Source organism: Odocoileus virginianus, chromosome 27 (genome assembly GCF_023699985.2).
Source record: "Odocoileus virginianus isolate 20LAN1187 ecotype Illinois chromosome 27, Ovbor_1.2, whole genome shotgun sequence".
NCBI classification, from domain to species: Eukaryota; Metazoa; Chordata; class Mammalia; order Artiodactyla; family Cervidae; genus Odocoileus; species Odocoileus virginianus.
This window is the reverse complement of record NC_069700.1, coordinates 21,799,555-21,906,546: the sequence shown is the minus strand read 5'-3', so window position 1 is coordinate 21,906,546 and position 106,992 is coordinate 21,799,555. Positions and strand designations below refer to the sequence as shown.

The window sequence follows — 106,992 nt, the reverse complement described above, 5'->3', positions numbered from 1 at the left end:
CCCTCTCTTCCTCTTTTTCCCTTCAGTTTACAGCTAGTAACATTATCTCTTTTATTCTTAAATTATAAGTCTGGTAATTATTCTCTGACTCTAGACTTCTGCATCTTTCCTTTAGGACTTCATTAAAAAAAACAGTTTGAAGAGTTCCCTGATGGTGAAGTGATTAGTATTCAACACTTTCACTGCCAAGGGCCTGGGTTCAATCCCTGGTCAGGGAAATGAAATCCTGTAAGTCACACAGAGTGATCAAAAACAGAAAAACAGGCAAATAAACAAATAAATGAAAACAAAAGCATGCTTTGGGTTCCCAGTTCTAAAAAAAGTCAATAATTACATTTTAAAAATAAATTTAAAATATTTTGCAAGTTTCATAGTTTCCCAAGTGCTCCTAGAAGAATGGTCTCATCTGTTCTCCAAGACAACCCTGGGAAGCACACAGGACAGGTATAATTAACATCTTGCAGATGAGAACATAGGCTTGGCAACATTGGGAGATTTGCTCAAGATAACATGACCCATCGAAGTCTCCTGACAGTCCAGGGTAGATTTTCTTTGCACAGTCTGAGTTGTCCAAGTCATGAGAATGTTAGTCGTCAAAGGAAATATGGTTGGAATCTCTTCTAAAAGGCTTGTAGTTTTCAAGGTCCATCCGTAATCAGACTGGGTTTTATTTATACACAATAACCTCACCTTGGTCTCAAATCTTACTCTGTGTTCATTTAGGTGGCTGTTTCTTCTTTAATTTATTTATTCAACTGTAAACAGTGACAGGCTGGAGTAGGATTATGAAGATGTTTTATGTCATGCCTAAGAGTCTGACTTTATTTTTGAAGCTCTGAAGATTGCAGATGGAGGGACAGACACATCCACACATACACATATAACAACACTTGGTTAAATATTAGACATGTGCAGTGGGTGTAGCCTCTTAGGGAAAGGGAAGATATTAGAATTGTCAGTCAAGCTAATCCTTGAGATAAGGAACTCTTGAAAGAGGAGACTGATTTAAGAGAATAAATGATGAGTTTGAGTTTAGACATTTGGGGTTTAGAGTGAGTTGGCTGAAAAACAACAACAACAACAACACAGAACCTAAAAGATGAGCGTCATGTTTTATTCAGTGGACATTCTCAGAACTTCAAGTCTGGGAGATATCATCTCAAATACATTGAAAGACTGCCCTGAAGAGGAAGGGGGAAGCCAGGACATATAGGAGTTTTTGGCAACATAACCAGGTAGTTGAAACATCAAAAGATTACTTTTAATAAAAGATACCTGAATATCTCAAGTTAAGGAATTTAGTGCTTTTCTATGTTTGAGAAGATGTAAGAGTCTGGGCTCACTTCAGTCATGCCTTTGATATGCTCCTCAGCTATCTAGGGCCAGTATCTTGTATTTTCTCATCCTGAATTTTCTCAGCTGCACATTCTGGTGTGGCTGTAGCAGCTGGCTGCTAGATGAGCTTGGCAATGGGCAGCTCCTTTGTTTGTATCCTGAACGCCCTTAAGGCTCACCATCCAGGCGGCTCTAAAGTGATGGTTTGATGGCTGCAGTATCCTTTGTTTACTGATATGGCAAGCAATATTTCAGTTGTCAAGTGACAATGAAAAGAAGTGTCAAATAAAAAATAGAAGAGAATAATTTTTCACTAGGTTAGGCTGTGATAAGAAACAGCCCTCAAATTTTATTGGTTTACCATAACAAAAGTTTGTTTCTTGCTTAGAATATGTATTAACTGCTGCAGTTCTGTTTGAGACTACTCAGATCTGTGCCATGTACTTTGTTCATTCCCAGATCACAGCCAAGATGGCAGCTATGAGGGGGAAATGCCCTGGGTCAATCTTGCAGCAACTCTTCCTTTCTGCTCAGATGCCTCCAGTGTCACACCTGTTTAAGCTGAAGCAAGTCATATGGCCAAAGTAACGTCAACATTGGTGGGGTGGAGGAGTCTATTCCCATAAGGAGTATTGCAAGTCACATGGTACACAAGCTGGCGGGTATGACTCTCTTTCAAGATGAGGAAGTAAATAATTTTAGACAATAATGCAATCTACTACTTCAAGTCTGAAAATAAGCATCATGGTCTATAATAGAGATATAAATTGGCAAATCATCAGAGTACAGGTTGCAACTGAAGCCATGGGAATGGATGAAATCATGGAAAGTATTTTAGACTTGAGAGAAGAGAAATGTCAAAGACAAAACTATTCTCTACATTTGCCTCCATATTCACCATCGCACCATTGCTCATAATGTTTTATTCAGAATACCGTCCCTATCTGTCATTCCCATATCCAAAGTCTGTTTATAGCAGTTAGATATAAATTATAGTTATAATTTATATGTTATATAGTTATAATTACATAAAAATATATAGTTATAATAGCTAATTATAGTTATAATTAGTGAATTTTTTATAAACTTCTTAACAACACCCTGTCTTCTTTTCTGGAATGCTGACCTATCTCTATGGTATAGTTTTGTTATGTGGTAAATCCAGTTGCTTGCTTTTGCATTACAGAAGCCAAGGGCTTCTCTGCATCTTTTCTTTTATGGTTCCATATTGCCATGGGATAGGCAGGTTGCATAAACTCAGCCAGGTGGGTACTTCTGAGTGGGAAACTGACTCCTCAGTAAGTGCCATGGGGGCAGATGTGAGAGCTGGAGTTCATACAGTCCAGCAAAGAAATCTGTTCCTATTGCACCAACTCCCTATTCCCTTGGCAACAATTTTGATCTCTATCCATTTTAAAGTCTGGTATTCTCACTTTCCCAACAAATCTGTCAGCTCCTAATATCTTTAGGACAAAATCTATTTTCCTTAAAGTTTGTTGTTGTTTGGTTGCTAAGCCATGTCTGACTCTTTGCGACCCCTTGGACCGTGACATGCCAGGCTTCCCAGTCCTCCACGAGTTTGCTCAATCTCATGTGCATAGTGTCAGTGATGCCATCTGACCATTTCATCCTCTGTTGCCCGCTTCTCTCCCAGCCCTCAATCTTTCCCAGCACCAGGGACTTTTTGAATGAGTTGGCTCTTTGCACCTGGTGGCCATTCAGAAGGGAAGTAAATGGGTTCAGTTTGCCAGCACCCCTTATCAGGCTTTTATGCACTTTGAGATATTAAAGAACAGCAGACACGATTCTCCTAAAGGCAAGCAGCCTATTTCTTTGTTTTATATTCTTTTTAGACATTCTTTCATTGAGGTTTAATTTATTTGACATTTCTTCTTAATATTCTTCTATGCATTAATACACAACTTCTTGACATCTGGAAATTCAGGTGTTATGTGGTGGGTGAGTCAGCTTCACTCCTCAGCAAATAGATTTTCCCTGTTCCCCATCCCCACTGTAATCCCTCATCCAATCCCCATAGGCTAGAAAATTTGAAATCTACAAATCTTGTGGTTTACATTATACTTCCCTCAGAATACAGACACCTTCTTCGAATTCTCCCAATACTCCTGCAAGGAAGGAAAACACAGTGTTCTTATTGCCACTTGAAAGCAGAAAATTTAACAAAGTCCTAGAGTTTATTTCTGGTCTAGAGTATTATCTTTGGTAATGTTTCTCATAATGTTGTACATGGACCACTAGCATGAGGCTTGCTGAGGGTCTTGGTAAGCCCTTCCCCAAATAGAATCCTTGAGAGTAGGGAAGGCATTAACCTGCAGTTGATTTTCACATACATTAAAGTTAACTTAATAAATATCTCCTATTTTTGGACAGAGGATTCAATGTATGTAACTCATGTAAAGAATAAAAACTCCAAGAGGGCAAGCAATTGTTTCCTCCATGTCCCCATCACCTAGAATAGTGTCTGACATTTAGTATAAGTTCAGTGATGGCTGATTAAGCAGATGAACAGAAAAGAACATGAAGTCACAGGTTGAAAACAGGAAAGTAATTTATTAATAAAATGGGATCAAGCCTTTAAACTTGTGAGAATCCTGACTCCACTGTTCATTGGTGCTTGATTTTTAACCTCTCTGTTCTTCAAAGTTCTCAAGGAAACTATGGTAATAGTGTGACTTCCTTAGTTTGTTGTGAAGAATAAATGAGTTTAAATATATAGAGTGCCTAAAACACTCAAAAACTTCAGTTAATTGCAATTTAGCAGTAACTGGCCCCAGGTCAGGTATCAAATCAGTCAGGTATGACCCAGGTTTTCTTACTTCTTTGTACATTTTTTTTTTTTTAATGACTTGGCAGATCTCAGAAGGTCCTCTCTTTCCAAAATATCTCTTTCACCATACTACTTGGTCCTTCAAATACAGGTAGGAATTTCCACCACTGCAGTCATTTTTCTAAAGCAGACAGGAAAACAGTGAGCACTTTCTAATAAAGCAGGGACCTGGAAACAAAGTTTGAACTGGAAATCAGAAACTAAGTTTTGTTTTCTGTTACCTAGCTCTCCCCATTAATCTTCAGCAAAGTTAAGCGTGTCAGAGGACCTTGTTAGGGCTGTTCAGTGACTAAGTCATGTCAGACTCTGCGTCCCCATGGATTGCACCAAGCCAGGTTCCCCTGTCCCTCATTATCTCTCAGAGTTTGCTCAGATTCATGTCCATTGATTCAGTGATGCTATTTAACCATCTCATTCTCTGCCCCCACCTCCTCCTGCCTTCAATCTTTGCCAGCATCAGGGTCTTTTCCAATGAGCCCACTCTTCACATCAGGTGGCAAGTACTGGAGCTTCAGCATCAGTCCTTCTAATGAATATTCAGGCTTGACTTCCTTTTGGATTGTCTGGTTTGATCTCCTTGCTGTTCAAGCGACTCTCAAGAGTCTTCTCTAGCATCACAATTCAGAGGGCCTGGTAATAAGTAGATTCTGAAAGTCTACCCATAGATTCATATACATGTATTTTAATTTTGGGGGTTAAAGAGAAGTGTGTGTTCGTTGCGGGGCGGGAGAAGGTAGGGGAGTAGTGAAATGTGAAACTTTAAAAATGAACACAAAATTTTAAATCCTGAAGTTCTTTTAGCGGTTTGGTTTTATTTCCATTTGATCAAAGGCACTAATGCCCCTTCCTGGAACAAGCAAGATCACAACCAAAATGAAGACCAGTGTGACCACTGTCCTACTGATTCCCGCATTCCAGTGGAAGAACAACAAATATGGCCAAAAGCCATTTCTCAAAGGGTTCCACATTTCTAGCTACATTCGATAAGCCTGGCAACCTGGTGGGGTGGGTTCGGAGTCACGGAAACTTTTATCAGAAGAACCTGATTAAATTAGTGTTTTTTGTTTACTTCCTTCTTCCTTCACTCCAAGGAGAGTCCTTGGAAAGAAGGCATACTTTATGCTTGGCATTTCGAAGAGGAAGTGGAGGCTTGTGTGCAGTCCACGTGTCTACCGTATCTGGAGATGGGCTGGAAGTTAGTATAGAGCGGAGAAGAAAGAGCGGAGAGACTCGGAAACGAGACCACGGCTGCAGGGCTAGGATCACAGGTAAGAAGACGTGCGATCCGAGGCGGGGGAGGGGAGGCTGTGCGGGGTGTGGAAGGGGCGGGGTTGGGGGCGGTGTTTGGGAGCGGAGGCTTTCGCCTTTAAAGGGCCGGAATACCGGAGCGCGTGGGCGGAACACCGTAGCGGCCGTGGCCAGTCCTAGCCCCGGGAGGCGGGGCGCGCGAGGCCACGCCCACGGCCGTCGGTCCCGCGCTTTCCGGAGCTCCGCTGGCGTTCGCTGCAAAATTCCGTGGAAGAACCACCGAATGAATGGCCCTCATACTGGGATGGGGGCCCCGGGTCCCCGCGGGGCTCCAGATCTCGCGGACTCGCCCCGCAGCGAGCAACGCTCCCGGCTGTTTGCACGCGAGGCGGGGTGCGGGACTCCCTCGGCCCCAGGCGCCCCGAATCCCTCGGCGGCGGAATCGAGCCGCAGGCAGGGCGGCGCCCGCGAGGACGGCGGGAAGGGGGAGAACGCGGACTGTGATTCCTGGGTCCGAGATAAAGTGCTCTTTCTTTTGCACCCGGAGAGGTGGTTGGGGACTCAGGGGGACGCCGCGCGGGAAGAGGTGGCCGATGAGGAGGACCTTTTCAAGGCGGAAGGACAAGACCAGGCACCCAACTGCTCTCCTCCTCTCTTTCCACGGAAAATTCGAATTTCTGGCAGCCGTGTAGACGCTCCCTCTGGAGCTCCCAAACCCCTGCTCGTGCGCGTCTTGGATTATGAGGTGACACAGGAAGTCCTGGAGGTCGCTTGGGCGAAGGGCAGCCTGACCACGCTGACGGAGGAGCGCTCCATGACCGCGGTCACTTTCCGCACCAACAGGGAGTGAGGCGCGTTGCGGGGGCGCCCGGATCCCTGCAGAAGCCGGCGCTCTCGGCACAAAGAGGAACACCCGTGTCCACGCAGAGAGGATCGTTTCACGGACCTGATACCCGGAGGAGATTCGGTGGGCTAGAGGAGCCCGGGGAATGCTCGGGGACGGTGAAACAGCGCTTATCGAGAAAATGCGCTTCCGGAAGCTCCAATCTGTGATTAACAAAACAGCAAGAACATTTTCAGAGTCTGGCCGTGCTCTCCAGGAAGGCTCACGGCACCCAATGCAGACTGAAGAACTGTAAGCAACAAATACCTCCTTAAATACTGTGGCTTAAATACTGTGACGGTCTGGCGACCTTAGAAGAGGGAAAGAAATATTTTTTTCAGTTTTGTAGAACGCGGGAATTTTGAAATAAGAAACTCTTGTTAATTCTTATTTTGCAATTCCTTTCACTTGGTCACTTTTCTGCCTCCGCCCCATTTCTCTATGAGACCTGAAAGCAGAAGGGAAGTTTGAGGTCGGCTCTTTGCCCAGGGCTGGAGGTGGGAATATCTGGGGAGAGAGGCTTGTTTTAAAACTGGAATAGAAAGTAAAAAGAAATGGAAGAATAAAATGTAAAACAAAGCAGTCAGTAAACAAAATCTTTTTGTTACTCTTCTGATTCGCACATCTTTCTTCTTTTCTTTTTTTCACATTTAAGTGTTAAGACTTCCTCTATGCAGGAGACCAGAGGTCGGTCCCTGGGTCTGGAAGATCCCTTGGAGAAGGAAATGGCAACCCACTCTAGTATTCTTGCCTAGAGAATTCCATGGACAGAGGAGGGCGGCAGTTCATGGGGTCGCAAAGAGTCCACCACGACTGAGCGACTAACACAAGGGTTGAGAAGAAAAGAGGCGCTAGCAAAAAGAAGGGAGGAAAACGGAAGGCAAAACTTTGAAAGTGAAATGCCATTTTAAAGGACTTTACCCCAAAGTATCTAATTTAGTTCAGTAAAAATGCCATTAATGTGAAAATTTTAGTTATTTTAATGTTTGAAATACTGCAGGTAAAGGTAGATAGAAATGTATAGTTTGCCATAAAATGACTATATCTTATTCAGAGTTTCTTATTAAGGTTTGTAGTCGAGACCGAATCAAAAATACATCTCTCTTGATGCTGTTGGGGAAAAAAAAATTCTTTTGATGCTATTGAAACAACTCATTTTTATTATTATTATTTTTTAAATTTTTTGTTAAACACCATCTTTATTAACTCTCTAGTAGTGGGGCCTGGTTTGAAGGTGTGTGAGGAGCAGAGCACCCTCTCGAGATGATCTGATGAACTGAAGGAGTATCTGGTTACTGCAGGAATTAATGAAACAAGTGGGGACTCTGACTCTTGAGGAGTAAAACTATTGAACATGGCCCCCTCCCAGACTCCTCCTTTGCCCCTTATTTTCAGTTTAGAGCTTGACAGACCCTCAGATGTGGTCTGACCCACCTCTTGCCAGACAAGACAGGTAAGATACATCCCTGTTTTACAGATGAGCCAACCTAGACCTCGAGGTCAAGTGGTCACACAGCTAGTTACTCCATATGCTTACTAAGTAGATAATATGATCTGGTCATTTCTCTTGTAAAAGTTTGGGGATGGCCTTCAGGACTTAGTTCTAGGGAGTCAGAGCTGAGTGAGGGCAGCCTGGGTTTTCTGTCTCATGTTTATGATAAATGTTAAGATCACCTTGGTGTTTTTGAGTCTGGCCAGGCCTGTAGCCTGGAGACTCACCCCTAGCAGTTCTCAGGCCACTGTGACCTTCACTTGAGTGGAATTAAGTATCTTGAGAGCTCATCTGTGCTCGAAATTGCTTGGTAGGTCAAAAAGGTAATATAGACTCCATGAAATGAATTATCTTTTTATCTAACAACCCTGCCTGGCTCCAATGTGAGGTTTAACATAGCAAACAACTTTCAGATCTGACTTAATAAGTTGTTGAGAGTCAACATGTGCCCCACATGGTTGAGCTTTGAATATAGGCAAAGAAAAAGTTGCTTTTTGTTTTTTGTCTGCTTGGCATGCAGGATCTTAGTTCTCCAATCGGATCAAACCTGTGCCCTCAGCAGTGAAAATGCTGAGTCCTAACCACTGGATCTCCAGCGAATTCTCAAAAAGCCTCTTTAAAGTTGACCCAAAACAGTAGTATCCATTGCCTTCTCGATGGAGCAAACTCAGGAGCTGAACTACTTGGGTTTGAAACCACTCCACCTCTAAATAACCATGTGCATTGGGGCAAGTGCTTCACCTCTTTGTGCCTCTGGGTCCTTAATTGTTAAATGAGAATAATAAATAGTATCAACCTTACAGGGTTTTTTCCTGGGATTAAGTTAGATGAAAAATATTTTGAACAGTGCTTGGCATTTAGCAAATGTTCAAGGTTAATGATTATTTTTGTTTGTCTTATTGTTTAGTTCACTTTAGGCTTTTACTTAATAAAAAGTGTCAGAAGGCATACAACACAAAAAAACTTATAGATCCTAAACAAGTGGTTTTTATGGACTTTTTTCTGCATTCTTGAAAGAAGAGGCTTATTTCTAGCTTTTCCCAACATTTAATAGATCAGTAAATACATTCCTTAAATTCCTTAGTAATAGCCCCCCCTTCTCCCTAGCTTGTGATAAGACTGATCCTAAGTCTAAGAGGCCCTGTGCTTGACAGCCTTTGAAGGGGATTCACAGACTGCTTGATTCTCTGGCAGCTATGAGCTTGGAGTCCTTTCTTTAGGACCTGTCAGGTTAATCTAGCTGCCCTCTGGGATTTGAAATCTGACACCCTTGTCATCTCAGAAAAGCAGAATAAGAGAATTTTCATTTCATCTCCTTTCTTTCAAAAATGTATTTATTCTAGTCAGTCAAGTTCCTTTAATCCAAATGTTTGGGTTAATTTTCTTTCCTTTAAGTCAAAATTATTTTTAAACTACTTATCAACCTCCCTGCCAACTGCCTACAATATGCTTATAGATTGTCTTTTAAAAGCTGTCTCCCTGATGTAGAAAGTAATAAGTTGAAGTCCTGTTGGGTTTGCTTCACAGGTGTTCCTGATCCCTGAGCAGAACCCTGTCATGGATGGAAGCTGAGGAATCTTCAGTTAATAGTGTCCTGGGAGTAAATCCAAATGGAAGCTTGGGCATCCTCAATGCCAACTTGATTTAAAGCCAAGTCTCTGAGAATGACTGGCTCTTGGATCTTTGGTCTTACCTCCACCTCACCAAATATGTGATCATATACAACTGTCTTATGTGGATGGATCACAGCAATGACTTTGGAAGCCAGCTGACCACTCAAGTGGCCAAAGACACATATGACAGCCACATAACTGCCATGGATCAGGCAAGTGTCAGCCTCTTAACCTTTGTCCACAGCCTCCATCAACTTTGAGAATCATTACATTCCACTTGCTGATCTTATTCTTGTTGGTCATCACTAGCACTTGATGTGCCTTTTTGCTTAAAAAAAACAGAAAGGATAAAGAGCAAAAGCTCTCCATCAACAGAAAAAGTTACAGTCATTGCAAGAAAATTTAAGGAAATTTGTGAGGAAAAAGAAAAATAAAAACTCACCCATGACCCCAGATCTCTTTTAATATTTGGAGTGTTTCCAGTCTGGTTTTATTTATTTGATTTTTTAAATGTATGTATATATGTGCATATATACATACAACTTTTCTGAGCATTAACCATATATAAAATCTGAGTATTGTCTTCATATAAACTAATGCATACTAGGATGCTCTTCAAGGTATGGTCTGTGAACCAGCACCTTGGGCATCATGAAGAATGGGTTTTTAAGAAATGCAGAATTCTAGGCCCCACTCTTATGTCTACTGAATCAGATTTCTCATTTTGTCAAGATCCCTGGGTGACTCACATTAAAGCCTGACAGGTATTGACATATATGCTATATTTACTGCTGTATCCTACTCTGTCACTTACAAAAACGAAAAAAAAAAAATTATTTTTTCTATATTCCTCAATAATTGTTAACAATGTTGTGGAAATAACACTTTGTAGAATTACGAAAACATTTAGAGATTAGAAAAGAGTGAAATATGTATTGCTGTGTGAATTGACAAAGTGATCTCTAAAATGTTTTGTCTTTTTTTTAAGCTTTATTCTGAAGTTTTCCTAATGAAAGACTGATTGGTTATTGGAGCTCAAACTATTTCAGAAATGTGATTCTTTTATTGTCTAATGATGTGAAACAATACTTAAAAATCTCCCTAAGGGAAGTGGGCAGGAAGTCTTTAAAGTAAGCCCAATTACAACACTTAGAGGCTGAGTCAGGACTTGCCAGCCACTGGTAATGAATTGGGAGGGGGTGGGGGGAAGGTGGAGACTGAATTTGAATCAACTGATTCAGATAAGAAAACAAAGACTGCAACTCTTGAACACCGTGACATTCTTATAACTGTGGTCAGGACTTTGCTCTTTAATTAGGGAGGGCGAATCTTTATAACTTTGTTTCTGTAGATGAAGATAAGGAAAGAAACAATCCAGTTTACTTTGGAAAGAGTAAGGAATTATAATCAGTTATTAGGCACAATGTAGCTAATAGTTAACAAAAAATAAGACTTGGTTAGTTTCAAAGCAAGGAATTTAAATTCAAACTTAAAATTTCTAAGATCCAGTGAGTACTTTCCTAAGGCTGCAGCCTTAAAAAATACGACACAGAGGCTGTTCATTCAGAGCTTGGTTATAGAAAGGGAGTCGGCTAATATTACCTGTACTGGGCAGGGGAGTGAAGGCAGGCACGGTAGAGGGAAACTTTTATAGTGACCAAGATGATGATAACTTTATTCTCAGTTCAAGCTAAACTTCAGTTTTTTTCCTGACTATAGCTTCTGAGCGCCTTTTCCTTAGATCATTGTAATTGAAAGTGGGATCAGGCTGCTGGCCACTCAAAGCAAGGTTGGTGGAAAGGACAGTTTGCCTTATTTTAGATGCTGGCCCACTGACAGCTCCAGCGGGCTAGAGCTTTTCGTAGACAGAGGGCGGTGGCGACATGCAGAAACAGCATCATCAGCTCTGACAGTCATCTTGAAATTGGTCATCGGTTTTCTGACTCGTGTCATCGTGATTAAGTACAGTTAATCTTCAGTTCCAGAGTGAGTTTGTTAACTGGAGGCCAGTACTTGGAACTGTGGCAGCTTAAGTCATGGCTATAGTCTGGTCATCGTGTAGTTAGCTTCTGCCTGGGAGGGATTTCAGTATCTGCAACATCACTCACAGGATATGGCTCAGAGTGTTATCTATAACCCTTGAAAAGCAAGGACTTGAAAAGTCCTTAACTTTGCTTAGTATTAATAGCGAAACTATTTTGTCCTGCTTTTCTTTGCTTCTGTGTTTTCTCAGTTCTCTGATTAAACTTGTTCTTTGGTTAAAGTTTTTCCACAGACGAAAGGCAGGTGGAGGTTGTCAGTGGGAAGACCATAGGATCTTGCTGCGTTTCAGCATTACTTGAGAAAACTCGCAATTGTAAATTTCTTTCTCTGCCCCTTTGAGGTGCAGATCTCCTGACCTCGTGCCAGTCACAACCCAGGAACGGGACTGTCTTGTCTCAAGGATCAGAAGCAATTCCTTTGAAATATAATCTAGAAAGATGAGGGCCCCAGCTCCTAGTTTCTGCAAGGGAGTCAGGACCCACATTCATAACTTCAGAGCCCAACTAACCTCAGTGCTTAAAAACTAACTTTTTGTTTCAGAGGACTTGCGGTCAGTCTCTCAAACCAGTGGTGTTTACTAAGACTGTTTTTCTGTCTTTTTTAAAAAATTTATTATCACATGTGATCTATTACCCATTTATATTGTTCATCACTCAACTTGAAGACAGAAACTAGAAGACCTAGTTACAGAGTTCTGGAAGGTCCAGTCACAGAATTCTTTTTTTGGAGAAAATCACATTATAATTCTTAGAATGTAGCATTGCAAGGAGTTTCTTTATGGAGTGAACTATACTTTGGCGTAGTGCAGCCCTGACTGTTGACACCCAAAATGCTGTATAATGGGTTAGTGCCATCTTACTGAGTGTAAAGTAAGAACTGCCCAGAGTCCATGTAGGCAGAGGGCACAATCCATTGATCACTGAGGCTGTTAAGTGCACAAGCCTAATCCTAAGGCTGATTTGTTGGACAAACCTGCCCCAGGCTCAGAACCCTGAGTGTTAAAGCTGATTTGCGTGCCTGTTGGATAACCCTTAGGCACATGTCTCACTTCTGAAAAATTTTGTGACCTTGAGCTTATTTTGAAAGCCTGCTGGGTCCATGAAAAAGCAGGTACAAATGAATACCCTGAATTCAGCTTACTTGGGAGAGAGACAAGAAGGTTTTCAGGGCACTAGATAATTTTTAAATCAAAGGACTTTAAGGGAGGACTTGTGAATACAGCCACCATGTGTAAGGATTCCCTGACCACTGATGTCCATATTTCAGAGAGAAGCTCTGTGCCAGTCTGTGGACTTCCCAAGCCAGCCTCAATATTGGCCACAATTCCAGAGGTTATATGGGCTCAGGCTTTACAATCTTTCCATCCCAACATCCCAACTGGATGGGAAAATGTACAAACTTAACAAGTGAAATAATCTTAAAATATAGGAGTAGAAGAAAGGAGGTTCAGTGATCTGTGTTCAGTGATGGAGTTCTCTTCAGGCAATGATCAGGGATTGCCCCTGCTCATTGTAAGCAGTACAGTAAGCAGTACATCAGATTCAGAGATTTAAAAATAATGACAACACTGGACTAAAAGCCTGTCGGCTTTTTTATCATCACTATGGGCTTAAAATAAATAAAAAGATAAAATAGCTGTCTCTGAAGAAAACTATTGCTAATCTAAAATGTAAAAAAATTCCTGTGATTTCTGTTTGAAGTTTAACAGTTCAGAGGTAAGCCTCCAGTGAGCATATTTTTATTTTCCTTTACTGATTTTTTCTGTGTGGAAGATAATATAAGAACGCTCAGTGTTGTCCCCCTAATTAATCTCTTTCTTCCTCTCTCTCTCCCTCTCTCTCAACCACACACACACACACACACACACACACACACACACACGGTCTCTCGTACACATACAGAATCAGCAACGTGCATTCATTTAGAGAGTAAGTTCCTAAGACTTCAGAATCTTACTCACTTGGAATACACTTTGTCTCCAACCCCTATATATTCCTGTATTTCAACAGTAGATGCAGTATAAATTTGTATCACAGGAGTTGTAGTGATTAAGAAAGAGAACTCAAGTTACTTCAGTTCTGATATTATCTGTGACATATGTATAAAATTCTAGATAGGGAAACAGTGAAATGCAATATTTTTTGTTTAATAAGTGCAAATTTAGTTCACTCATGAACAGTTTTATTGGATTTGGATAATTAATATTAAGTTTATTATTTATTGATTTTCTTTAAGAATAAATCAAGAAAAGGAAACGTTCCATGAATGGTATAATTTAGTAGTTTCTGTTTCTTTTGTAGGCATTTCTACTCAATGTAAAAACTAGACAGTTTTACTAAAGTATATTAGTTGCTTGACAGTTATTCACATATAATAATTATATCAGACTCACCAAAGGATCAAAATTATTTACTGTGTGATTACTATTGAATATTATTTTCTCATATTAATGTTAAAAATCATCTGCTTCTGGTGTCATATTCACTAAGTATGCCACTGCCAATATCTAGTCATAAAGTCATAAAAATGGACAACTGAAAGGATTGGAATTAGAACTCAGATTTCCTGATTTTGAATCACAGCTATTTCTGTTGATCTCTATGTAAAAGAAAGCAGTCCATGAATTAATTTTGACTTTAGATTTAGAATTAGCTATATATTATGGAACACCAATTATGTATTATGGGCAATTCAGAAAATGCAGCTGTCTCTTGAATATGCTTAAACAAATTAAAATTAGCAAGCCCCATTTTTTTTTTTTTAATCATTTAGTTCCACTGGGAAGCCAGGGTACCTGACTATTCCCCAGTCTGACTCATTCTTTCTTTTTAAATTATTATTTATTTTATTTTTGGCTGCTCTGGGTCTTTGTTGCTGCACATGGGCTTTCTCTAGTTGTGGTGAGTGGAGGCTGCTGTTTAGTTGCAGCGCGTGGGCTGCTCACTGTGGTGACTGCTCTTGTGTTGGAGCCCAGGCTCTAGGACACGGGCCCAGCAGTTGTGGTACATGGGCTTAGTTGCCCTGCAGCACGGGAGATCTCCCTGGACCAGGAATCGAACCCATGTCCCCTGCATTGGCAGGTGGACTCTTAACCACTGAACCACCAGGGAAGTCCGCATCTGACTCATTCTAAAAAGGGCTTGTGGAGAATGCTGGATGGGGATGACCAAGGCCTTAGTACTTTTCTCTGCTTGAATAGGGCTTTCCTGGTGGCTCAGACGGTAAAGCGTCTGTCTGCAATGCAGGAGACCCGGGTTTGATCCCTGGGTCGGGAAGATCCCTGGAGAAGGAATGGCAGTCCACGCCGGTACTCTTGCCTGGAAAATCCCATGGATGATTAACCTTAAGCAGGCTAGTTTCTGACTCTAGACTTTGACCTCCCTTTTCCTTAGAGAATTTACTTGAGAATACTTTTAATTATAAATTATTTCTCTGCCCCTTTAAGGTGTAAATATTTTTGAAAATCTCTTGCTAGTTTTACAATACAGGGATGCCTCAAAAACATGGGAGACATCTGGTGGAAATGTAACCTTTAGGGAACTTAGTGTCCCTATCTCTGAGGCTCTGAGGGTGAGTAGGAGCCTAACTTCTGTTGGTAAAAATGAGCAAACACAGATCTAGAATCAGAGAAAAACATTTGCAAATGAAAGAATAATTCAGTGTGCAGGACACATCCCATTGACCGCCCTCCACACTCCAGTTTCCGCTAGCTCACAGTTGAGTTCCGTCACTCATTTGTGTCTGACTCTTTGTGACCCCATGGATTGCAGCATGTCAGGCTTCCCTGTCCATCACCAACTCCTGGATCTTGCTCAAACTCAAACATTGTTTGAGTCGGTGATGCCATCCAATCATCTCATCTTCTGTCGTCCCCTTCTCCTCCCTTCAATCTTCTAGCATCAGGATCTTTTCCAGTGAGCCAGCTCTTTGTATCAGCTGGCCAAAGTATTGGAGTTTCAGCTTCAGCATCAGTCCTTCCAATGAATATGCAGGACTGATTTCCTTTAGAATTGACTGGTTTGATCTCCTTGCAGTCCAAGAGACTCTCAAGAGCTTTCTCTTGAGAGAACACCACAGTTCAAAAGCATCAGTTCTTTGGTGGTCAGCCTTCTTTATGGCCCAACTCTACTGGAGAAATCATAGCTTTACCTGGAGAAACCATAGATGAACCTTTGTCAGTAAAGTAATGTCTCTGCTTTTTAATATGCTGTCTAGGTTGGTCCTAGCTTTTCTTCCAAGGAGCAAGTGTCTTTTAATTTCATGGCTGCAGTCACCATCTGCAGTGATTTTGGAGCCCAAGAAAATAAAGTCTGTCACTGTTTCCATTGTTTCCCCATCTATTTGCCGTGAAGTGATGGGACCAGATACCATGGTCTTAATTTTTTGAATGTTGAATTTTAAGCCAACTTTTTCACTCTCCTCTTTCACTTTCAGGAGGTTCTTTAGTTCCTCTTCGCATTCTGCTGTAAGGGTGGTGTCATCTGCATATCTGAAGTTATTGATATTTCTCCCGGCAGTCTTGATTCCAGCTTGTGCTTCATCCAGCCCAGCATTTCACATGATGTACTCTGCATATAAGTTAAATAAGCAGGGTGACAATATACAGCTTTAACATACTCCTTTTCCAATTTGTAACCAGTATGTTGTTCATGTCCGGTTCTAACTGTAGGTTCTTGACTTGCATATAGGTTTCTCAGGAGGTAGGTAAGGTGGTCTGGTATTCCCATCTCTTGAAGAATTTTCCACAGTTTGTTATGATTCACACAGTCAAAGGCTTTAGCATAGTCAATGAAGCAGAAGTAGATGTTTTTCTGGAATTCTCTTGCTTTTTTGATGATCCAACAGATGTTGACAGTTTGATTTCTGGTTCCTCTGCCTTTTCTGAATCCAGTTTGAACATCTGGAAGTTCATGTTCAAATACTGTTGAAGCCTAGCTTGGAGACTTTTGAGCATTACTTGGCTAGTGTGTGAGATGAGTGCAATTGTGCAGTAGCTTGAACATTCTTTGGCATTGCCTTCCTTTGGGATTGGAATGGAAACTGACCTCTTCCAGTCCTGTGGCCACTGCTGAGTTTTTTCCAAATTTGCTGGCATATTGAGTGCAGCACTTTAATGGTATCATATTTTAGTATTTGAAATAGCTCAGCTGGAATACTATCACCTCAACTAGCTTTGTTCATAGTGATGCTTCCTAAGGCCCACTTGACTTTGCACTCCAGGAAGATTGGCTCTAGGTGAGTGAACACACTATTGTGGTTATCTGGGTCATTAAAATCTTTTTTTATATAGTTCTGTGTATTCTTGCTACCTCTTTTTAATATCTTCTGCTTCTGTTAGGTCCATACTGTTTTTGTCCTTTATTGTGCCCATCTTTGCATGAAATGTTCCCTTGATGTCTCTAATTTTTTTGAAGAAGTCTCTGGTCTTTCCCATTCTATTGTTTTTCTCTGTTTCTTTGCATTGATCACTCCGGAAGGCTTTCTTATCTCTCCTTGCTATTCTTTGGAACTCTGCATTCAGATGGGTATATCTTTCCTTTTCTCCTTTGCCTTTTGCTTCTCTTCTTTTCTCAGCTACTTGTAAGGCCTCCTCAGGCAACCATTTGCCTTTTTGCACTCCTTTTTCTTGGGGATGATTTCGATCACTGCCTCCTGTACGATGTTACGAACCTCCGTCCATAGTTCATCAGGCACTTGTCTGTCAGATCTAATCCCTTGAATCCAGTAGCTCACATTAGCACTTAAAAACCTTTCCCTCCCTTGTTTCAGTTTTATTGAGCTCAGACTAAATTCTGGCCTCTCTCCCCTATTGCAATAGCCTTAAATAAAGCCTTCCTTTGCTGTTTAACCCTGCCCAGTGCAATTTTACCTTTGACAGGAATCAGATGAGAGCAGGGGAGAGTCGTTTATGTTGATATTAGGGACACCCGTTTGATTTGTAAAGGCTAAAGATGCTTTGTGTCTCACGGGAACTGACAATGATTTCTTTATTCTGCTCATAGGTCCCTTGGGTATGACTTTACTGGGACTCAGAGCACTGAACATAGAGAATGGGGGTGGTCTTCAAGTTCCAGTTATGTCAGAAGCAGGAGCCTCATTTTCTGACCTCAGCAAATTGGTCATGCTCACAAGCAATGATCTGTTATTAATCATCCTATATTGATTGAACCAATGCATGAAGCCATTATCTTATGTTTAATGAGACCCTCGCTTAAGAGTTGAATTTTCTTTGCTGCAGTTTTTAAGATATTCATGAGCATTCTAGACAAAGCATTATACAGCACCCCCCTCCCCTGCCCCAAGCAATTAGAGCTAGTAATACATAGATGTCTCATATGCCTTGGAGGAAAAGGACAGTTTCTAACTGAAGGGGAAAACCTTAGGACACTAAGTAAAGGTTCTATTTGTCAAATGTTGTGTTGATGTGTAGTATCTTGGACAATGGCAGTAAGGAGGTTTTTGCTACAGAGATTAACTCAGGAACCCAATCTGACTTAACACTAGAGGCCTCTGGGATGATGCGACTGCCTGCTGAAGCAATGCTGAAGGACTTGGCAGAGTACATGGCTATCAGGACGCCGAACAGTGCAGTCAGTGTGGAGGACCGCAAGATAACACACAGAACTGGGATGGTAGCTGGCTTGCAGACCCTAGGCTCGGGCCAGAGCACCTATCTTGTGAGGCATTGGTTGGATGATGACACCAGTATCCCGGGTTAGGTCCAAGTCCAGATGGGAGATCCCAGGGGTGGCTGGAAGGTGAACTTCTGCAGGAGACTCATGAAGAAAAGTGAAAGTTCCATCTTGGCCAGTGACTCCCCAGCCCACATCTGGGGACCTAGAGAGGTGGATGGTAGTGAAGGGTTATAAGACAGATCAAAAATCTGCAAAACTGGTGTGGACAAAGAGGGAAACCATCCGTGTGTGATTTCTTCTCCTTCAGAATGTGTGAGTCAGTCAACCCTTTGTGAGTTTTAAAGGCTCTGTCTCCTAGCTGAAACATCGGAAATAGAAAATTAATTGGGCACCCCTGAGGGAGACAATTTTAAGGTTTCAATGGGGAACATGTTATGACAGGTAAAACCGAGTATGTGATGAGACCGCATAGGAAAGTGAGCTAAAGGAGGGCTCACCTTTGTGTGAGATCTTTGTATCTAAGTTCTGGTACACACAGAGAGACGTGAGCCAGCACACAGGGGAGATGAGTCAGCTGAGGTGACACATTGGACGGTGGGAAGGAACAGAACTCAGACTAGAACTCCAGGCACGAGGTCACGAGTCTCAGACCTGAGGCTGCATGTGTGACTAGAACCTAGATCATGCTGGAGCCCTTGAAGAAGAGAGTTTGGCTAGTACTGTTTTTAAAATAGGAGTTATTGGGGGAATGTCAAGATGTTTAAAAACTGGAATAAGTTCATGTAGCAGTATAGCACAACAAACTATACTCAAATGTTGTAATAACCTATAAGGGAAAAGTGTCTGACAAAGAGTAGGTATATGTATATATTTAACTGAATCATACTTCTGTACACTTAAAACCAACACAACTTTGTAAATCAACTATACTGCAAAAAAAAAAAAAAAATTCTAAAAGAAACACTAGTATTTGCACAATTAAAGCAAGGCTTTTCATAGATGGAGCAAAGTGGATTTGCCCATAGTTATCCTGCTCAACTTTCTGTTCACATTCCCAAGCCTCTGCCCTAGCCTCAGCCACAAGGAATCTTCCAGGATTCCTTGAGAAAATGTCATTCCAATGCCCAGTGTCCTACAGCCCATTGAAAGCTAGGGGAGGACTCTTCCATATTTCTGAAGTTTAGTGCCACATGGCAAAATACAGAACCTTAGCCCTGGCCTTGAGACAGGGCCATATCTCTTCAGATTTTTTGAATCACCTTTGTCAATAAGATGCCTTACCTACTGAAAAGGGTATGAAAGCTTCCTTCTTGATAAACTTCCCAGTAGAGTCAAGAAAATGCTCAGGGTTAAAGGTGTCTGGGTTTTCCCACTGTGTTTGATCTCAAAGTACAGAGGTCAGCAAAAAGATGACCTCAGTGCCCTAGAGATAAAAGTGTTATTAGTGACAGAGATGAAATTCCTTCCTCAAAAGGTGGCCTCGGTTGGCAATTTTAGAGAAGCAGTGTAGTCTAGAAAGAACAGGAAATAGAGAAGGGGGAGACGGCACTTGAGATTGAGTGCAGGGTAGTCATATACTCAAACAAATTTTCATCTGGTACCTGCTGAAAAACGCAAACCTTGGATTCAGAGCTAGGAACAAATTCTGACTTAGCCATGCATCTGCTGTGTGACAACATCACGTTATTTAACTTTTGATAACTTCACATGGTGGGAGTTTAAAGTCCTCATTTGGTGACTGTGAGCCTTCCTGGCGGACTTGGGGGCTCCAAAAGCCTTGATCTTTTATCTCCAGAGACTGTGCCAGTGGACAAACTAAATTTAACAAGCCCATCAAAACAAATCCTCAAAAATAAGCCACCCCAACTTCCTCGGCTATGACATAAAAATTAATAATACATTATGAATTCACACCAAGCAAATATCACCTACTGTGTATGCAGACATTCCGTTGCCTCTGGTTGAATGGCTGGGGTGAGGGGAGGCCGGGAGAGAGGGAAGAAGAAGGAAGGATGGAGGGACCAGAGTGAGGGCAGAGATTGCCTGACAGTTCATCTCAGCGCTTCTGTGATTTTGAGCAGCATTCTGATGTTCTTTCCCTCTCCCCTCATCCCCCTTCTTAAACCCTTACCTTTGGAATATAGTAGTTTTTAAATATAGTATTTGTGGTGGTTGCTCGGGGGAAGCCTGCGTGCGGACAGGATATCAGCAAATCTCTGTACTTTGTGAATGACAGCATCTGTGTGTGGCATTTGAGTTCCGTGTGCCCTTCAAGGCTGGGTGGACCGCGTGACTTTGGCAATCTCATCATGGACCTTTTCTGGATGAAAGAGAGAATGGTTAGAGTCTGTGGTAGGAGCCAGTGTTGGAACAGTCCTCCACTTTCTTTAAATATGAAAGTCAAACCCAAGTACTCTGAGTTCTGACTCATCTTTACCCCACATTGCTCCCACCCCCTGTCCTCTATTCCTAGAATCCTCTGGGGACCCTTCAGATCATCTCAGGATGTTTAGAGAGCAAATCTGCTTTCTTCTATCACATTTTGTACCTCCTCAAGAGTACAAGTTAAAGGTATGGCTCTAGAATTCTGCATTGTCCAATCCAACGGATTTCTGCTTCCTCTACTTCAGGCAATGCCCTGAATCTTAGGAGGCTTACTCTGGATCTCAGGATATTGTGACATGAACAGAATCCTCTAGCACAGGGTGGAAACCACGCTCTCTGTACCTGCTGCAAACAGATTATTAACAAATACCACCAAAGTATCATCATTGAAATAATCAGTAGATACAACTTTCTTCTGAAAGAGGAAAAGGAATAATTAATGATGAAATAATTTTATCTGGGTAATCATCACAACCTCATGTGAATTTAAAGAATAAAGCCTTGCATTCCTCCCTCGATTGAGTGGAAATTTTTTGAGACTGCTGTGCAGAATTTTAGGATAAAGCACATCCCAGATACTAATAAAAAATAAGTAATTCTAAAAACTGGGAAAGTCTATTTCTCATTTAGGAAGATTGGGAATAAGTTTTTAATTAAGTGATTAGAATATTTCTGGCACTGTTTCTTTAAAACAAGATTAAGTGATCTCTCGAGTTTGTCGATTGAAACATATTTTTCACGACTGCAAAGAAAAAAGAATATTAATTCCACAAGATAACATATCTGAGATCTTCCATATATCTTGTTTTTTTCAGAGTGATATGAAAAGAAGTGGAAAATATTTGAGGATGCAAAAATGTAGTAAGTAATGTTTTTTGTAGTGTACAAATCTATCATTATTAACTTGAGTCCAGTTATCTTTCTTCTCTGAAAGAAGTATTTTTCCTCAAGATGCTATTAACTAAATCACATAATAAATAATATGCTAAAGTGACCCCTGAAGAAAATGCCATTATCTCCTGCTGTCTGACCAAAAAGGCATCAGTTAAGCTTCTTAAATCATTTTTGTCAAGTTTATGATGGTGATGGAGGAAAGTCATCCTTATAAAGGAAAATAATTCATCTTTATTCCTGAGTATAGTCTTATATGTTTTTAGGAGGAACCCCCAAACAGGAAACATACTGAAAAGCTCAGAGAGTAAAAAACAACAAAGTAAATTAAATATACATATGTAATGCTTGGGATAATGAGAATGACACCATTATTTCTACAAGTGTTATAGAAATAGCATCTCCTATAGACTTAGATTTTATCTCAATTAACAGTGGCAGACTGGACTAGACAACAGGATTTCATTTATCAGAATTTAGTTAACATATAACAAATATTGCTATGACTTACAATAAATTCTGTGTATCCGAAGTATTTAGCATGTTACACCTCTGGTCATAGATATATGTACTTAGAGTTTAGATAAGACATAAAAACAATATTGGCTTTATGGTCAGAGTTATAAATCTGTGTTTTGCTTGCAAAATCCCAGATGATCCCAAGTCAAACTATTTTGGTTCAATATAGTATACTAAGGTCTGTCTAGTCAGAGCTAAGCCTTTTCCAATAGTCATGTACAGATGTGAGAACTGGACCATAAAAAAAGGCTGAGTGCTAAAGAATTGATGCTTTCAAATTATGCTGGAAAAGACTCTTGAGAGTCTCTTGGATTGCAAGGAGATCAAACCAGTCAATCCTAAAGGAAATCAGTCCTGAATATTCATTGGAAGGACTGATGCTGAAGCTGAAGCTCCAATACTTTGGCCACCAGATGTTCTAAGAGCTGACTCACTGGAAAAGACCCTGATGCTGGGAAAGATTGAAGGCAGGAGGAAAAGGGGATGACAGAGGATGAGATGGTTGGATGGCATCAGCGACTCAATGGACATGAGTTTGAGCAAACTCTGGAATAGAGAATGGCCGGGAAGCCTGGCGTGCTGCAGTCTATGGGGTCACAAAGAGTTGGACACGACTTAGTGATTGAACAACAACAACAAATTTATGACTATTGTTCCCTTGAAGGATCAGAATAATTCTTTTTCAAATTTGCAACAGGCTGACTGTCCATAGGTCTCAGAGAAGTATCACTTAAGTCCAATATTCCCTGACCCTTAAAAAGTTCACTGTTTGTTAAATTTAGTGTTTATCAGTGTATTCATTTTCTGAGAGACACGCTTTGTATATTTGGTCAGATTCACAAAGGGATTCCCAACCCCTGCCAAATGATTGAATAAATAGCAGAGATAAAAAGATCCTACTTAAAATTAGTCCTCATTGTTGTCCGGCCCAGTGTTCTCTAGCACTTGTGTTTAGAGCAAATCTGCATTTTTATGTTAAGAGTAGAAATTCCAAAGTCAAATAATATAGTTGATTGTCCATGGTATGATTGAAAAGGAGAACTAACTGACAAGGCTCCTTTTTTCATACATTCTAGAAGATAGCAACTTAATCTGTAAATGTAAAAAAATGGATTGCAGAACTATTGTGCATTGACATGGCTCAGAATAAATATTAAGGTTTTATTTAGTGATAACTGACAGTCCTCTTCTGTTAAAATTCACTTTCCTGAGTGGATTCCTCTGAGTGCTCCTTGCTCATTAATGGATTATCCACATTCCATGCATAACTAGTAAGACAGATCAAAGATGGTCAAGATGGTAAGAATCTGCTGAAACCATATAATAAACTGTTTATTGGTGTAATTCACAATCCCTACATCATAGAATACTTGATGCAGGATTCTGTGATGAGAGACTGATCAGATCTCTTAACCAAGCAGGTTAATACTCAATGTTTCAGAAAGTGTATATTTTGAAATGGTGATTCTCTAATAAGTACTTTTTCGTGGTCTCTTGAAAAGTCAGGGGCTCCTTAGAGGAAGTAAAAGTGAATAAGAAGGATACAGGTATGGCAGTTGGAGGACTGACAGTGAGTTTCACACTGGATCTGTCACGGTTAAGAGTCTTAGGAATGGGGTGTCTTGATAGTCAAACTGTTTTCCAAGCAACACGGACACGTTGATGTTAGCCACAGAAGCGTTCATTAGTATTTTGACCTCAAGGGGCTTTCCTACAAGAGAATTTATTAAACGGATTTGGAAAACAGGTGGCCGATTCTCAAAAGTTTGCTTTATGCCACTTCACTTTCACAAAAGATCTACATTCGTATTTGTTTCGTAAACCAGAAGAAATCCGAAGATGGTTTTTTTGCTTTTACCAAAAAAAAAAAAAAAAAAAGCAAAATCCTTAAGTGGGGTTCCTGTTGTTTTGTTGATATTGTTTTTGCAGCAAACCCTTGAAAAGGCAGCTGGAACTTGGATTGAGTGGCGCCACCAAGCGTCTTCCCGAGGAACTACACTCAGCATCAAGCCACCCTAGCTTTGAACTGGCCGTGTCTGTGAGCATTTGTGCTTTATCTCGATGTGTTCTGTGCATCCCTTATCAAGATGAATCTCAAGGTATTTGCTTCTTTTTTTTTTTTAAGCCATTCTATCTTATGAAAGACTTAGTAGGAACGGTCTACTTCTGGGTGGTAGGAGAAAACTGTATTCACATACAGAGTATTAAACCAATTCCAGACTGATTGGGATCGACTATCAGATGAAGGGTTTCATAGAGAAAAGGGATTATTGGTGACCATGACCTACAAGGAGAGGTGAGACTACACTGGACCTTGAAAAATACCCAGAATTTGGTTAAAAGATTTCCACAAGGAAAACTAAAAATGTATGTCAAAGGAAAGCTGCATTTGACTCAAAGAAGTTAGAATGGACCAGGTGATGGGCATTTCAGTGTGTGTGCATGTGTGTGTAGGAGAGTTTTAATGCAGATTATATTGGGAAATATTTCAACCTTCTAGGCTGCATTCAGTTTTAAAAGTTTAAAATAGGATATCTAGATGGTTAAAATGATCGTATTTTAAAGAACTTCATCCAGAGCAATTCCTTGTTTTAGCCTCTTCTTCTACTGGGTTCTATTTTTGTCAGTATCACTGAAAACTGTTCAGAGTATTAAACATGTATCAGCAGATGTGTATTTATTTTCAAGTGAAGCGCATTCTAGTTGCTGAGATTCACTTTTAACATCAGCACCTACCTTAAATGTAAAGCTGAAGGGGGAATCATTATAGAGAATATGTTTTCTTCTTCATATACAAACAAGGGCATATGGACTGCTGTGTATACATAGCCCTGAGAAATTAATGTCTGTTAGCAGCCTAGCACTAGGAAAGAAATAGTGGTTTTTCTGAATGTACTTTCTCCTAACTGCCAAGAGCTTCTGCTAAATGCGCAGGGACTGCTAATTTAGCACCTGGGTCCCCGAGGCTTCTATTTCTTCTCTGTGTTCGTCTCAGGGTCATCTACCTTTGATAATTTCTCTCCATATTCAACTTGGCATCAGTGATGATAATATTCAAATGGACTCATTTTGAATAAGGAATGAGCTCAATTTCTTAAGGAAATGAGAAAACTCTCGACATGAAAATGAGTTTTTGGCTTGTTTATCCCCTCATATTGATAAAAGTAACCTGAAATTATCTCTACATTGTTTGAAGGGATCAGAAACATACCTGCAACTGATAGACTGTTCCAGATTAAAGACGGCAGAAGACGCAATGACTGAATGCCATGTGTGAGCCATGATTTGTTTACAACATTAGTGATGAAATCTGAATAAATTCTTCAGATTAGTTAATGATTCCATGTTGATGTTAATTTTGTGATTTTTGAAAATGGGACTTTGGAAATAGAAGGGAATGTCTGCTTATTTTGAGAAAATACATGAAAATATTTAAGAATAAAGGGACAGCATTTCTGCAGAATATCTCAAACAATTCAGAAAAAGAGGGAGAGAAAAAAATAACAAATGTAACAGGATGGCATTAGGGAGTTTTGGAGAAGACTAGAAAGATATTGGGAATTATTTGTATATTCTTGGAATTTTTTTTACAAATCTGAAATTCTGTCAAAATAATTAAAAGTATACCTTTTGTTGACTTCTTTCTCATAAAAAATAAAATGTGTTTCTTTTATTTTACACACCTTTGTGAGACTCAAAGTTCCTTATGAGATGCTGGCTTTCCTCTATAACTGTGTCTTCTAGGGTCTTCTTGTCCATTCTAAAGTTCTGTAAGGTGGTCAAGGTGAATCTTATAGTTTTCCAAGTGTCACCACGAGAGAAGAAAATTCCTTGTTATAAAGAAAATGTTCTTGAGTTATTTCCTCAAAGCTTTTAAAATCTAATTTCTGAGGATAAGTAAAAATTAAAAAGAATTAAATTCTCCCTATTGAAAGTAAGGGCAGAAGTTTCTCTTTCTCTTGGAGTATTTACTTTAGAAAACTTTGTAAGTACTTTCACCTCTCTTTGAATTGTATATTCAGCATTTTGAAAACCACGTAGGTCTTTGGTCATCTTTATGACCTAGGAATATCTTTCTCAGTGACTTGGGAGCCATTTCTTTGGAACATAAACATCAGTTATCTCTGAAAGGAGAGGAACCTCACTTTGGTGACTGGCAAGACTCCAAGTTGCAAAACTACCTCCTGTGAAAAAGATATGAGAAATTTACTTTTCGTGTGTATAAAGCCAGCTGATACAGATGGTCACGCCAATTACCCAGTGAATCTAAGATGAACTCTGTGTGATGCTAAAAGCAAGGCAACAGGCCAAAAATGGAGTTGGTTATGCTAAGCCTCAAGTCACCAAATGGTGAGTTAATTGTAGTTCAGCTGTCCCATAAGTGGAATCATAAAACTACTTAATCAGGAATCACCTGATCCCACTGGTTAGGTCATCTGCCTGATAGACCCCTACCATCCCCTAAAGGAAAATAAAAACCTATTGTTTTTTGCCCAGAATAATTTCCTTGTTCCTTCTCCCTTCTGACTATAAAAGTCTTTCACTTTGTACAGCTCCTTGGTGTTCTTCCTTGCTGCTAGAATGGATGTTGGCAGATTCAAGTTGATTTTTGTTCAAATAAACTCAAAATGTTTACTATGCCTCAGTTTTATCTTTTAACAGTGACAAATGGTAATATGCCTCAGTTTATCTTTTAACAGTGACAAATGGTGCTGTCAAATCCTCTTACTTGAGGACTAAATCTTTTTTATCTTAATTACATTTTTTTAATAGCATTTTCGTAATAGGTTGTATCTGCTTGGTTATATAAAATGGTGAGATTTCTTTCTGTTTTTGCAATTTCTTAGCAGATTATGTGATGCACACCGTGTTCTGGTTTAATGCAGTTCAGTAATAAAATTGTTTTATTTCTCTATTACCTATGTGGAGAGAAGGATTTCTGGATTTGGAGAAGATTTTTTAAAAATTCTATTTCTCCAACAAATAATTCTATAAACAATTATTGAGTATGTACGTTATGCTTGCATCATGCTAGATGTGATTAAGAGATTCGTGAACAATAAAAAACAAAGTCTGTCTTGCTGGGGAAATATACAGATTAGGAGACAGAAGACTACCCAAATAAAATGTCACAACCAAAGGTTGTAAGCAAGCTTCTACATTACTGCTATACATACATAATCTGTATATAGCACCTATTCCTAGTTTCTAGAGACACATGTTGTGGCATATAGTAGATGTGCAGTAAATATTTATTGACTGAACAGGCATGTGAATTTGTGCATGCCAAAAGGAAATAATAATAAACATATGAGAGAAATTTCTTACAAGAGTTGGAGCATATGATAACTTTTAGAAAGTTAAGGAAAGAGAGGGTTGCTAGGGTTGATCACATCTTTCCTTGGTGGTTTGTGGGATGGTGGTATTATTCCTTTGGCTCAGGTCCCAGCCCCAGATCTTCTTCTGTATGCATTTTTTCTCTTTTTCTAGGGAAGCTTAAGAGATAGAGAAGGAATTGCTGAGTTTGACTGATAGCCAAAATTTGGAAATTAGCATAGACTTAAGTCACTTAAGTCACTAGGTGTTAGCAATGGGGTAGAACCAGCTTCACTATTCTCAATACAAAATCTAAAAGAAAAAGATAAATATTTGCAGAGTTGCTTTGCTACCTCATGTCAGGGTACGCCTTCCTTTGAAAGACCTTGGGTGAAGTTTCAATTCTGCTCATACTCAATTCTTATATTAATAAAGTGTTAATCTGTCTATGGATATTGTACTACATAAAACTCAACAAATATGACTCTTCAAACTATCTCACCTGTACATTTAAGTGTTCACATTTTAGAATACAGAATGGCTATGAGGTTACTGCTATTCTCTAAAAGATAGAGGGGCTCCTGTGGTCCTTTAATACTCTAATACTGGAAGGTATCTGGATTTAATAAGACATTTAGCAAAGAGCCACATGAGCAAGGTATAGCTTTATCAGGGTGAAAATATGAAGAACATTAATTTAGCACCATGAGTAATTGAACTTCTTTTAAATACTAGTCCCAAAGTCCTAAATATATTTAAGATGAAGAAATAAACACTCTAAAATGGTCCAATGGTAACAAAAATATTAAAGTTTTCTTTTGCTTAGTCAAAATTGGTATAAGAATGCATAGACCCATTTGAATAGTTTTGGATTACTATACTGGTGGAAAGTAGTCATTTCCCTCTTTGAATAATGTTTTCTATGACCAGTTAGGTCACTTAAAAAAAACAAAAACTCTGCTTGATTCTTAGAATAAATGATTTGCTTGAGGAAAAAGAATACTAGCTTTTTTTTTTTTTACTTACAACGACAGCAATATATTCTTTCACAGTTCTAGAAGCCAGAAGTCCAAAACAAGGTGTTGGCAGGTCCAGGCTCCCTCTGTGATTTGTCAGGAACCCTATTTTAACTCTCCTGAGCTCGTGTGGCTTTACTAGCTTTAATATTGATAAAAATTAAAACAATTTTATATATAATCATGAAGTCAGCCAACAATATTTAAGGTATTGTAGAAAAGAGCAGAGATGCCAGAAGTAAGAGGCAGGAAGCTGTTCCAAATTTCTAGAATGAAAAAGAGAAGGTGAATCCTGGAACCTACGGACTAAGAATCTTGAATGCTTCCCAGTGCTGACTGTATGAGACATTCATGAAAATTCCAAGACAAAGAAATGCCCCAAGGGCTTATAAATGAGGGAAAATGTCATTAAATAAAATCAAACAGGCTTTAGTGTTTTTCTCAGAAGCTTTAATTTGCTAATAAATAGACAAACCCATGCGTCCAAAGAGGATTCAATCTAACGTGTAGGATTTCTCGAATTCCTGGATGCTGCCTTTTCACACAGAATATCTACTAACATCTCATGGATGGATGAAGACAAGAATGTGGGAACTTTTTAAAAAGATCATTGCATTAAAATGGCTCAGTGGTATTTACTCGGAGCCAATATTAGTTTATTAAAAATAATGGTCAAAGTAACATCATTTCCATTTTTAAAGAGTTATTAAGCTAATGTTAATGGTTTAAAGTGTTAGTGTTAATGAGCTCATCTAATAACTAAGTTGAGTTGTTATTGTTGTTTAGTTGATAAGTCGTGTCTGACTCCTGTGACCCTATGGACTGTAGCACGCCAGGCCTGTCTGTCGATGAGATTTCTCAGGCAAGAATACTGGAGTGGGTTGCCATTTTCTTCTCTAAGAGAATTTACTGACCCAGGGATCGAATCTGTGTCTCCCGCATTGGCAGGCGGATTCCTTACCGCTGAGCCACCGGGGAAACAAGAGAGTCATTAGATTAATGAAGTTCCGTAAAAGTAGAATATCTGGGCTTTATCAAGGCGTTTAAGAAAGTTCACGTGAGCAAGATGCAACAACTTTATCCAGGTAAAAATATGTTTCAGTATATTTACAACACTAAGTGTATTGTTTAATGGGTCTATGCAGTCATTAGATTGTGACCTCTTCTAGTGGGTGGTCTCTGTTCTCTATCATTGCATTTCCCTGGTATTGTATTTTTCAGCAAGTAGCTAGCTACTAATTAACTCATTTACTAAAACTAGTTATTATATATAATAAGAATAAAACCATAAATCATAACTTTTCTCTGAAGTAAATCCTATTTGTGTAATATATATGCTGATAAAGGAAAAATTGCATCATGAAAGAAATTATGCAAGAGAATACAGGGCAACTGATTTAATAGTTTTAACCACAAGGATATATATATATATATATATATATTTCTTTTTTCACAAGGATATATTTTAAGTTTAGAGTTTATTACCTTTTCCTTCAAAAAGTCTTTCAAATATAGGCATTTGAAACCGTTCTCCAAATTGATCAGTGTGATTAACCAGGGCATCTTTTACCATTTCATATCCAGAGTACCACCACCTTCCTTGGCCCCATTTGGATGCTGTAAATGGAGCCATATTTCTGGGAAAGCTTAGATGTTTAAGAAAAGAAAAGCAACTAAAGCATTCTGCTACAGTAACAAGTGAACTGGTTCTCAATATTTGGTAATTTAACTTCAACAAACTAACTAGTTTTATTATTAAATGAGACTACTGTACTAGTTTATAAATATACTCCTGTGGTTACTTATACATCCTTAAGCCATATTTACAGTATTATCAATCTTCTATGGGCCATCCTTATGCTCCATTTTGTTTGAGCTTTCATAGTAACAGTGCCCTAATATTGTGAAATTGATGTATAGCTTCTCCCTAATATATATAAATTAGTAGTTTAAATTATTTTATTTTTAAAATTTATTTGGCTGCACAAGGTCTTAGATGTGGCACACGAGATCTTTGATATTCATTTTGGCATGAGGAATCTTTCCTTGTAGCATTCTAACTCTCCACTGGGGCATGTAGGATCTAGTTCCCTGACTTGAGATCCAACCTGGATCCCCTGCTTTGGGAGCATGAAAACTTAGCCACTGGACCACCAGGGAAGTCCTGCTCCCTAATATATTTTGTTGGGTCTCAGAAAATGCCCATCCAGGGTTCTGGAGAGGTAAAACATTTCCTGACTACCACGCTGGCCTGACTACCTGACAACCAAGCTCATGCCCTGCCTTTTGTGGGATGCCATGACAACTGAAAACCAAATTAGCTCTGCGTTTTCCACATAACACTTCTTACTCAAAAAATTCCATTTTCTTTGATAATGAAAAATTGTAAGAACCAACATTTGTTGCCTCTTTAACTTTATTCCCAGCACCATTATTTACTTCTATGCATATTACCAACCTGCGAAGTAGGTCTTATCGTCATCTTTGCTGTATAGGCAAGGTATTGTGGCCAAGAAGTCACCCAGCTAGTAAGTGAGAAAGATCAGCAAAGAATATATGTTTGTATTTGCTGGGACAGAACCTGTGGTCCTAACTGGATTAAGGAAGGTTCAAGTAGGAAATGAGATGGGGACTGTTAATGTTCTTTAAGATACTTGATTTTAGAAAACAACTTTAGGATGGCGACAGGAATTGCAGGAGGGCGCTACAATTTAGGAAGATAATGTAAATTAAGATTAATCTTATAGGGAAGTGAAAATTAAAATAAATATGAAAGTCTGAGACTGTGAGGACAGAGTCCTTCAGGTGAGGACCCCTGTGTAGTAAGAGGATAAGAGGATATGGGGAGCCCAGCCTGGTGCTCTAATGACCTAGATGGGTGGGATGCAGGGAGAGGAGGAAGCGTCAAATGGGACAGGATATATATATAATGATGACTAATGAGCATAATTGTATGGCAGAAACCAACTCAGCATTGTAAAACAATTTGCCAGCAGTTAAAAGAAAAAAAAGAGGATATGGCATGTTTCCAGCAAAGAACAAAAATTAGAGAGGTAAATTTTAAGGAAGAAAAATGGTAGACAGCATAGGGAGAAGTGGGGAGAAGATATTTCATAGGTGAAATGAGCACAAAGCAATAATACAGTGGTGGGAGTGAGGAAAAAAGTGGAAGACTAAGTAGTACAGAGATTAGGCTGGTTAATATGTAAGCAAAGACAGAGATGTTGAGGAAACAAATAAATGCGATTGGGGTATATGGAATTAGATGAAGGACTTTATTGAAAGAAATTGTTCTGAGGAATTAACCTTTGTGTTATGTGACCTTTGAATGCAGGAGAAAAAGCCATAAAGTAGTTTTAGAAGATTAAAAAACTCAAGTCCTAGTTCTTTAGTTAGTAAATAAAGTCAGTTGTTTTGAGTTCAGTTCAGCCACTCAGTCGTGTCTGACTTTGCAACCCCATGAACTGCAGCACACCAGGCCTCCCTGTCCATCACCAGCTCCCGGACTTTACTCAAACTCATGCCCATTGAGTCGGTGATGCCATCCAACCATCTCATCCTCTGTCATCCCCCTCTCCTGCCTCCAATCTTTCCTAGCCTCAGGGTCTTTTCAAACGAGTCAGTTCTTCGTATCTGGTGGCCAAAGTATTGGAGTTTCAGCCTCAGCATCAATCCTTCCAATGAACATTCAGGACTGATTTCCTTTAGGATGGACTGGTTGGATCTCCTTGCAGTCCAAGGGACTCTCAAGAGTCTTCTCCAACACCGCAGTTCAAAAGCATCAATTCTTTGGTGCTCAGCTTTCTTTATAGTCCAACTCTCACATCCATACATGACTACTGGAAAAACCATAGCCTTGACTAGACGGACTTTTGTTTTGAGTTACACAAATGTAAAACTGAGGTAAAAATAACTCCCTGTTTTCCTCCTAGAGTGGTTGTACAAAGTGAGTGGAATCCTTGCAGTTATTTGTAAAATAAAAACTACAATACAAACTGGTATTATTAAGTTGCCCATTGAGGTAAAATACTGCTCTTCTCTTCAATATATATTGTGTGAGGATTTTCAAGCTAGGAAGCTATAAATTTCCTCCCTTCCTCCCTCCTTCTTTCTTTCCTTCCGTCTTACCCCACAGTCAAGAACTATAAAATCTTTGAAGTGGAAATTGGAGAAAATTGGTCAAACATTTGGTCTAGCCATGTAATTTTAAAGATGAGGAAACAGAGGCCCACTTGTTACATAAATTCTCACAGCTAGGTAATGCAAGCTCAAAACTAAATTCGGAGGTCTCAGTTTCTGGGGCCATGCAAGCTCTTGGTTGTTTTTTTTTTGCACATACTGTTTCGAGTAGTTAACTGAAAAGTCTCTATGACCACAGATCAGTTCCTTCACGGTAGCGTGTATATGAAATACGTAGATTGAAATAGTTGAGAAAAAAGTCCTGAGTCATAAATATTTTAGGATAAAACTGTCACCTTAAATAATAGAAATGTATTAACTAACACTTTTAAATATACAAATTTAAAAGAACCTAGAAACTAAAGCAGCTCTATTAATTTTGAATCTTATCTAATTACCTCATTATACATTATATGAGGCAGTTTTAAATACATACAAGCTAGTAAACCCACAAGGGTAAAATGATTTAGGAAATTATAAACATAAAATGAACAGTTATTTATTTCTTTACCTCCAGCATGGTTTGATATGCCCTCTTCAGATTCAGGATGTGTAGATTTTCAATAATCGGTAAAGGTCTGGGTCCTGGAGGAGGATGTTGCTTGGAAGTTTTGGTCATGAAGATTTTAATATTTAAGGTAAAAATAAGAATCAGGCTTAGAACATGGAACAACAAACTTGTTCCAAATAGGAAAAGGAGTACGTCAAGGCTGTATATTGTCACCCTGCTTATTTAATTTATATGCAGAGTACATCATGAGAAATGTTGGGCTGGAGGAAGCACAAACTGGAATCAAGATTGCCGAGAGAAATATCAATAACCTCAGATATGCAGATGACACCACCCTTATGGCAGAAAGTGAACAGGAACTAAAAAGCCTCTTGATGAAAGTGAAAGAGGAGTGTGAAAAAGTTCGCTTAAAGCTCAACATTCAGAAGACTAAGATCATGACATCTGGTACCATCACTTCATGGCAAATAGATGGGGAAACAGTGGAAACAGTGTCAGACTTTATTTTTTTGGGCTCCAAAATCACTGCAGATGGTGACTGCAGCCATGAAATTAAAAGACGCTTACTCCTTGGAGGGAAAGTTATGACCAACCTAGATAGCATATTAAAAAGCAGAGACATTATTTTGCCAACAAAGTCCGTCTAGTCAAGGCTATGGTTTTTCCAGTGGTCATGTATGGATGTGAGAATTGGACTATAAAGAAAGCTGAGTGCCAAAGAATTGATGCTTTTGCACTGTGGTGTTGGAGAAGACTCTTGAGAGTCCCTTGGACTGCAAGGAGATCCAACCAGTCCATCCTAAAGGAGATCAGTCCTGGGTGTTCATTGGAAGGACTGATGTTCAAGTTGAAGCTCCAATAATTTGGCCACCTCATTCGAAGGACTGACTCATTGGAACTCATTCCTGACTCATCAGGACCCTGATGCTGGGAAAAATTGAGGGCAAGAGGAGAAGGGATCAACAGAGGATGAGATGGTTGGATGGCATCACTGACTCAATGGACATGGGTTTGGGTAGACTCCGGCAGTTGGTGATGGACAGGGAGGCCTGGCGTGCTGCTGTTCATGGGGTCGTAAAGAGTTGGACATGACTGAGCAACTGAACTGAACTGAACAGAATGAGTAAAATATCCATGTTATTTTCTGAAGATATTTAGCCATTTTTTAATAAATTTCATAACAGGAGGATAACAATAAAATATACAGAAAGCTGAAATTTGGATTTATGTTGATTTTAGAAAACCTACAAAAATATCAAGGAACAATTTTACTGAAGTATAGCTGATGCAGAGTATTACCTAAGTCTATAAGCTGATGTAGGATATTATATAATCACAATATGACTATGTTGGTTACCTTTAGTAAACTCAGTTTTAAAAAACTTATCCTATAATATGAGACAGTAACTTGATTTTTCCAAAAATAGTGACTATATAAGTAAGTAAACCACAGTTGTCAAGATGGTGGAGTAGAAGGACATGCACTCATCTTCTGCAAGAACACCAAAATCTCAACTAGCTGCTGAACAGCCATCAACAGGAGAACGTTGGATCCCACCAAGAAAAGATACCAGACGTCCAAGGGCAAAGGAGAAGCCCCAACAAGATGGTAGGATGGGAGAAATTGCATTTAGAATTAAACCTCATACCCGCCAGAGATGCTGGGAGGATGCAAACAAAGCCCTTGTGTGCACCAGGATCCAGGGAAAGGAATGGTGACCTCTGCAAGAGACTGAGCCAGACTTGGCTTTGAGGGTTTGAGGGTCTCCTGTGGAGTGTGGAGGCAGGGGTCAGCAGTGGCCTGCCGCAGGGACCATGGCTCTGGCTGCAGCAGGCCTGGGAGGTGTGGCATGCGGCCTAAGTCCTCTTGGAGGAGGTCACCATTAACACCACCATAGAGCCACCAAGCCGACGACCCACAAACTGCAGAACAATTATCCCAAAGAAGTTCTCAGACTGTTGCAAAAGTTCTAAGGCCCACGGCAGGTTTCCCAGCCTGGGGATCCAGCAAAGGGACTGAGAACTCCCAGGAAGTTTGACTTTGGAGGCCAGTGGGATTTGATTACAGAACTTCTGCAGGACTGGGAAAGCAGACTCTTGGATGGCACAACAAAACATTTTGCACGCCAGGACCCAGGAGAAAAGAGCAGTGACCCCACAAAAGATTGATCCAGACTTGCCCAGGTGTGTCCAGGAGTCTCTGCCGAGGCATGGGATGACAGTCAGGGGCACTGAATACTACAGTCTTGGGAGATGCAGCATGCTGGCAGAAGTCCTTTTGAAGGAGGTTGCTATTAATGCCATTACCCCTACCATAGTTTGGCCTCAAGCCAAACTACAGGCAGGGAACACAGCCCCACCCATTAGCAGAAAATTGAATTAAAGGTTTATGGAGCATGGCCCCATCCACCAGAGGAAGACCCAGTTTCCCCACAGCCAGTCCCTTCTGTCAGGAAGCTTCCACAAGCTTTTAATCCTCATCCATCAGAGGGTAGACAGAACGAAAACCACAATCACAGAAAACTAACCAAACTGATCACATGGCTCACAGCCTTGTCTAATTCAAAGAAACTATGAGCCATGCCATGTAGGGCCACCCAAGATGGACGGGTCTTGGTGGAGAGTTCTGACAAAACGTGGTCCACTGGAGAAGGGAATGCCAAACCACTTCAGCATTCTTGCCTTGAGAACCCCATGAGACAGTATGAAAAGATAAAAAGATAGGACACCAAAAGATGAACTTCCCAGGTCAGTAGGTCCCCAATATGCTACTGGAGAGGAATGGAGAAACAGCTTCAGAAGGAATGAAGACGCTGGGCCAAAGTGGCAACAATGCCAGGTGCGGATGTGGCTGGAGGTGAAAACAAAGTCTGATGCTGTTAAGAACAGTATTGCTTAGGGACCTGGAATGTTAGGTCCATGAATCAAGGTAAATTGGAAGTGGTCAAACAGGAGATGGCAAGGGTGAACATCAACATTTTAGGAATCAGTGAACTAAAATGGACCAAATCGGGCAAATTTAGTTAAGTTGTTACATAGTAAGTAACAATTTCTTTGAATTGAGTATGGACTAAATGCGAAGAATGTGTGTGTGTGTGTGTGCATGCATGCAGGTGTTTGTTATTAAAGTGAATTCCAACCACCGAAGAAAAAAGAGCCAAAGACAAATATTTTATTTTATAATGACATTTAATCCACTGGCATTTTATACAAAATAGCCTTTGGTCAGATAGCATTTGAGCTCTTGTTTCAAATAGTAAACATGCAAAATAAGTGAATATGAGAATATTCAAACTGGGAATGAAAAATATTGCCAGCCATATCAGAATACAAAGGATGTTGCAGCCATCAGCCACTAACTCTGTTCCCAAGGGTGAGCCTTGAAGGAACTCAGGATGAAAACACAGATTGCCCACCGTCAAGCCTTCAGCCACTGCAAGCACCTTCAACAGTGTATCTTGAGGGGACTCAGGAAGGAAAAGAACAAGACTTAACTCTAGAGAGCTAAGGTGCAAATCAAATGAATGATTTCAATGAGCTCAGACTCTTGCATCTTCCCATACTTAGAAAAGAGTTAAATTCATTAACTTGAAATACCTGGTTTTCTTTAATTAACAGTAATTTTTTGATGTTCTGATCACCTGGTCTTTGTTGCAAAACCCCTATGTATCTTGCCGCCCCCCCCCTCCACTGCGCCCACTCTTTGGAACAGTCCTCAGAGCTGTTTCAGAGACTGCCTCCTGAATTTAAATCCTCAGCAAGTCTGCCAAATAAAACACAATTCTTCTAAAATAGACTATTTTTAAAATCCAGAAAACACTATAAAAAAATCATATTACTGTTTATATACATACATTTCCTTCTTATTTCTTACATATTATTGTTTCATTGGCTTCAGTTACAATCTTTGGGATTGAAGACATAGTATGTACATTAAGAAACTGACATGATTAGAAAGTGCTGGTTTCATTGTAAATTCTCCTCCATGTGGGAAAAAATACAAGAAAATACATGGAGTATTCACCCTGTATCTACCCACTGGCAAGAATCCATTTGACCATCTGTTGTATGAGTCACATTTCTTCAATTAAACAATCATTGATACGAAGAGACAGCTCCAGGTTTTGTTAAAATGTTTTCACACTAGATATGCGGGGCTCAGGTTCTATCCATCCCATTCCATATACTCATTGGATGCTGCCATTTTGTTTCAAGTCTAGATAATGGAAAAAGAAGCTGAGGCACAGGCTTTTAGGCTTCACGTTCTAATGGGGTGAAATCGAGAAGGTCATGGAAACGGTTGTCATATTCTGTCCTCCTAGGAACCTTAAGAAAAAAAAAAGATTAAGGCACTTTTTACAATTTCTTTCACTGGGCTTATCAAAGGTTAGTATTGAAACAAAGATACTTTCTGTAATTATTCAAGTATAGAAAGAACTGGGAATAAAAATTGTTTGAGTTGGGAAGAAACAAAAGAACAAAAATATTTATCCTACCCATCCTGACTACATTCTCTTTCACAAACCTGTTCTCTTTGAAAACCCCATTTGAACGTATTTAAGTATCTATCACTCTCTGGCTTTGCAGGAAATAATTTGGAAGAAAATGTCAATGAAATAAAGAGGTAGAAACTGGAGGATGGAAAAAAGCTAATGTTTCGTGAGTCACAGAACTTCTTGTATCCTCACCAAGATTCTTCAACCCTGCCTGTCCCACCTGCTCGATCTACTTACATATGATGTAAAAATCTCATAGGATTCCTGTATTTTTATGAGGAGCTTTTTTTTCTTTATTGTTCTTGGAGGAGTGAAAGAGTACTTGTCAACTAAAGTCTGTTTTTCCTTCATCTAGTTTCTGCTTTGCAAGGTATCATAGCTTCTGATTTTATCTTTCTGGGCACATTGTTTCAATTTCTCTCTATAAGTGGGGAGTTCAACCAATTTTGACATAAGGATGCCACACAGACATCTAGACATGTGGTGGACAAAACTTTGCCTAGTATAATCATCATATACATCCTTCAAAGACTACACAGTACCTCCCAATAAACAGAATCATCGTAGCAGTCCTCATCAGATGGTTGTGCCCAGATAGGTATCTTTAGAATTGCACCTGAGAAAGCGAGAGAAAATAAGTCACGTTATGAGGCTAGAAGGGAAAATCAACTTGCTTAGTAGTTAAAATACTGTTATAAAGTCATCCCCTGGAGCTTACAAGATTACTGTCAGAGATGTAGAAAAATTTTAAGTTTACCAATGTTTAACAATATCTATTACGCTGAGAGCATGAGATACAGGGAAATTTTTTAATTTTATTTTTAATTTTTTATACTCACCTGTGATTAGCCCTCCAGCAAGTGCTGTTGCAATGGAAGAACCTAGCGCAGCTGCCTGACTGGCCATCTTAACCCTAGGAGGCCAAAAATAGAGAATTATTTGTCCAAGATGCCTGGCAATAAAAACCGCATTTCCTGAGGGTGTGCATGCCTGCCACCTTCAGGCCAGAGTGCAGCATGACATACCAGCAAACGTGACAATTTTTCTTTAATCTCATATATTTTCTTTGAAACTCTTAAATCAATGTTCACAAATTCTTATAAGCACGTATACAAGAACCACCTTTTTCTTCAGAAATGATGAAAATATCTTCCTTAGGAAGGGTTTAGTATTTCTAAAAATGTGATTGGAGATCTGATTCAACAGCTATTTATTGGGTGCTTGCTCTGTGCCAGCTTCCCTTCTAGGCACTGAGGAAGGAGCAATGAGCAAAACAAATGGAAACTGACATCTCTCCTTACCCCACCCCCCTAAAAACAATTGTGATGAAATTAAAAATCAGAAAAGCTAATTTTAGCATGTAGTGTAGGGACGAGATATTAAAGTGTGTCTCTGTATCTTAGAAGTAGTTACCTTGAAATGAAGTGAATGAAGAATTCCTTATAATTTGGGGAATAGAAGAATATGATAAAAAGCTACAGAAATGCATAAAGCTGTCAAAAGAACTAGGAGTGTGGGAATCTCCTTAGCACATGCCTCACTCTTAACAGGCAGTTAACAAATAGTTGAAAGGTCAAATCAATGGTTGCAGGACAGCAAACTGCTGGAAGAAGAAAGTGTGTTGCTCTTTCTTCCTCATCCTTCAAGGGAAAAATTGTACTAAACTCAGATTTATTTCTCTCTCTCTCTCTCTCTCTCTCTCTTGATTTAAAGGGTTTAATCTCTTTCTACTGAAGGAAAAGTTGTCCAAGAAATGTATGATTATTGTAAAAATATACAAAACCCTTAAGAAAGAGAAGGGGAAAAGTTTAATTTCCCTCCAATCCTATAAGTCTAAACATGTAAAATATAAATAAGTATTTTTATAAAAATGCAATCATATCATGATACTGGGTTTTCACATTAAATCTTAATGTTCTTTTATGTCAGTAAATGTAGATCTGGATCATAGCTTTTATTGCTACAGAGTGTTACACTGTTCAAATGTACTGTAATTACAGTTCTATAGATTGAATATTTAGATTATTTCTTATGTTTCATATTTTTAAATATGCTGTGAGAATAAATCCTCTTATGAACATGCTTATGGACTTGTCCAAAAATTTCCCTAAAATAACACCTAACTAGAAATGGGATTATTTGTAAAAGTTTATATGCTTAATAAGGCCTTTTCAGATAGGAACTTGTACAATTTATTTCTCCATTTTGTTACTTTAGCCACCATTCAGTATTATAGTTTATAAAATCTTTATAAATATTATATACTGAAAAATGGATAACTTGTTTTAATTTGCATTTCTTTGATTACTAGTGAAGTTGAATATTTAATATATATTTACTCATTTGATTTTCTTCTTTTGTAAGCTGACTGTTAATTTTACCAGAATTTACCAAGATCTTTTATAAGGTATTAAAAGATGTTTCTGATGAAAAATATTCCATGATAAAATAGACTTGGAAAATGCTGGATTAGACAAAATTTTAACAACATTATTAAAGTTAGGCTGCCATGATTTAAAAAAATGTCCCCTAAGTATATTAACTTCTCCTTGTTCTGTGTCTCCCAATAAACCCAATTTGCATTTTCATAATCTGAATAGACACATGTGAGTAAGTAGGCTCGACTCTAGGACAAAGTATTGTATCTGCTGTGTGAAATATGTGTGAATTTTGCCCACACATGTCAGTGGACCTTCCAAGGTTTGCCCCCTCAGCTCCTCCTGAGTAAATTAAATTGTTGCTAAGTCTGTATACCCAAGGACTAGACTCTTAAACATGGAATCTACCCCAAATCTGGCCACTGAGCAAGAATCAAGCCTACTTACTCTCATGTGTCTATTCAGATTATTAAAATGCAAATTGGGTAATGTTTCTTTGGCCCTCAGTTATGTCTCTTTAGCTTCAGTAAGAACAGTACTTACAAACTGTGGTCTGGATTGCTAAAGAAAAAACTCTTATCACTGGGTTTCTCCAAGAGTGAGAGGAAACAGCACTTGACCTTGGGGGACAGCAAAACATATTCTTTCACTCACGGGTCAGATTTCTCCAAGGCCATGATGATGATGCTGGCAAGGCCTCCTATCACACCAGGTAAGCCATGTAGGTTATGGACACCACATGTGTCATGGATCCTCAGTTTAGTAGCAAAAAGTGGCTGAAATTGTAAAAAGAGGAAGCCTTATTATTTTGTTAGCTGTAGAGAGCCCTGTGATTAAAGTAAATGAACACGCAGGAAAGTCTTTATCTCCATGCAGTTTCCCATCTACATCTGAAATCCACTTACAACGAAGAATATTAATACACTGGTGGCAAAACTTTTCATTTCAGTCTTAGGTAGACGGATGTGACCGTAAGTGACTTTAAGTCCTGCTCATTCTTACCTACTGATGGGATCTTAGTGAACTCGCTTAGTCGTGTCCAACTCTTTGCGACCCCATGGACTGTAGCCCACCAGGCTTCTCAGTCCATGGAATTTTCCAGGCAAGAGTACTGGAGTGGGTTGCCATTTCCTTCTCCAGGGAATCTTCCCAACCCAGGGATTGAACCTGGGTCTCCCGCATTGCAGGCAGACGCTTTACCGTCTGAGCCACCAGGAAAGCCCATCTTAAATCCTCTGAAAAGGGCTCAGAGTCTTTAATTATACAAAGCAAACATCAACAAATGTCAACCACAACAAAAACCGAGAAAAGTAATACAAGTACTTAACATTCAGTTCATACTGTCACAAGTAACTGATATCCACAAAAGAAGGCGAGAAAGAGTAGAAACCACTGGAACACTGACATGTTGAGTGATCCAACATGGAAAGGACTTTTAGAAGGACTTAGGAAAGGACTTTTCACAGCATTTCTCTGCTGGGAGAAGGAAATGGCAGCCCACTCCAGTGTTCTTGCCTGAAGAATCCCAGGGACAGAGGAGCCTGGTGGGCTGCCGTCTATGGGGTCGCACAGAGTTGGACACGACTGAAGTGACTTAGCAGCAGCTGATGGGATATAAGAAGGTGATGGGGGCAGATCCAAAGTTTGACTGAGAGTGTCTGTTAATACTTACAGTCAGGAACTTGAACCCCAACACGGAGACCACTCCCGCAATGCTCCCAATGATCATAGCATAATAGGGGGAAATCTCCATGTCCGCACAAGTGCCCACAGCTACTCCCCCAGCCAGACTTGCATTCTGAATGTGAACCTGTGTGGGGCACAGAAATACAAGTGAGAGGAAGTGGAGTTCAGAAGGACTGTAGCAACCTCAGGTTCGATGGATTCCACACACATTCTTCAGTTGGAAGGGTTGTGGATTCTGCTATAAGAAGGTTCTTTGTAGTTCCAGAAGGCATTTCTTACCAGCAGTTGACCTGTGGAATCTTTCTTATAGGGTTCCTTGGTTGTGCATGAGAGATCAAGTTAGCAAGACTAGGGTGGGGAGGGATGTGACAGAATCAAGAGAAGTTGTGGGAGGGTGGGAATATGCTGCAGTTATTCTGGCAGTGTTCTGCCTCTGTATGCAGCTTTGGAATGCATTTATGGTTACTGTGAACTGAAACAGGCTTATGGCTGCTGTGTGCTTTGCTGAGTCCATGATATTCCACTAATCAAGGACAGGATTTAAAGGCATTGAAATGTATGTATTACACATCAAAGACAACAGCTTTAGCAAGCGTCACTGTTCTGAGAATATCTGAGAATGGAGGAAAGAGGAACCAAGTTTCCATTTACCAGAATTCCTCAGAAAAATGATATTCTGGCTGTTCTGCCAAAGGAAAAAAGGTTCTCAGTACTTTTGAAAGAGATCCACTGAACCATGCATGATGGCTTCGTTTATTTGTTTTCATTTATTTTTCTCATGAAACAGTTTGTAGAGAACTGAAAGACATGTCCTTAGCTATGTTTAGAAATATTTTGATACAGTATCTTTTTTCTCTCTCAGCTTAGCAGAGTGGCTGATTTGAGGATTATTCCTTCACTGACATTTCTTTAGCTCATAGGCAAGAAACTAAAAAGATCACTATGAAAAATAAATAAATAAAAAGATCATTATGGGGGATTTTTAAAAATGTTTTACTTTGAAATAATTATGGACATGTAAAAGCTGCAAAAATATTACAGAGGATTTCCATATATACCACATCCAGTTCCCTCCAATGTTAACATCTTACATTATCATAGAACTAAGAAATCAGCATTGGTGTACTACTATTGAAGACCTTATTTGAATTTTACCAATGTTCCCACTGATATCCCTTTTCTTTTCCAGAATCCTATTCAGGATCCCTGGAGAAGGAAATGGCAACCCACTCCAGTATTCTTGCCTGGAGAATCCCATGGACTGTAGCCTGCCAGGCTCCTCTGACACGACCTAGCAACTAAACCACCATTCAGGATCCCACAGTACATTTAGTTGTTATTTCTTTGAAATATTTGCTGTTAGGAAAATAGAATCAACTTGCATTCTCCCACTCTTTTTCTACTCTTATAGAAAGTCCTGTTTCTTAAGAAAGATTTTCTGAAAACTTGGGGACAGTTGGCTCTAACAGTAAAGAAATATGTTTCAGATCTTTGATTTTTTGCATGTGTGCATGCTCAGTCGCTTCAGCCATGTCCAACTCTTTGCAACCCCATGGACTGTGGTCTGCCAGGCTCCTCTGTCCATGGAATCTTCAAGGCAAGAATACTGGAGTGGGTTGCCATGTCCTCCTCCAGGGGATCTTCCCAACTGGGGGACTGAAACTTTGTCTCCTGCATCTCCTACACTGCAGGCTGATTCTTAACCCACTAAGCCAGCTGAGAAACCTGACTATATTCCCTGTAAAACTGTAAATTCTTTGATAATATCTTTTTTTAATTTGTCACAGTATACATCTGAAAAATAAAGGAATGTTATTTTCAGATTACTCTCTAAGGTCTCCAGTGTTGTGATTTGTTCGGGCAGCTCAGCAGTGATGCAGAAATGAGTTACTCATCAGAGCAGATATCAGGGTCGCTTAGCAAGCTTCCACGGGGGTTAACATGGCACTCACCATATTGAGCTTGCCTCGGCTCTCGAGAAGGCTGGAACATGCGTAGGCTGTGACCACGGAGGCCGCGAGGGAGAAATACGTGTTCACGATGGCCCTATACTGTGTCTTTTCATTATCACTGATGGCAGAATTAAAGCTAGGCCAAAATATCCATAAGAAAAGAGACCCTGAAGTAAATCACAGAAACGGATATTATTAGCAGTTCTGAATATGAAAGATAGTCCAGAGGAAGTCATTTACCTTGGGCACAGACATGCTGTCTTTACTTTTAGGCTTTGTTATCTAAGAGTTGGGGGAAAGAGAGGCATTCCCTTGTGTCTGACCAAATAGACAAGAATCAGGCAACTTCAACCCAGCTCACCAATCATGGCAAACAAGTCCGAGTGGTATACAGACTCTTCATTGGGATGTCCTTCTTTCAATTTTGATCGATACAAGATGCCAGCTACAGCCAAACCAAAGTAAGCCCCAAAGGCATGGATGGTCATTGATTCTCCAATATCAGAGGCCTGAGAGGGGAAAGCATTCATGTAAATAGAGGTGACACTCAACACAGGAGGGAGATCATTAAGGACAGCTTCATGCGTTAAACAAAAAAGATCAAGAGAGAGAATGAATGTGTCAGAGAAAGGGGAATAAGACAGGATCGTGTAAAAGAAAAGTCACGGGCATTGGAACAACACAGAACTGACTTTCAGTCTTAGGTCAGGCACTTCTCTGATGTGACTTTAGACAAATTATGCTACTCCTTTGAATCTCCAGTTGTATGAAAAGGAGAAATGTTACCCAGCCAGTACAGTTGTGGTGGGATTTAGATGGGACCGTGTTTTCCAAGGGCTAGGTCCTTAGTGGGCACGCAATACATTTCAGGTTGCTTTTTCAGGTTAGACAGATTCTTAGTGAGATATTATGCATTGCACCTGATAGAAAACAAGCATGACTTTTGTATTCATTGACTCTGCTGTGATGACATGAAAACCAGTTGAGGCCCAAGATTCATTTGAAGAAATATATTTTAGGTCCCTCTTTAGAACACTGAATGGATATGATGTAGTTTTCTACAGTTCTTGTCTCTAGAGGGAATGTTCAGAGTGCCAAACCCAAGGCATTGCTGTGTACTTATTAAAGTAGAAAAATGATACAAATTTATTAATTTATTTACATTTTCATGCTTGATAAACTCTTACATACCTTTCAGGTCCAGTTTATCTGTCAGTTTCCTCGAAGAAACCTTCCTTGATTCCACAATAAATTAGGTCTTCTAGGTATATTTCCTCAGAGCCCTTCTATTTATTTTTCATAGTGTGTGTTGTAATTTATAGTAATAATTGTGTGTGTGTTTGTGATTCTATGGGTAGGTGGTTGAATGTATGAAAATTTGTTGGATGTCTGTTTCCCCCACTAGACTGTAAACTCTGTGAAGAGACGTTTGCAACTAAATCACCAACACATGATACCTAGAAATTTGCCAAAGTGTTTGTTATCAAGTCACATGTTCAATAGACGCGTAAATGGACACAAATTTGAGCAAACTCTGGAAGACCATAGAGGATAGAGGAGCCTGGTGCGCTGTAGCCCACGAGGTCCCCAAATGACGGACATAACTTAGCGACTGAACAACAACGTGAATAAATAGAATACTGGAGAGTACCTGACATATCGATTTCCCTTGGGAGAATCAATCAGATTTTCATGGAGGGGAAGACATTTGATCTAAGCTTTAATAAAAGACTTTGAAAGAGCAATTCACTTAGTAGTTGAAATATAAATAGGAATTGGTCATTGACAGAAAGTGCATTTACATAAAAAGAGTTGTAGAGCTAGGAAATTCTGGATTTGAATTCAGATTCAGGCAAGTTGGTCATTTAGTATCTGTGATCATCAGTTTCATTGTGTATAAATGAATCATAATACCTGTCTAACACTATTGTGGTGCCAATGCAATTAGACAATGTTTATAGAATTTCTAGTTTACAGTAGTTACTCAAATGATGACTATGATTATTACTTGCTATGGTGTCATGGCCACCAAGGTTTGTCCCTGCTTATTTATGGTGGGCATCTAACGTGTGTTGTGCTGTTCAAAGCTAGGTAAGTATCAATTGAACACTTACCGAAAATACCTCAAAAACCAGATATTCATTGGCAGCAAAGATAGTAATTTCTATAATTGTCATGATCAACATCTGGATTGGACTTGTTTTTCCCAGGACAGCTCCAAAAGAAATCAGAACTGCGACTGTACTGAAGTCTGCATTTATCATGCTGAGGGAAGAAGAAAGAAGATGTTGAAAAAAATGCATATCTCAAATATATGAGTTGTAATGAATATAGCATCACCTCGACCAGAGTTCAAGGCCCCTCTCTGCACCTGTTCCTATCAGGTGCTTCTTCCAGACCTCCTTTTATCCTCTCCCACTTCCTTGCCTACCCTCACCTCCATTCACCATGCAATCTTTAGTTGCTCTCGCATTTCCTTTAGCCTACCTGTTCTTTACTTCATTTAGGGTTTTACCTTATTTCTGTTGATCTGAAAATGAATTACCTTCTAGAGCCTTCACATGTCAAAAAAAGTCCCAGAAAAATTACTAAAGAAGGATTTTTGCTCTCTCTAGCTGAAATGAAAGGAATAATAATCTTATGGAAGGGGATTTCTCATACCCTTAAGGTCAAATCAGAGAGGATATAGACATGAATATATGGCCCAGCACAGTCGAGCAAGGCATTGATTTAGATCCTTGGATCTCAATGATCTTTATTTCATGGAAGGGAGACAATCGGCAAGCTAGTTCAGAGGCTGACTTTCAAGAGACTAAGCAGAGAAACAACTGCTCTGAAAACACAATGATTGGAAAGTAATGGGTGCTCACCTTTTGATTTCTATCTGGAATTTCTGTCCGTGGCTATGAAAGATCCCCTGTATAAAAGTGCCCCATTGGAGTCCCAGAGCAGCAATGAGTAGGTTGAAGCCCACACTACTGAAGCCGTATTTCCGCAAGAAGGTCATGAGGAAGCCGAACCCAGCGAATACCATAACGTGCACATCTTGGAAGTCTGCAAAAGAGGAGAAAGAAAAAGAAATCTGCATAAGGGGAGCACTGAAAAAGTGTGACATCATAGTATATTCCATTTACTAAAGCGCTGCGTCTTTTTCAGAAAACATTACAAAAGGAAAGTTAACTGCACAGCCAAAGGCTGGGTTGCGGTGCCAGCGAGGCTACTTACGTGAGGAGACCTTGGGCAAGTGACTCGGGGCTTGAGCCTTTTCTTGGAAGACTATGCACTATCATACCAATATGTCTTTCATCCTCTCTGAAGAATTTTCCATTACTTGCCACACGAGGACACCTTTGCTAAATACAGTACCAGAATCACCTGTTCTTGCAGACTCTCCCAGTACCCCTAGGGAAAATTAATATTTCTTCCAGTCTTCCCCAAACCTCAGCTTTAGCAGTTGTTACATTGCATTGCCATTTATTTACCACATATCATACTGTAATAGTTATTTGATGAGGGGTCCATTGCCTGCACTAGATGGTGAGTTTCCTGGTTGAAGGGTTTAGGGCTTTTTGATCCCCTGAATCTGTCACAAAAGCCTGCATATAGAGAATGAGGCACTGTTGACTAAATGAATGAGATGGTATCTTTATGTCTCAAATGGAAATCTTACCAGATCGTTATTTAAGTCATAAGGCTTGATGTCTTTGTTTACACCTTCTAAGCCAGTGGAAGGAAGGCTGTATCCTCTTGAGGAACAAATTCCTGACTTAGTTCTGCAGATGGAGGCTGAGGTCCCCCAACAGTGTCACGTGACCATGTGACCTTGGGCAAATCACCTTGGGCAAGTCACTTCTCCTCACTTTGGCATTCTCATTTGCAATACTGAAAAGGCTCTATTTCACAATTTTCGGGGTTGTAGGGAGTGCTGTCGAGTGACAGCTCTCACTTCTCTCTGAGAAACGCTGGTGACCAGTCCCAGCCCTTCCCTCGGGTCACTTCAGCCCAATGACTGGTTCACAACAGCATCCCCTTGCCTTGGGAAAAGAGCCACTTGAAGCTAGACAATCCCAGTCTCAGAGTTTCCTATGAGGTCACCTGAGGCTTTCTCTCTGCCCAAACCCTTCTGCTGCAGGTATTGATCATAAGACACGCCCCAGTAAACTTCCTTCAGGCTAATGCTGCTCTTAGAGTCTGTAGCACCTTCCTGGGGGCTCCCGTTGTCTCTGTAGAGCTTTCCTGACTTTCCGACATGACTTGCATATCACATTTTTTTCAAACTTTGCAAGTTAAATCTGACGCACTAATCTGGCACTGATCACACACCTGGAAGTGGATGAAAATGCTGGGTTTCCAAGGGTTCCCAGTACTTGAAAAGGGCTGGTTGGAAGTGTGGGAACAGGCAGAGGTTGGCAACATGTATTGAATCACAAGGGTCTTTTGGTGGTCTAGAAGCTAGTCTCATTTGTGCATGAGTCCAGCAAATGTAAGAATAAAGAGAATGAGCAAACCAGACCCAAACTTCCTACTTCAGGCACACACAGCCTCAGCATTTTTTCGACCTCATCCAGGCAGTGAGTCTTCTGATCGTCTCATTGTTCATTGGCTCCACCTCCCAAGAGAGTCAGTATGAGGAGGGTGAGAAGGGAAAAAATAAATTTCTGAAGATTCTCTTTCCTTAGCAGCTTTGAAGGAGGTCTCAGAGAGGAGACTGCTGCAGTCTTTTTTTTCCTAGTGAGATAATGCATACTGGCAACAATTTGACTTATACCCGCATTCTGAATGCCCACCCTCATCTCATTGCATATCCACCTAGCGAACTTCTGAATTGGGATTTTACCTGATTTATCAACAGGCAACTGTTAAATTGTTTGGTTTTGGAAATATAGTTGACTATATATATATACACACACACACACACACACACACACACACACACACACATATATACATATATACTATATATACATATATAGTATATATATATATATTCACATTTTTTCCTTTTCAAACGGTTTTTACCACTTTTAAATGTAAACATTTGATTTAGGTCATAGACTAAGTTGGCGTGGAGCTCAGAGAATATGCCTGACTTACTGACTTGCTATGATTTTACTAGACCTTTCTGAAACTCAGCTTTCTCCTCTTTTAAAGAACAGTTTGGATTCGATGAAGTCTAACGTCCCTCCTAGCTCTACAACTTACTTTGCTGATATTTATTTTATTGATGCGTAGTTGATTTGTAATATCGTGTTAATTTCAAATGTACCTATAACAAAGTAATTCATACCTATCTATCTATATTCTTTTTCGGATGTGTTCCCATTATAGGTTATTCTAAGGGTTCCTTGTGCTGTACAATAGGTCTTTGCTGTTTGTTTGTTTTACTTTGTTTTTAGATCAGACTCTAAGATCCAGAGAAATTAGATGATTTACTTAAACTCACGAAGCTAAAATAAAAGTAAGAACCCAGTCTACTGACTTCACTGGGTTTTTTCATTACTTCAAGCTACTTTTCTAAAATTTGTTTCTTTTCCCCCCTAGAGTGCTCTTGTTCCTCCTATAGTCTGCTGATTTTAAAATATGGAGTAGCCAATAGGAGTAATAATTCTTCAGACTCCATCCTCCTCCCCCTTTCATGGTAAATCAGACATTTCCCCCCTTTATTTATAATTTTTCTTATACAAAATTTTCATACCTAAAAAACAGTAGAAGAATAGTATAATGGACACAAATATATCTATCACCTAGATTTCACAGTTGTTAACATTTTGCTATGTACATGCTTCATTCCCTATTTTTTTCTGAAATATTTTGAAGTAAATAGCAGATATATTTCACTCTTAAATACTTATGTATCCCTAAAAATTTAAGGACATTTTTCTACACAATCACACCACTATCATCATTCCTGGCAGAATAATCACAATTTATAACTATAATCTAACACTTCATATTCAGATTTCCTAGTTATCCCCAGAGCAGCTCTTACAGCTGATAGAAAACCAGACATGTTATAGGAGGGAGGGAGGTCCTATATGGACAGCGCTCCAATTTTTTTTCCTCCTGTAATCTCATGCTTGTTACTGCTTTTCGCCACAAGGGGGCCTAAGAACCTCATCTATTTAAATTGCTAAAGAGTTTACAGAGTTGACTCAACTGATGATGATTCTGTATAAAAGGTATGGATAAAAAGGTTTATAAACAGTTAGGGTCATGCATTATCTTTCATCCTGCTCTAGGAATTTTTTTGTGGGTAAGCAGCAGGGAAAGGGTCATGAAGTCAGTTTTATGGTGCAATTAAATTATGCTGCTTTAATAAAGGAATTCTTTACAGAAGGAAGAAGGCATTTCTTTACTGGTTGGAACTTCTGTGAAGTGCTCTGACAGGTTTCAAGGACTGCCAAGTCTCATCTGAACCAGATATTTTCAATAGCTGGCAATTTTTAAAAATTGAATTATAACTGGTTTAAAATATTGTGTTGGTTTTAGGTTTAAGGCACAGTGATTCACTTATTTTTTTCAGATTATATTCCATTATAGGTTTTTACAAGATATTGAGTCAGAGTCCCTGTGCTATATAGTAAATCCTTGTTGCTTATTTATTTTAGGTAGAGTTGTTTATATCTGTTAATTACTCTTAATTTGTCCATTCCTCTCCCCTTCAGTAGCTATAAGTTTGTTTTCTGTGTCTGTGAGCCTGTATATGTTTTGTATACAGATTCATTTGTATTATTTTTTAGATTCCACACATAAATGATATCATATAGCATTTGTCTGTTTCTGTCAATAGCAGGCGATTTTAGCCTCTAAAGTAAATTTGGCAATGTCTGGTAATTTTGTTCTGTATTTTACTACCACATTTAGCTTGGACCAGGATATCTTTTAAAGCCCTGATAACTTTACAATGCAATTGATGATTTCAACTCTCCTCTTCCACCACCAGCCACAAACAAAATGAAACAGAGCCTTCCTTCCCCTCGACCTCCTGTACATGCCTGTTTCCTAGAATGTCTGCTCCACCCTACACCCAACTTTTTTTGGGGCACTCTATGTGGCCTGTAGGATCTTAGTTCCCTGACCAGGGGTTGGACCTGGGGCCCCAGCAGTGAGAGCACTGAGTTCTAACCATTGGACTTCCAGGGAATTCCTCCACATCCAGCACTTCTTTACCTGGCCTACTTCTAGATGACTTTCAAGAACCAAGCGCTGGGCACAGCTGTGACACTGTGCATGTCCCTGCGGTTTTATTTCATTTGTTTGTGTGCTTGTCTGGGCCCGTTTATCATTTATTCTCATAGACTATTGAGTCAGTACTGTCAGTAAGGCATTCTTTCAGGAGAAAGTGACTGCAGGTGTTGAGGTAGGAGTCTTTAAATGGCCTGTTCCTTGGAGACCCAGCAGCAAGTCTGGAAACTGCAGCTTTTCAGGAGATGCCCCGTTTGTGCAGGAATAAATGACTCACAGGTGACGGCTGCTGACAATTTGCCTCTTTGGGATTCTAGGTCTCTTATTCAGAAAAATGATTCTTCTGGATCAGGTAGTTAGAACTGTTCAACTCACTCTCCAATTAGAAGCTGGTTTTGTTTTGTTTTTTAATGACTGAGGGCTGGCAAGCTGTTTGCATGCAGATAGCGATTGGTTCTTAGTGAGTTCCAATCTTTTGAACCATTTGGGGGATCATTCTGAACTTATCTTTTCTGAAAAGTAGTATCCTAGTAGTGGTATCTTTCCTCTCCTACTTTCACATATTCTGTTATTATATATTTCAAATATTTGGAAAAAATAGTACAATGAAGAGCTATATACTATTTCCCTAGATTTATCAGTTGCTAATATTTTTTGTATTTGTTCTTTCCAGATATATCTCTCAAACCATTGAGAAGTATGATATTTTGCCCTAAACCGCTTCAGCATGAATCTCCTAAACAAAAGAGCATTGTTTTAAATAACCACAGTATTATCCTCACATCTCAAAATATAACATGGCTACAGTAACATCTGATTTAGGATCTATATTTGAATTTATTTAACTGTTTCCAACTTGTCCTTTTATAGGATTTTTTGACCCCCTTTATCTACTCAAGTTTCATATATTTTGTTTGTTATGTGTCTTTGTATGCATGCTCAGTCGCCCAACTCTTGTGACCCCATGGACTATAGACCTCCAGGCTCCTCTGTCCACGGGATTATCCCAGCAATACTGGAGTGGGTTGCCGTTTCGTCTTCCAGGGATCTTCCAGATCTAGGGATTGAATCTGTGTCTCCTGCATCTCCTGCACTGGCAGATGGATTCTTTACCACTGATTCACCTGGGAAGTCCTTATTACATGTCTTTAGACTCTTTTAATTTAGAGTCTCTCACAATGCTTTTTTGGGCTTTCCTTGTGGCTCAGCTGGTAAAGAATCCGCCTGCAATAAGGGAGAGCTGGTTTCAATGCCTGGGTTGGGAAGATCTCCTGGAGAAGCGAAAGGCTACCCAATCCAGTATTCTGGCCTGGAGAATTCCATGGAGTGAAGAGTCCATGGGGTCGCAAGCAGCTGGACATGATTGAGCCACTTTCACTTCACTTCACACCGTGCTTTTTACTCGTGGTATTGATTTGTCTTTAATGTGGAATGTACCACAGTTTGTATTTGGCTATTTCACCAAAATTAGAATCAGACTATACATTTTGGCAAGACTATTAATACAGATGGTGTTGTGAAACTGCCATTTCATCATACCAGGTAGCACAAAATTTGTTTGTCTTACTACCGGAGATGATACATCAGATCTCTTGCTTAAGACTGTTCTGCCAGATCTCCCCCTATGGATGTATCTTTCATCCTGTGTTGCCCAATCACTTTTTCCCTAATAATTTTAGCTGCCATTGGTGAACCTTGCTAGAGTCAATTGTTACATTTTTTAATTTCAAAATTATAGTTTTTATATCTATTAGTTCTTTTGTATTAATTAGTTGGCATTTGTATATAAAGAACTCCAATCTGATCCCCGTACCCTGCTTTAGGGTATATTTCTATGGACTCAATGAAGCCTTTTTCCTTTGTTTCAGCGTGTTATCATCTATCATCATCACACTATTCTTATTCTTAATCCTCTGTTTACCCCCAATTCAGCTAATTGGTGTTCTTTCAAGTAGGATCCTGTGTTCTGCTGACACATCCCCGTTAGTGTATACCTCCTTGGTTTACCTTGACCAGGAATGAGCCCCTCAGTGGAGAAGGTCGTTAGAAGCCAAGATTTCCGTTCTATTTGTACGCACTGCTTCCAGTTCTTTCACGTAAACAAAGCTGTTCAACTCAAAGGCAGCACACCAGAGGCCAGTATCTTATTGTTAGATTACAAAACAGAGCATGTTAACTCAGTTATTGTAACAATTTCAGATATCCTTTAGAATAGAAGCAAATAATTTCTTGGGAATTGTTTTCCTGCACTTTTAGTAACCCTTTGCCTGTAACATATATCTAGATTGTTGAATTTCTTGTAATAAATGAACTTGAAGGAGGAATTCTCTGGCAGTTCAGTGGTTAGAACTTGACACTTTCCCTGGTGTGACCTGGATTCAGTCCCCGGTTGGGAACTAAGGTCCTGCAAGCCTTGGCGTGGCCAAACATAAGTAAATAAATAAATAAAATCTGTATAAATATAGGGACCTTCTTAAATGGAGATTTTACAAATAAATCATTGTACTAATCTGTTACTGCATCTTCAGTAATTCTTCAAGTGTGATCAATGTACAATGTAACAAGATCACACATGGATAAATGATCCACTCAAAGTGACAAGATAGGCTAATGGATTCTAACGTTTAACAGAGGACGAAGAATTCATTGATGTGGTTTTAATGTCCCATAAGCATTAAACACCTTGTGTTTGCAGAATTGTTTGCAGAATTTCTAACAGCATGTTAATAGTCTTCAAAGAGCCTTCTTTTTCAACTCTACTTTTCTCTAGTCTTTCTCCGTGTTAGCAAGGATTAGTCCATAGTCATGTGCATGTGGCCTCAGTTGTGTCCAACTCTTCGCGATTCCATGGACTCCAGCCCACCAGACTCCTCTGTCCGTGGCTTTTTGCAGACAAGAACACTGGAGTGGGTTGTCATTTCCTCCTCCAGGGGACTTCCCACTCCAGGGGTTGAACCTGCGTCTCCTGAGTCTCCTGCTTTGGCAGGCGGATTCTTTACCACGGAGCCTCAGTCACAGTCAGGCCTCATTTCTTGTCAGGTTATTTGCCTCAACAAAGGGGTCGACTCTTTGCTGGGTGCCATGAAAGCCAAAACCATGGAATAGACCTAGTTTCTCAGATGGGTTACTCTGGGGTCCGTCATCACGTGTAACGTGATGTCAGGTGTGACACCCACTTCTGTGACTGTGCCTTGGGATGGGTTCAGATGCCAGGTCTGTGCGGCCTCACCCCTTTCTCTGCATTGCATAGCTGAATGCAGTAAGTCAGAGGGATGAATAAAATTATATTCAATTGGATTTGTTTAAAATATAAATTAATATCCCACTTGATTTACTTTTAGATCTTCCCTGGTTGCTCAGATGGTAAAGAATCTGCCTGCAATGCTGGAGACCTGGGTTCGAACCCTAGGTTAGGAAGATCCTTTGGGGAAGGGCATGGTAACCCACTCTAGTATTCTTGCCTGGAGAATCCCATGGACAGAGAAACCTGCTGGGCTAGGGTCACAAAAGAGTCAGACACAACATAGTGACTAACACTGATTTGTTTGTGAGAAATTCACAACTTTCAGCATACTGCAATTAAGAACTCTTGTAATGCACTGTGAGCTTCTTAGATGGGAACTGAGCCTTTTCTGTCTTGAATTCCTGCACTTGGCACAGTGCCTGGTGCTAGGCAGGCACCCTCAAATATTTGCTGACTTGAATTTTGCTTCTTAATTAGTGACTGTTTCATAAACTTCTCTTCAATGACTTACGCTGTTACATAAGTTTGGTGTACATAGGTTGTTTGAAATGTGGGGAAAAATATATATACATATAATCAGTAAAACCATGTTGTTTCTAGGGCTGTTCTACAAAGTAGTTTAACCAGTGATAAGGTAGCTGAACTGTAAAATTAGTACTAGGTGAAATTTTACATCTCGAGAGCCATCTTACTGAGGGAGAACTTTTTTCCCTTTTGCTTTAATGGTTTATTACAGGATATTGAACAGACTTCCCAGTGCTAGATGACTAGGATTTGTTTATCCACTCTGTATATAAGAGTTTGCACCTGCTGATCCCAGACTCCCAGGTTATCCCTCCCCAGCCCTCTTCCTCCTCGGCAACCACGTCTATTCTCTGTATCCATGGACCTGTTAGAAGAGAGAACCTTGAATTGTGTATAGATTGGGCTGCGAAGAGCATTCTGAATGTAAGACTGTTTTCCATGTAAAATGTCCCTTTGTGTTCTGCTTACTGCCTTTCTTCTGGGCCCCCAGGGGCCTCTGTTGCTTGAATTCTCCCTCCTTTATCCTGCCCCCTGCCTGTATCCCAGCCTCACTGCCCTTAAGGCGAGGAAGAGGTTGGGGGGGGGGGGGAGTGTGTGTGTTGGCTGTTTCAAAGTACATTGATTGTTAATTATTATTATTATTATTGACAACTGTGACTTGATGTTTCCTTTGTAAAATGAAAAAGCATCCTGCCCTTGACATCATTTGTTTTATTCCTCTCTTGTTTTCATGTATGATATAGCTGATATAACAGAAAATCCTGTTAGCAATACTTTCAAGTTATAGCCAGAAGAATAGATGATGAAATGAAATGTACAAAAGTGTACAGAGTTGAACAGAATTCTTTTCTGTTTTGGTGTTTTTGAACTTGCAAATTGTAAGATTCTTTCATCTAGAATCCTTTTGGATATCTATGTAGTGTAAAGAGAACTAGATGTGGACCTGGAGCCTCTGACTTACAGCCCTAACTGTGTCCTTTACTTGATATTGTGCGTTTTGACTCAGCAACTCTAGGTCATAATTTCTACTTGAGAATACTCCGCATTATATATGTTTCCTCAAAAAATGTAGAAATGAGAGAACAAAGGTCACATTGTTTTTGAAAAGCTTAGAGATATGCTATAGAACTATAATAAATATTGCTATTAGAATAATTTAATACAATTTAACATTTAATCAATAATAAATTATTTGTACCTCACTAAAAAACCAGTCTATATTATAGGATTATATTATTACCTTCCTCCCTGGTTAACAAGGTGAGGAGTATGCCTGGCTCATAATAGGTAGTCAGTAAATGGCAATTATTATTGTTATACTAACTATTTCACAACCTGTTTTTCCAAACTTGAAACTAAATCCTTTCCTTCTTTCAGTTGCCATTCCCAGGGAAGGGTTCTGCTTTTAAACTATGTTGGGTGCTCACAATTTTATTCTCATCTCAGAGGAACAAACAGTCTCCCTTTCAGAATTTTATAAAACCCGCAGTACAGCATTTCCAGGGCTTCCCTGGTGGCTCAGTGGTAAAGAATCTGCCTGCCAATGCAGGAGACGTGGGTTCCATCCCTCGGGTGGGAAAATCCCCTGGAGAAGGAAATGGCAACCCACTCCAGTATTCTTGTCTGGGAAATCCCATGAACAGAGGAGCCTGGTAAGTTACGGTCCATGGGGTCACAAAAGAGTTGGACAAGACTTAGCAATTAAACAACAACAGTATTATTTATATCCGGTATCATCCTTCATACCCCTTCTTATACCTTAGGGATCTCACATGAAATCCAGGCTCCCTTTCCCCATTACATTTTGTTTCTAGTTTCTCCTCCAAAGTTAACTCTAAATCTTTTTTTTTTTTTTTTTTTGGTGGGGGAGGGATATTTTTATACCTTGCAGAACTAGTAATCAAAGTAAAAGCAAAGTCATTTACCTAAATGGGAAGGAAATCTTGAAAAGAGGGCATCTGGGTAAACATATAACTGATTCACTTTGCTGCACAACAGAAACTAACACAGTATTTTAAAGCAACTATACTCCAGTAAAAATTTTTTTTACTTAAAAAAAACAAAAAGAACATCAAAAATTGATCAGTTAATTCAATTCTCAGCTTCTTGTTCTGATAGTTTAATACATACAGATTCTATCCAAACACATGAACTACAGAGATCAGATGTCCCAGCATAAACTTTTATACCCTTGGCACTCAGAACTGTCACATAATTCTACAAGGGGATCCAATGTAGAGTGCTAGAGGTTACAATACCCACAGACCTCACATTCTGAGAACCCAAAAATGTGCAATAAGAAGCAGATGGCTTACTCACGAGGATACAAGTCCATGGATGTTTCCACATCTATGGCAGGCGACTCAGTGCTGTTGGCCTTGGAACTGTTCGAACCCGTGTCATACTGAACAAATAATGCAAATAAAACAATCATGACAACTTCCAGGCCAATGGCCATGAGAGGGAACGTGAACCTCATGTTTGTGGCAAAGGACAGAGGCACACTGAGGGCTTCACGGGCTGTGGGAGGCTGATAAGGACAGAGGGGCTGCTCTGTGTGTGGAATTAGGCTACAGGCTCAAGGCACTCCTGTGACACTGCAAGAAAAAAAAGGGGCAAGGCTGGTGAAAACGCCCCATCCACTGGAGAAAATTATGCTCTGTAACCAGATTGCTATAAATGCTGGTTTGAAGAAAATACAGTGTAGATCGAAAGTAGCCAGCTGATAGAAATGATCCTTTGCACATGAGTGTCTAAACTCTTTTTTCTTTCAATACATTTTTAAATGAAAAATGTTGTACTCCAAAATGATTAAGTTATATATATATTTATATACATAAAAAAATATATGTAGTTCCTTGGAGAACAAGGAGATCAAACCAGTCAATCCTAAAGGAAGTCAACCCTGAATATTCACTGGAAGTTCAGTTCAGTTCAGTTTAGTCATTCAGTCGTGTTGGACTATTTGCAACCCCATGGACTGCAGCACACCAGGCCTCCCTATCCATCACCAGCTCCTGGAGTTTACTCAAACTCATGTCTATTGAATCAGTGATGCCATCCAACCATCTCATCCTCTGTTGTCCCCTTCGCCGCCGGCCTTCAATCTTTCCCAGCATCAGGGTCTTTTCAAATGAGTCAGTTCTTTGCATCAGGTGGCAAAGTATTGGAGTTTCAGCTTCAACATCAGTCCTTCCAATGAATATTCAGGACTGATCTCCTTTAGGATGGACTGGTTGGATCTCCTTGCAGTCCAAGGGACTCTCTAGAGTCTTCTCCAACACACAGTGCAAAAGCATCAATGCTTCATCACTCAACTTTCTTAATAGTCCAGCTCTCACATCCATACATGACCACAGGAAAAACCATAGCCTTGACTAGACGGACCTTTGTTGACAAAGTAATGTCTCTGCTTTTTAATAAGCTGTCTAGTTGGTCATAACTTTCCTTCCAAGGACTAAGTGTCTTTTAATTTCATGGCTGGAATCACCATCTGCAGTGATTTTGGAGCCCAAAAACTAAAGTCTGACACTGTTTCCACTGTCTCCCCATCTATTTCCCATGAGGTGATGGGACCAGATGCCATGATCTTAGTTTTCTGAATGTTGAGCTTTAAGCCAACTTTTTTACTCTCCTCTTTCATTTTCATCAAGAGGCTCTTTAGTTCTTTTTCACTTTTTGCCATAAGGGTGGTGTCATCTGCATATCTGAGATTATTGATATTTCTCCCGGAAATCTTGATTCCAGCTTATGCTTCATCCAGCCCAGCATTTCTCATGATGTACTCTGCATATGAGTTAAATAAGCAGGGTGATAATATACAGCCTTGACGCATTCCTTTTCCTATTTGGAGCCAGTCTGTTGTTCTATGTCCGGTTCTAACTGCTGCTTCCTGACCTGCATACAGATTTCTCAAGAGGCAGGTCAGGTGGTCTGGATTCATTGGAAGGACTGATCCTAAAGCTGAAGTTCCAATACTCTGGCCATCTGATGTGAAGAACTGACTCGTTGGAAAAGACCCTGATGCTGGGAAAGATTGAGGGCAGGAGAAGTGGGTGACAGAGGATGAGGTGGTTGGATGGCATCACTGATTCAATGTACATGAGTTTGAGCAGACTCCAGGAGATAGTGAAGGACAGGGAAGACTGATGTGCTACAGTCCATGGGGGTCACAAAGAGTTGGACACGACTGAGCTACTAAACAACAGAAGCAAAATGACTGTTTTATATATACACACACACATACATTCTTTTTTAGATTCTTTTGCCATATAGATCATTACAGAGTATTGATTAGAGTTCCCCTTGCTATACAGTAGGTTCTTATTATTCATCTATTTTATAATAGTAGTGTGTATATGTCAACCCCAATCTCCCAATTTATTCCTCTCCCCTACTTTCTCCCTTCATAATCATAAGTTTATTTTCTACATTTTTGAAAATGGCTATTTCCACTGTTCCTTCCAAGGAGACTCTCTAGGAGTAGGGTGCAGAGGTTTAACTTTGGGAACACATAGGTATGTTCCCCACTTTGATTTCTGGTTTTGCAGTGGCCCAAAAGGTGCTCGTGATAATTCCAACAGACAATAAATGCAAAGTCCTCATGCTGATAAACTCTACATGAGGTTGTAAAACACCAAGTAACAGAGAATTCCCTGATAGTTCAGTGGTGAGGATTCCATGCTTCTACTGCAGGGGGAATTCCTGGTTGGGTTTCCTCAATCCCTGGTTGGGGAACTAGAATCCCCAAAACCACACAGGGCAGCCTAAAAAAAAACAAACCCAAAATGAAAAGAAAATGATCACCTCTGATAAAAAAATCCATCAACTAACAAATTATACATTGCATGGAGATCTAAACAATGTGGTTTTAAACTACTTCAAAAAATGAGAAATATTGGAGTATTTGTTAGACAATGACAAGTTCAGATTTGTTACCCTTCTTCTGATTATGGACCTTTGCATTGAAATAAGCTCAGCCACCTGTGATCTGGGGAAAGTACTTCGGCTTTTCACTCAAGCTGTTCTCTCTAAGCATCTGGAGCATTCTCTCCACACACTGTTATCCCATACCTCATGCACATCATTCTTAGTTCCTAAAATGTTTCTTCCTTCACTCCCATTTTTACCCAACTTCTCACAATCATCTCTCGCTTCTCACAATTAGCTGGTTGTGTGTGCTGTGTTAATGTGGTGTGTGTTATTGAGATGGCATTTTAAAAAGTGGCTGTCTCCCTGGCTGGCTTGTTGCACTTTGAGAACCAGGGCTGTATCTTTGTTGCACATCATTTGTTATCTAGACTCAATGCCATGCCCAGCACGCAGTAGACAATTGATAAATATAATTTAGATGAGTTAAGTTCAAGACCGACTTGAAGGGGGCAAAAAGCTCAGAAGGCAGTCCAAATGGTATGCAGAAGGGCGATAGAGACAACCTCATTTCACAAACTGCTTTTAAATTATGGTTTGTAGAACCGCAGCTGTGACCTTCATATTGCTGTTTGCTCTCTCATTATTCTGGTCAGCGAGAGCTTCTTATCAGGATCTCTGTGGCTCAGACAAAACTGAAGTCAAGCCCAAAGTATGAAGCTTAGAAGGACCAAAGATGGCGTAAAAGTTGCTCGACATACAACGCGCGTGCACACCCTTCAAGGGGTGACTGTGAAGGTTTCAACAGTCTTTAGAAAACTCCAGACAGTTCTTTTTTAAATTATTTATTTAGGTCTTAGTTGCACCTTATGGGATCTAGTTCCCTGACCCGGGATCGAACCTGGGCCCCAGCACTGGGAACACGAAGTCTTAGTCACTGCAACGCCAGGAAAGTTCCTCTCCTGACAGTTCTTAGTGGCAAAGGGCACAGAGGGGAGAGTAGGGGAGTTTGAAGCATAAATAGAGATGATTTTCCTTTAGTGCCATTCACAGACTTTCAGAAGGTGAGGCAAGTTTGAAAGTGATGGGTAAGCCAGGATCCCGCCCTAGGCTGATCCTTAACTTGCAGGGTGGCATCAGGAGAGTGACACAATTTCTTAATCTCAATTTCTGAATATTTGTAAAATGGGATAACAATTAATATTAGAAAATTAGAAATTTTAATTTGAGGGTGCTTACTTATTGTTAGCAAAGCTGGTTGAAACAAGACCACTTATGCTCTTCAATCCTCTCTCTCCACATTTGTGGATCTACAATAGAGGGATATCGGAGGATAAAGATGCTGAAAGATTTCCAGCATTTTCTATATTCCAGACCCTGAGTTAGGTGCCTATTTATGCACCACATATAATCCCACCACGGGGGTAATGCAGGCTAAGTCTCTTCAGTAGAGTCTGACTCTTTGAGACCCAATGGACTGTGGCCCCCCAGGCCCCTCTGTCCATGGATTCTCCAGACAAAGTTACCATGCCCTCCTCCAGGGGATCTTCCTGACTCAGGGATTGAACCCTGCGCCTTGTATCTCCTGCGCTGACAGATAAGTTCTTTACTACTTTTGCCACCTGGTAAGCTCTAATCCTGCCACAGGTAGATATAATTTTTTGTTTTTACAAGTTGAACTTGCTCCACTGATTTTAAATAATTTAATAGTTACTCAAGCACCCAACTGTCATCCTGGTATGAAGTCCAGAGACTCCCTTTCATTGTTTCACTAATGCTTTATTGAAAAAGCAAGAGAGTTCCAGAATAATATCTACTTCTGCTTTATTGACGATGCCAAAGCCTTTGACTCTGTGGATCACAAAAAAACTGTGGAAAATTCTGAAAGAGATGGGAGTACCAGACCACCTTACCTGCCTCCTGAAATCTGTATGCAGGCAGGTCAAGAAGCAACAGTTAGAACTGTACATGGAACAACAGACTGTTTCCAAATCAGGAAAGGAAAATGTCAAGGCTGTATATTGGCACCCTGTTTATTTAACTTATATGCAGAGTACATCATGCAAAATGCCGGGCTGGAGGAAGCACAATCTGGAATCAAGATTGCTGGGAGAAATATCAATAACCTCAAGCATGCAGATTACACTACCCTTATGGCAGAAAGTGAAGAAGAACTAAAGAGCTTTTTGATGAAAGTGAAAGAGGAGAATGAAGAAGTTGGCTTAAAACTCAACATTCAAAAAAGGAAGTTCATGGCATCTGGTCCCATCACTTCATGGGAAATAGATGGGGAAACAATGGAAACAGTGACAGACTTTATATTTTTGGGCTCCAAAATCACTGCAGATGGTGATTGCAGCCATGAAATTAAAGAGGCTTGCTCCTTGGAAGAAAAGCTATGACCAACCTAGACAGCATACTAAAAAGCAGAGACATTACTTTGCTGACAAATGTCCATCTAGTCAAAGCTATGGTTTTTCCACTGTTTATGTACTGATGTGAAAGTTGGGCTATAAAGAAGGCTGAGCACTGAAGAATTGATGCTTTTGAACTGTGGTGTTGGAGAAAATTCTTGAGAGTCCCTTGGACTGCAAGGAGATCCAATCAGTTCATCCTAAAGGAGATCAGTCCTGAATATTCATTGGAACGACTGATGCTGAAGCTGAAACTCCAATATTTTGGCCATGAGGTTTGAAGAACTGACTCATTGGAAAAGACTCTGATGCTGGGAAAGATGGCGGCAGGAGGAGAAGGGGATGACAGAGGATGAGACAGTTGAATGGCATCACTGACTCGATGCACATGAGTTTGAACAAGCTCCGGGAGTTGGTGAAGGACAGGAAGGCCTGGCATGCTGCAGTTCATAGGGTCACAAAGAGTCAGACATGACTGAGCAACTGAACAGAACTGAATGCTTTATTTCCATAAAAAGATGTAGGCTTTCTTTAGCCTAATAAGATGGTTAGTCCAGCGTCTCTTCCCAGTGGTGAGAAAACAGGAACCTTGATGTATCTAGTGAAGAAAAGGTTCTTCCTGTTCCCACAAAGGCTCGTTCCACCTTTCAGGGTTATAGCTGGGGGGCCCCGTACCCTCCCTAGGACTTCCTCATCAGCCTACCTGGCTGTTGAATTATTTCCCAGAACATCACCACCAAGTGAGGGCCAGCGCACCCAGAGCAGCTGTTTGGGGTGCAGGCCCTTGTCTTAAGCCAAGGGTTCTTAACATTTTTTGTTCCATGGGTACTTTCAGCATTTCGTTGAAGTCTCTGAATCTCTTCCCAAAATATTTCTTTTTTTTTTTTAATTTACCTTTTTAAAGTGATCTTTTAAAAAATGTATTCTATTTTTTAAAGTTCTTTATTGAATTTATTACAATATTGTCTCTCTTTTAAGTTTTGGTTTTTTGGCCATGAGGCATGTGGGATCTTAACTCCCTGATCAAGGATTGAACCTGTACCTTCTGATTGGAAAGTGGAGACTTAACCACTGAACCACCAGGGAAATCCCCCCTTGAAATATTTCTTAAATGTACAAAATAGTGTGCATAGAATTATCAAGGTGACCAGCTGCACTGAAATTTGTTGATCAAAATATAATAAAACCTAAAAGTCTGATAGAGATGATTCTTCATAATATAGAAAATAACAAGACCTAGTGGCATTTTTAATAAGTAGTAAAATTTCAGAGTAGGAGTAATGAGTATTGTAAGGGATCTGGAACAAGTATAATATGGGAGAAAATTATTTGGGATTTCTATTGATGACAAAAACCATAAAACTACTAATTGAAATACTGAATTTCAATTAAATGCACTTTTTTTTCCTATTCAACTATATGGACCACCTGAATTCTATTCACGAAACTGTGGGTAAAAATATCTGTTGATTCTTTTTTTTTTTTATGATTTCTTTTTAATGTGGATCATTTTTAAACTACTGAATTTGTTTTTTTTTTTAAGATTTTTAAAAAAAATGTGGACCATTTTTGAAGTATTGAATTTGTTACAATATTGCTTCTGTTTTTATGTTCCAGTGTTTTGACCACGAGGCATGAGGGACCTTAGCTTCCCGGCCAGGGATTGAACCGAGGTCTCCTGAATTAGAAGGTGAAGTCTTAACCACTGGACTGTCAGGGAAGTCCTCTGTTTCAATGTAAACATCAGGAATCTCCTTGTCATTTCTTGTCCCTGGTAATTCTCATAGTTACCTTCATTTATAGCAATAAATCTCCTTAGCTTGACATCCTAGGGGCAAAGGGAGGAGTATAAGTCAAAATCTCCCCAGGAGCGCCTGTGCTCCTTAAAAAAGTTAACTCAACACCCCTTATGTGATAGGCTTTACATAAGAAGAGCTAGAGGACATGTGAAGTTATCCTCAGCAAAGACAGTAAAACTAAGTTTGCCGAGCAGAAGAGAACTCTACAGACAAATAATAAACTGGAGGCTCAGAGAGTTTAAGCAACTTGCTCAAGGTTGCACAGAAGGTAGAAAGCAGAGCCTGGCCAAACATATCTGTCCAATTTCCTAAATTTAATTTTTTTCTGCTACATCATTTTGTTTTCTGTGTAAGATAAATTGGATTCCCACTGACCTCAAGGTATCAGAAATGTTAGAAACTTCTGAAATATCAAAGGAAGACATTTTATTTATTTATTTTTTTAATGATTCTTCTTTCATTTATTTATTTTTTTCTCAGCTAAATCTCTTTATTTTTTTTTCTTTTTTTTTCCATTTATTTTTATTAGTTGGAGGCTAATTACTTTACATCATTGCAGTGGTTTTTGTCATACATTGAAATGAATCAGCCATGGATTTACATGTATTCCCCATCCCGGTCCCCCCTCCCACCTCCCTCTCTACCCGATCCCTCTGGGTCTTCCCAGTGCACCAGGCCCGAGCACTTGTCTCATGCATCCAACCTGGGCTGGTGATCTGTTTCACCCTAGATTATATACATGTTTCGATGCTGTTCTCTTGAACATCCCACCCTCGCCTTCTCCCAGAGTCCGCAAGTCTGTTCTATACATCTGAGTCTCTTTTTCTGTTTTGCATATAGGGTTATTGTTACCATCATTCTAAATTCCATATATATGTGTTAGTATACTGTAATGGTCTTTATCTTTCTGGCTTACTTCACTCTGTATAATGGGCTCCAGTTTCATCCGTCTCATTAGAACTGATTCAAATGAATTCTTTTTAATGGCTGAGTAATATTCCATGGTGTATATGTACCACAGCTTCCTCATCCATTCGTCTGCTGATAGGCATCTAGGTTGCTTCCATGTCCAGGCTATTATAAACAGTGCTGCGATGAACATTGGGGTGCACGTGTCTCTTTCAGATCTGGTTTCCTTGGTGTGTATGCCCAGAAGTGGGATTGCTGGGTCATATGGCAGTTCTATTTCCAGTTTTTTAAGGAATCTCCACACTGTTCTCCATAGCGGCTGTACTAGTTTGCATTCCCACCAACAGTGTAAGAGGGTTCCCTTTTCTCCAAACCGTCTCCAGCATTTATTGCTTGTAGACTTTTGGATAGCAGCCATCCTGACTGGCGTGTAATGGTACCTCATTGTGGTTTTGATTTGCATTTCTCTGATAATGAGTGATGTTGAGCATCTTTTCATGTGTTTTTTTGCCATCTGTATGAAAGGAAGACATTTTAAATTTTAGCTTTTTCTTCTGTTTATTATGTTTTATTTAGCTTTAATTTGGAAGGTGCTGTCAAATTAAAATAGGTGTCAACTTTCTGACGTGGAACCCTCTTTTTCCCAATGAGGATACTTCTAGATAATAGAGAATATTTTATGTTTGCAGATAGTTATTCAATATTTGAGCAAACTACAGGAGGAAGCGGAGGACAGAGGAGCCTGGAGTGCTGCAGCGCATGGGGTCACAAAGAGTTGGACAAGACTTAGCAATTGGACAACAGCAATAGTTATTTAACAGCTGTCCCCAGACTTTGTCCCTGATACACAGTGACTTTGTTGTAGAATCCTAAAAATTGCTATGCACTTCAAACTTTGTAGACTGAGAAAAAAAATACACTCCACGTACTTCTCGAATCAAAGGAAATGGAGGGACTTCCCTGGCAGTCCAGGAGATAAGACTTCATCTCTCAATGTAGGAGGTGCAGGCTTGATCCCTGGTCAGGCAGCTAAGACCCCACATGCCTCAGGGCCACAAGACCAGTCCATGAAAAAGGAAGCAGTACTGTAACAAATTCAATAAAGACTTTAAAAGTGATCCACATAAAAAATGAAAAGATATGGAAACTACATCTCTATTCTGTTCAGGAATGTTTTACACTTACAGTATACATTATATATTTAAATTTTAATTATATATTTATTTAAATGTAGTTTTACTCTGAAAGAGTGGGAATCACTAACATGTATTTACCTCTGCCTGTTAGATGGAAAAATCTCATCAACTAATGAACAGGTACAAAGAATTTTCGAAACTGATTGTTACTATGTGTTAAGAGTTGAGACATGGTTGACATTATATAAAAGCATCCCCTTTTTAATGAGGTCATTTCTTGCTATTTTCAGAATTTTCAGACCAGCATTTGACTAATATAAGAAATGCTGCTATGGATATTCATGTACAAGTTTTTGTTGCAGATATATTAATATGTTTTTATTTCTTTGGGATATATATGGAGGGGTGGAGTTTCTACGTCATATGATAACTATGACTAATCATTTGAGGACCTACGGGCTGTATTCCAAAGTGGCTGCACCATGTTAACCCACTCCAGTATTCGTGCCTGGAAAATTCCACTGACAGAGGAGCCTGGAAGGCTACAGTCTGTGGAGTCACAAAGAGTGGGACGTGACCGAGCAGGACAAGTGGCTGCACCGTCTTCTGTTCCCACCAGAAGCGCGTGAGGATTCTTCCTCCACACCCTCGTCAACACTTGCTATTGTCTGAATTTTTGACCCTGCCATTCACTCTAGTGGGTATGAGGTGCTATGTCCTTGGGGTTTTGACTTACATTTCCCTGATAACTAATCAGTTCTGGTGTTCATTGGAAGGACTGATACTGAAGCTGAAACTCCAATACTTTGGCCACCTGATGCGGAGAGCTGACTCATTTGAAAAGACCCTGATGCCGGGAAAGATTGAGGGCAGGAGGAGAAGGGGACGACAGAGGATGAGATGGTTGGATGGCATCACTGACACAATGGACATGGGTTCGGGTGGACTCCAGGAGTTGGTGATGGACAGGGAGGCCTGGTGTGCTGCGGTTCATGTGGTCACAAAGAGTTGGACACGACTGAGTAACTGAACTGAACTGAACTGATAACTAATGATGTTGAACATCTTTTCATGTGCTTTGACCATTTGCATATCTTAAATGTCTGCTCAGATCCTTTGCTCATAATTTTTTTAAAGTGTTGCACCAATTTAGGTTCTTGACAGAACTCTATTGCTAACTCAGATACCATATAAAGTGAGTCTCAAACTGTGTTTGTCATACTTTTTCCCATCTTTAATCTGGCTGAGGACTCTTTTCCATCTCAAGAAGCTATAAAGTCTAGGTAAGAGAGAATATATGCAGGTACCTTATAAATCAAAAAGATATGAGAAATCTAGGCTACTAAAAAACTAACAAAGTGGAAAATGTATAGGGCAGTTTGGGGGGAAATTTTGAAACCTTGGTATAAGTACAAGTACACCAAGTATAAGCTGGAAAAATAAAAACATACTATTTAAATTATAAAACTATTAAAGTGTTTATATCTTATCAACATTAGGAATCAGAAAAAATTATTAAAAGTTTCTATTTTGAATAATTTTAGGTTTAGAATAAAAATTTAGGTTTATGTCTATTGCAAAGACAAAAGAGTTCCTTATTATCCTTCATTCAGTTTCTTCTAAAGTTGTCATCTAACATAATCATAATACAGTGGTCAAAATCAGGAAGTTAACACTGGGACAGTACTGATGCTCCCCTGTCCATGGGGATTCTCCAGGCAAGAATACTGGAGTGGGTTGCCATGCCCTCCTCCAGGGGATCTTCCCGACTCAGGGATCAAACCCAGGTCTCCTGCATTGCAGGCGGATTCTTTACCATCTGAGCCACCAAGGAAGCCGAAGAACACAGGAGGGGGTAGCCTGTCCCCTTCTCCAGGGGATCTTCCCAACCCAGGAATCAAGCTGGGGTCTCCTGCATTGCAAGTAGATTCTTTACCAGCTGAGCTCCCAGGGAAGCCCACGATACTGACAGTACGACACTATTAGCCTCAGGCCTTTTTTGCTGGTGTCTTCTCTGTTCCAAAGTTCAACCCACGGTCCCATGTTGCATGTAGTCATCGTGTCTTTTAACCTCTTTTCATCTACAAGAGTTTCTCAGTCTCTCCCTGTTTCTGATGACCCTGATGTTTTTGAAGAACACTGGTCAGGTGTTCTGCAGAATGGGGTTTGCCAGATGTTTTCTTGTGATTAGATGGGGTTATGGATTTTAGGGCTAACTACTCCACAGATGAACTGCGCTTCTTCTCCCGTCGTATCACAGAGCTTGTGATCTGGATATGTTTTATCACTGGGGATGTTAGCCTTGGCTACATGGTTAAGGTGGAGAAGAAGTTGGATGTTGAGAAATTTTCACCCCCCCATAGTCTCGCCCAGAAAAGATTAGGTCCCAAATATGTTTCCCTAAATTCACTCTTAATAAAATGCAGCAGCTGCTATTCCACTGTACAAAAGTAAAAGACAAAAAGAATAAAAGAGAAGGAGGTGGGTGGGAGAGAAATTTGCATCTGCATTCCAGGGAGATCCCGCCTGATCAGGGCCTTGGCCGTTGGGCACCAGGGAGGTGACAGCTAAAATGAAAGGCAAGGCAAGTAACCAGGCCTGGTGCTGGGCAAGCTGCTTTCCAAAGATAAGGTGAGAACTGAAGAGCCTCCCCGAAAGCATGGCGACCTTTTTTTTTCCTTCCAGAACTGAGTCCTTTCCCGACTGTGTTTTATCAGGGTGCCTCAGCTCACTGGGCTTCAGGCCCTAATGTATCTTTCCAGTAAGCATTTAGTGGCCTTTTGAACAACCCCTGGTACCTGATAGCTGCCAGGCTCTTTACATAGGGTAATTATAATCCTTCAAACTGTCCAAAAAGGTAGGTTTGTTTATTACTGCTATCGTACAATGGGAAAACGGAGACACTATTAATAAATGACTCCCCAAATCTAATAGCATTTAGAAAAATTTCAGGGCTCAGATTAGAATGCAGTCTATCTGACTGTTGCTCTTTCTCTTTGGCTAATGGATGCTGACGCTCTCTCACTGTCTTGCAGGTATTACTGACCGTAACGACAAGGATTTCAGAGACGTAGCGGCATTAAGACTGGAGTGGGTTAAGGAGAAAATGGGAAAGTGGAAGTGAAGGAATTAATAAATACAACAACTGGAGGGACTTCCCTTGGTGGTCTAGTGGTAGGACTTCATGCTTCCAATGCAGGGGGCACAGGTTTGATGCCTGGTTGAGTATTTAAGATCCCCTATGCCCTGCAGTGTGGCAACAAAGCAAAACAAAACAATTTGAAATGTCCATGCAAAGGAAAAAACCGAAAAAGAAAAAAGCTTATCAAGTGACCAAAATGCATTTGGAACCAGAGAACAGATGCCGTGGTTGGCCTTGGATGGAGTGAGATAGTTATCCCATTTGAACAAGAGGGAAGAAATGAATATATATGTATATATGGCTGATGGGTAACATCTTTTTCCACTATGAAAAGGAACAAGGTCTTTAGATAGAGAAAAGATGTTCTTTTTGGTTTCACCAAACCACATTTCATATGACTTTCCGTCTTTGCAAATGAATGATTTTTATTGGCTATAGTATCCCATTTGATGATAAGAAGTCTATGCCCACTGTATATTTTTTTTTAATGAAGAATATGAGACAGAGGTGCTATGTAGCCCACTAACCCTGAATATTTTATGACCTCCACAGTTACAAAAAGTTCCTCAAATAGAGAGCAGTCTTCTGGTTGCTAAGGGGGAAGGGGTGTGGGAGAGGGAAGGACTGGCAGATTGGGGTTAGCAAATGCAAACCAGTACAAATAGGATGGACAAAAAGCAAGGTCTTCCTAAATAACAAACCAGACTCTACACAACACTCTGTAACAACCCAAATGAGAAAAGAATCTGACTCATAGAATTAAGTACATGTGTAACCGGATCAGGTTGTTGTACACTGAAAACAGACTCAACACTGGTGCCCCACTCTGTTTCAATATAAAGTAAAAATCAAATTTAAAAGGAACAGAAAAGAAACGCCAAGGCAACTGCCCTCAGCCTTGTGACTAGAGCAGGTGTCACATCCCCGGAGCCTGAAGAGCTTTGGAGCCTAAGGCAGGAGTGTGGTGGCGCTGAGGGGACTAGCGGAGGCGCCAGCAGACGAGCCCCACTTGGGCCTGGGGTGCCTGGTCCCCTGTGCACGGCACCCCGACCTCCAGATCCAGGGGGGCCTTTCTACAGCCTTGAAAGCATGAGGGACCTTGGAAACTCGCCCGGCGCCCGTGACTCCCAGTACTGGGGTTCCCACCGGCAACCTTCTTCCTCAGGGTCCCCCCACCTAAGTAGGACAGCACCCCACGCCTCGAGGTTTTGGCAGGGCTTTGGGCAGGGAGTGAAGTCTAAGGGGGAAGAAGCATGAGCTCCTAGACGTGGCTCATTCCAAAACAAGAAATAACCCCTGAACATGACTGTCTAGGGCTCTTGTAGACCTGGGACTCTGAGTGGGAAATGGAAATGTGCTGCCGCCTTGTGGACATGTTCTGTAACTACAACTATAAGAATGGTGCCTAGGGACACATCACATTCATGAAGGCACCTGACTGGCCGGACGTAAAGACCACCCGCCCTGAAGAATGTGGTAGGTAATCGGAAAAGAATTCAACGAGCCTGTCCTTTAAAACAGTCAGATTCATGTCAATGTATGACAAAAACCACTACAATATTGTAAAGTAATTAGCCTCCAACTAATAAAAATAAATGGAAAAAAAAAAAAAAAAAAAACAGCCAGTGTCAGAAGGTCATTTTAACTTACAAGGTTTTTCCTTCCTGTGTTTGTTTTTTAAAGCATGTGAAAAGATGCTCAATATGGCTCATGATTCAGTTCAGTCGCTCAGTCGTGTCTGACTTCGACCCCATGGACTGCAGCACGCCAGGCTTCCCTGTCCATCACCAACTCCCGGAGCTTGCTCAAATTCATGTCCATCGAGTCGGTGATGCCATCCAACCATCTCATCCTCTGTCGTCCCCTTCTTCTCCTGCCTCAATCCTTCTCAGCATCAGGGTCTTTTCCAATGACTCAGTTCTTCGCATCAGGTGGCTAAAGTATTGGAGCTTCAGCTTCAGCATCAGTCCTTCCAATGAATATTCAGGACTAATTTCCTTTAGGATTGACCCGTGATTAAACAACAGCAAATCAAACTACAGTAGGGTATCACCTCCCACTGGTAAGAATGACCATCATCCAAAAGCCTAGAAAAAGTAAATGCCAGAGAAGGCGTAGAGAAGGGGTACCCTCTTACAGTGTTTGGGGGAATGTAAATTGACAACTGGCAGGATGGAGAACAGTATGTGTTAGTCACTCAGTTGTGTCTGACTCTTTGAGACCCCATGGGCTGTAGGCCGCCAGGCTCCTCTGTCCTTGGAGTTCTCCAGGCAAGAATATTGGAGTGGGTTGCCATTCTCTTCTCCAGGGGATTTTCCCAACCCAGGGGTCAGACCCAGGTCTCTTGCATTGCAGACAGATTTTTTATCATCTGAGCCACCAGGGAAGCCCTATAGAACAGTATGGAGGTTCCTGAATCAACTAAAAAGAGACCTACTGCAGGAACTGAGCTGCCACTCCTGGGCCTGTAATTAGGAAAGAGACTTGCACCACATCCTTCACTGAAGCGTGTTTTACAATAGCCTAGAGGTGGGAGCAATCATAATCTCCATCTTCACATGAACAGGTTAAAAAGAAGTTATACACATACACATATATACATATATAATGCAATAGAGTCAGCCATTTAAAAAAGTGAATAATGCCGCTCCCAGCAACATGAATGGGCCTGGCGATGGTCATAATGGGTGAAGGAAGTTAGAGAAAGAGATTTGAATATGGTTTTTAAGTAGAATCTAAAAAATTGATGCAAATGAACTCATTTTGAAAACAGAAAGACACTCAAGGACTCAAAAAACAAAATTATGGTTGCCAAAAAGAAGCGATGGAGTAGGGAGAAATGAGGAAACTGAAATTAACATATGCCCAGTAATACATATGAAAAGTGAATCAGCACAGACCTACTGTCTAGCACATGGAAGTCTACTTGGCACTCTGTAATACCTATGTGGGGAAAGAATCACACAAGAGTATGTGTGTAACTGAATCAGGGTGCAGTACACTAAAACAAACATGGTAAATCCACTCTATTTTAATATCAAATAAAACTTAAAATTTATTTAAGAGAGTGAAAAAGTTGGCTTAAACTACTAAGATCATGGCATCTGGTCCCATCACATCATGGCATCTGGCCCCATCACTTCATGGCAAATAGATGGGGAAACAGTGGAAACAGTGACAAACTTTATTTTGAGGGGCTCCAAAATCACTGCAGATGGTGACTGCAGCCATGAAATTAAAAGATGCTTGCTCCTTGGAAGAAAAGTTATGACCAACCTAGACAGCATATTAAAAAGCAGAGACATTACTTTGCCAACAAAGGTCCGTCTAGTCAAGGCTATGGTTTTTCCAGTGGTCATGTATGGATGTGAGAGTTGGACTATAAAGAAAGCTGAGTGCCAAAGAATTGATGCTTTTGCAATGTGGTGTTGGAGAAGACTCTTGAGAGTCCCTTGGACTGCAAGGAGATCCAACCAGTCCATCCTAAAGGAGATCAGTCCTGAATATTCATTGGAAGGACTACTGATGCTGTGGTTCAAGGGGTCACAAAGAGTTGGACACGACTGAGCAACTGAACTGAACCGATGCTGAAGCTGAAACTCCAATACTTTGGCCACCTGCTGCAAAGAACTGACTCATTTGAAAAGACCCTGATGCTGGGAAAGATTGAGGGCAGGAGGAGAAGGGGACGACAGAGGATGAGATGGTTGGATGGCATCACCGACTCAATAGACACGAGCCTGCATTAGCTCCGGGAGTTGGTGATGGACCTTGATGCCTGGCGCGTAGATGAGGTTGCAAGGAGTCAGACACAACTGAGCGACTGAACAGAACTGAACTGAAAACTTAAATTTACAAAGAGCAGAGACAAAGGCCAAACGGTGTTCCCTTCAGGCCTCGGTGACCAGGGCTGGTGTCACATGCCTGGAGTCTGAACAGCCTCGGAACCTCAGGCTGGAGTGTGGTGGGGCTGAGGGCCCTGGGGAGGAGGTCCAGCAAAGGAGCCCCTTTGGGACCTGGAGCACCTGGTCCCCTGTGAATGGGACCTCGATCTCCAGATACAGGTGGGCCCTCTGGTAGTCAACCACCCTTAGGGCACCCCAAAAAGCTGTGGGCCCTATGGACTGAGAGAGCATTGAATAGTCAACGGGTCACCCCTTCCCCCATGGTGGCATTGCCAACATTTCCGGGGGGGAAATGGAGACGTGCTGCCGCCTTGTGGACATTTCTCGCAACTGCGACTTTAAAGCTGAGGCTCGGGGCCACTCTCACAAGGCCAGCCTGGCTCTAAAGCACACGTGCCTTCAAGAACTGTCCGGTGGGGCTCCCGTGGTGGTCCAGTGGTTGAGAATCCGACTTGCTATTCAGGGGACAAGGGTTTGATTCTGGTTCGGGGAAGACTCCCCCGACCCGAGCCCCTAAGCCCTTGTGCCGTGTTTACTGAGCCCACGCTCTATAGCTAGCAAGCTGCAACTATTAAGCCAGAAGGCTGAAACTAGTGAAGCCGGTGAAACCCGGAGCCTGTGCTCCCCAGCAAGAGAAGCCTCTGCAGTGTGAAGCCTGCTCCGCACAAACAGAAAGCCCGGAGGCACCAAGGAAGACGCAGCCGGGCCAAAAATAGATCGATAAATTAAAGTGAGAGAGAAAGAAACAAATGTCCTGCGATACGCAGTGGGGAAAGTATTTCAATGCCGCCATTCTTCCGAAACGCAGTCTCCTCCGGAGACTGTTGGCGAACCTGTCTCGATCTGGAGGTCCAAGTCCCAGGGCTTGGCATTTGTCTCGGGGTGGCAGAAGGCTAAGGGGGAAGAAGTAATGAGAACCGAGACCTGGTGCTTTCGAATCTAATCTACAGCTACTAATCTAATCTACTCGATTTTTCCCCGGGACTCTGCGGGACCTAGGAATTGCCGTAGGATATGGAGATGTGCTGCCGCCTTGTGGCCACTTCCTGCAACTGCCGCTTTAACGCTGCTGCTGGGGACCATTTCGCCTTCACAAGGCCTGCAGACCTTTAAGGATCACTGGCCTTCAAGAAGTATCTTGCGGGTCTTTCTGGTAACCCAGTGCTTAAGAACTCAACTTGCTATGCAGAGGACAAGTGTTCGCCTCCGGGTGGGGAAAGATCTCTCGTGGGGAGGAGCTCCTAAGCCGTTGTGCCGCATGTACTAAGGCCAACGCCCTATAGCCAGGCAGCCGCAACTACCGAGCCAGAAAGCGGAGACTAGGGAAGCCCTCGAATCCTAGTGTCTGTGTGCCCCAAGAAACACCAGTGCCACGAGAAGCCTGCTCTACACAAACAGCGGCAACTCTAAAAAAGTAAGAAAGACACAGCCCAGACAAACACCAACCTATAAATGAAAGTGAGACTGAAAGTAAGATTTTCCTGGGATAGATAATGGGAAAAGTTTTCAAAGTGGCCATCCTTCCAAAACTCAGTCTCTGGAGGTCAAGTTAACACACAGGGCTTTTGTTTTGCTGTTTGTATTTAGAAGAAAGAGAAAAGATGCTCTACGTGGATCATTAGTATAGAACTGCATATTTAAACTAGGAGGAGGTATCACTCCTTGCAGATCACAATTACCATCATCTAAGTCTAGGAACTACATGTGGCATGAAGGCTTGGACAAAAGAAGACTCTCCTACCGGATTTGAGGGAATGCAAAATGGTAACAGCCAGGATGGAGAACAGTCAGGAAGTGCCTTAAACCCCCAAAACAGAGTTGATTCAGGATCTGGAAATGCCACTCCTGGGCCTTATATGCAGACATAAATCCTCTTTAGAAGAGACACTTGCATTCCATCCTTCGTGCAGGGCGTTTACAATAATCAAGATGTGGAAGCAATCAAAATGGGCACCATCAGAGACATGGATAAAAAAAAACATTTAATATATCTATTGACGCAGGGCAGTGTTACTTAAGCATCCAGATGAATGACATAGTGCCTTTTCCAGCATCATGGATGGACCTGGAGATGGTCACACTGTGTGAGGGCAGTCAGACAGAGAAGGACAAGGATCCTAGGAGATGACTTATGGGTAGAGTATAAAAATTGATTCCACTGAACTCATTTTGAAAAAGAAACAAAAAGAGACTCCAGGACACCGATGACAATCTTCTGGGTTCCAGAAAGAAAAGATGGGGCCCTAGATGGGAGAAAGAGGAGGCAGGACTTCACGAATGTCGAATTATAGACATGAAAAGTGAATCAGCAAGGACCTACTCTTGCACATGAGGGAAATGAACACACTCAAGAGTAGATTTACGGACCTGTGTAACTGGATCCAGTTGCTGTAGCTTGAAGCATACGCAATATCATAAATCTTCTGTATATTAAGCAAACAAAAATTAAATTTAAAAAGAACACAGGCGAAACACCAAGGGGATTGCCTTCGGGCCTTGATAACCCTGCCTGGTGTCACATCCCTGGAGCCTGAGGCTGGAGAGTGGTGGGGCTGAGGGAACTGGGGAGGGGGCGTCAGCAAAGGAGCCCCGTGGAAGCCGGAGCACGTGGTCTCGTGTTCATGGGACTGGGATTCCAGATCTAAACGGGTCCTCTGACAGCTCAACCACACGGCGTGCACCCAGAAAACGTGGTCCCTAGGTGGTCCCGATGGCGGAGAGAGTGTTGAAAAGGCAGCTGGTCAGCAAGTCTCTGGGTGGTGGGTTGCCACCAGCAGCCTTCTTCCTTGGTGTTTTCCCAGCTGGAGAGGAAGAACAGCACCCTCAGCATCGCAGTTGGGGCCTGCTTGGTATTTGTCCCGGACTGGCAGAAGGCAAAGGAAAAAGAACTAACGAGACCTGGGACCTGGCACGCGCGACTCTAATCTGCTACTGAGGAACAGGACTTCCTCGAGGGTTCTGCTGGCCCTGGGAATCCTAGGGGTAAATGAAAAAGTGCCGCCGCCTCGTGGACGTTTCTTGGAACTGCAGCTTTAAAGCGGGTGCCAGGGAACACTTCACTTTCATTCCCAAGGCCTGCAGAGCTTTAAGGAGCACGGGCTTTCTAGGAAGGTCCTGTGGGTCTTCCTGGTAACCCAGGACTTAAGAGCCGAACTCACTACGCAGAGGACAAAGTGTTCCACTGCTGGTCCAGGGAGATCCCAGGTGCGGGGGAGCTCCTAAGCCTTTACGCCACGCCTGCTGAGCCCACGCTACATGGCCAGCAGCTGCGACTCTGAGGCGGAGAGCTGAAGCTAGCGAAGCCCGTGAGTCCTAGAGCCCACGCGCCCCTCGGAGACATGCCAGCGATGAGAGGCCCGCTCTGCACAAAGAGAGACAACCCCGGGACAGTAGGAAAGATGCAGCCCAGGCAAAAACAAATCTATAAAGTGAGACAGACAGAAAGAAAGGTGCTGCCCTAGGGAATGCAAAAATGTTTTCAAAGCGCTGTCCTTCCATAATCCGGTTTCCACAGGTCAAGTTAAGGCACAGGGCTTTTGTTCTGGTGTTTCAAAGCACTGGGAAAGATGCTTCGTGTGGCTATTTAGTACAGAACTGCATAGCTAAACTATAATGAGGTATAATTCCTAAAAGGTCACAATTGCTATCACACAGAAGTCTAGCAATTACATCCAGCGTGAGAGCATGGGGGGATTAGAATTCTCCTTAGGGATATGAGGGAATTTAAACTGGTAATAGCTAGGATGGAGAACAGTAGGGAAGTGTCTTAACCCCCCAAACAGGCTTGCTTCGGGATACGGCAATGCCACCTCTTGGCCTATACACATAGAAAAATCCTCATCCGAAGAGACACTTGCATCCTAGCCTTCATGCAGGACGCTTTACAAAAGACAAGACATGGAAACAACCAAAATGGGCACTGTCAGAGGCATGATAAAAGGAGATGTTTTATATATTTATCTACACAAGGCAGTATTAGGCATCCAAATGAATAATATAATGCCTTTTCCAGTGACATGGATGACCCTGGAGATGGTCATACTGAGTGAGGGTGGACAAAGGATGAGAAGGATCCTAGGATATGGTTTACAGACAGAATGTAAAAATTGACTCCAGCGATCTCATTTTGAAAACGATAAACAGACTCAAGGACACAGACAAAAAGCTTCTGGTTTCTAAAAAGAAAAGATGGGGCAGGAGAAGAAGAGAGAAGGAGTCTGGGCCTCAGGTACGCACAGTAATAGATCTGAAAAGTGAATCAGCAAGGCCCTTCCGTCTAGCACACGATTTCTACTCGGCACTCTATAATACCGATGTGGGCAAAATCGGGCTGGGAGAGATGGATGTATTGGGTAACTGGATCAGATTGCCCTAGCTTGATACATGCACATCATTGTAAATCCACACTACTGTAATAAAAAACAGAAATGAAATTTAAAAAGAACAGAGTAGAAACACCAAGGGGATTCCCCTCAGGCCTGGCTAACCCAGGCTGGTGTCACCTCCTAGGAGCCCAGGGTTGGAGTGAGGTGGAGCTGAGGGGCCCGGGGAGGGGGTCCAGCAGAAGAGCCCCTTTTTGAGCTGGAGCACCTGGTCTCGTGGGCATGGGACTGCGACCTCCAAATCTAGACGGGTCCTCCGATAGCTCAACCGAGTAGAGAACAGTGGTCCCCATAGGCAGAGAGAGAGCGAGAGCGGAAACGTCACCTGTCGCCCCGTCCCTCACGATGGGGTTGCCAGTGCCAGCCTTCTTTGGCGGTTCCCTTCCTAAGGAGGAAGAAACAGCACCCTTTGCATCGCACTATGGGTATGGCTTGGCATTTGCCGCGGGTTGGCGGAAGGTTAAGCGGGAAGAAGGAATGAGTCCCGTTATGCAGCACACCCGCCTCTAATCTGCAACTGAGGAACATGACTTTCTCCAGGATTCTGCCGCCTCTAGGAATTCTAGAGTAAATGAAAGAGTGCTGCCGCCTCGTGGACGTTTCCTGCAGCTGCAGCTTTGAAGCCGGTGCTGGGGACACTTGATCTTCATTCCCAAGGCCTGCGGAGCTTTAGGGAACATCGGCCCCCAAGAAAGGCGCTGTGGGTCTTTCTGGTGACTCAGGGCTTGAGGGGAGAAGGCAATGGCACCCACTCCAGTGCCCTTGCCTGCAGAATCCCAGGGACGCGGGAGCCTGGTGGGCTGCCGTCTGTGGGGTCGCACAGAGTCGGACACGACTGAAGCGCCTTGGCAGCAGCAGCAGCAGGGCTTGAGAACCCGACTTGCAAGCAGAGGACAGGTGTTCGACTCCCGGTGGGGGAGGATCTCTCGTGGGAGCAGCTACTAGTACCCAACGCTGTACAGCCAGGCAGCCGCCACTTCTGAGGCAGAGAGCTGAAACCAGTGAAGCCCTCGAATCCCAGCGCCCGTGCGTTCCGCCACGAAATGCCAGTCCCATGAGAAGCCCTCTCTACCCCAACAGGAACTTGCAATTCAAAGGACGATGCTGGATTCCCCATCCTCTGAGTTCCCCGGGTGCAGAGGTGCTCCTATGCCTTCGTGCCACATCGCTGAGGCCAAGCTCCTATTTCTTCCTCCCCACAGAAACAGTAGTGGTGGGCCATATTTACAGAAGAGGTGGATATGACAATTATCTTTTTCTTTCTTTTTGTTAAATTAGAGAGCAGACAGTGTTCTTTCACATACAGTTTTAGCAGGAAGTATGTTAATGATTTCTTTGGCAATACATCCTTCTTGGTAAAGAAACCTTTGACGTCTGAACAAATCTATGTCAGTCTCACAAAGAACATTTCTGTAGTAATTTTACGGTTTATAGAACTGGTTTTTAAAATAATAAAATGGAAGTCAATAGGACTGAGTCGTGATGTAATTTTATACAATTCTATGAAGGTATTCTATGTCTGATTACAATTGAACTACAAATCTTAAATGTCTGATTGTCGAAGGTAAACACATCTCTAAGAATACAGGACAAAGAAATTTAGGAACGTTGTATAAACATTTGTTTTATTTCATATTAAATCCTCAGCCTGAGTGCATTTGATTAGTGTTAGTCTAGATCAGGAAACACCATTGCATATTGCATAAAAGCCTGAGGGTTGAGTCTGTGCTTTGATGTTGCATGGTTCTTTATATCCAGACCAAAAAATTCTCCTGTCCTTGTTCACTTACCTACAGAACCGAGACCAAGTACTGTTAGGAGCATAAAGTGCAAAAATGACTATAAGCCAATCAGCATATCACCTGGAATGTAGACTCATTAATAACTTCAGTAGCATGAAGGAGACACAGAGAAGTAAATTAGAATTTCTTGAGCACTATTAGTCTCTCTTATTGCTGAGTATCTTATATGCATTATTTCACTTAAAAAAGAAAAAAATCATCTCAATTTGAAAACAGAAATCAGTATCTGGTGACATTTAAATATTCTATATACAGATCAAAGTACATTTTGTAATTGTATTTCCCAATACTAGTGGTTTTGGTTTTAAAACAACTTCTATTAATTGTTTTCATGTGTGTATGTACATGTATGTGTGTGTTGGGGACAGAGAGTGTTCCCTTCTTCCTGCTGTTGAAAAAGCCAGAAATCCTTCTTTTAACCCAAAAGATCCTGGGTACCCCAGGGATTTTCTTACCTGTGCTAACAGATGCTAGCACCTCCTTCATAGCGCCTGCTCTTTCTCTATGCTTCTGCACCAGCTTCTTTCACAGATCTGTGACTCTAAGGATTCCGATGTCTGGGGACTCTCACAGAGCATGTTTCCAGTAGCTTCAGATCTCAAAGATGAGTTTGTTTTCTGGACACTGAGCCTTCTGATGGCCGCTCATAAGTTACCACCAGCTTTGTGTTCCAGAGAGAAGGATGAATACTTCATGTGGTCAATCTGAAACCATTTTTTCTGGGTCTTTTAAAACTCAAAGGTACTATGTGTTTCACTGAAAAGTGATTAAGACTGCATCTCTCCCTTTGCTGTTACATTTTATGAATAATTATCATCCAATAAAGGACAGAAATGGTATGGTCCTAACAGAAGCAGAAGATATTAAGAAAAGGTGGCAAGAACACATAGAAGAACTGTGTACAGAATACATAGAAGAACAAAAAATATCTCCACCACCCAGATAATCACAATAGTGTGATCACTCACCTAGAGCCAGACATCGTGGAATGTGAGCTCAAGTGGGCCTTAGGAAGCATCACTATGAACAAAGCTAGTGGAGATGATGGAATCCCAGTTGAGCTATTTCAAGTCCTAAAAGATGATAATGTGAAAATGCTGCAGTCAATATGCCAGCAAATTTGGAAAATTCAGCAGTAGCCACAGGACTGGAAAAGGTCAATTTTCATTCCAATCCCTAAGAAAGGCAATGCCAATGAACACTCAAACTACCACACAATTGCACTCATCTCACACACTAGTAAAGTAATGCTCAAAATTCTCCAAGCCAGGCTTCAGCACTACATTAACCGTGAAATTCCAGATGTTCAAGCTGGTTTTTGAAAAGGCAGAGGAACCAGAGATCAAATTGCCAATATCAGCTGGATCATGGAAAAAGCAAGAGAGTTCCAGAAAAACATCTATTTCTGCTTTATTGACCACGCCAAAGCCTTCGATTGTGTGGATCACAATAAACTGTGGAAAATTCTTCAAGAGATGGAAATACCAGACCACCTGACCTGCTTCCTGAGAAATCTGTATGCAGGTGAGGAAGTAACAGTTAGAACTGGACATGGAACAACAGACTGGTTCCAAATAGGAAAAGGAGTACATCAAGGCTGTATATTGTCACCCTGCTTATTTAACTTATATGCAGAGTACATCATGAGAAATGCTGGGCTGGAAGAAGCAGAAGCTGGACTCAAGATTGCCGGGAGAAATATCAATAACCTCAGATATGCAGATGACACCACCGTTATGGCAAAAAGTGAAGAGGAACTAAAAAGCCTCTTGATGAAAGTAAAAAGGGAGAGTGAAGAAGTTGGCTTAAAGCTCAACATTCAGAAAACTAAGATCATGGCATCTGGTCTCATCACTTCATGGCAAATAGATGGGGAAACAGTGGAAACAGTGGCTGACTTTATTTTGGGGGGGCTCCAAAATCACTGCAGATGGTGATTGCAGCCATGAAATTAAGACACTCCTTCGAAGGAAAGTTATGACCAACCTAGACAATGTATTAAAAAGCAGAGACATTACTTTGCCAACAAAGGTCTGTCTAGTCAAGGCTATGGTTTTTCCAGTAGTCATGTATGGATGTGAGAATTGGACTATAAAGAAAGCTGAGCGCTGAAGAATTGATGCTTTTGAACTGTGGTGATGGAGAAGACTCTTGAGAGTCCCTTGGACTGCAAGGAGATCCAACCAGTCCATCCTAAAGAAAATTAGTCCTGGGTGTTTGTTGGAAGGACTGATGTTGAAGCTGAAACTCCAATACTTTGGCCACCTGATGCGAAGAGCTGACTCATTTGAAAAGATCCTGATGCTGGGAAAGCTTGAAGGCAGGAGGAGAAGTGGACAACAGAGGATGAGATGGTTGGATGGCATCACTGACTCAATGGATATGAGTTTGAGTAAACTCCGGGAGTTGGTGGTGGACAGGGAGGCCTGGCGTGCTGCAGTCCATGGGGTCACAGAGAGTTGGACACAACTGAGCAACTGAACTGAAGTGATCATCCAAAATTAACTTACCAAAGTATGGTTTGTATCCCTAGTGGCTCTGGGGACCATTATGTTCTTTTCCAGTTTCAAAAATCAGCCATTCAGATTTCAGAAGGGGAAGGATTCCTTCTGCTTCTATCATTGATATTTTTCTAGCATTTCTGTCTCTATGTGAAAAACTACAAATTCACATCAATACCTCAATTCCAGTACAACACAGGATTTGATCCTTAATTTCTATATGTGTAAATCCTTTCTCCATAATTGAGAATCCTGGCTTCCATTCTTTGTAATTATTTGTGTTTGTAAGGTACATAGTGGGCTTCCCTGGTAGCTCAGCTGGTAAAGAGTCCACTTGCAATGCAGGAGGCTCTGGTTTGATTCCTGGGTTGGGAAGTTCCCTTGGAGAAGGCATAGGCTACCCACTCCTGTATTCTTGGGCTTCTCTGGGGGCTCAGATAGTAAAGAACCTGCCTGCAATGTGGGAGACCTGGGTTCGATCCCTGGGTTGGGAGAATCCCCTGGAGGAGGGCATGGCAACCCACTCCAGTATTCTTGTCTGGAGAATCCCCATGGACAGAGGAGCCTGGCAGGCTGCAGTCCATGGGGTTGCAAAGAGTCAGACACGACTAAGCGCCTAAGAACAGCACAGCATGGGGTATATAGTATTTTTAGGACTACTAATCCATGGGTCTATGTTAAAAGCAAAATTTCATTCTCTAGAATTGAACATTTGTTTGTATAAATATACAGAAGACATATAGCCCAAATATAGCATTTAAACATTAGTTGAATTGATTCTTTCTCACACCTTATGGTGATTATTTTATAATCAATATAGTTTATTCTTATTTCGATTACATTTTGGATTTTCTCTCCATCCTGTTGATTGTATTTTACGTTAAAGAGTGTGTGAAATATTAACAAAAATCACAAAATAAAATCTCTACAAATGAAGAAGTCACTCCCCCCACACATTTATTCCTACCCTTTTGACACTCCCCATCCCGCCTACCCCCTTCTGGCCCACTTACTCTATGTAACCAATCTCTTTAGTTTCTGGTATACTTTTCCTATGTTGCATGTACATTTTCCATAAATGTGAAGGTATTGGGTTGGCCAAAAAGTTCATTACATAATACAGAAAAACCTGAACAAACGTTTTGGCCAATGAATACATGTGTATTTTTGTATTGACTTTTTTTTTTTACACAAAAAATGGATACCAAATCAGTTAAGTGAAAGTGAAAGTGAAGTTGCTCAGTCATGTCTGACTCTTTGCAGCCCCATGAACTGTAGCCTACCACGCTCCTCTGTCCATGGGATTTTCCAGGCAAGAGTACTGGAGTGGGTGGCCATTTCCGTCTTCAGAGGATCTTCCTGACCCAGGGATTGAACCCAGATCTCCTGCATTGTAAGCAGACGCTTTACCATTTGAGCCACCAGGGAATTCCTACCAAGCCAGTTAGGAGGAGATCAAAAAGTCAAAAAACAAAAAGCAAATGAGAATATAGCTGATTCATTTTGTTATTATTATTGTTAAAATTTAACTTTATAGGCAGCTGTTTTCAGAAATTTTGCTTTGTCTTATCATTTATCTGGGCTGAGTCTAACTAGGGCTATGTATAAATATTATAAAATATGATTTTATATTTTATTTATTTAAATCACATCCATATGTTTGCTTAGATAAGTTCTTTATTCTTAAAGTTGTTTGCTTTTGTTTAAACAAGAGGTTGGAAAACAAAGGTAGATGTCAATGTTTGAATTCATTCTAAGGAGTGGTGAAGACAGTCTTCTTTTTTTGGCATGTTGTTTCAGGAAACATGTAACTATTTTAATCCTGACTAAGTCCTGTGGTTGTACCGCTTTCAAAATCTTCAACTTGATTCAATTAACTAAAGGTAATGTGACAAGTCTGTATCAGTCCAAAGTTGTCATGGCAGACTATGCTACTTTTGTGAATTTCTGTATGAAAGATATCTCTTGTAAATATCCAGGAGAAAAAGGTTCATTACTGTTGGGAATCAAATGTATATCTAACATGTCTACAGTCTCCCTCCTCGTATGTCTCAACTGAATGATGCAGCTTTTCCCCATGTGGTCCTACACGATGCAAATCGGGGCATTTCAGTAAATTTTGCCTTCACATAGGCAAGTAGCCTTGCATTTTCCCTTGAGCAACTCGTGTTCACAGCCAGCTGTCTTCTTCAAGGAATCACAGTTACTGAGGAGATCTTCATACTCGCAAGTATTGGCTGTAACAAAACAGAAGAGTTAACATCATTATCGTTTTCCTCAGTAGCAACAAAGCAACCCACACATTCAAAGTGCACACACGAGGCAGTAAGACTGGATAAGCAAGTCAGGGTCATTTACACCATGAAGGGCCTTTCACTTCTTCAGGGACATACAAGGTGCCTTACCTAGCTGAGTGCACTGATCAACTCACCACTTTTTATTTTGAACTTGGTGATGTGTTTCTAAAGTGAATTGACCTACTTTGCTCCCTTAGCAAAGAGTGTGAAATGAAAATACCTGCAGACTCTAACGTGGGACATACCAGCCACACAGAGCTATTTAAATTTAAATTATTCAAAATTGGGCGAAATTAAAATTTTAGTTCCTTAATCTTACTAGCCACGGTGTTCAAAGACCGCTTGAGACCAGCAGCTATTGGTAAGCTAGTCTGGTAACGAACACTGGCTGTTGGACATCTTGTCTCTCAGCCCTGTCCATTGTTCCTCATTCACTTTGCAGTAAATGCAGCCAAGGCATTCAGTTTCTTTATTTGGCTTCACTGAGTCTTAGTTGTAGTATGTGGGATCTAGTTCCCTGACCAGGGATCGAACCCAGGCCCCCTGCATCAGAAGGTTGGAGTCTTAGCCACTGGGCTACCAGTAAAGTCCCTTGGTTTCTTTTTAATTTATGTTTTTCAACAGTTTTCTAACTGAATTCCATCCAATAGTTTCTACACACCATTGCTAGAAAGCTCTTTATAAAACATCATTCTGACTTTGTCACTCTTTTGTTGAAAACCTTTGAATTGTGTGCTTATTGCTAATAGGATAAATTCGAAGCTCCTTAGCAAATATAGCATTCAGTAGAGGCAGAGATATTCAACATTTTTTTAAGTTGATATTTTTCCTCTAGTTGATTTATAGGTCTGACATCATCAATATTCTGAATTCTAATTCTACAATTCAGTAAGAAAGAATATGGACTATAGATGAATTCATTTGAAGGTAAAAATCTCAGAGAATATGTCAACTCTACTGTTTGTAATAATTTTAATAAAAGTATCCCAACTATAAAAAGCCAACAGCTATTTTTGTTTCAGATCATGACAGCTTTAGAAATGACATTTATAACATTTATTTTATTCCTTCCCTTTCAGCAATATGTTCGTGGACTCTATGAATCAATATCAAGTACAGGTTGGATTTTGTCATTAAAAATGTGCACACAATCATGATTAAATTATAGGACTGTGATCATTTATTATGTTAATCACCATGCTTCCAATTATACTATAGAAAAAAAAAAGGCTAAATCATCATGAGGGGACTCATTTGCACAAAGAGAAATATAGTTTGTTTGTGTAGACTGAACCATAATGTGGTCTCACATCCTTAAATTTATACATTTTGCTCTTTCAAAATACAATCTTTGGTGTAATGGTATCAATGTTGATAAAATAAGCTATCAGAAGCATGGATGTATAGCTATTAATGAGCTCTCCATGGTCACAAAAACAAATGAATGCTAGATGTTTCATTTCATCTTACATGTGGAAATATAGGCATACCTCATTTTATTGCATTTCACTTTATTGTGCTTTGCAGATATTGTGTGTTTTTTTTTTTTTAAATTGAAGGTTTGTGGTGACCCTGCATCAAGCTAATCTGTCATTTTTGTGAAAGTACTATTTATGTTAACTTAAGTACATTGGTTTTAGACATAATACTATTTCACACTTAATAGACTACAGGATAGTGTAAAATAGTTTTTATGTGCACTGAGAAACCCCCAAATGTGTGTGACTTTCTGTAGAGTTATCTTTCTTATAGTGAGGTATGTCTGTACTCTTTTCATTGCAAAGAATATGAAGGTTATTGAAGTGTGTAAAATACTTACACTCTGTTGAGTAATCATTTTGTCTTTTGCATAAAGACATTATTTAAATTTGTTAGGATTTCTTAATCCATAAAAAGAAAATTAAATACCAATTATTATTTTTTTTTAATTAAAAAAATTTTTGAACCACTCTGTGTGGCGTGTGGGATCTGAGTTTCTTAACCAGGGATCAAACCCATGTCTCCTGCATTGAAGCATGGAGTCTTAACCACTAGACCACCAGAGAAGTCCCTAAATATAAATTCCTGACCATAATACAAGGTAATCGTTTCAAACTTACTGCATAATCCATTGTCACAGTTACCAGGGCAACTACTACAAGGCGTTCCTTGTTGGTAAGGGGTGTTCTTTTTACTCACGTTATTACCACTGCAATTTAAAACACACAATGTTAAATATTTGTCACTTTGCTGTTTGGTCATCAAGAGCAACATCAATCACTTAATGTATGTTAAGTTATTAAATGTTTTTAGTTATGTTAACAAAACTGAAAAATTACAATTCCCAACATGTAGATAATTTAGATAACATCCAAGTTAAGGAGACACTTCACACACACTGACCCATCTCCTTGACATGAATTCTTCAGGCTGAGCAACTAAGTTGGCATAATTAGCTTAAAGCTTTCAGAGTAAATTTTTGTGGCAACACAATCTTCATCTCCCAGCTGTTGTTTACTAGCTAAGTTGCGTCTGACTCTTTGTGACTCCGTGGACAGTAGCTTGCCAGGCTCCTCTGCCCATGAGATTTCCCAGGCAAGAATACTAGATGGGGAGCCTTTCCCTTTTCCAGGGGGTCTTTTCAACCCAGGGACTGAACCCAGGTCTCCTGCATTGCAGGCAGATTCTTTACCAACTGAGCCACCTATAGTATCAAGTAAATCCTGTAGGAGGCTTGGTTTTGGGGACCCCCTGCCTATAGTAGTAAAGAATTCCAAGTTTTAAAAGAAAGCAAGACTAACAGATATCTTAAGGTTAGGTCTTCAACGTATTTGTAGGCTTTGTTCTGGATAACTTCAAACATTTTGCTTACTGAAAAGCATATTTCCTGCTATAAATAAAGACATTAAAGATTGTTCATTATGGAGTTTTTGTGAAAACTTCTGAGAAACAAAAGCTTAAGCTGTTACCTTTTTTGGGACTCTGAAATGTATTAAAGATCTTTTGAAAAATCTTTGAGACCCCAAAGAATGAATCATTTCTAATGATAATAACATGCATGGTTTTTAAGATAGGTAGGAGTTGGAACATTTTAGCAGAAAGGGCTGAAATCACAATTTACTATCCTTTATTTTCTACTCCACTACTACCTCTTGCTTAGCCTACAAGCTTCCACCTTCCTAAGATGTGAAATTAGCAAGAATTAATGGCACCAAATTAAAGAATTATGTATCACGTGCTCAGGGAATAACCTTGAGCTCCAGGGAAAGGGAATTGAGAGAAAAGACATCAACTCATAACTGAGGAAAGTGTTTCAGGAACTGAGAACTTGATCTCTTCTCTGGTAAGTTGAATGTATCTCATTTTAAAAAGCCTTTCCCAAAATTTATTCCTTCCCTTTATTGAAATAGGCTTTTAATTTTGATTGGTTAAATATAAGAGTATTTTAAAATATTAAATTGCCAGTGAATTACTGGTATAAAGTTTAAAGTGTATACTTACGCAGGACAGTATTGACAAACATAGTAGTATTTTAGACTCTCCTGATTGGGACAGTAGGCAATTCCACATCCAACACGGAAAGATGCATACCAGACAAGCTACAAATCCATAAGGAAATACAAGAGAGTACATTAAAGAAGAGGGGTAAATGTTAAAATGCAAATAAAAGCAAATGCCTTATGGATATTTAAACTACTGAAAGTCACAAACTTTACAAATATTAAATTTCACGTACATTCACTACCTTATCCATTTCTCATGCTGGAAAAGTGCAGCCTGTACTTTCCTGCTAAGCATTTTGCAGACCATGGTAAAAATGGTTTGAAATGAAATACCAGCCAGATGCCAGGATTCTATTATACTCAAGCTCTTCTCCTAAACCGAACATTGGGTTGGTCATCATCTGGAGACGCCTCCTCTGTTAGGGCACTTGTGGCCCAAGTGTTTCATTTGCTCAGCTCACCTGAGTGTAATGTCCAACAACTGCACTGGCGCTCTTTGGTCCCGCACCATAGACAAAATTGTGGCGCTCATCAAACCAGCTTTGGATTGCATCCGACCAGGCAGTAGGGTCACTTGACATGTACAGATTCTCACCACATTTTGTGCCTAAGGAGGAACAGATCATCATGAAGACAGCAACAAAGCATGCCATGGCAAGAGAAGTCAGCTATATGAACACAAGAATGTTACCTTCAAACTCTGCCTGTATGTTCTAACTGTAATACATTAAAAAAGGGCTTCCGTTCCTAATCAATTACAAAGGTAAAGAGAAGACGGATCTCCCTAGTCCACTGAGACTGGTCACAACGTGCAACCTTTGAATAGGTCGAGAAGACTTTATTCTAACAAGGACCTACTGTATAGCACAGGGAACGATACTCAATATCTTGTAATAACTTATAATGGAAGAGAATGTGAAAAAAAAATACACATATTTATCTATCTGTATATTTGAATCACCTTACTGTACATCTGAAACTAACACAACATTGTAAATCAACTTTATTTCAATAAAAATTAAAATGAAACAAATCCTCTCCTGGATTGTCAAAGATGCATTCTTTTCCATGCTAAATCCTTTATATGTATGCTGTGTGTGCTTTCGGCTTTGTATTGTTAAGCTGAGTAAGGCAGCAACAACTTCTATTATTCCTTTCCTCTCATCCTCAGTAGGGATTTTTCACATATAAGAGCTAGTATAAATATTTATGATTATGATTCGTGTAAACTGCGGGGAAGAAAAGATTATAGGCAGTCTTTTTTTTCTTTTTTGGCTGTGCCACAGGGCGTGTGGGAATTTAGTTCTCCAAACAAGGATTGAACCCAAGCCCCCGACATTGGAAGCTCAGTGTTAACCACCAGGGAAGTCCCCAGCAGATAGACTTTAAGACCTCTAATCAAGGGCAACTGACAACAGAAGGAAGACAACTTTCAGAACTTGATCTTTCCTTAAGATCAACGGTATCAATGAATCATACCGTCTCAAAGCCAAACCCTCCTCAGGGAGTTAGGGAGGAAGGACTTTGCAGAAGCTGACATCGGCAGAATGTTGGGACAGGAAGCTTTGGCCTCTCCTACCCCCAACAGGCACACTGACTCAGCAACAATTCACTGACTCAGCAACAATTCATGAACTGATTGCCCTCGTGAGAAATCAAGAAACAAATTTTAAGGCTTCATACTCTAATGGATATACAACCAGACTCCCTGAAGTCTGTAGGGAAATTGGAAAACCCTCTTGCAAAAGTCCCTACCCTCAGCACAGTGCCACATGATCAGAAGAGACTCCCTAGCTTCCAGCTTCTCCCAGGGGAGGGAAGGAGTTGGTTCATGGGTCCTGCAACCCAAATTTTCCAAGGGCACTCCCCACAGGGCTGGCTTCTGTCTTGCTAGTGTTGGAGCTCTGACAGTTGGGTAAAAAGGGAGACGGTGACTGGGCTGATAGATCCCATGACGCCTCCTGGGTCAGCGCCAGAGCAAAACAGATGAAAAATCTTAGCTCTGAGCTCTACCCTGGGCGGTAGAGTTGATCAAGGTGTACAGTGTCCAATTTCTCTGGGGTTACCCAAAGAACTGGCACCTTCCTTGCCAGTCCCGGAGCACTGTCTTGCTCCCTGGGGGAGAACAGAGTTGGCAATTTGGATTGAGAGGTATCATAACCCTTTTCTACAGCTCAGCACAGGGTAAGCAGAAAAAGACCTCAACTGCCTGCTTCTCCCTGGGGAGGGAAGGAGTTGGTTTGGTTATCTGATGCCACACATTTTCCAGAGGCTGCCTGAAGAACTGCCTCCTGACTTGCCTGTTTTGGAATGCTAACAAGACCTAGCATAAACTCACTGTCTGGGGCTAGTAAGAACAGAGACAGAGATTTGGGCTGGCGGTTGCCATAACTTCCCTTCTTCCCTCAGCACAGAGTGAGCAAATAAAATACCCTAGTGGCTAGCCTCTCTCCGGGGAGAGAAAGAATTGGATGGAATGTCCAGAAATCCATTTTTTTTTTTTTTTTCTGGGAGCTTCCTGAGGAAATGACTGAAACTCTTTTCTGACCACAATGGACATGAAGAGGCATTTTTCCAAAGATAATGTACAAATGGCCAATAGGTATATGCAAAGGGACTCAAAAGTCAGTAATCATCAGGAAAATGCAGATCAAAACCACAGTGAAATACATAACCTTACCCCCACTGTCAAGATGTTATAAAAAAAAACACAAAAGACAGCACGTGATAGTGAGGATGACTGAAATCAGGATCTTGAGATATTTGCACTATTATGTTCATTGCAGCACTATTCATGACAGCCAAGATGTGGAAACAATCTAAGGGTCCACCAACAGATGAATGGATAAACGAAATGTGGTCTATACATACAATGGGATATCATTCATCCTTAGAAAAGAAGGACATTCTGCAACATGCAACAACATGGATGAGCCCTGAGAACATTACGCTAAGTGAAAGCACCTAGTCAGAGAAAGACAACTAGTGCCCGATTCCATCAGTGTGAAGTATCTCACAGAATCTAGAAGTGGCATGGGGACTGCTGGGCTTGGGGGAAGGGAGAATGGGGAGTTACTAAACAATGGACATAAACTTTCAGGGAAGCTAGATGAATAAATTCTAGATATCTAATGGACAACAAGGCATCTGTAGTTAACAATATTGGATTATACACTTAAGCATTTCTTAAGAGAGTAGATCACATGTTGAGTCTTTACTATCATAATATCTTTTTTAAAAACTGAAAAAATGTGTTCTTACCACAAAAAATAATTTGAAAAAGAAATAAGTGCCTTATAGTCCAGAAAATTTTCCCTATCTTTTTTAGCCCTCATTTAATATTTACAGACTTGAAATAACAATGTCTGTGTGCTGCTTAAAGAGAGTATAAAATGTTTGTGAATATCTCCTTTAACAGGGAAAGACAGAAACTAAGAATCTAACAGTAGACTTGGGTTTTTAAGGCCATTTGTTCCAATATTCTACTGAATGCAGTCACTTCTTCTAATTTCATCATAATGCTTGCATCCAACAATATAAACAATACTAATTCTGCTGAAATAATAGGTAAGCTATTCACTGCTTTTATTTATTTTTTATTTATTTTTTTATTCCTTAAAAAAATTTTTTTTATTCACTGCTTTTAAACTGGGCTTGTCTATGTACATATCATGCTTGATAATGTAAAATATTTTATGCAATGTTTATGCATACAAGTTTTTTTTCTTCCATGGTTTTTATGATCCTTGATATGTGTTATAATTTTTTTGAGTCTATTATTCTATACATTACAGGCACATAGTCCGTATGAAATATTTGATAGTTTGTCATCAGAAATTTAAAAAATGAATCAACACACCCAAAATATCGATCCTGATTTTAAAAGCTTATATAGTTTTGGTGTAAAATTTAGGAACAATTCAACTTATTTTAATACATTTTGGGAATGCAAAATAAATGGATTCAAAACACCAAACAGCTACACAAAAAAGGCAAAGGGTGAGAAATTAGGAAGCCTGGTTAATTTTCCAATGTATGATACTCTTTCTTGTTATATTTTTGCATAATATATTCCTTCACATCCTTATTTTTTAGTCTTGAAAATTGGAAAAATGATTCTGCATGACCTCTTTACCATGAGCTGGTCAAAGAAATAAATGAGCTGCTTAAGAAATACATCTGCATAATGGAAACAATCAACAAACACAATACAGTACTTTTTTGTGTACTGGTATTTATCTAGTACTAGTATGTATCTCTCTATATACAGACACTTTATTTTAAAAATACATCCATATATTTATTTGCAAAGTCTTCTTAGTACAATGCCCCAGAGTGGTCTATCCTATTATTTGTCCAGTATTTTATTTGTTCATTTATTCAGCAAACATGTATTGATTTACGTACTGGTCTTTCGTTCATCTGGATGGCTGTGTTCTAAAGAGCACTTGTTTGCCCACTTTTGGGCATTTGCTGCCACTTCTCTGCTCCATTCCTAAATGTCCCAAGAAAAACAAAATACACAAAGATTAAACTCCCATGAAGTACACGCTTTAAAATCTGACTGGTAGGCTGATTTTGCACTGCTTTAAAACTTTTGTAGATGTGCCAGGTTGGCCAAAAAGTTATATTATCATCTAAGTTATAATATTATCTAATTGTCATTGGTATTAAAATATCTTTTTATTTGCATATGTGTGTCTTTATCTGCCCCAGTGCCAGTTACCACACAAAGACAAGTCCCCAGGTGATATATGTAATGAGAGAAACATCTAAGATAATACAATATTATCTGACTATGATAGCATAGCAGCCACACCTAAGATCTTTTAGTAATGATGCTCCTCTTAATACTAATTAACATGTGAGGGAGTGTAACTACATTTCAACAGTAATAAGCAGACCCAGGTTATTGCCAATTTCATTTGTAGCCCACTGTGTCCATATAGGAGAGGACAGTTTTCATGGACTATTTCCTGGGAAATGGGCTGTTATAATATTCACCCTAAATGGCATTAATCATGAAAGATGGATTTCTTTATTTTTGAGTGAGGAAGATAATGAACAAAAGAAATGTAATGACTTCACATTTGATGTCTGAAGATTTGGCTCTGGGTCTGCATTCCCAATTTTATTGCCTTATAACTTTGACAAGCTATTTAAACATTATAAAGGGAAACTCATTTCTGCCCTGCCCATGACACAGCTAAATGAAATAAAAAATAGAGACAAAAATTTGTAAACCACAAAATTTTTAAGACAGGCCAGTTACCAGCTGCCTATTCTTACCAACTCTGGTTCACACTACTTTCTTATATTCCTGCTTCTTACCATCTTTAGCATGTTGCTGGCAGGTGGAGAGACTGATTTCCTTAGTTCATTGTGTTTATTTACAATTTCTCTTTGGACTTCAGCTTGAGTGGTTATCAGAGCAGTAAAGGATGGATCCTAAAGGGAAATAAAAATAAGGTTGTTTTTTAATTGCATTTAAGAGGGAAATAAAAAATTTTTAATTGCATTTAAGAGGCAACAAGTTAATTTAAGGAACCAGGGATTAATTTACAAAATGTTCCATTCAGGACACTGTGAATTGGTAAGCATTGTCAATGAACTGAGCCAAAACCACAACAAATAGGAAAGAGATAGTTTGAAGCTTGGAGAATGGGGATGTAATTCATGTCATGACAAATTAAAAACTCTTCTGAGGCCACAAACACCAATTTCGAGTTTCTGGGGAACTCTCAATATGATTTTTCTCAATATATGAGTAATAATGCTTTATAATATTTTATAATTTGCCTACAAAGGCATACAACAAGAACATTAAGACAGATTCATCCACATGCTGCAACAGGGGGATAAGAGTGGGACTCAAGAATCACCCTATACCTTAAGGGTAAGTTTGTCCTGACATGGTATCGGTTCTTAGAGAAGGAATGTCTTTAGGTTAAGAATGTTTAGGTTCAGTCAAAGTGCATTCTATATTTTAGTAAAATGATTCTGCTCTGTAGATTTTATGGAGTCACTCAAAAGACCCTCTTAAAAAAATCTCCAAGGCCATTTGGAGGAAGCAAAGCCATCCAATCAGTGTACCATTCCTGGCTTTGTTCCTTTTAGTAACAGAAATATAATTGATGAGGTATTAAACCAGGTGCAGATATTCTTGGTGTATCATTGTGTGTGTGTGCTGGGGGAGGGTTGAGTCCTAAACCTGGAGGTGGAGTAGGGTATGTGAATTGTTCCCACAAGGTCTAGCAATTGGATAGCCTAAATTTACAAAAAAGGCTGATATTACATGAGCATGAATAAAATTTTGAAGTGTAAATCTGAACAGATGGGGTCCTTTGCTGATTTTCCCTTGACACCTTGGGATAAGTTATTCTCTGCTCCTCCAGTATTGAGTCCCATCAGTTCAGTTCAGTTCAGTCAGTAATGTCCAACTCTTTGAGACCCTATGGACTGCAGCACACCAGGCCTCCCTGTCCATCACCAACTCCCAGAGTTTACTCAAACTCATGTTCATTGAGTCGTTGACGCCATTAAACCATTTCATCCTCTGTTGTCCCCTTCTTCTGCCTTCAATCTTTCCCAGGTTTAGGGTCTTTTCCAATGAGTCAGCTCTTTGCATCAGGTGGCCAAAGTATTGGAGCTTCAGCTTCAGCATCAGTCCTTCCAATGGATATTCAGGACTGATTACCTTTAGGGTTGACTGGTTTGATCTCCTTGCAGTCCAAGGACTCTCAGGAGTCTTCTCCAACACCACAGTTTAAAAGCATCAATTCTTTGGTGCTCAGTTTTCTTTATAGTCCAATTCTCACATCCATACATGACTACTGGAAAAACCATAACTTTGACTAGGTGGACCTTTGTTGGCAAAGTAATGTCTCTGCTTTTTAGTTTGCTGTCTAGGTTTGTTATAGCTTTTCTTGCAAGGAGCAAGTGTCTTTTAATTTCATGGCTGCAGTCACTATCTGCAGTGATTTTGGAACCACTCCCCACCTGACCCCCAAAAGAAAAAGTCTATCACTCTTTCCATTGTTTCCCACCTATTTGCCACGAAGTGATGGGACCAGATGCCATAATCTTAGTTTTCTGAATGTTGAGCTTTAAGCCAACTTTTCACTCTTCTTTTTCACTTTCATCAAGAGGTTCTTTAGTACTTCTTCACTTTCTGCCATAAGGGTGGTGTCATCTGCATATCTGAGGTTATTAATATTTCTCCTGGCAATCTTGATTCCAGCTTGTGCTTCCTCCAGCCCAGCATTTCGCATGATGTACTCTGCATATAAGCTAAATTAGCATGGTGACAATACACAACCTTGACATATTCCTTCCCCAATTTGGAACCAGTCTGTTGTTCCACGTCTGATTCTGTTGCTTCTTGACATGTATACAGATTTCTCAGGAGGCAGGTAAGGTGGTCTGGTATTCCCACCTCCTGAAGAATTGTCCACAGTTTGTTGTGATCCACACAGTCTAAGGCTTTGATGTAGTCAACAAAGCAGAAGTAGATGTTTTTCTGAAACTCATTTGCTTTTTTCAATGATCCAACGGATGTTGGCAATTTGACCTCTGGTTCCTCTGCCTTTTCTAAATCCAGCTTGAACATCTGGAAGTTCTTGGTTCATGTACTATTGAAGCTTGACTTGGAGAATTTTGAGCATTACTTTGCTAGTGTGTGAGATTAAAGTTATGACCAACTTAGCATATTAAAAAGCAGAAACATTACTTTGCCAACAAAGGTCCATCTAGTCAAGGCTATGGTTTTCCCAGTAGTCATGTATGGATGTGAGAGTTGGACTATAAAGAAAGCTGAGTACCAAAGAATTGATGCTTTTGAACTGTGGTGTTGGAGAAGACTCTTGAGAGTCCCTTGGACTGCAAGGAGATCTAACCAGTCCATCCTAAAGGAAATCAGTCCTGGGTGTTCATTGGAAGGACTGATGTTGAAGCTAAAGCTCCAATACTTTGGCCACCTGATGGAAAGAACTGACTCATTGGAAAAGACCCTGATGCTGGGAAAGACTGAGGGCAGGAGGAGAAGGGGACAACAGAGGATGAGATGGTTGGATGGCATCACTGACTCGATGGACATGGGCTTTGGTGGCCTCTAGGAGATGGTGTTGGACAGGGAGGCCTGGCGTGCTGTGGTTCATGGGGTCGCAAAGAGTTGGACATGACTGAGTGACTGAACTGAACTGAGATGAGTGCAACTGCGTAGCAGTTTGAACATTCTTAGGGACTGAGTCCCCTCGAAGCTCTGCAAATACTGTGAACATGGGTCTGACTACATTTTATCACCATCATCTCATCATGCGTCTATTTCTCCTGTTTGCTTATTATGTTCCTAAGGACAGGGACCAATACTGAATGAAAAATGAATCCAATGACACGTGTCTTTAAAGAGACATAGAGGAGAAGGTGATGTGAAGATGGAGACAGAGATTGCAGTGATGCAGCCACAAAAGGACACCAAGGGCTGGTAGAAATCACCAGAAGTTGGGAGACACCGAACAGACTTCCTCTTTGATCCTCCAGAGGGAGCATGGCCCTGCTGATACCCGGATTTCACACTTCTGGCTTTCAGAACTGTGAGAGAATAAATTTCTATGTGCAAAGCCACCACAATTGTGTTAATTTCTTTACAACAACCCTAAAGACCTACTACATTAATTTTCCAGATCATTTCATCATGTACTCAATATGAAAATACTGAACTATTTTTCTTTTTTTCAAAAATACTAAATCTTTGAAATTTGGTTTGTCTTATCTTGTTATGGAAAAGTCACATTTCAAGTTTTCACAATAGCCTTGTGTGACTGACAGCATCCTTAAACTTTCATCTAGATAATTCAGTTCTTTGAGCTATGCGTGGGTACCCTGATGTACCAGACACTCACTTTTTCCACTCTCCACTTTCCACTTTTTGCCATCCCAAAGAGGTCTGGAAATATTTTTGATTTTTATCTTACCTTTCCTTCAGTGGGGAAAGATGGAAGCAGCACAGTGGTCAGAAACAGCACCACGGGGAGTAAAGCCATTGCTAGGAAGTAAGTCAGAGAGAACACAGATCTGCATCAAAACATGTAGTACACGGACCTCTAAGATGGAAGAACGAATGTAATGATATTGGTTATTTCAACTGACCTGTGATTCCCAAAGTCATAAGTAAAGTAGCGAGAGAGAATTACCTTACGGTGCAAGAGGAATCAGTGGACCCACCCCTGTCTCTGATAGAAATGATAAGTTGAAGAACTTGACAGTTGCCTTTGAATTATACCTATAAAGGCAAGGGAAGTACTATCTTTTTTCTGCCCAGTTCTATTGCTCCTGAACTCATCAGAAGGAAAATATGGAAAAAAAAACCAGATTCCTTCACAGATAATTATGATCCTGCATTGATTATTGAAGGCAAGAGGAGAAGGGGATGACAGAGGATGAGATGGTTGGATGGCCTCACTGACTCAATGGACATGAGCAAGCTCCAGGAGATGGTGAAGGACAGAACCCTGGTATGCTACAGTCCATGCGGTTGCAAGGAGTCAGACACAGCTGAGCAACAATTGATCATTCAGCTCAATTTTGGGGAAAGCTTATTTTCATTGTATACCACCTCTTAGCTTCCTCTATGAAAACTAGATGTCTGTCCTTTTATTTACAAACAACTCTAATCAAGATTTCAGGGTTGTGACTACACAGAAATAAATGTACAAATACTTTATTAGCAGTTATTTCTCCAATGGAAGCATTAGAAGTGATGTTTATTTTTTTTCCTTAAACTTGTCTATATTTTCACATTTCCCAGTATAGAAAAAATGCAAATAGAGCAAATGTACTGAAAGTCCAGGCTGTTCAAATCTGCTGAATCCATGATTAGGTAGAAAGGTGGTTTAATATCTTTGTTAACTTTTAAAACCACACTCAGCATTGGGTAAACCAGGTTGTCCTTCCTCAATGTGTCCAAAAAAAAAAAAAATCCTTAAAAAAATCCTTGGGCCTTTAGATGAAGCAACAAGAGCTAAGTTTAGGAAGAACTCGTATTCCCTCTCTAGTATTAGTCATATAAACTGCTCACTTTGTTAAGTAAGGAATGATACCTTGATTAGCTCTCTCCTCCTATGAAATTGGTACTCCCAAATTCTTGGAGGGAAAGAAAATTCTAAATTATTTATCTGCAGTACTTCTTGTGAAAGTCGTTCAGCCATGTCTGACTCTTTGTGACCCATGGGTTATATGGTCCATGGAGTTCTCCAGGCCTGGACACTGGAGTGGATAGCCTCTCCCTTCTCCAGGGGATCTTCCTGACCCAGGATTTGAACAGGGGTCTCCTGCATTGCAGGTGGACTCTTTACCACCTGACCTACCAGGGAAGTCAGTATTTCTTAGGTCTTACTAATTTGTAAAGAGTAGACAATTGATATTTATTCCATGTATTGCCTTCCTTCTCAATAGTATGATCTTCAAAGGGAGGTGAATGAACATTTATGGATAGTTTGTGGTAAAATGCAATGTCTAATTTCACTCCCATACCTTGGTGGGTATGGCAGTATTTTACCGATGAAAGGATTGAGGCTTAGAAGAGTTAATTGACTTATGCCAATGAAAATTTCTAAAGTAATGTTAGAAATTAACCTTCATCCAATTATGATGTCCAAATCAATGCACATTGAAAGGAAAATATAGTTTCAACTGGGAAAAATCAATCATTTTGCAGTCTAATGGAGATACTCTATTTTAACAATCCCTATGTTAATATATAAACATATATGTTTGTAATAAAAATCACTAACATGGAAGGGTATACAAAATATAAAAATTGTCCTATTTTACATTTTTCTATGAAATACAGTTTTAGTATAATTGTTTCAAAGTAAAAAATAGAAACTTGTATATCCAAAAGTTGGAAACTTTTGGAAAAAAGTTTCCAAAAAAATGGAAACTTATATTATGTATTTTAGAATCAGATGCAAAAAATTCATTTGTTTCAACTTGACATAGTGAGAGTAGAATTGGCCCATTCTCTCAATAAAAATTTATCCATTAAGATTGAAAATCATGGATTCACTTATTAAACATATAGTTTTACCACTAGCAAAATAAAAATGATTGACAAAATGTTCACATTTAAATAAATGAGTTTTGCCTTACTATTAGGTTTTCAGAGCAGGATGAAGAGTCTGCTTTGTCTGTAGGAAGAAGAAGGGTGCAGAAGAGATTAGAGCACAATATATATTACATCTATTTCTGTTTTCGAACATTCTGGTTTGCAAGTAAATCTAAATCAATACATTTCCAAAATAGAATTTTTTTTATACCAATGGCTTCCAAATGCATTGCCAGTTATCTGATGTTGTTTTTGACATTATTTAGCTTTCATTTAGCTTTTAACAAGAGTAAGTAAAGAACAGGGCTTCCCAGGTGGCTCAGTGGTAAAGAATCTGCCTGCCAATGCAGGAAATGCAGGAGACACAAGTTCAGTCCCTGGGTAGGGAAGATCCCATGCAGGAGGAAATGGAAATCCACTCCAGTATTCTTGCCTGGAGAATCCCATGGACAGAGCAGCCTGATAAGCTACAGTCTAGAGGGTCACAAAGAATCAGATATGACTGAGCAACTGAGCATGCACACAAGTAAAGCATATTCTCACTCTTCTTATGCATACTAAAAGTTCAGTTCAGTTCTGTTCAGTCGCTCAGTCGTGTCTGACTCTTTGCGAACCATGAACCGCAGCACGCCAGGCCTCCCTGTCCATCAGCAACTCCCGGAGTTTACTCAGACTCATGTCCATCGAGTCGGTGATGCCATCTAACCATCACATCCTCTGTTGTCCCCTTCTCCTCCTGCCTTCAATCTTTCCCAGGTTCAGGGTCTTTTCCAATGAGTCAGCTCTTCACATCAGGAGGCCAAAATATTGGAGTTTCAGCTTCAACATCAGTCCTTCCAACGAACACCGAGGACTGATTTTCTTTAGGATGGACTGGTTGGATCTCCTTGCAGTCCAAGGGACTCTAAAGAGTCTTCTCCAACACCACAGTTCAAAAGCATCAATTCTTCAGTGCTCAGCTTTCTTTATTGTCCAACTCTCACATCCATACATGACCACTGGAAAAACCATAGCCTTGACTAGACGGACCTTTGTTGACAAAGTGATGTCTCTGCTTTTTAATATGCTGTCTAGGTTGGTCATAACTTTCCTTCCAAGGACTAAGTGTCTTTTAATTTAATGGCTGCAATCACCATCTGCAGTGATTTTGGAGCACCCCAAAATAAAGTCAGGCACTGTTTCCACTTTCCCCCATCTATTTCCCATGAAGTGATGGGACCGGATGCCATGATCTTTCTTTTCTGAATGTTGAGCGTTAAGCCAACTTTTTCACGCTCCTCTTTCACTTTCATCAAAAGGCTCTTTAATTCTTCTTCACTTTCTGCCATAACAGTGGTGTCATCTGCATATGTGAGGTTATTGATATTTCTCCCAGCAATCTTGATTCCAGCTCGTGCTTCATCCAGCCAAGCATTTCTCATGATGTACTCTGCATGTAAGTTAAATAAGCAGGGTGACAATATATAGCTTTGATGTACTCCTTTTCCTATTTGGAACCAGTCTGTTGTTCCATGTCCAGTTCTAACTGTTGTTTCCTGACGTGCATACAGATTTCTCAGGAGGCAGGTCAGGTGGTCTGGTATTCCCATCTCTTTCAGAATTTTCCACAGTTTATTGTGATCCACACAGTCAAGGGCTTTGGCATAGTCAGTAAAGCAGAAATAGATGTTTTTTGGAACTCTCTTGCTTTTTCAATGATCCATTGGATGTTGGCAATTTGATCTCTGGTTCCTCTGCCTTTTCTAAAACCAGCTTGAAAATCTGGAAGTTCATGGTTCATGTATTGTCGAAGCCTGGCTTGGAGAATTTTCAGCATTACTTTACTAGTGTGTGAGATGAGTGCAATTGTGTGGTAGTTTGAGCATTCTTTGGCATTGCCTTTCTTTGGGATTGGAATGAAAACTGACCTTTTCCAGTCCTGTGGCCACTGCTGAGTTCTCCAAATTTGATGACATATTGAGTGCAGCACTTTCACAGCATCATCTTTTAGGATTTGAAATAGCTCAACTGGAATTCCACCACCTCCACTAGCTTTGTTTGTAGTGATACTTCCTAAGGCCCCAGTTGACTTCACATTCCAGGATGTCTGGCTTTAGGTGAGTGATCACACCATCATGATTATCTGGGTAGTGAAGATCTTTTTTGTACAGTTCTTCTGTGTATTTTGCCACCTCTTCTTAATATCTTCTGCTTCTGTTAGGTCCGTACAATTTCTGTCCTTTATTGAGCCCATCTTTGCATGAAATGTTCCCTTGGTATCTCTAATTTTCTTGAAGATATCTCTAGTCTTTCCTATTCTATTGTTTTCTTCTATTTCTTTGCATTAATTGCTGAGGAAGGCTTTCTTATCTCTCCTGGCCATTCTTTGGAACTCTGCATTCAGATGGGAATATCTTTTTTTTTCTCCTTTGCTTTTCACTTCTCTTCTTTTCACAGCTATTTGTAAGGCCTCCTCAGACAGCCATTTTGCTTTCTTTGCATTTCTTTTCCTTGGGGATAGATGTTGCCTTTTGGCTGAGTATTTCTATAATCAGCAGTGAAGACATGGTTAATCACTGTGGCAGTAACCCGGATCTTACCTTACAGCTGAACATCCATGGCTCAGCTTTCTGTGACTTTTACTTCCCAGTTACCAACTTTCTGTAGCTTATTGGATAGTCTTTGGGAAGCATCAGTTCTGGGAAATCTTTTCTGAGCTTTAGTTTTCTTTTCTATAAACTGTGGATTATCATATCATAGGTTTGTTTTGAACACTGAATGACATAATACACACAAAACACCTAATATAATGCCTGGTATAGAATGCTCAATAAATGGAAATGATTAATATTTTTATTATTATCATTTGCAATAGTAGTCTGCTGAGATCATACTCTCTCTCAGTAAATGCACACTGTTTGAATTGCTGGTTTTAGAAGTGTTTATAAAACCTGCATTTACTTCCAGGTGTCAGAGGAAAAAATCATTATATTCTAATCATATATTCTTACATCTAAGGCCCAGTGCCACTGGAGACTTTCAGGCGAACTGTAGGAAAATGATCTAACAGCTGGGATGTTGTATCCTCATCATTCATTGAAAGACATACACCTGAGCCTGATGATTTTGTATGGCTTAATCGTATTATAGGTTTGCATTAGGTAACCCATAATTTCATAATTCAATAGACAAAAGATGCCACATACTCTTCTTTGCCTCCTTCCTCTCCCCACTCCCTCACTCACTCAGCCTATAATCGTTTTTGTTGCATCAATGAAAGCAATGACAGTTTTTGTGAGATTATATTTAAAGAAAAGTTGCTATTTTTTTCCTTTAAACCCACGTTCATGGATCCCATTATTTTCCTTCGATACTTACAAATGGAAAAGCACTGTGCCCTTTTGTATGGTTTAAGACCAGGGTGACATGGTTCTTCTACAGTGTCTGCAGGAAGAGCATGGTGAACGGTTTCATAACCCTAGAGCAAGGAAAAAGAGAACATTTAAAATAAAGACACGAAGAAGAGGTAAGTGTGTGTGAAAGTGTTAGTTGCTCAGCTGTGTCTGACTCTTTGTTATCCAATGGACTATAGCCTGCCGGGCTCCTTTGTCCACGGAATTCTCCAAGAAAGAATATTGAGTGGGTAGCCAGTCCCTTCTTCAGGGGATCCTCTCGACCCAGGAATAAAAACTAAGTCTCCTGCATTGCAGGCAGATTCTTTGCCATCTGAGCCACCAGGAAAGCAGAAAGAAGAGACAGGTAGCATCAACAATCTCTGTCACAAACTTAAAACTTGACTCAGTGATTCAGTTGATATTTTCTCTAATAATTTACTGCATTTATTGGGTCTTACCCTGTAAGACCATAATCTCCTTTTGAGATCAGATTGTGTTTTGATGTCCTGGTATTTTCTTCACACATTAACAAAGATGTGGCCTTCTTTAAAAAGCTCCACTAACTGTTGGTTGACTAATTTTCTTGGAATATCACAGTATACTGTGATATTTTGAAGACTTCAAAATATTAATATAACATATAAAATATATTTTGAAGACTCCCAACTCCTTATTTATACCTCCAACCCATACACTCTCTAGAAAGTAATTTCTATACATAGTTGGGCATGTATTGAGTGGATCTGGGGGGAGGATCCCACCTATATTTATTCATATCTTTTCCTGGAAGCCAGCAGATTACATAAAATCCGAAAGAGTCCAGAGCCATAATTCTAATTGTTTATAATAAACAGCTTCTAATAACTGTTCATTCAAAACATAAATAAAAAACCAAAACTCTTAGTTTGATTTCATGAAAAGCCAGTTAGAAATGACTTCAGCCTTCTGCTATGTCTCAGAGTGTTTCACATACATTGAATGATTACTTTTCAGATAGGTAAAGAATTTCAGCAGGACCCCCTGGAGAGGATGTCGAATCTTTGGTGCCTAGGTGTGTGTGCTATGGAAGTCGTTTCAGTCGTGTCCGGCTCCTTGCGACCCTATGGACCATAGCCGGTCAGGTTCCTCTGTGCTAAGAGCGGAGCAACAAAACTGACCGCACTTTCATCTGTTTGAACTGAAACAGCTCGTGCACCAACCTGAGAAGAGGCGCGGAAGATGAGAAGGCCCCTCACCCCTTCGAACTCATCCCACCTCCCAGCCCTGGGCATTTCCAGTTTTCCAGTCCACCCTAATTCTTACCCTGGTTGGAGAGCCGAGATGTTCTGTTGCAGAGCGGCAGCCAGACACCCGCTGGCTCGCCCCTCCGGCTGCGGTTGTAAAATACCGCACCAGCCACGTGGGGGCGACGTCACCAGGCTTTATGACCTCAGCGCAGTCACCGGCCAATTGAATTATTCACTAACTCCCTGGACTCCTTCAAGGGACGCACCGTGAAAACCCTACCCATTTACCATCATTACCATCACTCGATGAGGAAAAATAAATGTCTGCTCACATACCTAAACAGAACAGTAGGAGGAGGAGGATGGAGATAATATCAGTAATTGAAATGCCTAGAAGGTGGCTGAGAAAGGAGGTGCTCCAAACAGGATTTCCTGTATTAACAGAATCTAAAGAGCTGATTGGAAAAGCCCATAGATAATTGAGTCTGCTGCCCAATACCAGTGTCCTGCCAACAATGCACTCAGATAAAATTGGCATTTTGACGGTTTGCTCACAAACACGTCGTGGTCTTTTTCCCTTCCACAACAATTTTGTGATTCGGAAATTCAAGTCTTAGAAAAATGCCCAGAAGTCCTGATCCAAGGCTGCAGGCTTCAAGTTCAGCAGGCACTGGTTGAAGACATGCCTATCCTCATTGAGGGCAGATGAGTAATGGATGATTTACTTCTATGCTTAGTTGTTTTCAAGATTTAAAGGAATGAATTAACTCCTTATCTTCAGTTCAGTTCAGTTGTGTAGTGTATCTGACTCTTTGCAATCCCATGGACTGCAGCACGCCAGGCCTCCCTGTCCATCAGCAACTCCCGGAGTTTACTCAAACTCATGTCCATTGAGTCAGTGATGCCATCCAACCATCTCATCCTCTGTTGTCCCCTTCTCCTCCCACCTTCAATCTTTCTCAGCATCAGGGTCTTTTCCAATGAGTCAGTTCTTCACACCAGGTGCCCAAAGTATTGGAGTTTCAGCTTCAGCATCAGTTCTTCCAGTGAATAGTCAGGATGATTTCCTTTAGGATGGACTGGTTGGATCTCTTTGCTGTCCAAGGGACTCTCAAGAGTCTTGTTCAAAGACACATTTTAAAAGCATCAATTCTTCGACCCTCAGTTTTCTTTATAGTTCAACTCTCTCATCCATACATGAATACTGGAAAAACCATAGCTTTGACTAGAAGGTTAAGATCCATCGCACAGTAGCTCTCTGTACCCCAAACAAAGAGACTTGACTTTTCCCATTCTGACCCTTAGACTCCTGTAGGAACAACTGTAACTATGACTGCCACATGTCCTGATGCTGAGAGCCTTTTTTCCTCGGCAATGTAAAAATTCCAAGTGGCCAATACACAGATACCATTTTCTTTCTCTTTGACCACTATTTTAGTTCAAGTACCACTAACTAAAAGGATCTTGGAATTTAGAAGTTTTTCTAGACTGCTTTACTCTTATGGTTACGTTGAGTCACAGGTAACTGCTGACAGCTGCCCTTCCGAACGTTCATGAAATCCATCCATGGATCTCTGTTTTCCGCTACTATAGTCACGTTTTCATTTGTGTGCATGTGCGCTAAGTCTCTTCAGTCATGTCCGATTCCGTGCATCCCTATGGTCTGTAGCCCACCAGGCTCCTCTGTCCATGGGATTTTCCAGATGAGAATCCTGGAGTGGGTTGCCATGTCCTCCTCCAGGAATCTTCCCAAGCCAGGGATCGAACCCATGTCTCTTATATCTCCTGCATTGGCAGGCAGGCTCTTTAACACTAGTACCACCCGGGAAGCCTTTTTCATTTGTATCTTGATTTAATTACTAATTTAACGTATCAAATACTTGTAGTCACAAAATAGCTGCTCAACTTTTAATAAATAAAATTGCTTAGAACTTTGGTTCTTTTAAAACATATTTTATTTATTGATTTATTTTTGGCCGCACTGGGTCTTCCTTGCTGCTTACAGCTTCCTCTAGTTTCAGGGAATTGGGGTGCATAAACTTCTTAATGCTGAACTTCTCTTGTTGCAGAGCCCAGACTCCAGGTCCATGAGTTTCAGTAGTTGTGACACAGGGGCCTAGCTGCCCTGCGGCATGTGGAATCTTCCTGGACCAGGGATGGAACCCATGTCCCCTGCATTGGAAAGCAGATTCTTAACCACTGGATCACCAGGGAAGTCCTTTTTTAAGATCAAAGCAACACATTGTTATCTAGGGATAATCTATAATTGCTATGAATAGCCTGTTTTTCATTCTTGGAGACACCATACCTGTAATTATTTGTTCCTATAGATGATGTCAGAATGGGAGCAGCTTGAGTGTTGCAGTGATAGATACTGTCAGTAAGCATGTATTGAGACATGATGTCTCTCTTGGTTATTGCTGTATTTCTGAAGCTTAACACACAGCATCAGTTACCTAGGTGGTAGTGTAAATATTTGTAGAGTGAATAAATATTGACCAAGAGGCTTAGGGAGTGCAGAGAGAAGGACATATCATGGTCTTTTTTCAGAGACTTATGGTGTTGAGGGAAAGATACAAATATATGAACATTACCAAGTGGTATAGTTTGGTGTCAAGTAATTGGAACAAAGAATAAATATTGTAATTGGGGCTTCTGTGCCTTGAGATTATCTGGGTAAAGATAGATGGTGGAAGTGACATCTGAACTGCTTTGGAAAATATATATCTCCAGCAATCCCGCTGCTGGGCTTACACACCGAGGAAACTAGAATTGAAAGAGAAACATGTACCCCAATGTTCATCATGGCACTATATGGTAGCCAGGACATGGAAGCAACCTAGATGTCCATCAGCAGATGAATGGATAAGAAAGCTGTGGTACATATACAGAACGGAATATTACTAGCCATTAAAAAGAATTTGAATCGGTTCTAACGAGGTGGATGAAACCAAGCCTATTATACAGAGTGAAGTAAGTCAGAAAGAAAAACACCAATACAGGATACTAATGCATATATATGGAATTTAGAAAGATGGTAACGATAACCCTGTATGCGAGATAGCAAGAAAGACACAGGTGTATTGAACAGTCTTTTGGACTCTGTGGGGGAGGGCGAGGGCAGGATGAGATGGGAGAATGGCATTGAAACATGTAACTTATCACATGTGAAATGAATCGCCAGTCCAGGTTTGATGCATGATACAGGATGCTCGGGGCTGGTGAACTGGGATGACCCAGAGGGATGGATGGGGAGGGAGGTGGGAGGTGGGTTCAGGATGGGGAACACATGTACACCCATGGTGGATTCAAGTCAATGTATGGCAAAACCAATACAATGTTGTCAAGTAAAATAAATAAATAAATTAAATTAAAAAATATTTTTTAAAACAAAACAAAAAATAACCTCCTTCAGAGTCTGGCTAAATAGTAATGTGGTAGACTTTGCAAAATTGTAAATTTAAATATTTCTTTATTACAAGACTTCTTGGAGACTTTATCTGTTTAATTATTTTTAAAGAGAGGAATTTGCTATACTTGACTGTGTGATCCTCCATTTTATTCAGTCTCCAGTTTACTCTAACTCAATAAATGTTTCCATAACACACACACACATACACACAAAAGAAAATATATATCACTTGATCAGAAAGAAGAAGAGTTTGTAACGGTTGGAAGAACAGAAATTTAAATATGCATCAAAAGACATATTTATCAGAATGATAGGCTGTTGAAAATATTGGGGGAAGTGAAAGTCACTCAGTCATGTAAGACTGTGACCTCATGGCCTATACAGCCCATGGAATTCTCCAGGCCAGAATACTGGAGTGGGTAGCCTTTCCCTTCTGCAGGGGATCTTCCCAACCCAGGGATCAAACCCATGTCTCCCACATGGCAGGTGGATTCTTTATCAGCGGAGCCACAAGGGAAGCCCAAGAATACTGGAGTGGGTAACCTATCCCTTCCTGCTCCAGTGGATCTTCCCGACCCAGAAATCAACCTGGGGTGTCCTGCATTGCAGGCAGACTCTTTACCAACTGAGCTATCAGGAAAGCCCTATGTTGGGGGAACTGCATAGCAGTCTAAAGAGAGTACCTTCTCTGCATAACACAGGAAAGTTGATGTTTAAAGATGGGGGAAATTATATGATTGAATATTATTGTGTGAAAGCTACCTGATACCACTGTGCCAGGCAATTTACAGAGCTGAGAAATTGGTGACAGGGAAAACAGGAGTGTGGTGACAATTTCTCTTTTTAAAGCAGTAGAAA

General features: G+C 40.4%; 3 protein-coding genes and 1 long non-coding RNA gene across 4 annotated transcripts; 1 reads left to right on the top strand and 3 right to left on the bottom strand.

Annotated features, from left to right (window-relative positions):
• The first annotated feature begins 5,663 nt into the window (after positions 1-5,663).
• On the top strand, positions 5,664-13,736 carry C27H6orf141 (chromosome 27 C6orf141 homolog). The gene is made up of 2 exons (XM_020894223.2): positions 5,664-6,566; positions 9,334-13,736. The coding sequence occupies exon 1, from the start codon at positions 5,715-5,717 to the stop codon at positions 6,279-6,281; it is 567 nt and encodes a 188-aa protein (XP_020749882.2). The 5' UTR covers positions 5,664-5,714; the 3' UTR covers positions 6,282-6,566; positions 9,334-13,736.
• Positions 13,737-36,760: 23,024 nt separating this feature from the next.
• RHAG (Rh associated glycoprotein) lies at positions 36,761-56,859 on the bottom strand. The gene is made up of 10 exons (XM_020894213.2): positions 56,700-56,859; positions 46,297-46,480; positions 45,541-45,691; positions 43,788-43,935; positions 43,427-43,593; positions 41,461-41,598; positions 40,443-40,564; positions 38,250-38,323; positions 37,953-38,026; positions 36,761-37,240 (listed from the first exon to the last, which is right to left on the bottom strand). Exons 1-10 carry the CDS (start codon positions 56,857-56,859, stop codon positions 37,166-37,168), a joined length of 1,293 nt encoding a protein of 430 aa, XP_020749872.1. The 3' UTR covers positions 36,761-37,165.
• A 26,039-nt stretch (positions 56,860-82,898) lies between these two features.
• Positions 82,899-96,099, bottom strand: CRISP2 (cysteine rich secretory protein 2). Its single transcript, XM_020894222.2, has 7 exons — positions 95,991-96,099; positions 92,350-92,466; positions 91,426-91,513; positions 87,480-87,625; positions 87,017-87,114; positions 85,636-85,724; positions 82,899-83,476 (listed from the first exon to the last, which is right to left on the bottom strand). The coding sequence occupies exons 1-7, from the start codon at positions 96,057-96,059 to the stop codon at positions 83,349-83,351; spliced, it is 735 nt and encodes a 244-aa protein (XP_020749881.2). The 5' UTR covers positions 96,060-96,099; the 3' UTR covers positions 82,899-83,348.
• A 2,072-nt stretch (positions 96,100-98,171) lies between these two features.
• LOC139031421 (uncharacterized) lies at positions 98,172-102,897 on the bottom strand. The gene is made up of 3 exons (XR_011483885.1): positions 102,799-102,897; positions 101,480-101,579; positions 98,172-98,204 (listed from the first exon to the last, which is right to left on the bottom strand). It is a non-coding gene; the product is annotated as an uncharacterized lncRNA (long non-coding RNA).
• Between the last annotated feature and the right edge of the window lie 4,095 nt (positions 102,898-106,992).

What these genes read in the sequence shown, in the direction of transcription:
- C27H6orf141 (XM_020894223.2), top strand. Translation starts at nt 5,715, where the DNA reads ATGAATGGCCCTCATACTGGGATGGGGGCCCCGGGTCCCCGCGGGGCT.
- RHAG (XM_020894213.2), bottom strand. Translation starts at nt 56,859, where the DNA reads ATGAGGTTCACGTTCCCTCTCATGGCCATTGGCCTGGAAGTTGTCATG. An exon ending in GCCGAGGCAAGCTCAATATG is followed by an intron (nt 41,599 to 43,426) that starts GTGAGTGCCATG and finishes TGCCCCACACAG; the next exon opens with GTTCACATTCAGAATGCAAG. An exon ending in TGGGGTTCAAGTTCCTGACT is followed by an intron (nt 40,565 to 41,460) that starts GTAAGTATTAAC and finishes TTACAATTTCAG; the next exon opens with CCACTTTTTGCTACTAAACT.
- CRISP2 (XM_020894222.2), bottom strand. Translation starts at nt 96,059, where the DNA reads ATGGCTTTACTCCCCGTGGTGCTGTTTCTGACCACTGTGCTGCTTCCA. An exon ending in CTTTCCCCACTGAAGGAAAG is followed by an intron (nt 92,467 to 95,990) that starts GTAAGATAAAAA and finishes ATTTCCCTTTAG; the next exon opens with GATCCATCCTTTACTGCTCT. An exon ending in GTTTGTCAATACTGTCCTGC is followed by an intron (nt 85,725 to 87,016) that starts GTAAGTATACAC and finishes TTTAAATTGCAG; the next exon opens with TGGTAATAACGTGAGTAAAA.